Consider the following 121,896-nt stretch of genomic DNA (forward strand, 5'->3'; position numbering starts at 1 on the left):
CTCTGTTTCAAAGGAGGTTGTAGCATCATCTCTCTCACTATTTCCCCTTTTTTAATTAGTTTCTCTCTTCCTAGCTATAATACATTACACATGTTCAATGTGTAGTCCTACTTCAAAGGAGGTTGGAGTGTCAGCTCTTCAGTTATAATTAGTTTTCTCTCTTCCCCATATTTTTAGTGTGAGGGTGACATGTTACCTCTCTGGAGATGTCTGTATGGATTTTTATTTTTCTCTACGACATTATTCATTCACTTATTTCCTCTTATGCAGACTTGTCTTCCCCTGGATATTCGAGAGATGTCATCTATCAGTTGTGATACATTATGTAACAAGGGGTGTGAATTCTTTTATGGGCTCTGTGTAGAGTTATATAAAGTTTCATCATCTCTCTGGATCCTCCCGATTCTTTGTGATTGTTTTCAGTTAACTCTTTCCTGAAAGTCATGCACTGTTATCAGCTGATCCATTGTCTCCACTCCCTACATCCCAGATTGAGACCTATTCTTAAGGGCAAAATCCAAAGTAATTATTAGCCAATGTGGTATAATTTACTGTTGAGGCCAAATCCGGAGCGCCCGGTGTGTGTCACGGTCACGATTAGACAGTCCTTTGAGGTCACTGTCATTCCTGACATCAGGTTCAACATCACCTGGATGAGGGGAAGGATTTCTGGGGGTGGCCTCCTGCTTTCTAGGCTCATGGCCATGGGGATATATTGTGGAGGGTTTTGTGGTGGAGTTTTACGGCCCTAATCCCCTAATCCAGACTCCATATTATGACATTGTAAAGAGTTCACCAAGTTCTCACACATTAGAAAAGAAACATATATACATACTGGAAAGGGAGCACAAACCTTTGCATGTGCCACTATTTTAACTCCTTATTTATGGTTGCACATAAACCTTTTCATCGTCAAATTAAGATTTACCATGCCGAGTTTCCAAACACTATAATAACAAAAATATCCTGCAAGGGTGCACAAACTTTTGCACACAACACTTTTTGAGAAAGTTTGATATTCAGTTGACCATCGGTGACGGTGATCTACACAGTCACAGGCATTATTGTGGGCCGTTCCTGGGGTTTGTCCATTTTGGTAAATTTGCTGCTGCAAAATTCAGCAAATTCATGGCCAATTTTTAGAGCTGTGAATCCACTCACTCCTAACATCATATTTTTAACTCTGTATTCTTTTCTGATTTTTTTCAGTGGTAACAGGAGCAACAGATGGAATTGGGAAGTCCTACGCTGAGGAGGTGAATGGACACCAGTCCATCTGTAACGTAACTCTCACTTCTGTGTCCTCATACCTCTGTGTCTTCTCCATAGCTGGCCAAAAGGGGTTTCGATATCGTCCTTATCAGCAGGACTCTAGAGAAGCTGAAAAATGTTGCGAAAGGGATCGGTAAGAGATGATTTTGGATTGTTTCTGGAGACATCTAGTATTCTGGAGATATCTGGTATTCTCATAAATAAGATTTCAAGATACAGACACGTAGAGTGACAAGTCATTAATTTCAAAGTCCCATTTCTGTATTTGGAAACCTCAATTAACATGTCTACCACAACATTCCTCTTGACTTCATCTGAAGACTTCATACTTCCCCAAGTCCCGAAAGGATAAATGTATGTCTCCTGAGACTGGTGAAAGATGAACCCTAAATATTGGCAGCATTAATAAGGACTTTTCCTAGTTTGGAAACCTTCTAGATCTTGTCTAGGTATTGTAAACAAGAAGGACAACCCTCCAACCATCATTCTTGCTGCCTATTTCTAGATTCTCATCTTGATCAATATTTAAAGAAGATTAAGAGTCTCCAGATACAAATGAATTGAAAATGGTTTCTATTTAATAGTAGCACAATTAAGGAATTTTTTCCCGTCTTTATCTAGAGACTTTAATCCCATCAGTATAAGAACAATTAGGTCTCCAGATAACAAGATGAAATCTCTAGATGCCTGCAGGATAAAGGATCTAGATGTGGTCAGAATAGATGAGATCTGTGAATAAAATTAACGTGCGTAAAGACTCCAAACACAGAAATTCTCCACACACTGTACTATGTACTGTGATACATTAACTTTCTAGATACCGGATGAATAATAAGATCTACATTAAGGCTGTGAGGATGAGGTTGGCTGGGCATAAGGTCAATAAGGTCTCCTGATTCTGGAGGTGCTCAGGGGAATATTTTATCTTGAACTTAAGAAAATCTTGACTCTTACAAAAGTTTTTAACCTTTTACAGAGGAGCAAACCAAAAGGAAAACCAAAGTAATCCAGTTGGACTTTACAGGTGGACCTGAAATTTATCCTAAGGTTGAGAAGGAGTTGGAGGATCTGGACATTGGCATCCTTGGTAATACCAATCTCCAATGTCATATGTGCACCTTATCTGGCCAGAGTCTTTTACGCTTTGTATTCTGTGTTATGACCATAAACTAAAATTGTGGGGTGGAGTAAAAACTTGGACCACCTCATGAGTCTTCTCCATGGGAATGAATGTCTGATCAGTGGTATTGGGAAACAATAAAATGTAGCTGTACCCAATGTCGTCATTGGATTTGTACAACATTGTAGTGAGTAAACCCAACCTAGAGATACAGTTAGGTCCATATATATTTGGACAGAGACAACATTTTTCTCATTTTGGTTATAGACATTACCACAAGGAATTTTAAACAAAACAATTCAGATGCAGTTGAAGTTCAGACTTTCAGCTTTCATTTGAGGGTATCCACATTAAAATTGGATGAAGGGTTTAGGAGTTTCAGCTCCTTAACATGTGCCACCCTGTTTTTAAAGGGACCAAAAGTAATTGGACAGATTCAATAATTTTAAATAAAATGTTCATTTCTAGTACTTGGTTGAAAACCCTTGGCTGGCAATGACTGCCTGAAGTCTTGAACTCATGGACATCACCAGACGCTGTGTTTCCTCCTTTTTGATGCTCTGCCAGGCCTTCACTGCGGTGGTTTTCAGTTGCTGTTTGTGGCCTTTCTGTCTGAAGTTTAGTCTTTAACAAGTGAAATGCTGCTCAATTGGGTTGAGATCAGGTGACTGACCTAGCCATTCAAGAATATTCCACTTCTTTGCTTTAATAAACTCCTGGGTTGCTTTGGCTTTATGCTTTGGGTCATTGTCCATCTGTAGTATGAAACGACGACCAATCAGTTTGGCTGCATTTGGCTGGATCTGAGCACACAGTATGGCGGCTCTGAAGACCTCAGAATTCATTCTGCTGCTTCTGTCCTGTGTCACATCATCAATAAACACTAGTGACCCAGTGCCACTGGCAGCCATGCATGCCCAAGCCATCACACTGCCTCCGCCGTGTTTTACAGATGATGTGGTATGCTTTGGATCATGAGCTGTACCACGCCTTCGCCATACTTTTCTCTTTCCATCATTCTGGTAGAGGTTGATCTTGGTTTCATCTGTCCAAAGAATGTTCTTCCAGAACTGTGCCGGCTTTTTTAGATGTTTTTTAGCCTTTTTATTCTTGACACTTATGAGTGGCTGCACCGTGCAGTGAACCCTCTGTAGTTACTTTCATGCAGTCTTCTCTTTATGATAGATTTGGATATTGATACGCCGACCTCCTGGGGAGTGTTGTTCACTTGGTTGGCTGTTGTGAAGGGGTTTCTCTTCACCATGGAGATTATTCTGCGATCACCCACCACTGTTGTCTTCCGTGGGCGCCCAGGTCTTTTTGCATTGATGAGTTCACCAGTGCTTTCTTTCCTTCTCAGGATGTACCAAACTGTACATTTTGCCACTCCTAATATTGTAGCAATTTCTCGGATGGGTTTTTTCTCTGTTTTCACAGCTTAAGGATGGCTTGTTTCACCTGCATGGAGAGCACTTTTGACCGCATGTTTACTTCACAGCAAAACCTTCCAAATGCAAGCACCACACCTCAAATCATCTCCAGGCCTTTTATCTGCTTAATTGAGAATGACATAATGAAGGGATTGCCCACACCTGTCCATGAAATAGCCTTGGAGTCAATTGTCCAATTACTTTTGGTCCCTTTAAAAAACAGGGTGGCACAGGTTAAGGAGCTGAAACTCCTAAACTCTTCATCCAATTTTAATGTGGATACCCTCAAATGAAAGCTGAAAGTCTGAACTTCAACTGCATCTGAATTGTTTTGTTTAAAATTAAATTGTGGTAATGTCTATAACCAAAATGAGAAAAATGTTGTCTCTGTCCAAATATATATGGACCTAACTGTATATTAGAAGATGTCTGTGCAGGGTTTGGGTGATAAGTATCAAATCCCAAGTCTGTTATTGCTATAATCATTGGGGTCCTGTTTAGTTTTAGGGGCCCCCTTACTTCTACATAATCCAGTGCCCTCCTTTCTTTCTTCATCTATGATGTCTCCGTCTTTGGCTTCTCTCTTCTTCTTTTGAATTGCAGTTTTGCTTTATGACAAGGTGTGAATGTTTGGCTCTTCGGTTGCAGTCAATAACGTTGGGATGTCCTACAGTCCAGAACCCACCGTGTTTCTCAATGTGCCTGACGTCAGCCAGGTGGGTGTGATGTTGTGTGGGTCTCCTTCCTTCCTACACAAGATGACCTGCATGCTCCCTCAGTCTCAGGATATCCGTGTATATCTGTGGTAGAACAATCCATGTTCTGTCATAACCTGAGACAAATCCAAAACTTATAATCTAATGGGTTGTTCTTTGTTTTTATTTTCAAAAAGAAAGTAACTGCCATAATGAACTGCAACATGATGTCCGCTGTACAGGTAAGAAACAACGGATATGTACATGTGCTCCTCTCCCTGAGGATACAGATGGGAGGATCTATGAGTCTCTGTAGTTGAAGATATCTCAGGCTAAAGCCTTTATTCTTAATTTCCAGATGACCGCGATTGTGCTACCAAAAATGGTGCAGAGGTTGGTGTCCAGGTGTAAATCATTATATTCTGCATTGTGTTCTGCTCTATAAGCCAATTACAAATTAGGCAAAGTTTGACTGACCTCGTCAGGTGGTTGATTAATGAACTTTGGAGATGGCAGTGTGGTTGAATGAAGATCAATCAGACTGTGGAGATGGCAATGTGCTTGAATGACAGTTGGACCGTGGAGATGGCGGTGTGGTTGAATGATGGTGGGACTGAGGAGATGGCGGTATGGTTGGATGATGGTAGAACTGTGAAGATGATGGTGTGGTTGGATGAAGGTAGGACTGTGGAGAATTTGTGGCTGGATAATGGTCAGACTGTGTAGATGGTGATGTGGTTGGATAACAATCGGACTGTGTAGATGGCAGTGTGGTTGGATGATGGTCGGATTGTGCAGATGGTGGTGTGGTTGGATGATGGTCTGACTATAGAGCTGGAGATGTGGTTCGATGGCGATTGGACCGAGTAGATGGCAGCGTGCTTCAAAGATGGTGTGGTTGAATGACGGTTAGACTGTGAAGATGGCAGTGTGGTTGGATGATGGTTGGACTGTGGATATGGCAGTGATGATATCAGACTGTAGAGATGGTGGTGGGGTTGGATAACTATTTTGACTGTGTAGATGGATGGGTGTGTGGTTGGATGATGGTCGGAATGTGGAGATGGCAGTGTGGTTGAGTGATGGGTGGACTGTGGAGATGGTGGTATGGCTGGATGACTGTGGGGACTGTGTAGATTGCCATGTGGATGGATGATATCGGACTGTGGAGATGGTGGTATGGCTGGATGACTGTGGGGACAGTGTAGATGGCAGTGTGGTTGAATGAAGATCAGACCATGTAGATGGCAATGTGTTTGAATGATGGTCGGAACATGGAGATGGCGGTGTGGTTGAATGACGGTCAGACTGTGGAGATGGCAGAGTGGTTAGATTATGTCAGACTGTGGAGATGACGGTGTGGTTGGATAATGGTCGGATTGTGTAGAGGGGGGTGTGGTTGGATGATGGTCTGACTTTGGAGATGGCGGTGTGGTTGGATGGGGATTGGACTGAGTAGATGGCGGTGTGCTTTGACGATGGTGTGTTTGAATGATGGTCGTACTATGTAGATGGCAGTGTGGTTGAATAATGGTTGGACTGTAGATATGGCAGTGTGATTGGAAGATGTTGGACTGTGGAGATGGTGGTGTGGTTGGTTAACTGGGGACTGTGCAGATGGATGGATGTGTGGTTGAATGATGGTTGGAATGTGGAGATGGCTGTGTGGTGGAATGATGAGCGGACTGTGGAGATGGTGGAATGGTTGGATGACTATGGGGAATGTGGAGAAGGCGGTGTGGTTGGATGATGGTTGGAATGTAGAGATGGCAGTGTGGTTGGATGACTATGGGGACTGTGTAGATAGCGGTGTGTTTGGATGATGGTCGGAATGTAGAGATAGCAGTGTGGTTGGATGACTGTGAGAACTGAATAGATGGCATTGTGGTTGAACGATGGGCGAACTGTGGAGATGGTGGTGTGGTTGAATGACTGTGGGGAATGTGGCGATGGTGGTGGTGTTGGATGATGGTCGGAATGTGGAGATAGCAGTGTGGTTGGATGACTGTGACCTGAATAGATGGCGTTGTGTTTGAACGATGGACGAACTGTGGAGATGGTGGTGTGGTTAAATGACTGTGGGGAACGTGGAGATGCTGGTTGTGTTGGATGATGGTCGGAATGTGGAGATGGCGGTGTGGTTGGATGATGGTCAGAATGTGTAGAAAGCGGTGTGGTTGGATGACTGTGGGGACTGTGTAGATAGCGGTGTGGTTGAGTGATGGGCAGACTGTGGAGATGGTGGTGTGGTTGGATGACTATGGGGACTATAGATTGTGGTGTGGTTGAATGATGGGTGGACTGTGGAGATGGCAGTGTGGTTGGATGACTGTAGGGACTGTGTAGATAGCGGTGTGGTTTGATGATAGTCGGAATGTGGGGATGGTGGTGTGGATGTACAATTCTAGGACTGTGGTTGGTTGGTCATTGCCCAGTGAATCTCTCCCACTTTTTTCTCTATTTTTCAGGAGGAAAGGTCTGATAATAAATGTGTCATCACAAGCTGGTGCCCACCCGTACCCATTGCTCAACATATACAGTGCCACCAAGGTAGATCTGCTCTCTAATTTTCCACATTTTTGTTGGCTGAGAGGCGGGGCTGCATAATACTCATTTGCATGTACTGGGGCGTGGCTATAGACATTTCTATGGTAGAAGCTGCCATTTCTCTACACAATCTGCACGGATCAAAGACTTGGGGGAAAATGTCTCTTGATTACACAATAGAATGAGCATTTACTCTCTGGTATCAGCCACTGGCGGCCCTGACCATGTTCTCTTCTCTTCCAGGTGTTCCTGGATTATTTTTCCCGTTCTCTTCACATAGAATATAAATCAAAGGGAATAATGGTTCAGGTAATGTCTGACCCTGAGAATACCGACTGTGCGAGAGGGGCAGCAGTGCTGAGATGGTATCACACAGGAGAGGATTAGATACACAGCTCAGCAGACAGTATCACACAGGATAGGATTAGATACACGGCTCAGCAGTCAGTATCACACAGGATAGGATTAGATACAAGGCTCAGCAGTCAGTATCACACAGGAGAGGATTAGATACACAGCTCAGCAGACAGTATCACACAGGATAGGATTAGATACACGGCTCAGCAGTCAGTATCACACAGGATAGGATTAGATACAAGGCTCAGCAGTCAGTATCACACAGGAGAGGATTAGATACACAGCTCAGCAGACAGTATCACACAGGATAGGATTAGATACACGGCTCAGCAGTCAGTATCACACAGGATAGGATTAGATACAAGGCTCAGCAGTCAGTATCACACAGGAGAGGATTAGATACACAGCTCAGCAGACAGTATCACACAGGATAGGATTAGATACACGGCTCAGCAGTCAGTATCACACAGGATAGGATTAGATACAAGGCTCAGCAGTCAGTATCACACAGGAGAGGATTAGATACACAGCTCAGCAGACAGTATCACACAGGATAGGATTAGATACACGGCTCAGCAGTCAGTATCACACAGGATAGGATTAGATACAAGGCTCAGCAGTCAGTATCACACAGGAGAGGATTAGATACACAGCTCAGCAGACAGTATCACACAGGATAGGATTAGATACACGGCTCAGCAGTCAGTATCACACAGGATAGGATTAGATACAAGGCTCAGCAGTCAGTATGACACAGGATAGGATTAGATACATGGCTCAGCAGTCAGTATCACACAGGATGGGATTAGATACAAGGCTCAGCAGACAGTATCACACAGGATGGGATTAGATACAAGGCTCAGTAGTCAGTATCACACAGGATGGGATTAGATACACGGCTCAGCAGTCAGTATCACACAGGACAGGATTAGATACAAGGCTCAGCAGACAGTATCACACAGGATAGGATTAGATACACAGCTCAGCAGTCAGTATCACACAGAATAGGATTAGATACACAGCTCAGCAGACGGTATCACACAGGATAGCATTAGATACACGGCTCAGCAGTCAGTATCACACAGGATAGGATTAGATACACGGCTCAGCAGACAGTATCACACAGGATAGGATTAGATACACGGCTCAGCAGTCAGTATCACACAGGATAGGATTAGATACAAGGCTCAGCAGTCAGTATCACACAGGATAGGATTAGATACATGGCTCAGCAGTCAGTATCCCACAGGATGGGATTAGATACACGGCTCAGCAGACAGTATCACACAGGATGGGATTAGATACAAGGCTCAGCAGACAGTATCACACAGGATAGGATTAGATACACGGCTCAGCAGACAGTATCACACAGGATAGGATTAGATACACGGCTCAGCAGACAGTATCACACACGAGAGGATTAGATGCACGGCTCAGCAGTCAGTATCACACAGGATAGGATTAGATACACGGCTCAGCAGACAGTATCACACAGGATAGGATTAGATACACGGCTCAGCAGACAGTATCACACAGGAGAGGATTAGATTCACGGCTCAGCAGTCAGTATCACACAGGATAGGATTAGATACAAGGCTCAGCAGACAGTATCACACAGGATAGGATTAGATACACGGCTCAGCAGTCAGTATCACACAGGATAGGATTAGATACACGGCTCAGTAGACAGTATCACACAGGATGGGATTAGATGCACGGCTCAGCAGTCAGTATCACACAGGATAGGATTAGATGCACGGCTCAGCAGTTAGTATCACACAGAATGGAATTAGATACACGGCTCAGCAGACAGTATCACACAGGATAGGATTAGATACACGGCTCAGCAGTCAGTATCACACAGGATAGGATTAGATACACTGCTCAGAAGACTGTATCACACAGGATAAGATTAGATACACGGCTCAGCAGTCAGTATCACACAGGATAGGATTAGATACACGGCTCAGCAGTCAGTATCACACAGGATAGGATTAGATACACAGCTCAGCAGTCAGTATCACACAGGATAGGATTAGATACACGGCTCAGTAGACAGTATCACACAGGATAGGATTAGATACACGGCTCAGCAGTCAGTATCACACAGGATAGGATTAGATACAAGGCTCAGCAGACAGTATCACACAGGATAGGATTAGATACAAGGCTCAGCAGTCAGTATCACACAGGATAGGATTAGATACATGGCTCAGCAGTCAGTATCACACATGATGGGATTAGATACACGGCTCAGCAGACAGTATCACACAGGATGGGATTAGATACAAGGCTCAGCAGACAGTATCACACAGGATAGGATTAGATACACGGCTCAGCAGACAGTATCACACAGGATGGGATTAGATACAAGGCTCAGCAGTCAGTATCACACAGGATGGGATTAGATACAGGGCTCAGCAGTCAGTATCACACAGGACAGGATTAGATACAAGGCTCAGCAGACAGTATCACACAGGATAGGATTAGATACACAGCTCAGCAGTCAGTATCACACAGGATAGGATTAGATACACGGCTCAGCAGACAGTATCACACAGGATAGGATTAGATACACGGCTCAGCAGACAGTATCACACAGGAGAGGATTAGATTCACGGCTCAGCAGTCAGTATCACACAGGATAGGATTAGATACAAGGCTCAGCAGACAGTATCACACAGGATAGGATTAGATACACGGCTCAGCAGTCAGTATCAGACAGGATAGGATTAGATACACAGCTCAGCAGTATCACACAGGATAGGATTAGATACACGGCTCAGCAGACAGTATCACACAGGATAGGATTAGATACACGGCTCAGCAGACAGTATCACACAGGATAGGATTAGATACACGGCTCAGCAGTCAGTATCAGACAGGATAGGATTAGATACACAGCTCAGCAGTATCACACAGGATAGGATTAGATACACGGCTCAGCAGACAGTATCACACAGGATAGGATTAGATACACGGCTCAGCAGACAGTATCACACAGGATAGGATTAGATACACGGCTCAGCAGTCAGTATCACACAGGATAGGATTAGATACACAGCTGAGCAGACAGTATCACACAGGATAGGATTAGATACACAGCTGAGCAGACAGTATCACACAGGATAGGATTAGATACACAGCTGAGCAGACAGTATCACACACGAGAGGATTAGATGCACGGCTCAGCAGTTAGTATCACACAGGAGAGGATTAGATACACCAGATATAATGACTCTCTCTTTGCCCACAGTCAGTGATGCCCATGGTTGTTTCTACAAATATGGCCCATAATTTACCCAGCAATCTTCTAGTGAAAACGGCCCCTGACTTTGTCCGCGAGGCTCTGAACACGGTGGGGCACACGCACCGCACCAACGGCTGCCTCTCCCACTCCATCCAGGTAATGAACTATGATTGCAGCTCTGGAGGTGACTGAGGTAGAATACATGATGTGCAGCAATAAAGTAACAATAAATATAAGTAAGATTACATACAGATTGTTATAATGGTATTTCCTGAGAAAATTGAACTGTAACCCCTTCACTGCCAATGTAACCTGCGCTGCAGTGGGAACATGGAATCCCAGTGATGTATAAGGGTGCCCCTAGTGGTCACACAGGAGTATTTGTGTTCTCCACCATGAAGAGATCACACCGGAGAGATTATGCAGAATCCCAATTGTCAAAGATTGACACCGGAAGACCACACAGATCCCACCGCTGTCACCAATTGTCAAAGATCACAGCATGGGAGGTCGTGCAGATCCACTCACTATTATCTTTTTGTCAAGAATAGCTCTCTGCAGCCCCCTATCATCCGGACAATTGCGAGATTGACTAACAATTCACGGAGGAGGTAGAAGGCTGTTTGTACCAATAGGCTGATTATTGGAGAACTAACAGTGAGCGTATGGTACATACATCTCCGATTCCAACACTTGAAATATGAATATGTTTACACATTCCCAGTATGATCACTGCAAATTCCACGATAACTCAAGAACTACTCGCTACCACCACGAGTCATTTATACAGGCCGACTGAACTCCTTATTTCTGGTGGTGTAGGGTATCGGGGTGCGGTTTACAGAACAAAAGGAACAGAACTATTAGATTTTATATTTAATCCAGAACAATAGCCAGTGTTTATAAAAATATGCAAAAGATTTTACAAAGGGGACAAAACAGTACAGAAAATGCAATTACATAAAATAAACAGGATTAACAAAAGAAACTTACTACCTTAATGACAGAGATGGCTCAGAGATTATCGAAGGAGAGCACTTCGATTGGAAACGTCCAGTGAATGGGATCGTGCATCACTGATATTTATCTCTGCAAGAACCCAGATCATATTTTGCTTTGTCCTTTTATCAGCACCTAAGTATCTTTTATCAGCCATCCAGGATCTTATGAAATTCTCAACATTAGCAGTATCTTCACTCCTAATGCTGGCAGGTGTTCGACATCGCCGCTTTTCTTTTTATCGTGAGTTTACCTTTCCATAGATAGTAAACATGACATGCCTGGTGTTAGTTAAATGGCCACTATTGATTTGGGGCTTGTAGGCAGGTGTCACAGTCATGAAAATATGCATATTCTTTCCTGATTAATACTGAAGTTTGAGATGTATGTCCCATCAATATCAGATCTATACAAACCCCAATATTCATAACTTTCCAGCATTGCCCCAGTGGCTCGTAGCAGGTGTAATTTTTCCCTGAAGGGAACAATACTTTCCTTTCACCTCAGGATGTCTTTCTTGGGGACAACTAGACTTTTAGGCTGAGTTCACACGTAGCAGAATTGCCACGGAAATTTCCGCAGCAGTTCTGCGCCTCCTGCTGCGGGTATATCGCATGCAGAATTTGCATGCATATACCCGCAGAAAACTAGCGTTTTGCAAGCATAATTAGCTTGCAGAGTGCTAGCGTTTTCCAAGCGATCTGTAGCATCGCTTGGAAAACTGTTTGACAGGTTGGTCACACTTGTCAAACATAGTGTTTGACAAGTGTGACCAACTTTTTACTATAGATGCAGCCTATGCAGCATCAATAGTAAAAGATAATGTTAAAAATAATTAAAAAAAAGGTTATACTCACCTCAGCGGCTTCCGTTCCTAATGCTGTGTGTTCAGGACCTTCCATTGACGTAGCGGTCACGTGACCGCGACGTCATCGCAGGTCCTTCACACACACCTCGGAAGCCTCTGAGAAGGTCGGGCCGCCAGAAGGTGAGTATATCGCTATTTTTTTATTTTAATTCTTTTTTTTAACACTTATATGGTGCCCAGTCCGTGGAGGAGAGTCTCCTCTCCTCCACCCTGGGTACCAACCGCACTTGATCTGCTTGCTTACCATATGGTGTGCACAGCCCCGTGCGGGAAGTAAGCAGATCAATGCATTCCTATGTGTGCAGAATCGCCGCGATTCCGCAATTTTAATGAACATGCTGCGTTTTTTTCTGGGTTGCGATTCCGCTCAGGAAAAAGATGCAGCATGTGCACAAAAAATGCGGATTGCAATCTGTTACATAGGATGCTTAATGTTAGCGTTTTTTTCGCGGTTTTATAGCGTTTTTATAGCGAAAAACCACGAAAAAAACGCAAAAAATCTGCTACGTGTGCACACAGCCTTACACTTCTCTGTCTTAACGTAAACACGTATCCCTTTTGTTATCTGGACCTGAGAAAAGAGCTTTCCTGTCTAATTACCTGTACTCTCTAGAGAATCTTGGCTTCAAAGGGAGCTTGAATAATTAACTATTCATATCTTATTTGGTTTCCTCACCCCATGGCTATTCATGATTTGCCCAATTTCCCATGTCAGTTGTGCAATTCTACTACTAAGATACTTAGAACGTAAGCTCTTTTTCCTAGTGTAATTCTATGTTTGAGAGGAGGAGGGAGGGAAGTGAATGCCCCCTAACTTGAGAGGCTTTAGGGATCTTAATATTTTCTATGACATTTGGTATAACTATTACTATGAGGCTCCCCCCAAATATGGACACTGTCACATCATGACAATACAAGTGTTTTGCGAAGAATCTTCTCACTTTATGACTTCTTCTTTCAGAGCTACTTTATCAACAATATTATATCGGACACCCTCCTAGCCTCCAAACTGATGGAAAACATCGCCAAGTCGGCCAAAAAACCAATGGAGAGAGCAATACGACAAAAGAAGCAGTAGAAGAAGCTGAGGATGGTCTACCAAATACTGACCCCAAATTAATGTGATATAAAGAGGAAGAAATAGATATTTTCTTAAGAAATGATTGTAACTTTCATTATACAGAATAAAACTACTTTAATATTGCTCCTATGTGCAAGAATATAACTACCATAATACTGACCCTATGTGCAAGAATATAACTGCTATAATACTGCTCCTATGTACAATAATATAACTACTATAATCCTGCTCCTATGTAGAAGAATAAAACTATTACAATACTGCTCCCTATGTACAAGAATATAACTACTATAATACTGCCCTCTATGTACAAGAATATAACTACTATAATACTGCCCCATGTACAAGAATATAACTACTATAATACTGCTCCTATGTACAAGAATATAACTACTATAATACTACTCCTATGTACAAGACTATAACTACTATAATACTGCTCCCTATGTACAAGAATATAACTACTATAATACTGCCCCTATGTACAAGAATATAACTACTATAATACTGCTCCTATGTACAAGAATATAACTACTATAATACTGCTCCTATGTACAAGAATATAACTACTATAATACTACTCCTATGTACAATAATATAACTACTATAATCCTGCTCCAGTGTACAAGAATATTACTACTATAATACTGCTCCTATGTACAAGAATATAACTACTATAATACTGCTTAAATGTACAAAAATATAACTACTATAATATTGCCTCTATGTACAAGAATATAACTACTATAATACTGCCCCTATGTACAAGAATACAACTGCTATAATACTGCTCCTATGTACAGGAATATAACTACTATAATACTGCCCCTATGTACAAGAATATAACTACTATAATACTGCTCCTATGTACAAGAATATAACTACTATAATACTACTCCTATGTACAATAATATAACTACTATAATCCTGCTCCAGTGTACAAGAATATTACTTGTCATGATTCCCAATGGCAGGGAAACATCAGAACACAAAAATAACGGACGAGCTCTGGGTGATGGAATCTCTAGCTGACCGTGAGCTAAATCTACCACACAACTAATAGTAGCCAGGGAGCATACCTATGACTTCCTAAATGCCACGCGCCAGCCGGAGGACTAACTACGCCTGGTAGAGGAAGGAACAGACCTGGCTTACCTCTAGGGAAATACCCCAAAAGATGATAGCAGCCCCCCACATGTAATAACGGTGAGTTAAGAGGAAAAGACATACACAGTATGAAAGTAGATTTAGCAAAGAGAGGTCCACTTACTAGATAGCAGAAGGATACAAAAGAGGACTTCACGGTCAACTGAAACCCCTTTCAAAAAACCATCCTGAAATTACTTTAAGACTCCTGTGTCAACTCATGACACAGGAGTGGCAATTTCAGCCCGCAAGAGCTTCCAGCTACAGAGAATAACAAAAACTGCAAACTGGACAAAAGATACAAAACAAAAGGACAAAGTCCACTTAGCTGATCAGCAGACTAGTAGCAGGAACATGCAACCGAAGGCTCTGGTTACAATGATGACCGGCAAGGAAATGACTGGAGAGCAAGGCTAAATAGGAAACTCCCAAACACTGATGGGAGCAGGTGAACTGAGACAGCAAAGCACACACAAGTCACCAGTACCACCAGCAACCACCAGGGGAGCCCAAAAAGCGAATTCACAACAGTACCCCCCCCCCTTAAGGAGAGGGCACCGAACCCTCACGAGAACCGCCAGGGCGATCTGGATGAGCCCTATGAAAGGCACGAACCAAATCCGAGGCATGAACATCAGAGGCAGTTACCCAAGAATTATCTTCCTGACCATAGCCCTTCCATTTAACCAGATATTGTAGTCTCCGTCTGGAAATACGGGAATCCAAGATCTTCTCTACAACGTACTCCAATTCACCCTCCACCAGCACAGGAGCAGGAGGTTCAGTAGAAGGAACCACCGGTACCTCATATCTCCGCAACAACGAACGATGGAATACATTATGGATAGCGAAAGATGCCGGGAGGTCCAAACGAAAGGACACAGGGTTAAGTATCTCCAAAATCCTATAAGGACCGATGAACCGAGGCTTAAACTTAGGAGAAGAAACCCTCATAGGGACAAAACGGGAAGACAACCACACCAAGTCCCCAACACGAAGGCGAGGACCAACACGACGACGGCGGTTAGCAAACTGCTGAGTCCTCTCCTGGGACAACTTCAAATTGTCCACCACTTGTCCCCAAAGCTGATGCAACCGATCCACCACCGCATCCACTCCAGGACAATCCGAAGATTCCACCTGACCAGATGAAAAATGAGGATGAAACCCTGAATTGCAAAAGAAAGGAGAAACCAAAGTGGCAGAACTAGCCCGATTATTAAGAGCAAATTCTGCCAACGGCAAAAAGGCAACCCAGTCATCCTGATCAGCAGACACAAAACACCTCAAATAAGTCTCCAAGGTTTGATTAGTTCGCTCTGTCTGGCCATTAGTCTGAGGATGGAATGCAGACGAAAAAGACAAATCAATGCCCAACCTAGCACAGAATGCCCGCCAAAATCTAGACACGAACTGGGTTCCCCTGTCAGAAACGATGTTTTCCGGAATACCATGCAAGCGAACCACATTTTGAAAAAATAGAGGGACCAACTCAGATGAGGAAGGCAACTTAGGCAATGGTACCAAATGAACCATTTTAGAAAAACGGTCACACACCACCCAGATGACAGACATCTTCCGAGAAACAGGGAGATCAGAAATAAAGTCCATAGAGATGTGCGTCCAAGGCCTCTTCGGAACAGGCAAGGGCAACAATAACCCACTAGCCCTAGAACAACAAGGCTTGGCCCGAGCACACACATCACAAGACTGCACAAAAACACGCACATCCCGAGACAGGGAAGGCCACCAGAAGGATCTAGCCACCAAATCTCTGGTACCAAAAATTCCAGGATGACCTGCCAGCGAAGAAGAATGAACTTCCGAGATGACTCTACTGGTCCAATCATCAGGAACAAACAGTCTACCAGGCGGACAACGATCAGGTCTATCCGCCTGAAATTCTTGCAAAGCACGTCGCAGATCTGGGGAGACAGCAGACAAAACCACCCCATCCTTAAGGACACCAGCAGGTTCAGAATCCCCAGGAGAGTCAGGCTCAAAACTCCTAGAAAGAGCATCTGCCTTAACATTTTTAGAACCCGGTAAGTATGAAACCACAAAATTAAACCGAGAAAAAAACAACGACCATCGCGCCTGTCTAGGATTCAGGCGCCTGGCAGACTCTAGATAAATCAGATTCTTGTGATCCGTCAAAACCACCACCTGATGTCTGGCACCCTCAAGCCAATGACGCCACTCCTCAAATGCCCACTTCATGGCCAAAAGCTCCCGATTACCAACATCATAGTTTCGCTCGGCGGCCGAAAATTTTCGAGAAAAGAACGCACAAGGTCTCATCACTGAGCAGTCGGAACTTTTCTGCGACAAAACCGCCCCCGCTCCGATCTCGGAAGCATCGACCTCAACCTGAAAGGGAAGAGAAACATCAGGCTGGCGCAACACAGGGGCAGACAAAAAGCGGCGCTTAAGCTCCCGAAAGGCCTCCACAGCAGCAGGGGACCAATTGGCAACATCAGCACCCTTTTTGGTCAAATCCGTCAGAGGTTTAGCAACGCCAGAAAAACCAGTTATAAATCGACGATAAAAATTAGCAAAGCCCAAGAATTTCTGAAGACTCTTAAGAGAAGTAGGCTGCGTCCAGTCACAAATAGCCCGAACCTTGACAGGGTCCATCTCAATAGAAGAAGGGGAAAAAATGTACCCCAAAAAGGAAATCTTTTGAACCCCAAAAACACACTTTGAACCCTTTACACACAAAGAATTCTCCCGCAAAACCTGAAAAACCCTCCTGACCTGTTGAACATGAGACTCCCAGTCATCAGAAAAAATCAAAATATCATCCAAATACACAATCATAAATTTATCCAAATATTCACGGAAAATATCATGCATTAAGGACTGAAAGACTGAAGGTGCATTAGAAAGGCCGAAAGGCATTACTAAATACTCAAAATGGCCCTCAGGCGTATTAAATGCGGTTTTCCACTCATCCCCCTGCTTACTTCGCACCAAATTATACGCCCCACGAAGATCAATCTTAGAGAACCACTTAGCCCCCCTTATGCGAGCAAACAAATCAGTCAGCAAAGGCAACGGATACTGATATTTGACTGTAATTTTATTCAGGAGTCGATAATCAATACACGGCCTCAGAGAGCCATCCTTTTTAGATACAAAGAAAAAACCAGCTCCTAAAGGAGATAAAGAAGGACGAATGTGTCCCTTTTCCAGGGACTCCTTAATATACTCTCGCATAGCAGCATGTTCAGGTACAGATAAGTTAAACAAACGACCCTTTGGAAATTTACTGCCAGGAATCAGATCTATGGCACAATCACAATCTCTGTGGGGAGGGAGTGAACCAATTTTTGGCTCCTCAAAAATATCACGATAATCAGACAAAAATGCCGGAATCTCAGAGGGAATAGATGACGAAATGGAAACCAAAGGTATGTCCCCATGAGCCCCCCGACATCCCCAGCTTAACACAGACATTGTTTTCCAGTGAAGGACTGGGTTATGAGATTGTAACCATGGTAATCCAAGCACCAAAACATCATGCAAATTGTACAACACAAGGAAGCGAATCACCTCCTGATGGTCTGCAGTCATACGCATAGTCACTTGCGTCCAGAATTGTGGTTTATTACAAGCCAAAGGCGTAGAATCAATACCCTTCAGAGGTATAGGGACTTCCAGAGGCTCTAAATCAAACCCACAGCGCCTGGCAAAGGACCAATCCATAAGACTCAGAGCGGCGCCAGAGTCCACATAGGCATCCACGGTAATAACTGATAATGAACAAATCAAGGTTACAGACAGAATAAATTTAGACTGTAAAGTGCCAATTGAAATAGACTTGTCAACCTTCCTTGTACGTTTAGAGCATGCTGATATAACATGAGCAGAATCACCACAATAGAAGCATAACCCATTTTTACGCCTATAATTCTGCCGCTCGATTCTGGACAGAATTCTGTCACATTGCATTTTCTCTGGCGTCTCTTCAGAAGATACCGCCAAATGGTGCACGGGTTTGCGCTCCCGCAAACGCCGATCAATCTGAATAGCCATTGTCATGGACTCATTCAGACCTGTGGGCACAGGGAACCCGACCATAACATCTTTAACGGCATCAGAAAGGCCCTCTCTGAAATTTGCCGCTAGGGCGCACTCATTCCACTGAGTAAGCACAGACCATCTATGAAATTTTTGGCAGTATATCTCAGCTTCATCTTGCCCTTGAGATAGGGCTATCAAAGCTTTTTCAGCTTGAATCTCTAAATTAGGTTCCTCATAAAGCAACCCTAAAGCCAGAAAAAACGCATCCACATTGAGCAACGCAGGATCCCCTGGTGTCAATGAAAATGCCCAATTTTGAGGGTCACCTCGCAGCAAAGAGATTACAATCTTAACCTGCTGGACAGGATCTCCAGAGGAGTGAGGTCTGAGAGAAAGGAACAATTTACAATTATATTTGAAATTCAGGAACCGAGATCTATCTCCGGAAAACACCTCTGGTGTAGGAATTTTAGGTTCAGACATCGGAGTATGTATAACAAAATCTTGTAAATTTTGAACCTTGGTAGCAAGATTATTTAAACCTACAGCCAAACTCTGAGGGTCCATCTTTAAACAGGTGAGATCAGAGCCATTCAAGGATTAGAAGGAGAGAAAGGCAAAGGCTGTAATTAGAGCTGAAATACAACTGATCCAAATATGGAGCAAGCATAGGGGGGGAAAAAAAAAAAAAATCTACAGACTTCTTTTTTCTCTCCTTTCTTCTGCCAATAACTTTAACAGCGGCCGGTCATACTGTCATGATTCCCAATGGCAGGGAAACATCAGAACACAAAAATAACGGACGAGCTCTGGGTGATGGAATCTCGAGCTGACCGTGAGCTAAATCTACCACACAACTAATAGTAGCCAGGGAGCATACCTACGACTTCCTAAATGCCACGCGCCAGCCGGAGGACTAACTACGCCTGGTAGAGGAAGGAACAGACCTGGCTTACCTCTAGGGAAATACCCCAAAAGATGATAGCAGCCCCCCACATGTAATAACGGTGAGTTAAGAGGAAAAGACATACACAGTATGAAAGTAGATTTAGCAAAGAGAGGTCCACTTACTAGATAGCAGAAGGATACAAAAGAGGACTTCACGGTCAACTGAAAACCCTTTCAAAAAACCATCCTGAAATTACTTTAAGACTCCTGTGTCAACTCATGACACAGGAGTGGCAATTTCAGCCCGCAAGAGCTTCCAGCTACAGAGAATAACAAAAACTGCAAACTGGACAAAAGATACAAAACAAAAGGACAAAGTCCACTTAGCTGATCAGCAGACTAGTAGCAGGAACATGCAACCGAAGGCTCTGGTTACAATGATGACCGGCAAGGAAATGACTGGAGAGCAAGGCTAAGGCTAGGTTCCCATTGCGTTAATGGGATAGCGCTAACGGACAGCGTTGCACGGCGAAATTAACGCCGTGCACCGCGTCCGTTAGCGCTCCCATTGCCGGCAATGTTAGAGCGCATTGCTAGCGCGTGTCATTTTCAGCACGTGCTAGCGATGTGCCGGTCTTTTGTAGCGCGCCTCGGACGCTGCTTGCAGCGTCCGCGGCGCGCCAGAGGTCCGTTCCCCGCTCTCGCAGATTGGGGATCTGCACCAGCGGGGACGTTAACGCGACCCCTGAACGCGGCCCCGAAAAAGACATTGCGTTAGCGCAATCCGCTAGCGCTCGCGCTAAACGGATTGCACTAACGCAATCTGAACCTAGCCTAAATAGGAAACTCCCAAACACTGATGGGAGCAGGTGAACTGAGACAGCAAAGCACACACAAGTCACCAGTACCACCAGCAACCACCAGGGGAGCCCAAAAAGCGAATTCACAACAATTACTACTATAATACTGCTCCTATGTACAAGAATATAACTTCTATAATACTGCTTAAATGTACAAAAATATAACTACTATAATATTGCCTCTATGTACAAGAATATAACTACTATAATACTGCCCTCTATGTACAAGAACATAACTACTATAATACTGCCCCTATGTACAAGAATACAACTGCTATAATACTGCTCCTATGTACAATAATATAACTACTATAATACTACTCCTATGTACAAGAATATAACTACTATAATACTGCTCCCTATATACAAGAATATAAATACTATTGTCGGGGCCGTAATAACGACAATTAATCCTCATTCACCAGTCATTCCAAATTGTAATGTGAACGCAGAACTTCTGGTACCGGAAAAAGAAATGATTCAGACACGTAGCTGATTCAATCTTTGCTGACGCTCTTGCGTTCACCTGTGTCCAGAGCCGAGCAGCAACTAACTTTATTTTTTTATTGAATACACAGTACTATTGTTTAGGAAAAAGGAATGCATTAGGCGGAGTTTAAGCAGCATACATCTAGTGCTCAGTCTCTCTCTCTCATTCGTCAGGACATCTTCGATGGTTACTTTCTTCACATTCCAGACTTATCTTTTTCAAGAGAAATAAACTTAACTCTTCACATTCTAAACTGAAATGAACAATGAACACTGGCAGCCATCTTTAGATACAATTACATTTGCATTAGCTAGCAGATAGGAAAAACTTATTGTTTCACAGTATAAAAGTATAACAGTACAAAAAGAGTATAAAGATTTATAAAAGTATAAAAGGTATATAAGAAAATACATTTTCACCTTGACACTATAATATGGCCCCTTACATACAAGAATATTACTACTATAATACTGCTCCTATGTACAAGAATATAACTACTATAATACTACTCCTATGTACAAGAATATAACTACTATAATACTGCCCCCTATGTACAATAATATAACTACTATAATACTGCCCCTATGTACAAGAATATAACTACTATAATACTGCTCCTATGTACAAGAATATAACTACTATAATACTACTCCTATGTACAATAATATAACTACTATAATCCTGCTCCAGTGTACAAGAATATTACTACTATAATACTGCTCCTATGTACAAGAATATAACTACTATAATACTGCTTAAATGTACAAAAATATAACTACTATAATATTGCCTCTATGTACAAGAATATAACTGCTATAATACTGCCCTCTATGTACAAGAACATAACTACTATAATACTGCCCCTATGTACAAGAATACAACTGCTATAATACTGCTCCTATGTACAGGAATATAACTACTATAATACTGCCCCTATGTACAAAAATATAACAACTATAATACTGCCCCTATGTACAAGAATATAACTACTATAATACTGCCCCTATGTATAATAATATAACTACTATAATACTGCCCCTATGTACAAAAATATAACTACTATAATACTGCCCCTATGTACAAAAATATAACTACTATAATACTGCCCCTATGTATAATAATATAACTACTATAATACTGCCCCTATGTACAAAAATATAACTACTATAATACTGCCCCTATGTACAAAAATATAACTACTATAATACTGCCCCTATGTACAAAAATATAACTACTATAATACTGCCCCTATGTACAAGACTACAGCTACTATAATACTGCTCCTATGTACAAGAACATAACTACTATAATACTGCTCCCTGTGTACAAGAATATAACTACTATAATACTGCCCCTATGTACAAGAATATAACTACTATAATATTGCCCCCATGTACAAGAATATAACTACTATAATACTGCCCCCATGTACAAGAATATAACTACTATAATACTGCTCCTATGTACAAGAATATAACTACGATAATACTGCCCCTATGTACAAGAATATATCTACTATAATACTGCCCCCTATGTACAAGAATATAACTACTATAATACTGCCCCTATGTACAAGAATATAACTACTATAATACTGCCCCTATGTACAAGAATATATCTACTATAATACTGCCCCCTATATACAAGAATATAACTACTATAATACTGCTCCTATGTACAGGAATATAACTACTATAATACTGCCCCTATGTACAAGAATATAACCACTATAATACTGACCCTATGTACAAGAATGTAACTACTATAATACTGCTCCCTATATACAAGAATATAAATACTATAATATGGCCCCTTACGTACAAGAATATTACTACTATAATACTGCTCTTATGTACAAGAATATAACTACTATAATACTACTCCTATGTACAAGAATATAACTACTATAATACTGCCCCCTATGTACAAGAATATAACTACTATAATACTGCCCCTATGTACAAGAATATAACTACTATAATACTGCCCCTATGTACAAGAATATAACTACTATAATACTGCTCCTATGTACAAGAATATAACTACTATAATACTGCCCCTATGTACAAGAATATAAATACTATAATACTGCCCCTATGTACAAGAATATAACTACTATAATAGTGCCCCCTATGTACAAGAATATAACTACTATTATACTACTCCTATGTACAATAATATAACTACTATAATACTGCCACTATGTACAAGAATATAACTACTATAATACTGCCCCTATGTACAAGAATATAACTACTATAATACTGCTCCTATGTACAAGAATATAACTACTATAATACTGCCCCTATGTACAAGAATATAACTACTATAATACTGCCCCTATGTACATGAATATAACTAGTATAATACTGCCCCTATGTATAAGAATATAACTACTATAATACTGCCCCCATGTACAAGAATATAACTACTATAATACTGCTCCTATGTACAAGAATATAACTACGATAATACTGCCCCTATGTACAAGAATATAACTACTATAATACTGCCCCTATGTACAAGAATACAACTACTATAATACTGCCCCTATGTACAAAAATATAAGTACTATAATACTGCCCCTATGTACAAGAATATATCTACTATAATACTGCCCCCTATATACAAGAATATAACTACTATAATACTGCTCCATATACAAGAATATAACTACTATAATACTGCTCCTATGTACAGGAATATAACTACTATAATACTGCCTCCCATGTACAAGAGTATAACTACTAAAATACAATTTTAGGGACGAGACTCACAAACAGCACTAATCCTTTTTACTAAAAATAATGTTCTTTGTTGCCCTGTCGGGTGTGTTGGGGGATTACGGTGATGTCTTTTGTGGAGTCCATGGGATAATTTTTGTATTGATGAATTGGATTATATGTAACACGACCCTGCAGAGTGAGCAGCAAATCCTGAAATCCTCTGGTGCAGTAATATCAGTTTCAGCTGAACTCCTCACTTCTGCTCATTTCTAGAAGGAAACTCAAAGAAAAACCCGAAACAAAGTCCAATGTAAAGCATATATAACAAAATGTATTAAAATATATGGTGATGTGGTAGAGTGGAAAAAATACCAGAAATAGGCACTACACCAGGAACATACAAATGGCAATCATAAATAATAAGTATAGCCACAATGGAAATTCAACATATATATGCATATCTATGTGTATATGCCATAAAGATGTAATTAGCAGAAATACCAGAAACTATATACATTAATAAAGTGCATGTGCATAATTAATAAGGTGTCAAGAAAACCTGATAACAAAGACCAATGCTAAAACAAGTTAATGCATAACATTGCGATCATAGTGGAGCCAGTGTAATGTAAACCAATGTACTGACGAAAAAACAAATGAAAAGAAGAAGCCACCTGGTATTGACCTGCTGTATTAGGAGATAGTCCCTAGGATGTGTCGTGCCCCGACGCGCGTTTCGGCGTATGCCTGACGAAGGCAATGTTATAGATTAACTTGTTTTAGCATTGGTCTTTGCTATCAGGTTTTCTTGACACCTTATTAATTATGCACATGCACTTTATTAATGTATATAGTTTCTGGTATTTCTGCTAATTACATCTTCATGGCATAATACATAGATATGCATATATATGTTGAATTTCCATTGTGGCCATACTTATTATTTATGACTGCTGTCTGTATGTTCCTGGTGTAGTGCCTATTTCTGGTATTTTTTCCACTCTACCACATCACCATATATTTTAATAAATTTTGTTATATATGCTTTACATCGGACTTTGTTTCGGGTTTTTCTTGGTGTTTTCTGTTTGAGTTACCGATTTGTCCATTATATATCCTATTGGTGCACATTCGTGGTGATGGTGGTTCCCTCCTTTACATGATTTGTTTATGTGTACCGTGCCTCGAGTTTTCTATATTTAACTCATTTCTAGAAGGACTGGATTCTTCACATTTCTTGTAGTGATCACATTGTGTTATTGTGTAATATCAGAGCCATACAGCGCTCGAACAACACTGAGCCTGAATGCCAGTGATTTATGGGGCTCAGATAATATTGCTGCCATCATACAAAAAGATTAAACTGAACACCATAAGAATACCGCCACATAGTGCACGCATAATAGTTTTGTTCCTCGGTCAATTCCTACCACACCCTGCATTTTCGGCATTCAGTGCTTAAAAATATTCCTATCCTTTAAAGCATTTGAAGATCAAACTTTAGAATTTTGCATAAAAATAAGGATAAAAATGCAAAAAAGGTCTAAAAAGATATGGCAAATGTAGTTCAAAAATTTTTTTTTTCTTTTTAGAAAAAATACATTAGTTTAAATTTTCACCTTTTCCTTAATCAAAAAAATTAAAAAAGCTACATCAGGCATCCGTAAAAGTCCAATATGAAATTATTTTGTCCACATGGTAAATGTAGAATGGTAAATAAGAAAAAATCCGATACTCCAGAATTGCCATTTTTTTGGTTTGTGCGCCGGTCTAAAAAATAGAATAAAAAAATGATCAAAATATCATATAAACTGCAAAATGGTGCTAATAAAAACTACAGTTCTGCACGCAAAACATCAAATCCTCACACAGCTCCAGCCTGGTTAAAAAGAGTAAGGTTTTGGCACTAACGCTTTTTTTTGTGAAAGTTTTTGGAATTTTTATAACCAGTAATGTATATATATATGTATATATATATATATATATATATATATATATATATATATATATATCTCAAACTAAGTTTTGGCGCAATTGGACTGAACTGAGGAAACGTGGTGATGGGACAATTTTAAATGCTGTAAAAACATAAAACAGTAGTGGAACTGCTTCATTCTCCCGTTTCTGCCTCACATTGAGTTTTTCCTGTTTTTCAGCACATTGTATCAATCTTCTAAAAATCAGTTTGACGACTTTAGGAAGACTGTTTGTATTCCGTTCAGTGTTACTCCATTTTGCCGTTTATTTGTTCACTTTTTTGAGGATTCTTTTTTCTTTGCTGATTTCCATCTGAATTTCCTCCATTTTTAACTGATCCTTTACGAACAGTCAGTGGATTAAAAAAAGCATTCACACTACCTGCTTCTGAGACAAAAAAAAGGGATGAGAAAAGTAAAATGGAAGAAACTAGGATGACACTAACCCTAACCCTAAGAAAAAAAATATTTGATTGGTGATACAGACACAAATGTGTGAATGCACATACGGACTCACTATGATTTCTTGAAGGTTGCAACAATTGTCACGTAAAGGACCAAGGTGATAAAGGGCCAAGGTGATAAAGGGCCAAGGTGATAAAGGGCCAACAGGATAAAGGGCCAAGGTGATAAAGGTCCAAACTCCCTCCTCTGTCAAGATTCCCCTCTGATACGATGTCAACCCAATAAAAGACACGATAAACGGTGCCCTAATTCATAAATAAATCATGGATGGCCGGAAGACAATTTTTCCCGATTTCATATTTCCTGCATTTCCAGTGATTAACTCATCATTGCAACTTGTCTTCACATTAATACATCTTCAGTGAACAGATGGCCATTGGTGATGGTTGAGCACTAAAATGCTGGATGTTTGTTACTCGTAACAAGCTTTCCGTAATGCTCGGGTGCTCGACTTATGCAATGAACGTAATTGAATTCAATGGGAACCTCGATCATTTTTTTGGCAGACCTAAAAGGGGGTCTGGGCGCTGGGAAATTGCTGAAATGGATGTAAATAGCTCTGCAAAGGAATGGGAACAGCAGGGGGAAGATGCCTGGATGCATTTCTGACTCCCAGAAAATAAACATACAAAACCGAAGATAAAATGGATTTTACAGGAGAAAAGATTAGGAAACATTCTTTTCGGTATAACGACTTGGCTATACGGGAAATAAAAAAGGGAAATAAAAAAGCCTCCTCCACCCACTTAGCCTAAGTTCACAAAGCGTTTTTTCTGCATTTTTGTACTTTCCCATTGCTTTCAATGTGGATGGGTGGCTGTGTGTTTCCGCTTGCATTCCAAGGCTTGTTGTAGGGACAGCTAAACCCTGTGCTCAGACAAGGACGCGGACGTGGTTGCTGATACTGGTTGCATATGTGCAATGACAGGTCCAGGACATGAGGCACCAGCCTCTGAATCCTGGACAGGGGATCGGCAAACATGTAGCACAGCGGAGAGGCAATGGTGTCATCTGCAGACCCAGGCGTTCTGCCCACCTAGTCAGGTGCTTGAATGCTATGTGCCTGAGCATGCTGAAGGTGGTCAGGCTGGTAGTGGTCTGGTCTCTGCTGAGTGTGGTATGACACAGGTTGCAAATGACCATTTTATTGTCTTCCTCACATTCTGTAAAAAGGTGTCAGACTGGGGAACATCTAACCCTTGGTTTGACATCTGGCCACATGTGGAAACAGTTGACCACTGTCTCCCTCTGTCAGCCCTGCAGCCTTTTCCTGGTGTTTGTGGTGCTCCCCCTCTGCGCAGTTGTGCTCGCTCTGCATGCCACCTTGCCAGGTTGGGTCAGTGACTCCATCATCCACCACCTCATCTTTCACTCCCTCACTCTTTTCTTCCTCCTGACTTGTTGTCTTAACATGACTTGTTAGTAACTGTGTCTCATCAATATCCACCTCTTGAGACAGTAATTGTCATTGGTTACTATCAGCTTCTTCTGACTGTGGCAGCTCAAATATTTGGGCATAACTGCACACAATCTCCTCATATCCTTCTTGAAACGTGCACGGTGAGAGGCCTCGGAGTGTCCGGGTGTGGGATTACTTGTTTCCTGGGCATTGCCATGGAGGGAGGATCAGAGTGAGGATTATGTGGTGCAGACTCTTGGCTAATGAGATTGGCCCGTGTGGAAGGCAAGACTGGGTGGTGCTGGGAAACAGACTGGAAGCATTATCTGCCATCCGACCCACAACCTGCTCGCACTGTTCTGGCTTCAACAGTGGTGTCCCATGCACCCCTGAAGAGTGGAACAGAAGCTAGGTCTTGTGGATAAGTGTGTTTGTTGTGCTCCCACAGCAGGCACAGTTTCACCTGGACCACGACCACGACCTCTGTGTACAGGTGATTGCCTGTTTGTTAGGGAATCTCCACATGTATTCAGGATGTCTAACAGCCGCAAATCATACAGCTGCGGGGACACAAACATAATCTATGGGCACGCCCAAGATACTTGGAGAACACCCGAGCATGCTCGGAAAACCCGAGTACACTCACTTATCGCTATTCATGATGGGAAACGAAGATGCGTTCACCGAATATGTAATATAGTGAAGTGCAGAGAAGTTTATATGCAGCAGGATCGGAGCTCTGCCACTGATAAAATATATGACATTGACCTATTAAAATAAAACGTAGAGCTATGGTGGCCTTGTCAAGTCTACCAGAGCTTCCAAGACCTTTATATATACTGTATCTGATGACCTTGATGTGGACTGAAGAAGTAACAGAGACAGGCAGGAGATGTCAAGCCGAGGTTTCCAACCTCAGAAGTCAAGTCTGGCAGCAACAGAGGATCAGATCTTTTTGCTGATCTCCTACATCTTTAAGACTTAGTGGCCATTACTATTCTCCACTAGCTCAAAGGTGGGAGCAATAAAAAGGTCAAAATTGCATTTGTCAGAAATGGAGACAAATGGGTCTCAAGTACCACCATGTCCTGATGGAAAATAAGATCCATTACCATCTACTTTACCTAAGCAGCTCTTACTTGTACAGAAAAAGGCAAAAAAAACTAAGCCATGTTCACACCACCAGGTTCTGGGTCACTGCTGGAGCAGATTGCGCTGTAAGAAAATCTGAAAACTTGGACACTTAGGCCATGTGCACACGTTCAGGATTTTTCACGTTTTTTTCGCGTTTTTTCGCTATAAAAACGTGATAAAAACCCGAAAAAAACGCGTACATATGCCTCCTATTATTTTCAGGGTATTCCACGTTTTTTGTGCAAATGTTGCATTTTTTTCCGCGAAAAAAATCGCATCGCAAAAAAAAAAGCAACATGTTTATTAAAATTGCGGAATTGCAGGGATTCCGCACACCTAGGAGTGCATTGATCTGCTTACTTCCCGCACGGGGCTGTGCACACCATGCGGGAAGTAAGCAGATTATGTGCGGTTGGTACCCAGGGTGGAGGAGAGGAGACTCTCCTCCATGGACTGGGCACCATATAATTGGTAAAAAAAAAAAGAATTAAAATAAAAAATAGTCATATACTCACCTTCGATGGCCACCTTCGGTGACATCACCGCTGTGCTCTACTTTACGGCCGGCGCTGACACAGTCAGTGCGGGAAGCTGACGGCGGGGGACGTGACAGACATCAGAATGTGAGTATGTACTGTTTTTTTTTTTTACTTTTACAATGGTAACCAGGGTAAATATCGGGTTACAAAGCGCGGCCCTGCACTTAGTAACCCGATGTTTACCCTGGTTACCCGGGTGCTGCAGGGGGACTTCGGCATCGTTGAAGACAGTTTCAACGATGCCGAAGTCGTTCCCCTGATCGTTGGTCGCTGGAGAGAGCTGTCTGTGACAGCTCCCCAGCAACCACACAACGACTTACAACGATCACGGCCAGGTCATATCGCTGGTCGTGATCGTTGGTAAATCGTTTAGTGTAACGGTACAGCTGGGTAAAGCTCAGGGATTAGGTTCTGAGACTTACAGCTGGGTTAAAGCTCAGGGTGATGCCTTCTGAGAGTGCTGTTAATGCTGGGCGGCCATTCAGTAATGGTTTATAATCAATGCTAAAAGCAGGATTTAATTTCAGTGATGATCCATTCTGAGACAACGCTCTCTGATGATCCATTCTGAGACAGTGCGCTCTGATGATCCATTCTTAGACAGTGCTCTGATGATCTATTCTAAGACAACGCTCTCTGATGATGATCCATTCTGAGACAACACTCTCTGATTATCCATTCTAAGACAACGCTCTCTGATGATCCATTCTAAGACAACGCTCTCTGATGATCCATTCTAAGACAACGCTCTCTGATTATCCATTCTAAGACAACGCTATCTGATGATCTGGAGCGCCCCCACGTTAAAGGCAATGGGGTACTCGGCATCGGGTCCTTCGGTGTTCTGCGGGGAAGTCACGGTGGCCCGACCCGGTCCGTGGCCCATTGAGGGACGTCCAATAAAAGGAAGAGTGAGTTTTTATGGTTTTGGGAAAGGTCTTTAAAAGGGTAGTTCGTGACGCCACCTTTGGTATTTGGTCAGGGTGACCGATGCTGCTTAGGGGTCCACTGGGGTGATGTTATGGCAGCAAGATGGTATACTTTCCCACAGGTTAGGTGTATCCCCAGGGCTTCCCAGAGTGTAGATGGTGATGGTGGATGATGTAAGGCGCAGTGAATAACAAGGACACAAGGTTGCAGTCTCTTTACCTTTTACTGAAGACTTCAGCATCCACAGTCCAGGGTACAGACCACAGGGTATGCAGAGTCCGGCCGGTCCTAAGGCAAATCCAGAGTCCCCTTAACCAAGTGGAAATCGGTAGCCTTCCTCTAGCGCCTGTGTGTTGTAGTACCTCCCTGCTGAGCTTCTCGGTAAGGTCCCCACAACTCTTGTAGATGTTCTAGATGTTATTTCTTCCTCTCTGTCCCCCAGATGGTATGGATAGGACAACCCGTATGACTGATGGCCTGAGGCTTGTTTATAGTGACCCTAGAGACACCCTGACCCCCACAATTTGCCACCGTGTCCCCTAGGTATTAAGGTCGGGCAGCCAACTTGGAATTGACTGTCCTGCCGATCTCTGAAGCAAGGCTTGGAGACGGTTGCTCCCTCGGTGTTCCGGCCACCGGCTACGCGCCTCAGAAGGAGGCAGCCTGTTACAGGGCAGAACTCCTTCTGGTATTATCTCCTTGTGCTATGACTTCGTTTCTCACCCTCTACAATACAATTCTCTTCGTGTCCTTTCTTAGGATGCTGCCGCACGTGGGGCAGGCGCAGCTCCGTAGCTTTCTGTCTCGCCAGGCCTCTGTCAGGATCCCACCCCTGACAGGGACCCTCTGTCTGCAGCTTCGATGTTCCTCCTTCCCCTGTCTGCCTGACAGGTCTTGCCTGGGCAAAGCCCAGTCAGCTTCTCTCTAACTTTCTATCCAGCCCACCAGTTTTACCCAACTGTGAGGAGTGCCCTAGTAGATAGGAGCAAGGCTCCCCCTGGTGGTCTGGAGTGTGAAGTGTGGTGTATGGTTTGTGATACCTGGTAGTAAGATCTCCTTTATTGCCATCAGACGTAATATCACTCCCCCTGGTGGAAGAATGACATTACTGCAATGACCAGGACTCTGGGGCACTGCAGATCCATTTTAAGACAACGCTCTCTGATGATCCATTCTGAGACAACGCTCTCTGATGATCCATTCTGAGACAACGCTTTCTGATGATCCATTCTGAGACAGTGCTCTCTGATGATCCATTCTGAGACAGTGCTCTGTGATGAATGATTCATTCTAAAACAACGCTCTCTGACGATCCATTCTGAGACAATGCTCTCTGATAATCCATTCTAAAACAACGCTCTCTGACGATCCATTCTGAGACAATGCTCTCTGACGATCCATTCTGAGACAACGCTCTCTGATGATCCATTCTGAGACAACACTCTACGGTGATCCATTCTGAGACGACACTCTCTGATGATCCATTCTAAGACAACGCACTTTGATGATCCATTCTAAGACAACGCACTTTGATGATCCATTCTAAGACAACGCTCTGACGATCCATTCTGAGACAACACTATCTGATGATCCATTCCGAGACAACGCTCTGATGATCCATTCTGAGACAACACTATCTGATGATCCATTCTGAGACAACACTATCTGATGATCCATTCTGAGACAACACTATCTGATGATCCATTCTGAGACAACACTATCTGATGATCCATTCCGAGACAACGCTCTGATGATCCATTCTGAGACAACACTATCTGATGATCCATTCTGAGACAACTCTATCTGATGATCCTTTCTAAGACAACGCTCTCTGAGGATCCATTCTAAGACAACGCACTTTGATGATCCATTCTAAGACAACGCTCTCTGAGGATCCATTCTAAGACAATGCTATCTGATGATCCATTCTAAGACAACGCTATCTGATGATCCATTCTAAGACAACGCTCTGATGAACCATTCTGAGACAACGCTCTGTGATGATCCATTCTAAGACAACGCTCTCTGAGGATCCATTCTGAGACAACGCTCTTTGATGATCCATTCTAAGACAACGCTCTGTGATGTTCCATTCTAAGACAACGCTCTCTGATGATCCATTCTAAGACAACACTCTCTGATGATCCATTCTAAGACAACACTCTCTGATGATCCATTCTAAGACAACGCTCTCTGATGATCCATTCTAAGACAATGCTCTCTGATGATCCATTCTGAGACAATGCTCTCTGTTGATCCATTCTGAGACAATGCTCTCTGTTGATCCATTCTGAGACAATGCTCTCTGATGATCCATTCTAAGACAATGCTCTCTGATGATCCATTCTGAGACAACGCTCTCTGATGATCCATTCTAAGACAACGCTCTCTGATGATCCATACTGAGACAGCGCTCTATGGTGATCCATTCCGAGACAACGCTCGATCCATTTTTACGTGTCCCCAGGGGGTGCCGAACATCACGATGGTACAAGTGGTGAGACCCTACCATGTTACCCCGCTGAAGTAATATTGACGTCAGGAGGGTTGGTGAGGTGTGGATCTTTCACGTTCTTCACAATCATAGGAACATTTATGTTTATGGGCCCATTCCCAGAATAGTAACATCATCCCCCAGCAGTCGGCTTTACCTCTGCTGGTTCAAAAAATTACGAGGGACCTAGCGCCATTTTTTTCCAATTATTTATTTTATACACGATGTACACAGCGGGTGCTGAACACAACTCCCATCATTGTCGCCTGGTAACGCTGATCTCAGAGAGACAAGCTGACAATGATGGGAGAGGCCTTCAGCGCCCGGCGCCTGGGAACAGCGGTAACTGTACTGCTTTTTCCCAGGTGCCAATACCGTGGATGACTTAGTTGCAGTTCGGTGATGGTGCTGGGAAAGCTGGATTACAGTGTAGTGATATGTTCTGAGACGGCTGTGTTCTTGTAGAGACCGCCATATAGCCAGTTTTCTGGAGCGTAGTGAGTAATATGGGGTTTGTGAGGGTTAGATTTGCACCTCTGGTCTTTGGCCCCTAGAGACTTCTTCATTACACAATAGTACAGCACACCTCCCCCCCTGTCCTGCCTCTGGATCAGCCTCCAATGGTAACTTTTGCATTTCTAGTAATTACCCTTCAATGTCCTAGAGAGAGGATTAATGTGCCATAGAGGTGACTAGTAACAAAGCTGCTTCCGTGTCTGACCTACACCTACCGCTGCTGCACTCGGACACATGGACTACACGCTTTGCGGAGTGAAGCAGTCACCTGAACAAAGAAAAACGGGTCGATGATCATGAGTAGAATTCTAGAACAGCAGTGAGGACTGACAAGCAGGATAGAGAGAGGAAACAGCAAAAGACTCTGCCATTCAAAAAGGGCTGTAGCTTTTGCAGCAATCTAATAGAAGTCTCCCATGTGATCCCAAGCCAAGATGTAATATCAAAAAACTAACATAGGTGGAGCGAGGATATCATATATCATATATCTCCTGCCTGTTCCCGTAGGTGTAGCCGACCCATTATATGGGTGAGAGGCCAATACCGTGTAAAACTTTCCCGGACGTTATATTATAGTGTGAAAACAGAAGGGTGTTGTCAGTAATCATTTACTACCACATAGAAAAGGGACGGGAGGACGTGCAGGCACATAGGATCAGCACAGGAGACCAGGCGAGAGGACACATGGAGGAGTCCACATTCTACTCATGGCTGAACCTGCTGGGGCTCCTCGCCCTGTCATATCTCACCCTAAAACTGCTCTGGACACTGCTGGTCGGGGCAAAAAACCACATACTGTCCGAGCGGTGGAAGACAGACATCAAGAAGTATGGTGGATGGGCAGGTAAGAGGGACGGGGTACAGATAGGCTATCAGTGACCCACATGTCACCCCAGTATACCCACTACTACACCGTGACCTCTATATACATTACTACACCGTGATCTCTATATACACTACTACACCGTGATCTCTATATACACTACTACACCGTGACCTCTATATACACTACTACACCGTGACCTCTATATACACTACTACACCGTGACCTCTATATACACTACTACACCGTGACCTCTATATACACTACTACACCGTGACCTCTATATACACTACTACACCGTGACCTCTATATACATTACTACACCGTGATCTCTATATACACTACTACACCGTGATCTCTATATACACTACTACACCGTGATCTCTATATACACTACTACACCGTGATCTCTATATACACTACTACACCGTGATCTCTATATACACTACTACACCGTGATCTCTATATACACTACTACACCGTGATCTCTATATACACTACTACACCGTGATCTCTATATACACTACTACACCGTGATCTCTATATACACTACTACACCGTGATCTCTATATACACTACTACACCGTGACCTGTATATACATTACTACACCGTGACCTCTATATACACTACTACACCGTGATCTCTATATACATTACTACACCGTGACCTCTATATACACTACTACACCGTGATCTCTATATACATTACTACACCGTGACCTGTATATACACTACTACACCGTGATCTCTATATACATTACTACACCGTGACCTCTATATACACTACTACACCGTGATCTCTATATACACTACTACACCGTGACCTCTATATACACTACTACACCGTGATCTCTATATACACTACTACACCGTGATCTCTATATTCACTACTACACCGTGATCTCTATACCCACTACTACACCGTGATCTCTATATACACTACTACACCGTGATCTCTATATACACTACTACACCGTGACCTGTATATTCAAACAACACAGATCGGGTATACACACTACTACACCTAGACCTGTATATACACTAATATACCATGGCCTGCATATACACTACTACACCATGACCTGCATATACACTACTACACCGTGATCTCTATATACAAACAACACAGATCGGGTATATACACTACTACACCGTGATCTCTATATTCAAACAACACAGATCGGGCATACACACTACTACACCATGACCTGCATAGCATATACACTACTACACCATGACCTGCATATACACTACTACACCGTGACCTGCATATACACTAATATACCATGGCCTGATTATACACTACTACACTGTGACCTGCATATACACTACTACACCATGACCAGTATATACAAACAACACAGATCGGGTATACACACCACTACACCTAGACCTGTATATACCGTAAACTACTACACTGTGACCTGTATTTACTACACTGTGACTGCATATACATTAATACACCATGGCCTGAATACACACACTACACCGTGACCTGTATATACACTACTACACTGTGAGCTGCATATACACTAATACACCGTGACCTGTATTTACACTACTACACCGTGACCTGTATATACACTACTACACCGTGACCTGCATATACACTAATACACCATGGCCTGAATATACACTACTACACCGTGACCTGTCTACACACTACTACACCGTGACCTGTATATACACTACTACACCGTGACCTGCATATACACTAATACACCATGACCTGTATATACATATAGCTCAGATCCAGTCATATATTACTACATTGTATCCTGTATATATACACAGCCCAGATCCTGTATATACACTACTACACCTTGACCTGTATATACACACTGTATATAGTGTCAGTGTACAGGTAATACAGGTATCACCGGTGACATTAAACACAGGAGCTATGTATATAGTGTCAGTGTACATATAATACAGTGATCACCAGTGACATTATACACATGAGCTCTGTATATAGTGTATAGTGTACAGGTAATACAGTGATGACCAGTGACATCATACACAGGAGCTCTGTATATAGTGTCAGTGTACATATAATACAGTGATCACCAGTGACATTATACACATGAGCTCCATATATAGTGTCAGTGTACAGGTAATACAGTGATCACCAGTGACATTATACACATGAGCTCTGTATATAGTGTCAGTGTACAGGTAATAGTGATCACCAGTGACATATCACACAGAAGCTCTGTATATATTGTATAGTGTACAGGTAATACAGTGATCACCAGTGACATTATACACAAGAGCTTTGCATATAGTGTCAGTGTACATATAATACAGTGATCACCAGTGACATTATACACATGAGCTCTGTATATAGTGTACAGGTAATACAGTGGTCACCAGTGACATCATACACAGGAGCTCTGTATATAGTGTCAGTGTACAGTAATACAGTGATCACCAGTGACATTATACACATGAGCTCTGTATATAGTGTCAGTGTACAGGTAATACAGTGATCACCACTGACATCATACATAGGAGCTCTGTATATAGTGTCAGTGTACAGGTAATACAGGGATCACCAGTGACATTATACACAGGAGCTCTGTATATATAGTGTACAGGTAATACACTGATCACCAATGACATTATACACAGGAGCTCTGTATATAGTGTATAGTGTACAGGTAATACAGTGATCACCGGCGACATACACAGGAACTCTGTATATAGTGTAAAGGTAATATAGTGATCACCAGTGACATTATACATAGGAGTTCTGTATATAGTGTCAGTGTTCAGGTAATAGAGTGATCACCAGTGACATTATACACAGTCGCTCTGTATATAGTGTCAGTGTACAGGTAATACAGGGATCACCAGTGACATTATACACAGGAGCTCTGTATATAGTGTCAGTGTACAGGTAATACAGTGATCACCAATGACATTATACTTAGGAGCTCTGTATATAGTGTATAGTGTACAGGTAATACAGTGATCACCGGTGACATACACAGGAACTCTGTATATAGTGTAAAGGTAATACAGTGATCACCAGTGACATTATACACAGGAGCTCTGTATGTAGTGTATAGTGTACAGGTAATACAGTGATCACCAGTGACATCATACATAGGAGCTCTGTATATAGTGTCAGTGTACATATAAAACAGTGATCACCAGTGACATTATACACTGTAGCTCCGTATATAGTGTCAATGTACAGATAATACAGTGATCACCAGTGCCATTATACACATGAGCTCTGTGTATAAAGTATAGGTAATACAGTGATCAGTGACATTATACACATATACACAGGAGCTCTGTATATAGTGTCAGTGTACAGGTAATACAGTGATCACCAGTGACATCATACACAGGAGCTCTGTATATAGTGTTAGTGTACAGGTAATACAGTGATCACCAGTGACATTATACATAGGAGCTCTGTACATAGTCTACAGTGTACAGGTAATACAGTGATCACCATTGACAGTTTACACAAGAGCTCTGTATATAGTGTCTGTACAGGTAATACAGTGATCACCAGTGACATTATACACATGAGCTCTGTATATAGTGTCAGTGTACATATAATACAGTGATCAGTGACATTATACACAGGAGCTCTGTATATAGTGTAATTGTACAGGTAATACAGTAATCACCAGTGATATTATACACAGGAGCTCTGTATATAGTGTATAGTGTATGGGTAATACAGTGATCACCAGTGATATTATATATAGGAGCTCTGTATATAGTGTATAGTGTACAGGTAATGCAGTGATCACCAGTGACATTATATACTGGAGCTCTGTGCACAGTATACAGTGTAAGTGTACAAGTAACACACTGACTCACCGGTGACGTCTGTAGTTGAAGTCTTCCATCTTCATCCAGTGTAGACCGCCATCACTTCTTCCAGCCATTACTCGCCTCTTCTAGTGATGAGCGAGTATACTCGTTGCTCGGGTTTTCCCGAGCACGCTCGGGTGGTCTCTGCGGTATTTGTTAGTGCGCGGAGATTTAGTTTTCATCGCGGCAGCTGAATGATTTACAGCTACTAGCCAGATTGATTACATGTGGGGATTCCCTAGCAACCAGGCAACCCCCACATGTACTCAGGCTGGGTAGTAGCTGTAAATCATTCAGCTGATTCGATGAAAACTAAATCTCCGAACACTAACAAATACTCAGAGATCACCTCAGCGTGCTCGGGAAAACCCGAGCAACGAGTACACTCACTCATCACTGGTCTCTTCAGAAAATAACACATAGCAAATAGATAAATGGTTGCACTCAATTGTACTAAAGCAAATGAATGTGCGATACATGAAATGTGAATATCATAATGGCTTGTGAAATATATGAAAAACACATGAGATGCTTAGCACAAAATTTGGCCAAAAAATGTGAGCCCATCCACCAAGGTCAAGGTAATCTCATGGATCGGATGGGGCATGGACAGAGCATGCCCCTATTATGTCACCAGTACCAGTACCAGACAGAGCATGCCCCTATTATGTCCCCAGTACCAGACAGAGCATGCCCCTATTATGTCCCCAGTACCAGACAGAGCATGCCCCTATTATGTCACCAGTACCAGACAGAGCATGCCCCTATTATGTCCCCAGTACCAGACAGAGCATGCCCCTATTATGTCCCCAGTACCAGTACCAGACAGAGCATGCCCCTATTATGTCCCCAGTACCAGACAGAGCATGCCCCTATTATGTCCCCAGTACCAGACAGAGCATGCCCCTATTATGTCCCCAGTACCAGTACCAGACAGAGCATGCCCCTATTATGTCCCCAGTACCAGACAGAGCATGCCCCTATTATGTCCCCAGTACCAGACAGAGCATGCCCCTATTATGTCCCCAGTACCAGACAGAGCATGCCCCTATTATGTCACCAGTACCAGACAGAGCATGCCCCTATTATGTCCCCAGTACCAGACAGAGCATGCCCCTATTATGTCACCAGTACCAGTACCAGACAGAGCATGCCCCTATTATGTCCCCAGTACCAGACAGAGCATGCCCCTATTATGTCCCCAGTACCAGACAGAGCATGCCCCTATTATGTCCCCAGTACCAGACAGAGCATGCCCCTATTATGTCACCAGTACCAGACAGAGCATGCCCCTATTATGTCCCCAGTACCAGACAGAGCATGCCCCTATTATGTCCCCAGTACCAGTATCAGACAGAGCATGCCCCTATTATGTCCCCAGTACCTGACAGAGCATGCCCCTATTATGTCCCCAGTACCAGTATCAGACAGAGCATGCCCTTATTATGTCCCCAGTACTAGTACCAGACAGAGCATGCCCCTATTATGTCCCCAGTACCTGACAGAGCATGCCCCTATTATGTCCCCAGTACCAGTATCAGACAGAGCATGCCCTTATTATGTCCCCAGTACTAGTACCAGACAGAGCATGCCCCTATTATGTCCCCAGTACCTGACAGAGCATGCCCCTATTATGTCCCCAGTACCAGTATCAGACAGAGCATGCCCCTATTATGTCCCCAGTACTAGTACCAGACAGAGCATGCTCCTATTATGTGCCCAGTACCAGTATCAGACAGAGCATGCCCCTATTATGTCCCCAGTACTAGTACCAGACAGAGCATGCTCCTATTATGTGCCCAGTACCAGTATCAGACAGAGCATGCCCTTATTATGTCCCCAGTACTAGTACCAGACAGAGCATGCTCCTATTATGTCCCCAGTACCAGTATCAGACAGAGCATGCCCCTATTATGTCCCCAGTACCAGACAGAGCATGCCCCTATTATGTCCCCAGTACCAGACAGAGCATGCCCCTATTATGTCCCCAGTACCAGACAGAGCATGCCCCTATTATGTCCCCAGTACCAGACAGAGCATGCCCCTATTATGTCCTCAGTGCCAGACAGAGCATGCCCCTATTATGTCCTCAGTGCCAGACAGAGCATGCCCCTATTATGTCCTCAGTGCCAGACAGAGCATGCCCCTATTATGTCCCCAGTACTAGTACCAGACAGAGCATGCTCCTATTATGTGCCCAGTACCAGTATCAGACAGAGCATGCCCCTATTATGTCCCCAGTACTAGTACCAGACAGAGCATGCTCCTATTATGTGCCCAGTACCAGTATCAGACAGAGCATGCCCCTATTATGTCCCCAGTACTAGTACCAGACAGAGCATGCTCCTATTATGTGCCCAGTACCAGTATCAGACAGAGCATGCCCTTATTATGTCCCCAGTACTAGTACCAGACAGAGCATGCTCCTATTATGTCCCCAGTACCAGTATCAGACAGAGCATGCCCCTATTATGTCCCCAGTACCAGACAGAGCATGCCCCTATTATGTCCCCAGTACCAGTACCAGACAGAGCATGCCCTTATTATGTCCCCAGTACTAGTACCAGACAGAGCATGCCCCTATTATGTCCCCAGTACCAGACAGAGCATGCCCCTATTATGTCCCCAGTACCAGACAGAGCATGCCCCTATTATGTCCCCAGTACCAGACAGAGCATGCCCCTATTATGTGCCCAGTACCAGACAGAGCATGCCCCTATTATGTCCCCAGTACCAGTACCAGACAGAGCATGCCCCTATTATGTCCCCAGTACCAGACAGAGCATGCCCCTATTATGTCCCCAGTACCAGACAGATCATGCCCCTATTATGTGCCCAGTACCAGTATCAGACAGAGCATGCCCCTATTATGTCCCCAGTACTAGTACCAGACAGAGCATGCCCCTATTATGTCCCCAGTACCAGACAGAGCATGCCCCTATTATGTCCCCAGTACCAGTACCAGACAGAGCATGCCCTTATTATGTCCCCAGTACTAGTACCAGACAGAGCATGCCCCTATTATGTCCCCAGTACCAGTATCAGACAGAGCATGCCCCTATTATGTCCCCAGTACCAGACAGAGCATGCCCCTATTATGTCCCCAGTACCAGTACCAGACAGAGCATGCCCTTATTATGTCCCCAGTACTAGTACCAGACAGAGCATGCTCCTATTATGTCCCCAGTACCAGTATCAGACAGAGCATGCCCCTATTATGTCCCCAGTACCAGACAGAGCATGCCCCTATTATGTCCCCAGTACCAGTACCAGACAGAGCATGCCCTTATTATGTCCCCAGTACTAGTACCAGACAGAGCATGCCCCTATTATGTCCCCAGTACCAGACAGAGCATGCCCCTATTATGTCCCCAGTACCAGACAGAGCATGCCCCTATTATGTCCCCAGTACCAGACAGAGCATGCCCCTATTATGTCCTCAGTGCCAGACAGAGCATGCCCCTATTATGTCCTCAGTGCCAGACAGAGCATGCCCCTATTATGTCCTCAGTGCCAGACAGAGCATGCCCCTATTTTGTCCCCAGTGGTCCTCATTGTGACAGTCCACACAATCCCACACACGAATAATGTATCAGATCTGGTCCTAGGCGCCCCCTTCTGGTTAGTTAGGATAATGCCTGTTCTGTCTGTCTCGTGTCTGCACTGAACAGTCACAGCTGTCACGCGAGACCCCCAACTATAACATCTATCCAAGGGCGGAGAACCCAAACATTCCCTGGTATGTAGGGCGGCCATATCCTGGTACCAGTATGTGACTCGATCACAGAGTTTCCATTCATTGATATTAAGCACAGACGATGATATCAGTAAAGAAGTAAAACAATGTATCACATGTAACAATGGAGCCTTCATTCCTCCCACAGTGGTGACTGGAGCAACTGATGGAATCGGGAAGTCCTACGCGCTGGAGGTCAGTAGCCCGAGGTCAGCCAGTCTATCCACAGCTTATAGGGGTCTCAAAATTCTGACTCTTCTCTGTAGTTGGCCAGGAGGGGTTTGGATGTCGTCCTCATCAGTCGGTCTATGGAGAAGCTACAGAAAGTGGCATCAGAGATCGGTAAGTGGCAAAAAGTTCCCTCCCACGATACCAAGTCAATATCCACAGTAGATACAAGATGGATGACTTCTTCCAACAGTTGGCGCAATGGTGAGTACTCGGACGGTCACATGCGGCCACCTCTCCACCCCTACAAGCACACGGTGGGACCCCATGTCAGGATAGATGTGGGACCTGCATGTATCAGATATTTACAAGAGTTGCCATGAATTTCCGAGATGTGGCAACCCCTTTAAAGGATCCAATGCCGAGCGACTTCACTCAATTCTCCTATATTTCTTCTATCCATAGAAAAAGAGACTGGACGAAAAACCAAGATCATCCAGCTGGACTTCACGGGAGGATCAGAGATTTATCCAAAGGTGGAGAAAGCCTTGAAGGACTTGGATATTGGAGTTCTAGGTAGGGTCTGGAAGTGCAACCTTATAAAATATGGGGCGAAAATCCTATGTCCCTTCCATTGAGACTATAAACCCCCCACAGACCCCACTCCTGACTGCTCTATCCACAGAACGTTCTCGCACCACTGTGGAAATTTCTCCCACACTTTGGCATCAGTGATAGGGTATATAATGCAGCCCAACAGTATACAGGTGAAACCAAAAGTTTCCATCCACAATATAAAAAGACACATCTTTATGTTTTACTCAATACACTGGCCAACAGTGAAAATGTTTCTGAAATGAAAATAGCTGGTTTGTAATAATTTTAGCATCCTAAAAACGAATATGTTACTTAAAAATCATTATTAGCTCTTGTTGCTGAGATACAGGTCATTTAAGATTATTATGCAGGAAAATAGGGAAATTTTGAATTTTCAACAAATGTGTATTGGTAAACCTGATTACAGACCTGTTGAACCAATGTCAGCCATTTTATAAATTGTGTCTGCATAGTTTGTACTAATTGAAGTCTCTTTCTCTTGTTGCAGTAATTTTGTGGAGAGAATTTACACTTTGAAAATGCCTCGTAAATGTGCAAATATTGTTAACAATTTTTGTTACGTGTGTGGTTATGTGACATTTGCCAACCAAAGAAGACCAATTACTCCACTTGTGAAGACTGCTTACCATCATTACTTTGCTTATACGTGGCACTTAAATACGTGGCACTTATACGTGGCACTTAAATACGTGGCACTTATATACGTGGCATTTTGAGACCTATAATTTTTCCACATTTTGGTCCACAGAGTCATGTGAGGTCTTGTTTTTTGCGGGACGAGTTGACGTTTTTATTGGTAACATTTTCGGACACGTGACCATTTTTTATCACTTTTTATTCCGTTTTTTGTGAGGCAGAATAACCAAAAACCAGCTATTCATGAATTTCTTTATACCGTTCTGCGTTTGGTAAAATTGATAAAGCAGTTTTATTCGTCGGGTCAGTACGATTACAGCGATACCTCATTTATATCATTTTTTAATGTTTTGGCGCTTTTATACGATAAAAACTATTTTATAGAAAAAATAATTATTTTGGCATCGCTTTATTCTGAGGACTATAACTTTTTTATTTTTTTGCTGATGATGCTATATGGCGGCTTGTTTTTTGCGGGACAAGATGACGTTTTCAGCGGTACCATGGTTATTTATATCCATCTTTTTGATCGCGTGTTATTCCACTTTTTGTTCGGCGGTATGGTAATAAAGCGTTGTTTTTTGCCTCGTTTTTTTTTTTTTTTTCTTACGGTGTTTACTGAAGGGGTTAACTAGTGGGACAGTTTTATAGGTTGGGTCGTTACGGACGCGGCGATACTAAATATGTGTACTGTACTGTGCAATTTATACTCTTGTAATGAATTCTTCTCGCTACCTACAGCACATACTTCCATGGCGTGTATCTAAAAAACGAGAGCTAATTAAACAATTCTGTGGGTATATTTGAGTTTCTCGACCCAAAATTAGTAATATTTGCCTATTTTCATCAAAGAAACATAAAAAAAGTTGTTTTTTGTTGGCCTGTGATATCTGACATGAAATCAGAATAGTAATGACAGAAAAAAGACTCGCACATCCAAACTAGTGTGAATAGGTGCATACCAGGAGCAGCCACCTCCGTATACAATATACAAAAAAGGTTGCACTCTATCGTGCCAAAGCATGTCTAATATGAAATACATGAAATATGAATAGCAATTGGATGTGCGAATCTTTTTTCTGTCATTTCTATGTTAGCTGAATGACTGAGAACTCCTCCCATCACCATGTGGTTTTTAATTGCATCTCATCACACTTGGTCCCGGCCAACTCATATGTAGGCTTTGCTGAACAGAGGTGTCCACATTCACCCAGGCATACAGACATTGGCCTTCGGTAAGTGTTCACATTTGGACAGGGAGGTCAGGGACCCATCAGTTTTATGAAATCAGAATAAACCTTTCCCGTTTTAGGTCAGTTAGGATTACCATAATTATTAATATTTGCCAAATGCCAGAACAATGAGAGAATGTTTTACGGCATTTTTATTACTTACTGCAAAGTCAAACATATACATACACTAAGATTAGTTTGCCTTTAAACAATTCTGGAGTGCACATATGATGATGTCATGTGTTTGGAAGCTTCTGATAGATTTTTTGGCAACATCTGAGTTAATTAGCGACACACTTGTGGATGTATTCTAATGCACACCTGAAAGGTACTGCTTCTTTATATAGCATCATGGGAAAGTCTGAAGAAATCAGCGAAGATATCAGTAAGAGAATTGTGGACTTGCACAAGTCGGGCTCATCCTTGGGTACAATTTCAAGATACCTGAAGGTGTCTCGTTCATCTGTACAAACAATTATACGCAAGTACAAACAAGACGGGAATGTCCAGCCATCATACTGCTCAGGAAGGAGATGGGTTCTGTGTCCCAGAGATGAATGTGCTTTGGTCCGACATGTGCATATCAACCCAAGGACAAAAGCAAAAGGCCTTGTGAAGATGATTGTGGAAGCTGTTAATATTGTGTCAATATCCACAGTGAAATGAGTGCTGTATCAACATGGGCTGAAAGGCCGCTCTGCCACGAAGAAGCCATTACTCCAAAGGAAACATAAGAAAGCAAGATTCATCTTTGCAAATGCACACAGGAACAAAGACCATAATTTTTGGAGACATGTCTGTGACGGGGTGTACGGCAGAGCAAGAAGGGACAACAGGCCAGGGGATGATTCCACAGATTTATTATCAAGAATGCTGGAACAACACATGCAGGTAGATCTACAGAGTCCACAATTAGTCCAACGGAACAGGTTCGGGGGCACCTCCCGATAATCCTTGTGCCAGCTAACAAAACAATAGTCCACACGAGTCCAAGGGATCCCAAAACAATCCCACGAACGACGAGATATGTCCTCAGCTCAAGTCTTGCCCCGTTCGCTTCCACAGTCACAGATGGACATGGGTCTTGCCTCAGCTAAGAATCCCCACTCCTCCTTCAAGGATCAACTCACATCTGATCTCAAAAATAAGAATGGCTTGTCTGAGCTCCTGGGATCCACCCATGAAGGGGCTAGGGGTCACACCTTCTATTCAATGGTTGTGTCCACCAGAAGATTCTATTCTGGTCGGCTCCGCTTAGTCTACGTAGTATGTACATTTGACTAGCCACCTGCTGTGAGGAAGAATGGCTATTCCTTCACTAGTTGACAAAGCTTAATTACATTAAAGCTTAGGGCTGCAAGTATTGGGGGAAGGAGACATTGTTACCGGTGACTCCCAGCACAAGAACATACATAAATTACTGCTAATAGAAACCAGAGAACAGTTACATACATCAAATGGCATATTATTCAAATACAGGACAGGGTAAAAGTACATATCATGACAATCCCTTCCCCTCCCAATTTGTGTACGTACTAGGGACCTCTACAGGTCGCTGGTTAAGTACACACAGGCAGAGCGTAACTTACATGTGGCTTCATGCAGCCACGAATTGGCATCGTAGCTCTCCCACATCATTGCCAAGGAGAACATCTGCAGGCAGACCACCCATCACCCCAACCACACATCGCCTGACCTCAAAACCAAAGTTCAGATCCACAGTGGCTGTGGGAATAGTCCTCCATTGCCCACCAGCCAGTTTAATGACAATCCCAGGTCCTCTATGAATTGCCTAAGGCCGAACCACTTGGGGATCAGCCAGTGTGAGGAAAGCCCCTGAGTCACAAAATCTAATAAGTCTCTGTCCACCCAGCACGACCTCCTGCAAGTGCTTACCTCGATGAGCAGAAGTCGTCATAGCTGCAGGTCGCACACCATAAACTCCTAGTGGTGCAACATGGGTGGGTGAGGCACTAGGCCAGTCCTCACGTAGTGGCGAGACGTCTTCCTCCATGGCACTTGGCTGTACATAATTAATAATATGACTGGGTACAGGATCAATCCTCATTTGAACAGCTGGGCAGGAGGCTTGCAGATGCCCCGGCTGCCCACATCGATAGCATCTGTGCTGGGTCTCACTCCATCCAAGGCGTCCTCTTGGGCGAGGGGTAAGGGAACCTGGAGGCCGGCTCCCACCTAAAGGTGCTGTAGGGGTTTGAGGACGACTCCTCCATGGGCTGGCTGGGCATGAGGCCTGCAGATGCCCCGGATGCCCACAACCATAACACCTGCGCTCTGCTACTTACTCTCCTCGTCGTATTCCAGAAAATACAGTAGAAGCAACTGGAGGCACATTTACACGGGTATCAGCATGAGGTGGTGGCTTAGAGGAACAGGGAACAATGGGGACAGAAGAACTGGGGGCCACCGATGATGTGGAGCTGGTAGGCCTCTCTCCATCCTCCAACAGAACCCTCCACTGAGGCTTGATGGTGAGAGCCTCATCAGCGAGAGATGCAGCTTCTTCCACTGTCGCTGGTCTCCTCTCACGCACCCATTCCCGGATCTCAGCAGGGCACTTGAAGTAAAACTGCTCTTTTAGGATAACCTGGAGGAAGGTCTCCCAGGTTAAGGCCTCCTCTGCCTCCAGCCAGCGATGACATATTTGTTTGAGTCTATGAGCATATATCTTAAAAGACACTTCCCCATCACAAGCTAAAGTACGGAACTGAGTCCTGTAAGTGTCTGGCGTCACAGCATAATGTTCTAGAATAGTCTGTTTAATCTCCGCATACTTACGGTTCCCCCGAGGGTCCATAGCTCTATAGGCTTTGGCAGCTCGACCCTCTAAGAGCCCCACAAGATGTCGGACTCACTCCCTGTCCAGGACTTCCATTAATCGACAATGATGCTCAAAGTCCTGGAAGAAGCCCTAAATGTCGCCTGCAGCCTCATTAAACGGCTTGAAGTCTTTGCGGGACACTCTGGGGAGTTCCCTCATGGTGGGTGCTGGGGTTACAGTCTGTCTGGAGCTTCTAGCTGTTTCCAAAGCGATCTGCCTCTCCAGCAATGCCATCTCCTGAGCTCTGTCCTCAGCTCTGTGAATGGCCTCCCTCTCCTCGGCTCTGTGAATGGCCTCCCTCTCCTGAGCTCTGTGAATGGCCTCTCTCTTATCGTTTAGGGTGGCCTCTTCTCCGAGCAATGCCAACTCCTCCTCGTACCACACAACCCACTGACTTTTTTGGGTATTTACCTCCGGCTGCAGTCTTTCCTCCATTTGCTGTGAGGATCCTTCCTCAGTGTTATCTTGCAGGCGAACTCCTTCCAAAGCCTCAATTAGCTGCTCCTTGGAGAGTCCTTTAAAACGGACTCCTACTTCACGGGCCTTTGATTGTAGGCTCCCCAAAGTCCAGTTCTTGTACTCTGTGGTGCTGGTTCCCGATGTTGGGCCATTGTCCTCCATTCCTTCTGCTCTGATCCCGCTGCTTGCCACCAGTTTGTGACGGGGTGTACGGCAGAGCAAGAAGGGACAACAGGCCAGGGGATGATTCCACAGATTTATTATCAAGAACGCTGGAACAACACATGCAGGTAGATCTACAGAGTCCACAATTAGTCCAACGGAACAGGTTCGGGGGCACCTCCCGATAATCCTTGTGCCAGCTAACAAAACAATAGTCCACACGAGTCCAAGGGATCCCAAAACAATCCCACGAACGACGAGATATGTCCTCAGCTCACGTCTCGCCCCGTTCGCTTCCGCAGTCAGATGGACATGGAGTCTTGCCTCAGCTAAGAATCCCCACTCCTCCTTCAAAGATCAACTCACATCTGATCTCAAAAATAAGAATGGCTTGTCTGAGCTCCTGGGATCCGCCCATGAAGGGGCTAGGGGTCACACCTTCTATTCAATGGTTGTGTCCACCAGAAGATTCTATTCTGGTCGGCTCCGCTTAGTCTACGTAGTATGTACATTTGACTAGCCACCTGCTGTGAGGAAGAATGGCTATTCCTTCACTAGTTGACAAAGCTTAATTACATTAAAGCTTAGGGCTGCAAGTATTGGGGGAAGGAGACATTGTTACAGGTGACTCCCAGCACAAGAACATACATAAATTACTGCTAATAGAAACCAGAGAACAGTTACATACATCAAATGGCATATTATTCAAATACAGGACAGGGTAAAAGTACATATCATGACAATGTCCTGTGGTCTGATGAAACTATAATTGAACTTTTTGGGCATAATGACCATCATTAGGTTTGGAGGAAAAAGGGAGAAGCTTGGAAGCCTAAGAACACCATCCCAACTGTGAAACACGGTGGTGGCAGCATCATGTTGTGGTGTTGTTTTACTGCAGGAGGGACTGATGCACTTCAGAAATTAGATGGCATTGTGAGAACAGAAGATTATATGGCAAGATTATATGGCAATGCTGAAGCAACATCAGCCAGGAAGTTAAAGTTTGGGTGGAAATGGTCTTCCAAATGGACAAAGACCCGAAGCATACTGCCAAAGTGGCAACAAAGTGGCTTAAGGATAACAAAGTCAATGTCCTGGAGTGGCCATCACAAAGCCGTGATCTCAATTCTATTAAAAATATATGGGCAAAGGTGCGAGCAAGACGACCTACGGACCTGGATAGTTACACCAGTTTTGTTTCTGACCAACTATTGTGAGAAGCTTGTGGAAGGAGATACCAAACGTTTCACCCAAGTCATTCAGTTTAAGGGCAATGGCACCAAATGCTAATGAAATGTATGTAAACTTTGCAGTAAGTAATAAAAAGGCTTTAAACATTCTCTCTCTCATTATTCTGGCATTTGGCAAATATTAATAATTATGGTAATCCTAATTGACCTAAAGCTGGAAAGGTTATTCTGATTTCATGTCAGATATTGAGAAAAACCTGCAGATGTGTCTTTTTATAGAGTGGATGGAAACTTCGGGTTTCAACGTCATGCATCCGGGCTGCAATACCTGACACAACCCATGGACAGGTGGGGCGCTGTTTCCATGGTCTTCTTGCGCAGCTTCTAAAAGCCATGTTCTCTCTTCCTACAGTGAATAACGTTGGGAAGATTTTTTCCACTGCAGAAGTAAGATTTCTTGACACCTCAGATATCAGCAAGGTGAGCTCGGTGTCACCATTACTGCTCCTATGTAATACACACAATGCATCACTATTATTCCAGAAAATATCCGAAAATTAGGCCAAAAATATACAGTATCTCCTAACTGATTACTGAATAACCCTATTAAAAATGGAGAGCTTTGTTTTTTTTTAAATCACAATACATGATCTTTATTACATATAATAACAATTAAAACAAAATGACGGGTACATAACGGTATACAGAGTGGTATAAAAAGCTTTATAAAAATATTGCTGTATTGAATCACATGAAATAAACTTTGTTTTCTGTTAAAGCTGTATATTACATCCAAAAAATGTATATTAATATGTATAGAGAATTATAAAAAAAAAAGTCGCCATAAATATAACCATGCCCCCAGCAAATATATGTATCATAAGAGAGTACCAGCTGCTGAAGAAAAGGGGGTGATTATATGTCCCAGGCTGTAATGCCCAAGCACAAAAATGGGGTTTGGAAGATGCCAAGCACTACACAGTTATTTACATCCCCTTACGGTGTGTTCTGCACGTGGTCAATCAGCACTGAACAGTGGTAAATATTATGTCTGCCTAAGGGTATGTTCCCACGGTCAGTAAACGCTGCAGGTTGGATGCTGAATACATCTGCTGTGTCCAACCCACAGGGTCCAGATGTTACAGCATAGTGGATGAATTTCAAGAAATCCCATCTCCACTATGCGTGCACCGACGCCTGCGGATCATCCGCGGAGACGGACATGTGGCTCATCTTTCTAGACCGCAGCATGTCAATTTATGTAGCGAAGATGCTCAGTATCCGCAACATCATGCTTTGGGGCTGTTTCTCTGCAAAGGATCCAGGATGTCTTATCCATGTACATGAAAGAATGAATGGAGCCATGTATCATGAGATTTTGAGTTCAAACCTCCTTCCATCAACAAGGACATTGAAGAAGAAACGTGGATGGGTCTTTCAGCATGATAATGATCCCAAGCACACCGCCAGGGCAACGAAGGAGTGGCATCGTAAGAAGCATATGACGGTCCTGGAGTGGCCTAGCCAGTCTCCAGATCTCAACCCCATAGAAAACCTTTGGAGGGAGTTGAAAGTCCATGTTGCCCAGCGATAGGCCCAAAACATCACTGCTCTAGAGGAGATCTGCAAGGAGGAATGGGCCAACATACCACCAACAGTGTGTGGCAACCTTGTGAAGATTTACAGGAAACGTTTGACGTCTGTCATTGCCAATAAAGGATATATAACAAAATATTGAGATGAACTTTTGTTAATGACCAAATACTTATTTCCACCATAATTTGCAAAATAAATCTTGCCAAATCAGACAAGGTGATTTTCTGGATTTGATTTTTCATTTTGACTCTCATAGTTGTGGTCTACCTATGATGTCAATCACAGGCCTCTCTCATCTTTTTAAGCGGGAGAACTTGCACAATCGGTGGCTGACTAAATACTTTTTTTCCCCACTGTATATACAATATTAAGCTAACCACCACCCCACACTCAAGCCCACCATTCCCAACCCCCGCACTGACCTGAGAGCTGGTCCTGCGTCTCATGCCTCAGTCTATGTCCAACGTCCATAGGCCAAATCAGGCAGTGCTAGTTTTTTCCTCAAACACCCCAATGTCCCATAGTCCCACAAGATGAAACCACCTCCCCCCCTTTTCCCACCACCCAACCTAACACCTACACCCAAATCTATATCCCTATATACAATATATACAGAAAAAAACACTACAATAACCACAAAGCCCAAGTTCAGCATCTGCAGCCCTACATCACTCTATACTGATCCAACAAAAGCAAACATCTACAGTGCCAGCAGCAGCCCACCACCAGGAAAGGAGATGACCAGACTAGGACACACTAAAAGAAAAGCCCCTCCAGAGAAGAGTGGATCTACGTGTGCTCAGTCTCTCAAACTCCAGAGAGGGCACCTTCACCAGGTCACCGAGTATGTTCCTAAACACATCATCCACTGGGAGGATTTTCCGTTGAGTCAATACTAAGCACCTTGCGTTCCACATGTGATACCTAACCACTGCGCTAACTAGAAATAAGGTGCAGCAGTCCCGACCACCAAGGTCTCCGAATGTTCCATAGGCACATTCTGAATAAGAGAGACCGGCCAGTCGAGACCAGCCAATGAAGGCGCCCACCCTGTTGTACACCTCTGTGTTGAAGGGACAACGAAGCAGGTACCACAATGTTCCTAAGGACAGTTCCTGTCCTCAGAGCTCCTACACTTCATATTGTCCCTCACACAGTTTCCTATGGAAGCAGCACCAAGTCAAGTCCCAAAACTTTGAGGGGATCCTGATAGAATTCAAAAGATACAAACCCACCCCAAGATCCCGACTTGGGAAGTCCCTGAGCGCCAGAGGCCTCTGGAAATGGATCAACAGAACCGTATTGTCTAGGAGTTTCCTTGGCAGAGTCCTGATCTCCCACATTCCCAGACCCCACCGGCAAATTACCTTCAGAACCAAGGTAGTGTAAGCCGGAGATGTCCATGCGGTGTGCCCTCCTGTCTCCCATTCCTGGAAGAAAGGCTGAAACCATCCCCTACAGGAGAATACCCACGTGTCATGGTTGTGGACAGGGTTCCTTCCCTGTCCTCTCTGGGTTATTTTGTATATCTCCTTCTGGTTTGGGGAGGCCTATATTTATCCACCTTCATCTGGGGATCCTTGTCAGTGATACATCTGTCTTGGCTGTGTGTGTCTGACCCCCTGGTGTGCTTGCATACTGTTTTCCGGTTGCTTTCTTGTGTATACCTCGGTCTGTTTTCTCGTTCTGTGCTTTGTCTTGTGACTGTGCTAATTGTCTGTTTCTGGCCCTGACCTTCGGGTTGGTACTCTAACTTCCCTCATGTCTGCCCTGTTTGTACAGCACCACTATCTTCGGCTCAGCGACCTTTTTGCCACGCCCTGACCACGCTTATGTCTCACCCTTTTGGCACTACATTGACCTCCTGGCTTGACTTCGACATGTTCAGACTACTCTCCAGCTCTGCCGGTCTCCGCTGCCACTCGGCTTATGGCTCCGCTTCCATCCACTCCTCCGGAGGTCACTTATTTCAGGTCCTGCGCTCTGGCAGGTAAACTCACTGCAGCGCTCCTTACTCTCTCTCTATCCTTCTGTAACATATACACCGACTTCTGCTGTAAGTCTGCAGCAGGACTCTTGATATTATCACTGACCTAAACATTTAAATGAGACTTTGCACCTTTTTTTTTCTTTGGTCATGGATCCACTGCATGCTCTCTCTGAGCAGGTGAATAGCCTCACTCAAATGATTCAAAAACTATCTGTGGAGCAGCTAACCCTGGCTCAGTTGCATCAACAGGTTCAGAGAGAGGTTGCTGATGCCGTGCGGGGTTCTTTTCCTTCTGGGGGTTGGGGTGAGAGTGCCACAGATGTTTCCCTAATCTTCCCTAAACCACCTGTTAAGTTGCCTGACACCTTTTCTGGGGATAAAAAATTATTCAGGGTGTTCAAAGAGGGGTGTAAATTGTTTTTCTCCCTGAGTCCAAACCCCTCTTGGAATGAAAGCCAGAGGGTGGGAATTATTATTTGTTTATTAAGAGGGCCTCCACAGGCTTGGTCTTTCTCTCTCCCTCCGCTCAAGAACGTATGTCTGAGGATCTGTTCTTTGAGGCGCTTGGGCATATTTATGATAAGCCTGAAAGAGTGTGTCTGGCTGAGGATATGGTGAGGAGTGTGACACAGGGGAAGCACTCAGCAGAGTAGTTTTGATCCGAGTTCAGACGTTGGGTGGCTGAAAAATCCTGAAATGATGCCACCTTAAGAGGGCTGTTCCACAGAGGCCTGTCCAACCATTTGCAGGATGCTTTGGCCTCGCATCCTCCCTCGGATACTCTGGAGGACGCCATGATTCAGGCTGTTCGTATGGACCATAGGCTCCACGCCAGTGATGCAGCAGGAAACCCTTTTATACTCCAGCTCTGGGAACACCGCTTTGCATACAGAACCCATGGACGTGGGAGCCATCTTGGTCAACGAGAGAGAGAGGAGACATCGCAGAGATAATCAGCTATGCTTTTACTGCGGAGCCTCGGGACACTGAAAAAAGGACTTTCTCTCTTGTCCCTCCTCATCTAAGATATCGGGAAATGCCTAAGTCTGGGTAATGATCAAGGAGGTTGCCCAGATTCCCAGGTACAATTTTCCCCATTTGCTAAAATCCTTCTCCAGGTGGAGTTGGAGATTGTTGTTGGTCCCGTTTTGACTACCGCTTTTGTTGACTGTGGATCCACCATCAATTAAATTGACTCTCATGTTGTGACTCTTTATAAAATAGAGACAGTTAGGCTTGAATCCCCTGTCAAAGTGGTGGTTATTGACTCCTCTCCTCTCACCCGAGAGGGAATCTGTTTTGCGTCTGAGGTTTTTTCACTTAGAGTGGGTCCTGCTCATGTGGAAAACATAAGGTGTTTTGTCCTGAATAATTTGCCTGCGGGTCTGGTTCTGGGTATGCCTTGGCTTCAAACGCCATAACTCCGTTATTGATTGGGTATCTGGGGAAATTGTCCAATGGGGGTGCAATTGTAAGAGTCTGTGTTGCAATTCTGTGCTTTTGTTCACCCCTTTAAAATCTGTATCTGTGTCGTCTGTTGGTCTGGAGGGTATTCTGGAGTACCTAAAAGACTTAGAAGACATGTTTTCCGAAAGTGAGGCTGAGGTGCTACCACCACATAGACCTTTCGATTGTGCCATTGACTTAGTTCCTGGGGCTAAACTTCCCAAGGCTTGTGTCACGAAGTGACTGACCCGGTATAACACGACCCAAAAGTAGGTCTGTCACGAACAGCACAACACACAAGGGAACACCGGGGACACAATTACAACGGTGGGCCCTGTCGGTAGGGACTGGGGGAATGGGCACCTCCTGCACTGGCCTGCAGATGTGCCCTGATCTTGCTACCGTTCCTATACGGGTTCTTTCAACCCATCGCCGACCAGGATACCTAGTCCCTCACTTGCCCTGCACCTATCCCTAAGTAGGGAACTGGCAGGTGAGAGCACTGGTCCCACCGCTGCACTAATACAACACGGGGTAAGGAAGTACAGACAAGGTAAAAGAAAACAACACTTAGCTTAATGCTGCAAGGTACAGCACAGCAGGAAGAAACACCAGATTCACTGGACACCGCGGTAGAACAACAGTTCCCAGCTTGGTCGCTGAAGAATGAACTAACACCGACAGTCAGCTGATGAACCAGGTGACTATTTAAAGGATGGAGGGAGTGGTCACCACAAGCATCAGCTGACCCAGCAGCAATGCAATAACACCAGCGGCAACCGGGGGGGGGAAAACTACATTAACCCCCAATGACTAGAAAGGAAAAAAGGTTTTAAACTGAGGCAAACCAGATCTGCCACAAATCCAAAATTGGATCGTGAGTGACAGTACGCCCCTTTCAATGAGGGGCCTCTGGACCCTCAACACAGGACCTCACCAGTAAACAACCCACAGTGAGAATGTCTCGATTCACCAGAGTTCACCTCCTCAATCACCTGACCCTCAGGTTTACGGTAGACACAGCATGATGGAGATGACAACGTGAGCGGCACAAATCTCCAGAGTGCCGACCTGTGGAATGAGTTGTGTATGGGCATTACTGAGGGTAACTCCAACTGGTAAGTCTTCGGACTGACAATGGCTGACACCCGATATGGCCCGATTACCCTTGAACTCCAGATTCCAGTTTCACACTTCCACCTGATATTTTTGGTGGACACCCATACGTAATCATTCACACACAGGTCCAGACCTGAACGTTTATTTTCACGCATGCGTCTGGCACAAGATGGTGAACTCTTTACAGAACCGACAACAGAGGTGTCCCCCTGTGTCGCCAAACTCACTCCCCCACAATGCATCGAGAGATCCACCACTCTCCTCTGACCCCTCCTCCTAAGAGGTCTCTGACATACCGGGTTAGAATGTAGTGAGGGTAGAGTCTTGCCCCTACTCTCTTCAAGCACCTCTACTGCCCCCATTGGAGAAGAAGGGGTAGGTTGTAGAAGGACGGCAGAGATCATAGTTCCCGGGCAGCAGTCCTCACGACTGACCCCAGCTGACTACTTCTCTGGACCGCCAGTCTATGACCGGGTTGTGTCTTTTCAACCAAGGGAGACCTAAGACCATGGGTGTTGGTATGCCCTCCAAGGTGTAGCATGACAGGGACTCTTCATGACAAGCCCCTATACGCAGATGTATATTGTCTACGACTTGGGTAATGCTCCCCTGGCTGAGCGGGGCAGAGTCAATGGCCTGGACGCTTAAGGGTCTCGCTAGCGTCCTACTCATCAGGCGATGGGTCAGGACAAAATGAGCATCCACCAAATTGACTCCTGCTCCACTGTCCACAAGCACCGGAACATTCTCAGTTACCCCACCAACAACCACTTCAGCAGGTAAGGAACACTGAGACGAAAAAATGGAGGAAATATACACTCCCTGGTCGCTTCCTTCCACACAACCAGGGGGACGCGGCTTTTTAGATGGAACAGGAATTTTGGCGCGAGCTGGGCAGGCATTGATAAAATGACCAGTCTGCCCACAGTAAAAACATGCCCCCACACCACGGCGAACCCCAGACAACTCCGTTTGGGAACCAACTCCTCCCACCTGTATGGGTTCATCCGCCTGATCAGGTGTGTCCTCCTCCCTAGCAAGGACTACAGGGGGCATATTTGGTGTATGCCTCTCCCTCAAGCGTCTATCCACCCGGATGGCAAGGGACATGGCGGCCTCCAACGACATGGGTGCGGCGTACTGTACCAGAGTATCCTGCAACCTAGGGAACAGACCCTGCACAAAATTGCTCCTAAGGGCCGGGTCATTCCATTGTGTGTCAGTGGCCCACCTCCTGAACTCTGAACAGTACTCCTCAGCCAACCGACCCCCTTGCTTGATCTTACGGAGTCGGGATTCCGCCAGGGAGACGCCATCTGGATCACCATACACCAGTGCCAGAGCCATAAAAAACTCGTCCACCGACCGTAGGGATGGTGAATCGGTCGGCAGGGAGAAGGCCCAGGATTGGGGATCACCTTTAAGAAGGGAAACGATGATTCCCACCTGTTGTTCCTCACTCCCTGATGAACAAGGGCGGAGCCTGAAGTATAACTTGCAGGCTTCCTTAAAAACCAAAAATTTATCTCTCCCTCCAGAGAACCTGTCTGGGAGAGATATCTTGGGTTCTGGTAGAGCCTGAACCTGAGCCGAGGCCCAGAACCCCAACAATTGCTGCAGCTGCTGCACCACCTCACCACGCAGATCCTTAAGCTCAGTGGTGAGAGTCTGGAGCAGTTGGGCGAAGGCCTGCATTTGAGCTATGGCTCGCCAGAAAAAATGTGACGGTCGATGTTAATGTCACGAAGTGACTGACCCGGTATAACACGACCCAAAAGTAGGTCTGTCACAAACAGCACAACACACAAGGGAACACCGGGGACACAATTACAATGGTGGGCTCTGTCGGTAGGGACTGGGGGAATAGGCACCTCCTGCACTGGCCTGCAGATGTGCCCTGATCTTGCTACCGTCCCTATACGGGTTCTTTCAACCCGTCGCCGACCAGGATACCTAGTCCCTCACTTGCCCTGCACCTATCCCTAAGTAGGGAACTGGCAGGTGAGAGCACTGGTCCCACCGCTGCACTAATACAACACGGGGTAAGGAAATACAGACAAGGTAAAAGAAAACAACACTTAGCTTAATGCTGCAAGGCACAGCACAGCAGGAAGAAACACCAGATTCACTGGACACAGCAGTAGAACAACAGTTCCCAGCAAGCTCCTACTCCCAGCTTCGTCGCTGAAGAATGAACTAACACCGACAGTCAGCTGATGAACCAGGTGACCTCTTAAAGGATGGAGGGAGTGGTCACCACAAGCATCAGCTGACCCAGCAGCAATGCAATAACACCAGCGGCCACCGGGGGGGGGGGGGGGGAGGAACTACATTAACCCCCGATGACCAGAAAGGGAAAAAGGTTTTAAACTGAGGCAAACCAGAACTGCCACAAATCCAAAATTGGATTGTGACAGCTTGTTTGTTTAATCTGTCCGGGCCCGAGCGCCAAGCCATGAAGAGGTATATTGCGGAGAGTCTCCGCAAAGGGCATATTCACCCTTCTGTCTCCCCTGTAGCTGCTGGGTTTTTTTGTTAAGGAAAAAGATGGTGGTTTGCGGTCGTGCCTCGACTTTTGGGAACTCAACAAGAGTACCGTGAGAAACACGTATCCACTCCCCCTCATTCCAGATCTGTGTAACCAACTCTCGGGGCCAAATGATTTTCCAAGCTTGATTTACGGTTGGCCTATACCTGATAAGGGTTCATGAAGGGGATGAGTGGAAAACTGCATTTCTCAAGTCTGAAGGACTGTTTGAGAACCTGGTCATGCCCTTCGGTCTGACTAACGCTCCTGCTGTCTTTCAAAATTTTATTAATGTCATTTTTTCTGATCTAAATGGGCATTTTGTGGTCATTTATCTTGATGACATCTTAGTGTACTCACCTGATAGTCAATCCCACTTGCACCATCTGCGAACCGTTCTTTTTAGACTTAGGGTACTGTCACACAGTGCAATTTTGATCGCTACGACGGCACGATTCGTGACGTTCTAGCGATATCGTTACGATATCGCTGTGTCTGACACGCTACTGCGATCAGACATCACGCTGAGAATCGTACGTCATAGCAGATCGTTTGGAACTTTCTTTCGTCGCTTGATCACCCGCTGACATCGCTGGATCGTTGTGTGTGACAGCGATCCAGCGATGTGTTCGCTTGTAACCAGGGTAAACATCGGGTAACTAAGCGCAGGGCCGCGCTTAGTAACCCGATGTTTACCCTGGTTACAAGCGTAAACATTAAAAAAACAAACAGTACATACTTACATTCCGGTGTCTGTCCCCGGCGTCTCAGCTTCTCTGCACTGTGAGCGCCTGCCGGCCGGAAAGCGAGCACAGCGGTGACGTCACCGCTCTGCCTTCCGGCTATGGTGCTCACACAGTGCAGAGAAGCTGAGACGCCGGGGACAGATACCGGAATGTAAGTATGTACTGTTTGTTTTTTTAACGTTTACGCTGGCAACCAGGGTAAACATCGGGTTACTAAGCGCGGCCCTGCGCTTAGTAACCCGATGTTTACCCTGGTTACCCGGGGACTTCGGCATCGCTCCAGCGCCGTGATTGCAAAGTGTGACCGCAGTCTACGACGCTGGAGCGATAATCATACGACGCTGCGACGTCACGGATCGTGCCGTCGTAGCGACGAAAATTGCACTGTGTGACAGTACCCTTAGAGAAAACCATTTGTATGCCAAGTTCCTTCCCTGTCCTCTCGGGGTTAATTTGTATAGCCTCCTTCTGGCTTGGGGTGGGCTATATTTACCCACCTTCATCTGGGGATCCTTGTCAGTGATACATCTGTCTTGGCTGTGTGACTGACCCCCTGGTGTGCTTGCATACTGTTGTCCGGTTGCTTTCTTGTGTATAACTCAGTCTGTTTTCTCGCTCTGTGCTTTGCCTTGTGACTCTGTGCTAATTGTCTGTTTCTGGCTCTGAGCTTCGGCTTGGTACTCTAACTTCCTTCCTGTCTGCCCTGTTTGTACTGCACTGCTATCTTCAGCTCCCCAACCTTTTTGCTACGTCCCAACCAGGCATACCTCTCACCCTTTTGGCACTACATTGACCTCCCGGCTTGACTTTGGCATGTTCAGACTACTCTCTGGCTCTGCCGGTCTCCGCCGCCACTCAGCATCTGGCTCTGCCTCCATCCACTCCTCCGGAGGTCACATGTTTCAGGTCCTGCGCTCCGGCAAGTAAGCTCACCGCAGCGCTCCTTACTCTCTCTGTCCTTCTGTAACATGTGGACCGACTCCTGCTGTAAGTCTGCTGCAGGGCTCTTGATACCACGGAGGAAGCCTCTTTTCAGAGGTTTGCAATATTGATCTTAATGAAGGAATCCACAAGGAATATCACAGGGTTGACCATACCCAACCCTCTTAGTCTCCTCGTATGGTAAGTAACCTCCCTCTTGACCAGGTTGTCTATTTCCCCATAACAGTTGGAAGAAAAAACTGTAGACCGAGTCTAGAGAGACTCTGGCAAGGTGCACACACTGCCCAGATAAATCAGTAAAGAGAGCAGGTAGGTTTTGATCAGGTTTAGTCTTTACCTTAGGGTCAAAGACCAACCCTTCCATTGGTTCACCTTCTGAGTGGCGATCTCTAGCCTGATGTCCCAATTTTGTTTGGGGTAATCCCCCTGGCCAAATTCGATGCCGATGCCGAGGACTTTTATAGAGACTTTGGGTCCTGGAAGGGTGTCCGGGAGATCAAAACCAGGATCTCCTCCTCCCAGCCAGAGACTCTCACACTTATGCCGGTTGATCTTGGACCCAGATGCCTCCGAGTAGCGATCTACCTCTGACATCAGCCACCCTGCCTCCTCGTGAGAGGAAACAAAAACAGTGACATTATCGGCATACGCCACCACCCTCAGAGTGGCTTCCGGTGCTGCCCGGTCCATCTCGATCCCAGCCAATAGTCCACACTCCACCCTCCTAAGAAGTGGGTCAATTGCAAACACATACAGCAGCGGGCCCAAGGGACAACCCTGGTGAACACCAGATCCAACCTCAAAAGAGCTGCCAATACAACCGTTCACAAGCGGGAAACTCTCTGCCCCACTGTACAAGGTCTTAAGCCAATCATCAAACCCCCCGGCAGGCCATATCTCAGAGGAACTCGTGATTAACCCGATCAAAAGCTTTTGCCTGGGTCAGTGACAGCATGTACCCCTTCCAGTGATCAGCCCTACCCTGTTTCACTGCCTCTCGGACACAAAGCACAGCACTAAATGTGCTGTGGCCTGGAACAGAGCAATGCGGGGCCTCCGAAAGGAGATGTGGTGCAAATTTCACCAGCCGATTACCTTTGCCAGGACCTTCCTGTGAAGCGCTATGGGACGCCTATTCTCAATGCAAGATGGGTCCTACTCATTACCCTTTGATAAAATGATCAGGGCAGACCTCCTCATTGACTTTGGCAGAGTGCCTGAGGAAAGACAGTCATTGAATACCTCAATCAAGAGGGGAACCAAAGCATCCTTAAAGGTCTTATATAATTCAGATGTTAAGCCATCTGGACCGGGCAAATTTTTTTGGGCAAGCCCTTCAATCGCCAACTGAACTTCCTCTTCCCTGATTATCTCTGTCAAAACGTCAAGAGAGGGGTCTTCCCCTGGTTCAGGGATGGCTTCAGCCAGGAAAGCCGACATCTCATCCCAATCAAGATCCCTCTTCCCCGAGAGGTGCGAGTAGAAGGATCTGACCACCTCCAGGATCCCTGATCTGGATCGCCTCAGGGACCCCATAGTCTCGACCAGTGCTGTTACTACTTTACTATTCACTGACATCTTGCAGTTTCTGTAAGGGTTGGATGAGCAGTACTCCCCGTAATCCCTCTCAAAAACCAAAGATGCGTGTCTATCGTACTGACACCTCATAAGCAAAGGATTGTATTATCTCCGCTTCTTCCAAGAGAGACGAATTGAGTCTCCAAAACTCTCTTCCCATCCGGAGGGTCTCTGTAACATTCAAAGAAAACAAAATTAAACAGTGGTTGGAGAACTTCACATCAACAACAGACACTGCTAAAGACAGATTCCTCCTTTAAATAAAACCTATCTATTCTGTACCTACAGTTACCTCTATGATAGGTGAACCCCTTGTGGCCTGGGGTGTGCCGAATGTGGACATCCACCAGGTGAGCCTCCCTAGCTATACTATTAAGGGCGACACTATCATAAGTCAACTTGTCTCTGGAACCTCCTCTATCTCGGGGCCTCGTGACAGCATTGAAGTCCCCTCCAAAGACAACCTGCGGACTTGTAAAAAGGTAGGGCTTGATCCTCATAAAGAGACACTTCCGGTCCCACTTAGATTGGGGACCATAGATGTTAATGAGCCGGAGCTCTTGTCCCTTCATGAGGACATCCAAAATCAGGCACCTCCCCATTTCTAACTCAATAACCCATCGGCATTCCACCGGTGCGGTAAAAGGACCGCCACTCCGCTATATGGCTCGGCGTCAAGAGACCAGTAGGAGGGCCCGAGTCTCCACTCTCTCTTAGCTTTAAACATGTCAGCTATATTTGGCAGCCTGGTCTCTTGCAAAAAGAAAATGTCAGCTTCAACCCAGCTGAGAAAATCAAAGGCCGCAAATCTGGCTGTATTTGACTTTTTGCTGGCGACATTAATGGACACCATCATCAACGGAGTGGGTACCACCATCATTGCTGATTGAGTTAGATAACTTTCTTCTTCCCACTCCCCTTATCCTCTGTCTCAGAAGAGGAATCCTTCCCGCTCTTTAACGACACTGAGGTGTCCATTCCCAAGTGTTTTTTTCTTTTTATTGTCCTCGTCTCCGGACTCGGGGCCAGTCCCTCCCTCCAAGGACTTTAAATCTCCAGAAAAAGGAGACTCTGCACCCCCTGTAAGCCCCCTGTAAGCCAGAACCGAACCTCACCCTCAGTTTCCTCCTCAGAGTAAGAGATGTTCTCAAGGGCAGCTTTTCCTTTCTTAGGTACCATGGTCAGAGCGGGAGATGTTTTACTACAAGCAGAGACGGAGCTCTGCGCCTCAGTATGTTGCTTTGTAATCCCCACGCGCCTTTTCACAGGATCCACAGCAGAACCTGGGCTGGGCAACAGGGCTTATACAGCGAGCTGACCCTGTAGCCGACTCAGGGGATACAGGGAGGGGGGCATACACATAGCTTACAGGTTCCTCCAGCTTTGCCTTGGTGGTCTTTGCTTTTTTCTTCTGGCCCCCAGGTGCCTTCTCCGGTAAATCGTCACCAAGATGAAAGTTTTGAAGGCACACTGGGCCTCCAGGAGCTTTATCTCTGCCATTCACGCCCCTCCCTGTTGTCACTGTCCTCCCCAGAGCCAGAACTGCGCCCAGATGTCAATGTCGCTTGTCCTGCAGGGAGCTTGCTGCACGTGGCCTGCGGGTGACTTTACAGGCTGCCAAGTGGGGCTTTCTGCTGATCATCATCCTGCTCATCATCCTCCACCTAGCTCTCAGGCTGCATCCCCATCTGCCTTTGCTTTCTGTTATCAGCCATTTTTCTAAATCTGTCCTCATTCGTTTTTCCTTGAAGGGACCACTCCTCTCTTATGAAGGCTTGTTACCTCCAGCTCATTAATTTCAGCCTCTTTACCTCCGCCTGGAGCTGATTGTTCCTCGGTTTGGAGGCACCTGCGGCTTTGGCGCTTGTGCAATGCAGCTCCTCCCGGATCCTCCTCAGGGTCTTGCTCGCGCTTTCATACTCACGGAGGTGGCTCATGACCCGGGAGCCATAGGTGGACACAGACTCTGCTCCTTAGCCTGCCTTCTGTTTGTACTTAATACAGCAGCTCCACTCGTCCTAAAATAAAAGGGGTCTGAGGATTGTCTATAAATGTCTCTGCCCTGCACCCCCCCTCTTGTAATAATGGATGTTTATGACAAAAAATAATTATTTTTTCCATTTGCTTAAATTTCTAGGAAATAGACAACATCCTGAACTGCAACATATTATCCACAGTGCAAGTAAGTGGACATCCTCATAATATACAGTAGTCTCCTCCTCCTGCAGGGTGATACAGATAGGAGGAGCTAGGAGTCTTCTCCCCCTGCAGGGTGATACAGATAGAAGGAGCTATGAGTCTCCTCCCCCTGCAGGGTGATACAGATAGGAGGAGCTATGAGTCCTCCCCCTGCAGGGTGATACAGATAGGAGGAGCTATGAGTCTCCTCCCCCTGCAGGGTGATACAGATAGGAGGAGGTATGAGTCTCCTCCCCCTGCAGGGTGATAGATAGGAGGAGCTAAGAGTCTCCTCCCCTGCAGGGTGATAGATAGGAGGAGCTATGAGTCTCCTCCCCCTGAAGGGTGATAGATAGGAGGGGCTAAGAGTCTCCTCCCCCTGCAGGGTGATACAGATAGTAGGAGCTATGAGTCTCCTCCTCCTGCAGGGTGATAGATAGGAGGAGCTATGAGTCTCCTCCCCCTGCAGGGTGATACAGATAGGAGGAGCTATGAGTCTCCTCCCCCTGCAGGGTGATAGATAGGAGGAGCTAAGAGTCTCCTCCCCTGCAGGGTGATACAGATAGGAGGAGCTAAGAGTCTCCTCCCCCTGCAGGGTGATACAGATAGTAGGAGCTATGAGTCTCCTCCCACTGCAGGGTGATACAGATAGGAGGAGCTATGAGTCTCCTCCCACTGAAGTGTGATACAGATAGGAGGAGCAATGAGCCTCCTCACCCTGAAGGGTGATACAGATAGGAGGAGCTATGAGTCTCCTCCCCCTGCAGGGTAATACAGATAGGAGGAGCTATGAGTCTCCTCCCCCTGCAGGGTGATAGATAGGAGGAGCTAAGAGTCTCCTCCCCTGCAGGGTGATACAGATAGGAGGAGCTAAGAGTCTCCTCCCCCTGCAGGGTGATACAGATAGTAGGAGCTATGAGTCTCCTCCCACTGCAGGGTGATACAGATAGGAGGAGCTATGAGTCTCCTCCCACTGAAGTGTGATACAGATAGGAGGAGCAATGAGCCTCCTCACCCTGAAGGGTGATACAGATAGGAGGAGCTATGAGCCTCCTCACCCTGAAGGGTGATACAGATAGGAGGAGCTATGAGTCTCCTCCCCCTGCAGAGTGATAAACTTGCTCTTACAGTTGATTACCTCTTGTGTTTTTTAGATGACCCGGATTGTGCTCCCTAGAATGGTGCAGAGGTACAGGGTGGGGGGTGATATTGGGGCGGGAGGTGATATTGGGGATGGGGGTTAATATTGGGTCACGGGGTAATAATGAGGCGGGTGGTGATATTGGGGGTGGGGGTGATATTGGGGGCGGGGGTGATATTGGGTGCATGGGGTAATATTGGGGCTGCACTACATCATCGCTGTATAAATGAGAAGATGACAAGTTTTGTAACTTTCTGCTACATTCAGGACGATGCGAAGTGTCAGGAAACAAAGCTGCAGAGTAAGAGGACGTACAACGAGAGGAGAGAACGAGAAATGACCTATTACCAAATATAATGTAGTAGAGGGGTCCGCAATCCCTAGATGACGAGCCGCCAGGAAAAAGCGTTGAATATAGTAGAAGAACCTTTGGCACAAAACGTAATCTTGAAGTCAATAATGTGTTTTATCGCAGGCACACTGGGCAGATATAACAGAACCAATGTTTCGGCCTCCATTGGCCTTTATCAAGGTTATCTAAACAAAACATAAATATTCAATTCATATAAAATATAACAAAATAAATCTCAACTGACAACTACACTGCAGGCTGCCTATGCTCCAGATGTCTTCATACAGATATCACTCTTTCCCTGCTATCCCTGGACAGATAATCTTGATAAAGGCCAATGGAGGCCAAAACGTCGGTTCTGTTATATCTGCCCAGTGTGCCTGCAATAAAACACATTATTGACTTCAAGATTACGTTTTGTGCCAAAGGTTCTTCTACTATAACCTATTACCAAGATATAAAGTGAATGAACAAGATAAATTACATCCCATCAGTGTCTGGTGACCGCCCATCGCCTCCATCATCAGTATCTGGTGACCGCCCACCACCTCCATCATCAGTATCTGGTGACCGCCGGTCACCTCTATCATCAGTATCTGGTGACCGCCCACCACCTCCATCATCAGTATCTGGTGACCGCCGGTCACCTCCATCATCAGTATCTGGTGACCGCCCACCACCTCCATCATCAGTATCTGGTGACCGCCGGTCACCTCCATCATCAGTATCTGGTGACCACCCACCACCTCCATCATCAGTATCTGGTGACCGCCCACCACCTCCATCATCAGCATCTGGTGACTACCGGTCACCTCCATCATCAGTATCTGGTGACTACCCGTCGCCTCCATCATCAGTATATGGTAACCGCCCGTCACCTCCATCATCAGTATCTGCTGATTGCCCGTCGCCTCCATCATCAGTATCTGGTGACTGCCCGTCACCTCCATCATCAGTATCTGGTGACTGCCCATCACTTCCATCAATATCTGGTGACTACCGGTCACCTTCATCATCAGTATCTGGTGACTGCCCGTCGCCTCCATCATCATTATCTGGTGACCGCCCGTCGATACTGATGAAGGTGATGGGCAATCATTAGATACTGATGATGGAGGTGACGGGCGGTCACCAGAACTGATGATGGAAGTGACGGGCGGTCACCAGATACTGATGATGGAGGTGACGGGATACCAGTAGTCTACACACTCCTGCCCCTTATCCTCCACACTCCTACCCCTTATTATCCAGACTCCTTCCCCTTATTATCCAGGCTCCTGCCCCTTATTCTCGACTCCTGCTCCTTATTCCCCAGACTCCTGCCCCTTACCCTTCAGACTTCTGCCCCTTATTCTCCAGACTCCTGCCCCTTATTCTCCAGACTCCTGCTCCTTATTCTCCAGACTCCTACCCCTTATCCTTCAGACTGCTGCCCCTTATCCTCCGGACTCCTGCCCCTTATCCTCCACACTCCTACCCCTTATTATCCAGACTCCTTCCCCTTATTATCCAGGCTCCTGCCCCTTATTCCCCAGACTCCTGCCCCTTACCCTTCAGACTTCTGCCCCTTATTCTCCAGACTCCTGCCCCTTATTCTCCAGACTCCTGCTCCTTATTCCCCAGACTCCTACCCCTTACCCTTCAGACTTCTGCCCCTTATCCTCCGGACTCCTGACCCTTATTCTCTAGACTCCTGCTCCTTATTCTCCAGACTCCTGCCCCTTATTCTCCAGACTCCTGCCCCTTATTCTCCAGACTCCTGCTCCTTATTCTCCAGACTCCTGCCCCTTATTCTCCAGAGGGGGGCTGGAATGGGCAGAGCTAGATGGAGGCCCTCCATGACTGCGTTGCCATGGGAGGGTTTTTTCCATATTATTTTTCAAACTAATGGAGAGGATTGGCTATAGGGAAAAGGGGGGAGGAGCTGGGGGGCTGGGGATCAGTGACAGGGGGGAAAAAGTGCTGGAGAATTGGCAGTCACGAGTAAGTCAGCGGGAAAAGAACCCCAAAGAGAGACCCGCTGCACAAGGCTTTGCAACCCCCTCTACATTAAGAAGACTCACCATGGATTCTGTGGAGAGCATGATGGACAGGCTGCGGGATGTGGCGAGATCGCGCAGGGACGGATGGCTGCAGGAGCAGCTGGCCTCCTTGCTTGGGAGCGGAGGACCAGAGCCCCGGAGCAGTTGTCGCCGGAGATCGCGACGCGCGGCAGGCGGAGGCCGCGGAGCCCCACACGGGACCCTGCAGAGGCTAGGTGCAGCGGTGCGGCCGACCCGCCCGGCGCTGCCTCCGGCAGGAATCCTGGCCCCTGACCTGCCGGCGCGGCACGGCGTCGTACCACGGAGGCGAGGAGCACGGCGGCCAGGCAGGCTTCGCCGGTAATGCAGGCCACACTGGAAGTCCGGACTGCGCCTGCGCGCCAGGGATCAGTACAGGCTGGGAGAGAGCACAGCAGCTGCGGCGTGGCGCTGGGGCGCACGGCTCGGTCGGCGGTGGTGACAAGGCGGCAGGCAGCTGCGACGGCTGCAGGTGGGAGCATGGCGGTGTCTGCGGACACAGACACCCGTAGAGCTGCAGGAGGACAGGCGCCCGACACACGGAGCGGCAGGCAGAGCAGGCTGCATGGCAGGCAGCCTCCGGATTCTTTGCCTGGTGCTCTACCTGGGGACAATGGCAGCACATCAAGAGGCAGCAGGCTGCGGGAGACTGCAGCTGACGGCAGATCCAGGTCTGGCAGACGGTCCAGGGAGCGCCAAGGAACCCTTGCTTCGGTCCCCCCTGGTGACGAGGAGGCCAGGGGCACGGGCCTGGAGCAGCAGGGCTACGACGCCAGGAGCGAGTCCGGGAGCGAGCCGCTGGAGGACGGAGCACCGCAGGAGTCTGGATGTCCAGCTGGCAGGGACACGGCACCCGCGCAGCCTCGTGAGTATACGTCCATGTCTCGTTTGTCTCAGTCAGGGGGTAGGTTAGGTGAGATTGGGGGTAGTGGGGGTACGGCAACCGACAGCAGCACACTGGTGGGGGTAGGGGGCTCTGGTGTGTCGGGAATTAGTGATATTCTGGCCGGGGTGTCACATTTTTTGAAAAGTCTAGAAGGGGGAGTTGCGGAGGGGGCTGGAGGGTCACCTCTGGGAGCCTGGTTACAGGGTGTGAGTGCTGGATCGCGGGCGGCGAGCGACACAGCCAGGTCAGGGGGGTTAGCACAGGCATCGTCTGCCGGCGTATCGGTGTCGGTTCAGACCGAGAAGGATAAGGGGGATACAGTGAAGTTGGACGATAGGGCAAAAGGGGAGGTGTACGTATGCTTTGAGGGCCCGCTTGGTGCGCATTTAAAGAAGGAGGTGAAGGAGAGGATTTGGAAGGATGAGTATGTGGAGATTTTCTCCCTACTTCCTTTAGAAAAGTTTAACTTAGACAAGAGTAAGAAGGAGGACAGTAAAAAAGAGGAGGAGGAGAAGAGAAGGTGGCGGTTGATTCCGCAAACCTTCGTTAATTGGCAGAAGGCTTTTGCGATACTGGCTAGCGTCATAGGCGAGAAATTTCCGGACAACTGTTCGGGCCTGTTTTGTTACTTTGACTCGATAGGTGAGGCATATCGTACATATGGTGGTCAGGCGTGGCTGTGTTATGACGAGCAGTTCCGTCAGAGGAAGGCAGTTAGGCCCGAAATCAAATGGGACCAAAAGGATATCGGGCTTTGGTTGAAAGTCATGGCCCCGATGAGATATGGGCAGTCCTTTCATGGGAGCGGGAGCACCGGCAACCAGCAGTCAGGACATGCCAGCCAACGGAGGTCAGGGGGCCCAGGGTGGGAAAGAAAAGTCAAGTACTTGTTGGCAATTTAATGATGGCCAATGTAAGTACGGGAACTCCTGCAAATATAAGCACGTTTGTTCCCATTGCAACGGGAGTTCCCATGGAGCGTCGAAATGTTTCAAAAAAGCCAAGGGTAAGCCAGGAGTGGGTGGCGGTCAAGGGGGAGGTCCCCAGTGAGGCTTCAAGGGATGGCCCCTTATCTAAATAGATACCCGGATCAAGAAAAAGCGGGGATTCTTTTACGAGGTTTTTCTGAGGGTTTTCGGATTCCTGCTCCTACTCATGTGGTTCCCTTTACTACTAAGAATTTGAGGTCAGCAGATTTACATGCTGCGGTGGTCAGCAGTAAGTTGGCAAAGGAGGTGGAACTGGGTAGGATGGCTGGGCCATTTAGTTCATTGCCGATTGAAGGCATGATCATTTCACCATTGGGGGTGGTGCCCAAGAAGGAGCCCAACAAGTTTCGGTTGATCCAACATTTGTTGTATCCAAGGGGTAGGTCAGTTAATGACGGCATAGATGTGGAGTTATGTTCAGTGGTGTATACCTCGTTTGACTCAGCAGTACAATGGGTACGGCGGTATGGAGAAGGGGCTTTACTGGCTAAGACGGATATTGAATCGGCCTTTCGGTTGCTCCCGGTTCACCCGGATAGCATTCCTTTGTTGGGTTGTTGTTGGAACGGTGGTTTGTATCTAGATAGATGTTTGCCTATGGGCTGTTCGATTTTTTGTTCACTGTTTGAGACGTTTAGCACTTTTCTGGAATGGGTGATTAGGGATGTTTCCAAAGTTCCTTCCGCCACTCATTATTTGGATGATTTTTTGTTTATTGGCCCCCCCGATTCTGCCGTATGCAGGAATTTGTTAGCTACCATGGAGTGGATGGCTGGGCTTTTTGGTGTACCGTTGGCAAAGGAGAAGACGGAGGGACCGGGCAAGGTCTTGAGTTTTTTGGGCATCCTTATCGATCCAGAGAGAATGGAGTGTAGGTTACCCGAGGACAAACTTTTGTTGCTGGTACAAGAGGTACACAGGATTGGTCGTTTGCGTAAGGTGACTTTGAAGGAGTTGCAGTCCCTTTTGGGGCGTTTGAATTTTGCGTGCCGGATTATGCCCATTGGTCGGATTTTTTGCCGTAGGTTGTCGTTGGCAACAGCCGGTGTCAGGGCGGCACATCATTTTGTTCATTTAACTAAGGAGCATAGAGAAGATTTGGTGGTTTGGCAGCGTTTTTTGTCAAATTATAATGGTCGCTCCTTGATTCAGTTGGAAGCCGTGAATGATTTTGATTGTGAAATTTACACGGATGCAGCCCGTTCGGTTGCATATGGCGCATATTGCGGAGGTCGGTGGAGCGCAGGTGTGTGGCCAGAGGGATGGCGGAAGCAGGGTTTAACTAAGAACCTTGCACTCCTAGAATTGTTCCCAATTGTGATGTCAGTTGTGATTTGGGGTGACGTTTTTCAAAATCGGAAGGTCAGGTTTCACTGTGATAATTTAAGCGCAGTCGCTATCATCAATAGTCTAACCTCTTCCTCTCCCCCGGTGATTAGACTGATTAGGGAACTGGTGTTGCGATGCTTGGAGTTAAATGCATACATTTCTGCGGTACATGTACCGGGTGTCCAAAACTCTATAGCAGATGCTTTGTCTCGTTCACAGTTGGAACGTTTCCGGGAGTTGGCGCCAGATGCGGACGCCTCAGGAGTGGTATGCCCTTCACGTTTGTGGAAAATTGTTGCGGACGAGGAGGGTGGTTGATTCAATCCTCGGTCTCGAGGTCGACGTGGCTTGCTTACAAATCGGCTAGGGAAATTTGGGAGAGCTGGTCTGGTCAATGGGGAGTGGCTGAATCCAACAGCGACAGGACAATGGCGGTATTGTTTTTGGTGGGCAAAGCGGCTGAGTGGGGTTGGTCCGTATCGACAGAGAACAAATTTATGGCGGGCTTGGCTTTTGGTTTTAAGCTGCAGGGGTCGGTCGATGTTACCAAGAACTTTCTCGTAGTGCAGGCCCTGAAGGGTTTTTGGAGCGGGAACGTTAGTGTCGACAAGCGTAGACCCATTTCGTTTAGTTTGTTAGTTAGGTTAGGAGATGTTGTCGGGAGAATTTGTGGTTCTCATTTCGAAGCTGCTCTGTTTAGGTTGGCTTATTCCTGGGAGTTTTTTGGGGCTTTGAGATTGGGGGAGCTGGTGTCCCCTAACAAAGTTAGGGCAGGAGGTTTGTTGACGGAGGATGTTGATTTCTGGGTAGGAGGTATTTCCTTTTTGATTTGGCGGTCAAAGACTGACAGGTATGGAAAGGGTAAGTGCAGCGCCCCAGAGTCCTGGTCGTTGCAGTACTGATGCTCCGCCACTAAGGGGAGTGATGGTACGTCTGATGGCACTGAAGGAGTTCACCTGACCAGGTATCACAGACACCAATGCACTTCACAGTCTGGCCTCCAGGGGGAGCTAAGGGCGCTATGTATTAGGCCACTCCTCACAGTCTGGTAAAACTGGGGGTTAGATAGGAAGTTAGGGAGAAGCTGACTGGGAATCGAACAGGCAACATCCTGTGGCAGAGGGTGTTGCGGGGAGAGACTCATGGGGGTCCTTGTCAGGAGTGGGATCCTGGCAGAGACCTAGCGAACAGAGAGATCGTTACGGGACCGCGCCTGCACCTGATCGCGGCGGTACCCTAAGAAAGGATAAGAAGCGAGGTGTATTGAGGAGGGTGAGAAACGAGATCAACGCAACAAGGAGAAACACCAGTAGGAGTCGTGCTGTAAGTCGAGGCAACATATTACTGAGGCGCGCAGCCGGTCGCCAGAAACGCCGAGGAAGTATAGAGCTCCAGGCCTAACTTCAAACCCACGGCAGGACAGTCAGTTATAGGCGGGCTGTCTCACCCAAATCACCTAAGAAGACATAGGGGGCAACATTTGGAGAGGGGCGACTCTAGGGTCCCGGAAGAACTCCGAGCCTACCCGTCATACGGGTGCGTCCTGTTGTGATTTTGCTTTTTGCTCCCTCTAGTGGTCATTAGTGATTTGACTCTGGAGCTTCTGTCTTTTCCTATATCCTCACCTGGGCCGTTAGTTCAGGGGCGTTGCTATATAAGCTCCCTGGACCTTCAGTTCAATGCCTGGCATCGTTGAAATCAGAGCTAATCTGTTGTGCTCTTGTCCTATGATCCTGGTTCCTGTATTTCAAGCTAAGTCTGCTTCCTTGCTTTTTGCTTTTGTTTTGTTTGGTATTTTCGTCCAGCTTGTTCCAATCTGTATCCTGACCTTTGCTGGAAGCTCTAGGGGGCTGGTGTTCTCCCCCCGGACCGTTAGACGGTTCGGGGGTTCTTGAATCTCCAGCGTGGATTTTTATAGGGTTTTTGTTGACCAGATAAGTTATCTTGCTATATTCTGCTATTAGTAAGCTGGCCTCTCTTTGCTGAACCTGGTTCATTTCTGTGTTTGTCATTTCCTCTTACCTCACCGTTATTATTTGTGGGGGGCTTGTATCTTGCTTTGGGGTCCCTTTCTCTGGAGGCAAGAGAGGTCTTTGTTTTCTTCTCCTAGGGGTAGTTAGATTCTCCGGCTGGCGCGAGTCATCTAGCGATCACCGTAGGTATGATCCCCGGCTACTTCTAGTGTTGGCGTTAGGAGTAGCTATTTGGTCAACCCAGTTACCACAGCCCTATGAGCTGGATTTTTGAATCTCGCAGACTTACACGTTCCTCTGAGACCCTGTCCACTGGGGTCATAACAGTGTCCTAGCCATATAATCTGGGGGACGAAGAAGAACATCATAATCGAGTTGTGAGGGAACTTCAGAAACAGACACAACAGTTATGGGGACTATCCCGTAAGCACAGCAGGGGAGGACCACAACACACAAGCGCTAGAAGGTAGGCACAGATTTCCACCTGCAAAGGGAACTCTGGAGGTGCCATCGGACCGGCCGGACTTGCGCAGCCCGGTTAACCGTATTCCGGACTGAGGATCCTGAAGCCTTCAGTAAAGAGGTAAAGAGACTGCAACCAGGTGTCCTCGTTATTTACTGCGACCTGCACCGCACCATAACATCATCACCACCCACACATCGAACTGTTATTCCTTTATTGGATCCCCCTTAACAGGGTCACAGGCTGGGGTCTAGCCACTGTGACATCGACAGAGCAAGAAGGGAGACCCGGTACTTAGGACTCGGCGACCCTGTGCTAGGGGGCGCTCCATAAGCGGGTGGTCTTAGGGAGGGTCGATGGATGTTTGATGTGCCCGCAGCGCTGTTTGGAGGAGTACTGGAGTTTGCGGTTGGTTAGGTCGGGCCCTTTGCTTTGCCACCAAGACGGGACTTTCTTGTCCAGTTTTCAATTTTCGGCGGTTTTGAAAAAGGTTTTGGTTGAGTTGGGATTGGATTCTGGGTCCTACTGGTCTCACTCTTTTAGAATTGGGGCCGCCACGGTGGCAGATGATTTGGGTTTAGGGACTGATGTGATTAAACGAATCGGGCGATGGAATTCTAATCGTTATTTGACTTACATACGTCATTAGGTGTTTTTGGGGACTATGTAGTCTTCTGGTTCATATAATTGTTGTTCTGTTTTTCAGGTCGGCCCCCGTTATTGACTTGGATTTTCGGACATTCGTTCGTGTATTGGGGTGCGGCGCGTACCGACGCCAGGCCGGACGGCAGGCAGTTAGTTTTTCGCCGTGATACGGTAGTGATTCGATGGTTGGGGTTCCGGGGTATGCTATGGAACAGGGTGTTGCCAGAATTTTCCCGGGCGGCGCGTTTGGATAGAGCTCCGGATATTTTGCTGGTGTACATGGGGGGGAACGATTTGGGTACGAAGCCGGTTAGGGAATTGATCAGGGACATCCGCTTCGATTTTCTGAGATTGTGGGTCTCTTATCCGGGAGTTCTGAACGTGTGGTCCGACATCGTGCCTAGGAAGCAGTGGAGGTTGGCTCAATCCTTGAAAGGCATTAATAGGGCCAGGATAAAACTTAATAGGGCGGTGGCGAAGTTTGTGTCCAGGAATGGGGGAATTGCAGTGAGGCACTTTGAGTTGGAGGCTGGGGTCAGTAATTTCTGGAGAGAAGATGGTGTGCACCTGAATGATATCGGTATTGATTTGTGGGCGCTTGCCATGCAGGAGGGCATGGAAAGGGCGTTGGCTGTGGTGGGGCACTCACGAGCCTAAGGTGGTCAGGGTGTTCGTGGTTGGCGAGGGGCGGGGTTCTTGGAGTTGGTGATGTTTATTGGAGGAAGGTCAATTGGATGGGGGTGGATCTGGCTTGTGGTTACGGGCTCTGGACAGGGATTGTCCTTGGGAGCTTTGGGGTTTTTTGGTCTGCCCTGAAAAAGGGTTACATGGTGCCCTCGAGCTGGTGGTCACGGCTGAGGGTAAAAAAGTGTTGGTTTTGCCTATATATATGATGCCAGATCTTTTAGCTCCAAGAACCCTCCCCCTCAAGTTTTCAGATAATTTTGTTATGATTATAACATTTAATTGTTGTTTGTTAATAAACTGGCCGCTGTGGCCAAAATTTTCCAAAGAATTTAACGTGTTATGTTTTTATTGCATATTTAGCGTTAAATGGGGGATGCTAGAACTTTGTTTGGTTACAGGTGGCCGTTTTAGGGGAGTGGTGTCTGGGAAAATTTTTTCCAGATGGGCTATACGCGGTCAAGACTCCTGCTCCTTATTCTCCAGACTTCTGCCCCTTATTCTCCAGACTGCTGCCCCTTATTCTCCAGACTACTGCCCCTTATTCTCCAGACTGCTGCCCCTTATTCTCCAGACTGCTGCTCCTCATTCTCCTGACTGCTGCCCCTTATTCTCCAGACTACTGCCCCTTATTCTCCAGACTGCTGCCCCTTATTCTCCAGACTGCTGCCCCTTATTCTCCAGACTGCTGCCCCTTTTTCTCCTGACTGCTGCCCTTATTCTCCAGACTCCTGTCCCCTTATTCTCCAGACTGCTGCCCCTTTTTCTCCTGACTGCTGCCCCTTATTCTCCAGACTGCTGCCCTTATTCTCCAGACTCCTGTCCCCTTATTCTCCAGACTCCTGCCCCTTATTCTCCAGACTGCTGCTCCTTATTCTCCAGACTGCTGCCCTTATTCTCCAGACACCTGTCCCCTTATTCTCCTGACTGCTGCCCCTTATTCTCCAGACTGCTGCCCTTATTCTCCAGACTCCTGCCCCTTATTCTCCAGACTCCTGGCCCTTATTCTCCAGACACCTGTCCCCTTATTCTCCTGACTGCTGCCCCTTATTCTCCAGACTGCTGCCCTTATTCTCCAGACTCCTGCCCCTTATTCTCCAGACTGCTGCCCCTTATTCTCCAGACTGCTGCCCTTATTCTCCAGACTCCTGTCCCCTTATTCTCCAGACTCCTGGCCCTTATTCTCCAGACTCCTGGCCCTTATTCTCCAGACTCCTGGCCCTTATTCTCCAGACTCCTGGCCCTTATTCTCCAGACTCCTGGCCCTTACTCTCCAGACTCCTGGCCCTTATTCTCCAGACTCCTGGCCCTTATTCTCCAGACTCCTGGCCCTTACTCTCCAGACTCCTGGCCCTTACTCTCCAGACTCCTGGCCCTTATTCTCCAGACTCCTGGCCCTTATTCTCCAGACTCCAGATTTCTTAGCGGAGTCCTCTTTAGGACATGGTCCTGGGACTTACTGGACTTTCTTGGATGCCCTGAAGTCTTTTTCACATCAAATGAACATCTTTCTTTGAAGTTCTTCACTAGTCGATAAATGGTTGATTTAGGGTAAATGTTACAAGCAGCAATGTCCTTGCCTGTAAAGCCTTTTAGATGCAAAGTAATTTTGACTGCACGCGTGTCCTTGGAAGTGACCATCGTTAGCAGAAGAAGACAATGACCAGTCCCAGTCCCCATTTAAAGCAACCAGTCTGCCCTTATAATTCAATCACCATGACAGAGTGATATCAGCTGCCTTGTCCACGTTACAACTTTCTAATGACTTAATGAGAAGATTGCTGAAATGATTTAATCAGGTAATTTCTTTGGCAGGGCTGAAATTCGGTGGAAATGGAGTTTCTGTGATTAAGGATTGACTTTGCAATTCTTCTCCTCACGCTTTACAACAGTTGCCACTGAAGAAGCAAAGTTTGTAAAAAACAAAATTTTTAGCTCTGGACAATGCTCTGTGAGCGAATACCTGGCTAATCTCTGTTACAATATATCAGTCCGGAGTTCAGACACTTTTGGAGCATTGTCTCCACTGGATATAATCGTATCTTCTCCCTGGCTGTGACCTGGACCAGCTATGAAGAATGGTTGCAGCATCTGAATGGAGTGCTGTCCATCACTGTCAGGAAGCAGAGATCTTGTAACTGAACACAGCCCCACTGCACTATGTACAGTCTGACCTGCCACATTGGTGACTGTTTGTCCCTTGTTTTAATAATTAACTAAAAAGACAGGAGCGAAAAATAATCAAATTATAGGAGAACTGCCAAGAAACAAAATGGCGCCTTAGTGCAAGTTGTCCCTGTCCTAAGGCAAAAATGTGGGAACCGGGATAAAAGTGCAGTGAGGGGACCTCGGGCAATGTGTCCCCTTCTGATCTTGCAGTCCTCTCATGAATCAGGATGACTATTTACATCAATGTGGGAACATTACGAGCCACGGAACATGCAGATTGTGGAGCTGATGGCACTTCTTCTTCCTCTTCTTCACAGGAAAAAAGGGCTGATCATAAACCTGTCTTCTGCTACGGCGGCCCGTCCGTATCCAACAGTGGCCATGTATGGCGCTACCAAGGTGTGTAGCGAATGTCGTCTTCATAAATAGATGCCTACGTCTGCTCCACTAACATTGGTGCCAGTGCAGGTGATGCCACCGTCCACGCGCCTCAGGGTGTGAGGGTCCAAGCCGAAACCAGAGAAAACCCATTCACTGTCCAAGAGGCGCTGTGTGACAGCGAAATACGGCCATAAATAGGGCACACCATCAATGGAGCGAATCATCAATGAGGCACAGCATCAATGGGGCTTATCATCCATGGGGTAAATCATCAATGGGGCACACCATCAATGGGGCACACCATCAATGGGGCACAGCATCAATGGGGCTTATCCTCAATGGGGCAAATCATCAATGGGGCACACCATCAACACAGCATCAAAGGGGCACAGCATCAATAAGACACAGCATCAATGGGGCTTATCATCAATGGGGCAAATCATCAATGGGGCACACCATCAACACAGCATCAACGGGGCACAGCATCAAAGGGACACAGCATCAATGGGGCACAGCATAAATGGGGCGCATCATCAATGGGGCTCATCATCAATGGGGCACAGCATAAATGGGGCGCATCATCAATGGGCTCATCATCAATGGGGCTCATCATCAATGGGACAGCATCAATGGGGCACAGCATAAAAGGGGCACTTCATCAATGGCACACAGCATCAATGGGCTCATCATCAATGGGGCACAGTATCAATGGGGCACAGCATCAATGGGGCACAGCTTCAATGGGGCACAGCATCGGTGGGGTACACCATCAATGGGGCACAGCATTAAAGGGGCTCATCATCAATGGCACACAGCATCAACGAGGCACAGCATCAATGGGGTACAGCATCAATGTGACACAGCATTAAAGGGGCTCATCATCAATGGGGCACACCGCCACACAATCATTCCTCCATCCTTCTCACACCGGTCATTATAGTCTTCGTAACCCCCCAACATTATTATTATTATGATCACTACAACCCCCAACATTACTATCATCATCACTACAACCCCCAACACCAACATCATCATCATTAAAACTACTTCTCAGTGTCACCATTACATTTCTTGTTACCCTATCACTCTGATCGTTTCTCTTTTTCAGGTCTTCCAGGACTTCTTCTCGCGCTCCCTGTACACCGAGTACAGATCTGATGGGATTATAGTTCAGGTACCAGTCCCCGAATTCTCCTCCATACTTTCTATGTCACAGACGAGGGGTTCTGTGAGCTCGGCCCGCCTCCTGGACTCCCACTGCTCCATCTGCAGTAATAACGTGTGTATTATACTCCACACACATCCAGAGCTGCAGTCACAATGCAGATGAAGGCTCCCAACTGCCAGACACGTCTACATGCCTGCTGCCCTCTGCTGGTGCAGTGTCACCACATAACATTCCCTACACTGCCCACTATGGGAAATACAGGAGTCAGTGCACACAGTGCTGACAGCAGAGAGGTGACAGCAGCTCCGGAAGGGACTGGAGTATAAGACATGATGTCACAGCAGAGAGGTGACGTCAGCTCCAGAATTGACTGGAGTATAAGACATGATGTAACAGCAGAGAGGTGACGTCAGCTCCGGAAGGGACTGGAGTATAAGACATGATGTAACAGCAGAGAGGTGACAGCAGCTCCGGAAGGGACTGGAGTATAAGACATGATGTAACAGCAGAGAGGTGACCGCAGCTCCAGAAGGGACTGGAGTATAAGACATGATGTAACAGCAGAGAGGTGACCGCAGCTCCAGAAGGGACTGGAGTATAAGACATGATGTAACAGCAGAGAGGTGACCGCAGCTCAGGAAGGGACTGGAGTATAAGACATGATGTAACAGCAGAGAGGTGACGTCAGCTCCGGAAGGGACTGGAGTATAAGACATGATGTAACAGCAGAGAGGTGACAGCAGCTCCGGAAGGGACTGGAGTATAAGACATGATGTAACAGCAGAGAGGTGACCGCAGCTCCAGAAGGGACTGGAGTATAAGACATGATGTCACAGCAGAGAGGTGACCGCAGCTCCAGAAGGGACTGGAGTATAAGACATGATGTAACAGCAGAGAGGTGACCGCAGCTCAGGAAGGGACTGGAGTATAAGACATGATGTAACAGCAGAGAGGTGACCGCAGCTCAGGAAGGGACTGGAGTATAAGACATGATGTAACAGCAGAATAGTGACCGCAGCTCCAGAAGGGACTGGAGTATAAGACATGATGTAACAGCAGAGAGGTGACCGCAGCTCCAGAAGGGACTGGAGTATAAGACATGATGTAACAGCAGAGAGGTGACCGCAGCTCCAGAAGGGACTGGAGTATAAGACATGATGTAACAGCAGAGAGGTGACCGCAGCTCAGGAAGGGACTGGAGTATAAGACATGATGTAACAGCAGAGAGGTGACCGCAGCTCCAGAAGGGACTGGAGTATAAGACATGATGTAACAGCAGAGGTGACCGCAGCTCCAGAAGGGACTGGAGTATAAGACATGATGTAACAGCAGAGAGGTGACCGCAGCTCCAGAAGGGACTGGAGAGGTGTAGCTAGAATTTGGTTCAGAGGGGTGAAACTGACCCCTAACCAAGTACCCCTGATAGGAACTATGTTGGTGCACCCTTATAGTGGATGTATTAGAACCTCAGCAGATGAGAGCGCTGTTGCTGACAATAATCTCTATACAAAGACCAACACTGATATTACCGCCATATAGTGACATATAATTGTAGATCTCAGTCTTATGGAACATATAGTGATTACAGCACTGTTATAAATGGTGAGTTACCGCTGATGTTCCTTCTGGTGGAGTCGATAACTTTTCACGTCTTTTCCATCTGGCCCAGACCGACATGACATCTTCTTCCAGCCACGACTCGGCTGCAGAGAATACAACAAAGACACATTTCACTTCTCACATTCCAGCCCCATCATCATCTATTCCCAACCTGCACAAACTCCTCATCCTACTGATACCTCAATACTGAGCCGCTGCTGCCCTATGTGTCCCTATTACTGCCCCTGATACCCCAATACTGAGCCGCTGCTGCCGTATGTGTCCTTATTACTGCCCCTGATACCCCAATACTGAGCCGCTGCTGCCATATGTGTCCCTATTACTGCCCCTGATACCCCAATACTGAGCCGCTGCTGCCGTATGTGTCCCTATTACTGCACCTGATACCCCAATACTGAGCCGCTGCTGCCATATGTGTCCCTATTACTGCCCCTGATACCCCAATACTGAGCCGCTGCTGCCATATGTGTCCCTGTTACTGCACCTGATACCCCAATACTGAGCCTCTGCTGCCGTATGTGTTCTTATTACTGCCCCTGATACCCCAATACTGAGCCGCTGCTGCCGTATGTGACCCTATTACTGCCCCGATACCCCAATACTGAGCCTCTGCTGCCGTATGTGTTCTTATTACTGCCCCTGACACCCCAATACTGAGCCGTTGCTGTCGTATGTGTCCCTATTACTGCCCCTGATAACCCAATACTGAGCCGCTGCTGCCATATGTGTCCCTATTACTGCACCTGATACCCCAATACTGAGCCGCTGCTGCCGTATGTGTCCCTATTACTGCACCTGATACCCCAATACTGAGCCGCTGCTGCCGTATGTGTCCCTATTACTGCCCCTGATACCCCAATACTGAGCCTCTGCTGCCGTATGTGTTCTTATTACTGCCCCTGATAACCCAATACTGAGCCGCTGCTGCCATATGTGTCCCTATTACTGCACCTGATACCCCAATACTGAGCCTCTGCTGCCGTATGTGTTCTTATTACTGCCCCTGATACCCCAATACTGAGCCGCTGCTGCCGTATGTGTTCTTATTACTGCCCCTGATACCCCAATACTGAGCCTCTGCTGCCGTATGTGTTCTTATTACTGCCCCTGATACCCCAATACTGAGCCGCTGCTGCCGTATGTGTTCTTATTACTGCCCCTGATACCCCAATACTGAGCCGCTGCTGCCATATGTGTCCCTATTACTGCCCCTGATACCCCAATACTGAGCCTCTGCTGCCGTATGTGTTCTTATTACTGCCCCTGATACCCCAATACTGAGCCGCTGCTGCCGTATGTGTTCTTATTACTGCCCCTGATACCCCAATACTGAGCCGCTGCTGCCGTATGTGACCCTATTACTGCACCTGATACCCCAATACTGAGCCTCTGCTGCCGTATGTGTCCCTATTACTGCCCCTGATAACCCAATACTGAGCCGCTGCTGCCGTATGTGTCCCTATTACTGCCCCTGATACCCCAATACTGAGCCGCTGCTGCCGTATGTGTTCTTATTACTGCCCCTGATACCCCAATACTGAGCCGCTGCTGCCGTATGTGTCCCTATTACTGCCCCTGATACCCCAATACTGAGCCGCTGCTGCCGTATGTGTCCCTATTACTGCCCCTGATAACCCAATACTGAGCCGCTGCTGCCATATGTGTCCCTATTACTGCACCTGATACCCCAATACTGAGCCGCTGCTGCCGTATGTGACCCTATTACTGCCCCTGATACCCCAATACTGAGCCACTGCTGCTATATGTGTCCCTATTACTGCCCCTGATAACCCAATACTGAGCCGCTGCTGCCATATGTGTCCCTATTACTGCCCCTGATACCCCAATACTGAGCCGCTGCTGCTGTATGTGTCCCTATTACTGCCCCTAATACCCCAATACTGAGCCGCTGCTGCCATATGTGTCCCTATTACTGCCCCTGATACCCCAATACTGAGCCGCTGCTGCTGTATGTGTCCCTATTACTGCCCCTGATACCCCAATACTGAGCCGCTGCTGCCGTATGTGTCCCTGTTACTGCACCTGATACCCCAATACTGAGCCGCTGCTGCTGTATGTGTCCCTATTACTGCCCCTGATACCCCAATACTGAGCCGCTGCTGCCGTATGTGTCCCTGTTACTGCACCTGATACCCCAATACTGAGTCGCTGCTGCTGTATGTGTCCCTGTTACTGCACCTGATACCCCAATACTGAGCCGCTGCTGCCGTATGTGTCCCTATTACTGCACCTGATACCCCAATACTGAGCCACTGCTGCCGTATGTGACCCTATTACTGCACCTGATACCCCAATACTGAGCCGCTGCTGCCGTATGTGTTCCTATTACTGCACCTGATACCCCAATACTGAGCCACTGCTGCCGTATGTGACCCTATTACTGCACCTGATACCCCAATACTGAGTCGCTGCTGCTGTATGTGTCCCTGTTACTGGACCTGATACCCCAATACTGAGCCGCTGCTGCCCTATGTGTCCCTATTACTGCACCTGATACCCCAATACTGAGCCGCTGCTGCCCTATGTGTCCCTATTACTGCCCCTGATACCCCAATACTGAGCCGCTGCTGCCGTATATGTCCCTATTACTGCCCCTGATACCCCAATACTGAGCCGCTGCTGCCGTATATGTCCCTATTACTGCCCCTGATACCCCAATACTGAGCCGCTGCTGCCGTATGTGTCCCTATTACTGCACCTGATACCCCAATACTGAGCCGCTGCTGCCGTATGTGTCCCTATTACTGCACCTGATACCCCAATACTGAGCCGCTGCTGCCATATGTGTCCCTATTACTGCCCCTGATACCCCAATACTGAGCCGCTGCTGCCCTATGTGTCCCTATTACTGCCCCTGATACCCCAATACTGAGCCGCTGCTGCCGTATGTGTCCCTATTACTGCACCTGATACCCCAATACTGAGCCTCTGCTGCCATATGTGTCCCTATTACTGCCCCTGATACCCCAATACTGAGCCGCTGCTGCCGTATGTGTCCCTGTTACTGCACCTGATACCCCAATACTGAGCCGCTGCTGCCGTATGTGTCCCTATTACTGCACCTGATACCCCAATACTGAGCCGCTGCTGCCGTATGTGTCCCTATTACTGCACCTGATACCCCAATACTGAGCCGCTGCTGCCGTCTGTGTCCTTATTACTGCCCCTGATACCCCAATACTGAGCCGCTGCTGCCGTATGTGTCCCTATTACTGCCCCTGATACCCCAATACTGAGCCGCTGCTGCCGTATGTGTCCCTATTACTGCACCTGCTGTGTGGTTCTGTGTGACCTCTAAATTCTAAAGAAATAAAACTAGAAAGGGGCGCACCAATATATAATGTCAAAATCACCATCAAGGGGTGCAATACTTAGTCTACATATGAAACATGAACACATGAGAAGAAAAAAGAGTAGACTAAAAATAGTATGCACGACCCAAAAATGTAAAGACCATAACTAATTTCAATAAGCAAAAACACCTTTATTCAACACCTCAGAAAATATGTTAAAAACATTTAAAAACAAATGTACAAATACCTATGCCCACCATATCCCATAGTAAATAGCAGTCCCTTAAATCGGGAAACAATAATATCCTACCCTGGATGCACCAGGTGACATGTACTATCCTGAAAAAATGTGCCTGTATAGGCCACGAAGGGCTCAACCACACTATATCAATATGAGCTGCTGATGACCAAAGAGTGAAAAAATGAAGACATATATGCAATGCATGGTCCTAAAATAAAGATATAGTAACATGTAATGTAACAGCTGTCAATACAACCTGTCCTACGTCGGTTCTAGTATATAGAAATGCAGCAATGTCCAAGGGCACAAAGCACCACAGGAGTAAAATACACATAGAATCAGGGAACGTGGCAGTCCCAAAGATGGCCCCAAGATAGAAAGAAGGGATAAGGTGGGAGCGCACCCCACGTGTTTCGCTGCCTCTGCAGCTTCGTCAGCTTCGTTAAATTCTAAAGCACCCCTCTAGAATATAGTAATGCCGGGTGCAAGTGCCCTAGAAAACAGTGCCAATATTTTGCCCCCTAGAAAGTAATAATGCCCTGCGTGCCCTTTTGAGTCACAATATCCTGTGTCCTTATAACAATAAGTGCCCATTCTAAATTGATTCCTCCTCCGGTACAGCTCCAATCTACAGTATAATGACCCCTCACTGTATGGTACCACCCACACACTATACTGACCCCTTAGTAGTCTCCAAACTGTTTGATGGCTCCAACACTATACACATTATCTCCCACACTATATGATGACCTGTTATTGTATGATGGCCCCCTAAGTCTGATTTCTCCTACTCCTGCACTGATTAGAAGCACTTCACCTACATAATAAACAGTGCAGTTTTCTTTTAGCAGTGCAGGGGTTAATCTGCTCAGTTGAGGGCTCCTGGAAGCTTTCCTTGCATTAAGGCTCAGCTGTGCACTGTTAGCCACTCCCATCTCCTGTATAATCTGGGTACTAGCTACCACTCATTATCAGAGTTAGCTAATGCATGGCTGGAGGTTGTTGGTTGTTATTTGAGAAGGCATTTGGTGGATTTATCTGTGACTGATGCTAGGTTTTTATTGTCATTATTCACCTTCTTCTCCTTTTGTTTAACCCCATCCTCCACTCCCCGCTGCATTCCACTGTTATATATGTGTGTATATCTGTTTGGTATTTTTCATTATCTCTGTTTGTATTACCTTGTTAGTTTGGTTGGTGTATTATGGTACACTATTACTCCTCTCTGTCATGGGTGAAGGAAGGATACAGACTGAGGGCGGATTCAGGAGCTATGGCAAGGTACATGGCCCTGGTGTCTTCACCAGCAGAAGTAATCAGGGGAACAGTGCAAGCTAGAGCTCCCCTAGCGTTAGGCACAAGGAAGGAGCCCCTTGTCCTGGGACACTCGATAACAGAGTTGTGACACTTCCATATGGTAATGCATGCCACATGGTCTTCCATATACTATATAGTGTAATGCACTCCCAATAGTCCTCAATACAGCCTAATGTACTCCCCAATACAGCCTAATGCACTCCCCATAGTCCTCCATATAGTAGAATGCACTCCCCATAGTCCTTCATATAGTATAATGCACTTCTCATAGTCCTCCATATAGTATAAAGCACTTCCCATAGTCTTCCATATAGTAGAATGCCCCCATAGTACTTAATATAGTGTAATGCACTTCTCATAGTCCTCCATATAGTATAATGCATGCCCCATAGTCCTCCATACAGTATAATGCACTCCCCACCGTCCTCATTACAGTATGATGCTCTCCCAGTAGTCCTCCATGTAGTGTAATACGCTCCACATAGTCCTCCATACAGTATAATGCACTCCCCATAGTCCTCAATGCAGTATGATCCACACCCCATAGTCCTCCATATCATATAATACACACCCCATAGTCCTCTATACAGTATAATGCACCCTCGATAGTGCTACATATTGTATAATGCACTCCCCACAATCCTACATATAGTATAATGAACTCCCCATAATCCTCCATATATAGTATAATGCAGTCTCCATAGTCCTCCATATAGTATAATGTACTCCCCATGGTCCTCCATATAGTATAATGCACACCCCATAGTCCTCCATACAGTATAATGCACTCCCCATCGTCCTCATTACAGTATGATGCTCTCCCAATTGTCCTGCAAGCAGTGTAATACACTCCACATAGTCCTCCATACAGTATAATGCACTCCCCATAGTCCTCAATACAGTATAATCCACACCCTATTGATCTTCCATATAATATAATACACACCCCATAGTCCTCCATACAGTATAATGCATTCCCGATACTCCTACATATTGTATAATGCACTCCCCACAGTCCTACATACAGTATAATACACTCCCCATAATCCTCCATATAGTATAATACACTCCCCATAGTCCTCCATATAGTATAATGCACTCCCCATGGTCCTCCATGCAGTATAGTGCACTCCCCATCGTCCTCCATATAGAATAATGCACTGCCCATAGTCCTCCATACAGTACAATGTACACCCCATAGTTCTCCATATGGTGTAATGCAATCACCATAGTCCTCCATATAATACACACCCCATAGTCCTCCATACAGTATAATGCACTCCCCATAGTCCTACATATAGTATAATGCACTCCCCACAGTCCTATATATAGTATAATGCACTCCCGATAGTCCTACATATAGTATAATGCACTCCCCAGAGTCCTCCATATAATATAATTCACTGCCAGTAGTCCTCCATAAAGTATAATGCACGCCCCATAGTCCTCCATACAGTATAATGCACTCCCTATCATCCTCATTACAGTATGATGCTCTACCAATAGTCCTCCATGTCGTGTAATACATTCCACATAGTCCTCCATACAGTATAATGCACTCCCCATAGTCCCCAACGCAGTATAATCCACACCCCATAGTCCTCCATATCATATAATACACACCGCATAGTCCTCCATACAGTATAATGCATTCCCGATAGTCAAACATATTGTATAATACACTCCCCATAGTTCTACATACAGTATAATGCACTCCCCTTAATCCTCCACATAGTATAATGCACTCCCCATGGTCCTCCATATAGTGTAATGCATGCCCCATAGTCCTCCATACAGTATAATGCACTCCCCATCGTGCTCCATATAGTATAATGCACTCCCCATCATCCTCCATACAGTATAATGCACACCCCATAGTTCTCCATATGGTGTAATGCAATCCCCATAGTCCTCCATATAATACACACCCCATAGTCCTCCTGTCACGAATCACAGGGAGGATATCTTTATCATCCCCTCTCACACTAATATGTCATGAACCGGGGTTGTTTGGTTGCCCCAGTTCTTTCTGAAGGGGATTTATCTATATCCCACTTCCCAGTTCCGGATTGGAACTTGCAGCTCTCTGGCTCCCCCTTACCCTCAGGTCAGACAGGGTACTGCACCTAGGATAATTAGTCGCCAGAAAGGCTGCCTTACTTTGTACTGGCTAATGGGCACAGTGCAGTAAGGGCGATATAACTACTCCCACTCAGGCGGGAACGATAATTATCAACACCGTCTGTCGCTACCAGGTTTCCCAAATGCACAGGACAAATCCGCTGCCACTAGCTCCGATTTCGTACTTAATAACGGGTCCGGAGACAACTCAAATTAGTAGCGTAATTCACTTCAGAGGACATGAGAGTACGTTATAGTGTAAGGAGAAACGAAGCTAGTAAGTTTATATATTTTACTACAAAAAGGAAGGCAGTGTTTACAAAAGGGTAAAAGGATATTATAAAAGAAGACAAGTATCATATGTGGGCTGAATGCGCCCCTTTCTTAACATTATGAAAAACATTTTTACTCATATTTTGGCGTATGAACCTTGTAGCAGATGGACAAAGTTATCAATATGCTCAGCAGGTCCTGGAGGTTAATTTAAGTGGAAACACGTCTTGGCTAGGAGCCCCAGTTAAGCAATAATGCATCTCTCGCTTTTGGCTAAGTGCTGGGCTCCCCAACCCACCAGTTAGGAGCCCTGTCCCTGCAGTTTCCGGAAATATGAACAGCCTATTTCTGTGACTATCCTGTTTTGATATATTTGATCTTAAAGGACCACTGTAGCTACACAAAGGAATTGCCATTATTTGCTACTCTTTACTTTCAGCTTCACAGTGGCAAACAAAGACATTCCTGGGGAGGGGAAAAAAGTGGTTTAAAATTCCAGCCTGTGCTGGCAGGCAGAGAGGAGAGGGGGGGGGTCAGAGCCCACAGCATGTGCCTGGAAGCATGGCACCTTCTGAAAAGTTACTCCGAACATGGCACTTTTTACATTATCATGACACCTCCATACAGTATAATGCACTCACCATAGTCCTACATATAGTATAATGCACTCGCCATAGTCTTAAATATAGTATAATGCACTCCCCATAGTCCTACATATAGTATAATCCACTTCCCATAGTTCTCCATATAATATAATTCACTGCCAGTAGTCCTCTATATAATATAATGCACTCCACATAGTCCTCCATACAGTATAATGCATTCCCCATTTGTCCTCCATATACTATAATCCATTCTCCAGTCTTCCATACAGTATAATGCACCCACCAGTCTTCCATATAGAATAATGCACTCCCCATAATCCTCAATATAGTATAATGCACTCCCCACAGTCCTCCATACAGTATAATGCACTCTCCATCATCCTCCATACAGTATAATGCACTTCCCAAGTCATCCATAATCTTTTATAATAATCTTTATTTTTTATATAGCGCTAACATATTCAGCGCTTTACAGGTTGCACACATTATCATCGCTGTCCCCGTTGGGGCTCACAATCTAAATTCCCTATCAGTATGTCTTTGGAATGTGGGAGGAAACCGGAGAACCCGGAGGAAACCCACGCAAACACGGAGAGAACATACAAACTATAATGCATTCCTTATAGCCCTCCATACAGAATAATGTTCTCCCCATAGTACTCTATATAGTGTAATGCACTCCCCATAGTCCTCATTACAGTATGATGTTCTACCCATAGTCCTCCATATAGTGCTACCCATAGTCCTCCATATAGTGTGTCATGAATCCTATCGGGATCCAACCAATAATTCACGGTTCACGGGGAGGATACTTTTATCATCCCCACCACTCACACCAATTTGTCACAAACCGGGGTTGTTTGGTTGCCCCTGGTTCCTTCTAAAGAGGATTTATCTATATCCCACTTCCCAGTTCCGGTTTGGAACTTTCAGCTCTCTGGCACCCCCCCTTACCCTCAGGTTAGTCATGGTATGGCACCAAGGGTAGTTAGTCGCCAGAAAGGCTGCCTGCTATGTACTGGCTATTGGGCACACTGCAGCTAGGGCGATATAACTACTCCCACACAGGCAGGAACAATAATTACCCACGCCACCGGTCGCTGCAAAGACGCTCAATTGCACAGGACAACGTATGCTGCCACCAGCTCCGATTTTTTTAATTATTAACGGGTCCGGAGCCAACCCAGATTAGTAGCATAATTCACTTCACAGGACGTGACAGTTCATTATAGAGCAAGGAGAGACAAGCTAGTAGTTTTATATTTTACTCCAAAAAAAGTAGGCAGTGTTTACAAAGTATAAAAAGATATTATACAGTAGACAATTATCATATGTACAATACAATTACAAATAAAAAAGGGATTAAAATTGAAACGAACACTTACAGGTCGTTGTCATTGCATCATCATGGCTGGCCGTGTGCTGAGGAGGGGCTACATCTAGATGCATCACACATCTGTATAGCAGCTAGACCCCGGACAAAAGACACTGAAGACTGCTTGCTTCACTCACTTATTTCCTAGCCTAAACCCAAGGCAAACCCCCTGTGGTGACCTACCTTAGAGGCTGAAAGCTCCCCTTTAGTTAACATTATGAAAACCATTTTTATGCCTAGCTTGTGTTATGAATCTCGTATACGAAATTCACAATGATCAGGCGGTGCACCACATCGGGGTAATTCTTCTAAATGTAAGTTTAAAGCCACTAAACCTGCAGTTTAAAGCCACATCCTGCTCACACACTAGTTTCAAGTTACCCAGCAAGCCTGCTCTAGGCTTTGCCTTTGGGTGGAGGAATGCAGAGGGGGGGAGAAAGGGGGGTCGCAGCTGCATTGTGTGTGTACTTCAATAAATATGAAAGGCAAGAAGTCATGAAGTTCATAAATAACAGCACCTTTATTAGACATTAATATAAAAAATCATACAGATAAACGGACATATAGGGCTAAAAAGATTACACCAACATCAAAAGAACTGCCCAAGGTTGGGCATGTCCTCAGTATACAGTATATCAAACTATATACACTCAGATAGAAAATGCAGCGTCCATACAATAGAGCATATATCACCAAGTGGTGAAGGCACATTCAATAAATAGACCAAATCCATATAGGTATCAAGGAAAATTCCCAAGATGTATAGACAGTACCTTGTATAGGATAATGGACTGCTCACTGGGGCATGCCTGCCCAACCTCCCTCGTTCTCCTTATCAGTCGCAGAGGTGGGCATCTCGGCCAGTTGTCTCAAATTCTCTAGGCTCGCATTTGAGCGCAGAGCGGCCTGGAACTCCTGGCTAGGTGAAGCCAGAAGCGACGTCAGGGTCCCTTCCCCACGGGAACCCTCTGGGATCTGCTCTTGGTCCATCTCTGGTTCAGTCACAAAGGTGACTGAGGAGGGTCCAGAAGGCAGAACGTTATCTGCGTTCCGGGCACTCTGCGGTTGACAGCAGCCACGTAGGCTGTCTCCCTGGGGATTTCCACAGACCCATCAGCCGGCACTGCTATGGGTACTACCTCCCCATCCACCCCCAACATTCCAGGAGCAGTGCTACTTATGGGCCAGTTACCATCCTCGGTGGCACTGGCCAATTGCATGGCATCACCTTCCTCACGGTTCCCATGCACCTCCCCATTATCTTGAGCACCGACGCTTGCTCCTGTTAGGGGTTCCTCAGCCATCCCACCCCTCGGAGTGACGTGGCTGAGAACTCCTGCACCTGTGGACACATCAACCTTTGCGGAAAAATGGTTATCAGGTTCAGTTGGCATATTTACATCATTTTCAGCAACATTCCTAGGGAAAAAATGGTTATCAGATACATCATTACTCGATAAAGCATGGTCAGGTAACACATGCGATTTCCCATTGCTATCATTAGCATTCGATCGGGGAGGAGAGTCAGGGACATAGTATGCAACCATTCTCCCCAAATCAGTCCCCAATAAAACATCAGTGGGCAAGTTATCGGACAGCCCCATTTCCTTCACCCCGCTCCCGGCACCCTAATCTATATACACCCGGGCCATTGGCAGGGGACAGCGGATGCCCCCAATCCCGGTAACAGTCAGGATTTTCCCCGGAATGATCTCTTCAGGGGCTGCCAGTTCGGGTGGGATGAGGGTCCGTTCAGCCCCGGTGTCCTTGAGGCCTGTAGCGACATGGCTGCACGTTGTCACACATCCTCCCAACAGCCCCAGCCACCAAAGGAACTGCTGCATTAGGCCCTGGGGACTTGGCTGGCGGGGGGTCTTATGCTTCTCCAGACAGTTGGCGCTGATATGACCAGTATGTTTGCAGGAAAAACAATAGCAAAGGTCGATGGTAGGTCTGGTGCTGTTGGCAACGAGGACAGGGCCTCTGGTGAGTTGGCTGGTGGGGCACTGGTGTTGGAGCAGGCTTACCCCCTCTCCAGCTGGCGGTGACTGGCTTCCGCACTTTCGATTTACGGTTGGCCTCATAGGCATCGGCAATCTGCGCTGCTTTCGTCACGTTCTCTGTCCATCACGAACTGTCGCACCTCAGCTGGGCAAAGATGTAAGAACTGGTCTTTGATCATCAGGTCTTGCAGCTGTGCAAAGGTGGTCACTGACAGTCCTTGGGTCCACTGGTCAAAGTGGGTCCTGAGTCCATGCGCCACATCGCTGTAACTGTCGTGTGGGCCACTGTCATGATCTCTGCAGGCAGAGATCATAGCAAGCCTATAGAGGGACAAGCTCTCGGAAGATGGAACTATACTGACCATGAACTAAGCCTGCCGCGCAACTAGAAATAGCCAGGTAGCATTTCCTATTTATCGCTAGATGCCCAGCTCTGGCCTAAGACCTAAATAGCTAGCAGAGGGAAATATAAGACCTGGCTCACCTCTAGAGAAATATTCCAAAGAAGACAGTAGCCCCCCACATATAATGACGGTGAGTTCAGATGAAACTACAAACGCAGCAGGAAAATAGTCTTAGCAAATTTGAGGTCCGCTTACTAGATAGCAGAAGACAGATAGTATACTTTCATGGTCAGCAGAAAAACACTAACAAAACACCATCCAGAGATTACCTTAAACTCTGGCATTAACTCATAACGCCAGAGTAGCAATCCCTGATCAACGAGAGCTTTCCAGACACAGTAACAAAACTTCAGCTGTGAACTGGAACAAATAGGCAAAACAAAACATGGACAAAAGTCCAACTTATCTAGTAGTTGTCTAGAAGCAGGAACAAGCACTGAGAGGCATCAGATAACATTGAAGACCGGCAAGAAACCACCAGAGAAATGAGCTTAAATAGCGACACCCACTACTGATGGAACCAGGTGAAACAGGAAAGAGGATGACAAGTCCAATTCCACAAGCGGCCACCGGGGGAGCCCAGAATCCAAATTCACAACAGTACCCCCCCCTCAAGGAGGGGGCACCGAACCCTCACCAGATCCACCAGGGCGACCAGGATGAGCCCTATGGAAGGCACGAACAAGATCAGAAGCATGAACATCAGATGCATTGACCCAAGAATTATCCTCCTGGCCGTAACCCTTCCAGTTGACCAGATACTGGAGTTTCCGTCTGGAAACACGAGAGTCCAAAATTTTCTCCACAACGTACTCCAACTCACCCTCAACCAACACCGGAGCAGGAGGCTCAACTGAAGGTACAACAGGTACCTCATACCTGCGCAATAACGACCGATGAAAAACGTTATGAATGGAAAAGGACGCAGGGAGGTCCAAACGGAAAGAAACAGGATTAAGAATCTCCAATATTCTATAAGGGCCGATGAACCGAGGTTTAAACTTAGGAGAAGAGACCCTCATAGGGACAAAACGAGAAGACAACCACACTAAATCTCCAACACAAAGCCGAGAACCAACACGACGATGACGGTTGGCAAAACGCTGAGTCTTCTCCTGGGACAACTTCAAATTGTCCATAACCTGCCCCCAGATGTGATGCAATCTCTCCACCACCGCATCCACTCCAGGACAATCCGAGGATTCCACCTGACCGGAGGAAAATCGAGGGTGAAACCCCGAATTACAGAAAAACGGGGACACCAAGGTGGAAGAACTGGCCCGATTATTGAGGGCGAACTCTGCCAATGGCAAAAAAGCAACCCAATCATCCTGGTCAGCAGAGACAAAACACCTCAGATATGTCTCAAGGGTCTGATTAGTCCGCTCGGTCTGGCCATTAGTCTGAGGGTGAAAAGCAGATGAAAAAGACAAATCTATGCCCATCCTAGCACAGAATGCCCGCCAAAATCTAGACACAAATTGGGTACCTCTGTCAGAAACAATATTCTCAGGAATACCGTGCAATCGGACAACATTCTGAAAAAACAGAGGAACCAACTCAGAAGAAGAAGGCAACTTGGGCAGAGGAACCAAATGGACCATTTTAGAGAAACGGTCACAGACCACCCAGATGACAGACATCTTCTGGGAAACAGGCAGATCTGAAATAAAATCCATCGAGATGTGTGTCCAAGGCCTCTTAGGAATAGGCAAGGGCAACAGCAGTCCGCTAGCCCGAGAACTACAAGACTTGGCCCGAGCACAAACGTCATATGACTGCACAAAGACTCGCACATCTCGTGACAGGGAAGGCCACCAGAAGGATCTTGCCACCAAATCCCTGGTACCAAAAATTCCGGGATGACCTGCCAATGCAGAAGAATGTACCTCAGAGATGACTCTGCTGGTCCAATCATCCGGAACAAACAGTCTATCAGGCGGACAACGATCCGGTCTATCCGCCTGAAACTCTTGCAAGGACCGCCGCAGATCAGGAGAAACGGCCGACAAAATTACTCCCTCCCTAAGGATACCTGTGGGTTCAGAATTACCAGGAGAGTCCGGGTCAAAACTCCTAGAAAGGGCATCTGCCTTAACATTCTTAGAACCCGGTAGGTATGACACCACAAAATTAAAGCGAGAAAAAAATAAAGACCAGCGCGCCTGTCTAGGATTCAGGCGTCTGGCAGTCTCAAGATAAATCAAATTTTTGTGGTCAGTCAATACCACCACCTGATGCCTAGCCCCCTCGAGCCAATGGCGCCACTCCTCAAACGCCCACTTCATGGCCAAAAGCTCCCGATTCCCAACATCATAATTCCGCTCTGCGGGCGAAAATTTGCGAGAAAAGAAGGCACAAGGCCTAATGACGGAGCAGTCGGAACCTTTCTGCGACAACACTGCCCCAGCTCCGATCTCCGAAGCGTCAACCTCAACCTGAAAAGGCAGATTCACATCAGGCTGACGCAACACAGGGGCAGAGGCAAAACGGCGCTTAAGCTCCTGAAAGGCCCCTACAGCATGAGGGGACCAATTAGCAACATCAGCGCCTTGTCTGGTCAAATCAGTCAGTGGTTTAACGACATCCGAAAAACCAGCAATAAATCGGCGGTAAAAGTTGGCAAAGCCCAAAAATCTCTGAAGACCCTTAAGAGAGGAGGGCTGAGTCCAGTCACAAATAGCTTGCACCTTGACGGGATCCATCTCAATGGAAGAGGGAGAAAAAATATACCCCAAAAAGGAAATTTTCTGGACCCCAAAAACGCACTTAGACCCCTTCACACATAAAGAATTAGACCGCAGAACCTGAAAAACTCTCCTGACCTGCTGGACATGAGAGTCCCAGTCATCAGAAAAAATCAGAATATCATCCAGATATATTATCATAAATTTATCCAGAAAATCGCGGAAAATATCATGCATAAAAGACTGGAAAACTGAAGGGGCATTAGAAAGACCAAAAGGCATGACCAAATACTCAAAGTGGCCCTCGGGCGTATTAAATGCGGTCTTCCACTCATCCCCCTGCCTGATCCGCACCAAATTATACGCCCCACGAAGATCAATTTTAGAGAACCACTTAGCACCCTCTATACGAGCAAACAAATCAGTAAGCAATGGCAATGGGTATTGATACTTAACAGTGATCTTATTCAGAAGCCGATAATCAATACATGGTCTCAAAGAGCCGTCTTTTTTTGAGACAAAGAAAAACCCAGCTCCCAAGGGAGAAGAAGATGGACGAATATGTCCCTTTTCCAAAGACTCCTTTATATATTCCCGCATAGCAGCATGTTCCGGCACAGACAAATTAAACAAACGACCCTTTGGATATTTACAACCCGGTATCAAATCTATGGCACAATCGCACTCACGGTGCGGAGGTAACGACCCAAGCTTGGGTTCGTCAAAGACGTCTTGATAATCAGAGAGGAACTCAGGGACTTCAGAGGGAATGGACGACGAAATAGAAACCAAAGGTACGTCCCCATGAATACCCTTACATCCCCAGCTCAACACAGACATTGCTCTCCAGTCCAAGACTGGGTTGTGAGACTGCAACCATGGCAATCCCAGTACCAAATCGTCATGTAAATTATACAGCACCAGGAAACGAATAATCTCCTGGTGATCCGGATTGATACGCATGGTTACTTGTGTCCAGTATTGTGGTTTATTATTAGCCAATGGGGTGGAGTCAATCCCCTTCAGAGGAATAAGAGTCTCCAAAGGCTCTAAATTAAAACCACAACGATTGGCAAAGGACCAATCCATAAGACTCAGAGCGGCGCCAGAGTCAACATAGGCGTCCGTGGCAATGGATGACAAAGAGCAAATCAGGGTTACAGACAAAATAAACTTAGACTGAATGGTGCCAATGGAAACAGACTTATCAAGCTTCTTTGTACGCCTAGAGCATGCTGATATAACATGAGTAGAATCCCCACAATAGAAACACAATCCATTCTTCCGTCTAAAATTCTGTCGCTCGCTCCTGGACAGAATTCTATCACACTGCATACTTTCTGGCGTCTTTTCCATAGACACCGCCAGATGGTGCACCGGTTTGCGCTCCCGCAGACGCCTATCAATCTGAATAGCCATTGTCATGGACTCATTCAGACCTGCAGGCAAAGGGAACCCCACCATAACATCCTTAACGGCATCAGAGAGACCTTCTCTGAAAGTTGCCGCCAAAGCGCACTCATTCCACTGAGTAAGCACAGACCATTTACGGAATTTTTGGCAGAAAACTTCAGCTTCGTCTTGCCCCTGAGATAGTGCCATCAAAGTTTTTTCTGCCTGAAGTTCCAAATGAGGTTCCTCATAAAGCAAGCCCAAGGCCAGAAAAAACGCATCCACATCGCGTAACGCAGGATCCCCTGCTGGCAATGAGAAGGCCCAATCTTGAGGGTCACCCCTGAGCAAGGAAATCACAATCCTAACCTGCTGAGCAGGGTCTCCAGCTGAACGAGACTTCAGGGACAAATAAAGCTTACAATTATTTCGGAAATTCTGGAAGCTAGCTCTATTCCCTGTGAAGAACTCCGGCAAAGGAATTCTCGGCTCAGATACCGGAGCATGTACCACAAAATCTTGTAAATTTTGTACTTTCGTGATGAGATTATTCAAACCCGCAGTTACACTCTGGAGATCCATTATTGTCAGGTGCACACAGAGCATACAGAGATTAGGAGGAGAGAGAGAAAAAAGACTGCAGCAAGGCAGACTGGAGGAAAAAAAAAAAAAAAAAAAATTCCAGCAGACTTCTTATAACTCTCCTTTCTCAACCTGGGTCTTTAACACTTTACTGGCCGGTCAAACTGTCATGATCTCTGCAGGCAGAGATCATAGCAAGCCTATAGAGGGACAAGCTCTCGGAAGATGGAACTATACTGACCATGAACTAAGCCTGCCGCGCAACTAGAAATAGCCAGGTAGCATTTCCTATTTATCGCTAGATGCCCAGCTCTGGCCTAAGACCTAAATAGCTAGCAGAGGGAAATATAAGACCTGGCTCACCTCTAGAGAAATATTCCAAAGAAGACAGTAGCCCCCCACATATAATGACGGTGAGTTCAGATGAAACTACAAACGCAGCAGGAAAATAGTCTTAGCAAATTTGAGGTCCGCTTACTAGATAGCAGAAGACAGATAGTATACTTTCATGGTCAGCAGAAAAACACTAACAAAACACCATCCAGAGATTACCTTAAACTCTGGCATTAACTCATAACGCCAGAGTAGCAATCCCTGATCAACGAGAGCTTTCCAGACACAGTAACAAAACTTCAGCTGTGAACTGGAACAAATAGGCAAAACAAAACATGGACAAAAGTCCAACTTATCTAGTAGTTGTCTAGAAGCAGGAACAAGCACTGAGAGGCATCAGATAACATTGAAGACCGGCAAGAAACCACCAGAGAAATGAGCTTAAATAGCGACACCCACTACTGATGGAACCAGGTGAAACAGGAAAGAGGATGACAAGTCCAATTCCACAAGCGGCCACCGGGGGAGCCCAGAATCCAAATTCACAACAGGCCACGTTGGAGGTTCCAGAACTTTCTACGGTAAACCTCTGGTGTAAGCTGGTACTTGGTTATCAGGGCCTGCTTGATGGCCTCATAGTCATCATCTAGGTCTGGCGGGAGAGAAGCAAACTCCTCCAGAGCTTTGCCTTTTAGCCCTGGGGTCAGGTATCGGGCCCATTGGTCCCCAGGCAGCCAGTACTGTCTGCAGGCTTTCTCAAAGGCCCACAGGAAAGTGTCTAAGTCACCGTCCTTTTCCATCACAGGAAAGTGCTCTGGCCAGGGGTAGGGTATCTGAGCATTGCTTGACTCATTGCTCCGTGTTTTAGATGGTACGGCTGAGTTGGGCCAACCGCAGCTCATGGTCCCTCTGGGCTTGGGCCTCCCGCTCAGCCCGCTGGGCTCTAGGCCTCACGCTTTTCCGCTTTTTCATGGTATTGCTGGATCAGCTGCAGACTTCCATCATGGTCGTCGGCGGGGAGTTGTTCCAAGGCCGCCTGCAGGTGTGGGTCCAATCCGCCCTGGTTGCTAGTAGGGCCGGCATTCAGTGGTTGGACCTCTGCTGCAGCACCATTTTCGCTTGTGCTGGCTTCTGCGGCCTCTGGGTTCTGAGGCCAGGCTTGGTCTGCTTCAAATGGCACGAGTTCAGTGACCATTTGAGCCTTGGATTTGCCCTGGGGGTCCAGGCCATGGTACATGCATACTCCAACAAAAATGTCCTTCTGCTGGGTGTACCAGGCTTCTCCTTTTGTGGCCAACATTGCCAAATAAAAGATAGGATAGAAAAACGAAGAGAAAGGGAGGGGGTAATCGCAAGCACACACGGTATTGTCTCAGGACTAGTAAACACTGAGCTTGCTCTCCAAATTTATTTGCGCAGAGTCCTCGCAAGAACTTTGCAAGTTTTTAGTGAGAGGAATGATTGCTCAAACAGATCACTAATGCTCTATTATCCCACCGCTCTGACACCAATATGTCACGGTTCACACCGTGCTGCCAACACTATGTCACGGATCCCAGCAGTATGTCAGGGATCCCGGGGAGGATATCTTTATCGTCCCCACTACTCACTCCATTTTGTCACGAACCGGGGTTGTTTGGTTGCCCCTGGTTCCTTCTGAAGGGGATTTATCTATTTCCCACTTCCCAGTTCCGGTTTCGAACTTGCAGCTCTCTGGCACCCCCTTACCCTCAGGTCAGACTAGGTACTGCACCTAGGGTAATTAGTTGCCAGAAAGGATGCCTGCTGTGTACTGGCTAATGGGCACGCTGCAGCAAGGGCAATATAATTACTCCCACACAGGCAGGAACAATCATCATCAATGCCACCGTCGCTGCAAACATTCCCAATCGCACAGAACAAAGTATGCTGCCACCAGCTCTGATTAACGGGTCTGAAGCCAACCCAAATCAGTAGTGCAATTCACTTCAGAGGACACAGTTTGTTATAGAGCAGAAGAGACAAGCTAGCAAATAAATATTTTACTCCATGAAAAATTAGGCAGTGTTTACAAAGTATAAAAAGATATTAGAAAGGAAGCAATTCGTATATACATTACAGATTACAAAATAAAATAGGATTAACGTTGAAAAGAGAACTTACAGGTTATGTCATGGTATCATCTTGGCTGGCCTGTGGCTTAGGAGGATAAATACATCCAGATGCATGGAACAGCTTTGCCAAGCTGGTGTTTGATCGCTTCCCGGGCCAAGACTGAGGGCTGGGCTAAGAGTACAGTGGTATAGTGACTTATACTTCTGAGCTTGTGACATCACTAAAGGGCTGGTTAATGATATGCACTGATCTGATAGTTATGTATGTTCTTGTAGTCTGGAGACAAAGGCATTCCTGAGTGAGAGGGGAGGGACAACGGGTGGCTTTGCAAGATTGGTCACCTGCAGTTTTAAGCCACACCCTGCTCACACACTAGTTTCAAGTTACCCAGCAAGCCTGCTCTATGCTTTGCCTTTGGGTGGAGGAATGCAGAGGGGGGGGAGAAAGGGAGGTCGCAGCTGCATTGTGTGTGTACTTCAATAAATATGAAAGGCAAGAAGTCATGAAGTTCATAAATAACAGCACCTTTATTAGACATTAATATAAAAAATCATACAGATAAACGGACATATAGGGCTAAAAAGATTACACCAACATCAAAAGAACTGCCCAAGGTTGGGCATGTCCTCAGTATACAGTATATCAAACTATATACACTCAGATAGAAAATGCAGCGTCCATACAATAGAGCATATATCGCCAAGTGGTGAAGGCACATTCAATAAATAGACCAAATCCATATAGGTATCAAGGAAAATTTCCAAGATGTATAGACAGTACCTTGTATAGGATAATGGACTGCTCACTGGGGCATTAATATGGCATTTTTGGCATTATCGTTACATGGTGGAAAATAAGTATTTGCTCAATAACAAAAGTTCATCTCAATATTTTGTTATATAACCTTTGTTGGCAATGACAGAAGTCAAAAGTTTTCTATGAGTCTTCACAAGGTTGGCACTGTTGGTGGTATGTTGGCCCATTCCTCCATGCAGATCTCCTCTAGGGCAGGGGTGTTTTTGGCCTGTCGCTGGGCAACATGGACTTTCAACTCCCTCCAAAGGTTTTCTATGGGGTTGAGATCTGGAGACTGGCTAGGTCACTCCAGGACCTTCAAATGCTTCTTACGAAGCCACTGCTTCGTTGCCCTAGTGGTGTGCTTGGGATCATTATCATGCTGAAAGACCCATCCATATTTCATCTTCAATGCCCTTGCTGATGGAAGGTTTGCACTCAAAAGATCACGATACATGGCCCCATTCATTCTTTCATGTACATGGATCAGTCGTCCTGGTCCCTTTGCAGAGAAACAGCCCAAATTACAAATAAAAAAGGATTAAAGTTGAAAAAAAACACAGTTCTCTTATATAATTTCAGATCATGGCAAACCATGTGGCTGGGGGAGGGGCGAACATCAGAGTGCATCGGAGCAGTTTGCAGAGCAGCTGTTAGCTCTTTTCCTGGGCAAAGACTCACTCAAAACTCAGCAGGGTTAAGATATGCCCTCTGGTCGTGACATCACGGAGTGGTCTGAATACGCCCCTTTCTTAACATTATGAAAAGCCATTTTTACACATATTTTGGCATGTGAACCTCGTATCAGAAAGACAAAGTTATCACTATGCTCAGCAAGTCCTGGAGGTTAATTTAAGTGGAAACACATCTTGGCAAGGAGCCCCAGTTAAGCAATAATGCATGTCTCACTTTCGGCTAAGTGCTGGGCTCCCTAACCCACCAGTTAGGAGCTCTATCCCTGCGGTTTCCGGAAATATGAACAGCCTTTTTCTGTGACTATCCTGTTTTGATATATTTGGTCTTAAATGACCACTGTAACTACACAAAGGAATTGCCATGCTTTGCTACTCTTTATTTTCGGCTTCACAGTGGCAAACAAAGACATTCCTGGGGAGGGGGAAAAAGAGTGGCTTAAAATTCCAACCTGTGCTGGCAGGCAGAGAGGAGAGGGGGTCAGAGCCCACAGCGTGTGCCTGGAACCATGGCACCTTCTGAAAAATTACTCCGAACATGGCATTTTTTACATTATAGTGACACCTCCACCTTTTGGATTGTGCTACGGAGGCAGGACCTCTCGGTACTCCTCTATGCGCACCTCGGCAGATTCGCCCCAGCGGGACAACCCATCTGCCTTGCCATGCTCGCTGCCTTTTTTTTGTTTCACAGTAAAGTCATGCTTTTGGAGGGCAAGGCTCCAGCTTAGCAACCTTCCATTGGTTCCACACATGGCGTGTAGCCAGCGCAGAGGGTTGTGGTCGGTCATCACAGTGAAGGTGCGACCGTACAGGTAGGGCTGCAAACGTTGTAGGGTCCAGACAATGGCCAGACACTCCTTCTCGATGGTGGAATAAGGCCATTTCCCTCGGCAGAAGCTTCCGGCTCAGGTACAACACGGGGTGCTCTTGGTTCCCCGAGTCGACCTGGCTGAGCACAGCACCGAGCCCAAACTCACTGGTGTCGGTCTGCATCAGGAACAGAGGACTGCTGTAGACTGCTTTTAACACAGTAGAGTTGCACAGGGCTGTTTTCAAAGCCTGGAGGGCCCCCTCACAGCCGTCTGTCCAGTCGACCGTTTGGGGTAGCTTCATCCTGGTGAGGTCCATCAAGGGTTTTGCCAGGCTACTATAGTTTTGCACAAAGTGCCTATAGAACCCTGCAGTGCCCAGGAAGGTCATCACCTGCTTCTTGGTCCTGAAGGTGGGCCAGGACGCGATCGCATCCACTTTCCCAGGCTCTGGCCTCATGGAGTTCCCGTCTACCCGGTGCCCCAGGTAGTGGACCTCTCTCATGCCCATCTGGCACTTCACTGGCTTGATGGTTTGACCTGCTTGGTGAATTCGCCTGAGCACCTCTTGTAGATGCTGAAGATGTTCATCGCAGGAGGAACTGAAGATGGCAATGATCTGCCAGTATCCCCGACTCAGATCTATTATGGACAGATATTTGGCACCAGCTAACCGCTCAAGCAGCTCCTCAATGCGCGGCTTTGGGTGCGCGTCAGAGGCTGTGATGGCGTTGAGCCCCCTGTAGTCCACGCAGAACCGGGTGGTCCAATCCTTTGGCACGAGGACTACAGGTGAGGCCCATGCACTTTTGGACCGTTGAATCACCCCTAGCGGTAACATCTCATAGATCTCCTGGCGCATAACCTACTGCACCTCGTTGGAGATCCGCTAGGGTGTTCGTCGTAGTGGGGCGAAGTCAGTCCTTCCAGGTTGGTTGGAGAACACGGCCCGAAATGGTCCGCAACTGCGACCGCTGGGGTTCGGATAGCAAGGCGCTTGCCTCCACATCCTCAATGGACCCAACGGCCTTGGCTTGTGCCAGCATGTCCAGGAGGGGGTCTTCTTTGCCATCTTCAGGCAGGCTGCAGACCGGTAAGAGGTAGGCTTCACGTTCGTGATGAGCCTTCATCATATTGATGTGAAAGGACTTTCGCCTACCCCAAGCATGGTCAAGCGTGACCACGTATGTGACTGGGTTGAGCTGTTGGTGGACAACGTACGGGCCTTCCCAGGCTGCCTGAAGCTTATCCTGTGGTATGGGGACCAGCATCCAAACCTTTTGACCCACCTGGTAGGTCCACTCCCAGGTTTTCTGGTCATACCAGTGCAAGCGCATGACATACTCCACTATGGACACTTCAGAAGGGTTCGGCTCCTCTTCCCAGGATTCCCTTACCAACCCAAGGGGTCTCCGGACTGGCCTCCCATACAGGAGCTCAAAGGGGGAGAACTCCGTCAAGGCCTGCGGAACCTCTCGGTAAGCGAATAGCAGGTGTGGGAGGTACCGCTCCCAGTCGCGTCCTTGGGTCTCAACCAGTATTATTATTATTATAATTATAGCGCCATTTATTCCATGGCGCTTTACATGTGAGGAGGGGTATACATAATAAAAACAAGTACAATAACCTTGAACAATACAAGTCACAACTGGTACAGGAGGAGAGAGGACCCTGCCTGCGAGGGCTCACAATCTACAAGGGATGGGTGAGGATACAGTAGGTAAGGATAGAGCTGGTCGTGCAGTGGTTTGGTTGATCGGTGATTACTGCAGGTTGTAGGCTTGCCGGAAGAGGTAGGTCTTCAGGTTCTTTTTGAAGGTTTCGATGGTAGGTGAGTCTGATATGTTGTGGTAGAAAGTTCCAGAGTAGGGGTGATGTGCGAGAGAAATCTTGTATGCAATTGTGGGAAGAGGAGATAAGAGGGGAGTAGAGAAGGAGACCTTGTGAGGATCGGAGGTTGCGTGCAGGAAAGTACCGGGAGACGAGGTCACAGATGTATGGAGGAGACAGCTTGTGGATTGCTTTGTATGTCATGGTTAGGCTTTTGTTCTGGAGTCTCTGGGTAATGGGGAGCCAGTGAAGGGATTGACAGAGGGGAGAGGCCGGGGAATAGCGGGAGGACAGGTGGATGAGTCGGGCAGCTGAGTTTAGAATAGATTGGAGGGGTGCGAGAGTGTTCGAGGGGAGGCCACAGAGCAGGAGGTTACAGTAGTCAAGGTGGGAGATGATGAGGGCATGGACTAGGGTTTTTGCAGATTCTTGGTTTAGGAATGTACGGATCCATGAAATATTTTTGAGTTGAAGGCAGCAGGAAGTGGAAAGGGCTTGGATATGCGGTTTGAAGGAGAGATCAGTGTCAAGGATTACCCCGAGACAGCAAGCTTGTGGGACTGGGTAGAGTGGGCAGCCGTTTACTGTAATGGATAAGTTCGTTGGGGGGGTCGTGTGGGATGGGGGAAAGACAATGAATTCTGTTTTGTCCATGTTAAGTTTTAGAAATCTAGCAGAGAAGGATGAAATAGCGGATAGACATTGAGGGACTCTGGTTAGTAGGGTGGTGATATCTGGTCCAGAGATGTAGAGCTGTGTGTCATCAGCATAGAGATGATACTGAAAACCGTGAGATTCTATGAGCTGTCCCAGGCCAAAAGTGTAAATGGAGAAGAGCAGGGGCCCTAGATCTGAACCTTGCGGGACTCCGACAGATAGGGGGTGAGGTGAGGAGGTGGTGTGTGAATGGGAGACGCTGAATGTTCGGTCAGTTAGGTATGACGAGATCCAGGATAGGGCCAAGTCTGTGATACCAAGGGATGAGAGGGTCTGTAGTAATAGGGAATGGTCCACTGTGTCAAAGGCAGAGGACAGGTCCAGGAGGAGGACAGAGTAGTGTCGCTTGCTCTTGGCGGTTAATAGGTCATTGGTGACCTTAGTTAGGGCAATTTCAATGGAGTGGTGTGACCGGAAGCCTGATTGTAAGCGGTCGAAAATGGGGCAGGAAGATAGATGGGAGGACAGTTCAAGATGGACGTGTTGTTCCAGTAGTTTTGAGGCATAGGGGAGAAGTGATATAGGGCAATAGCGAGATACAGAGGATGGGTCAAGAGAGGGCTTTTTGAGGAGAGGTGTGATTGAGGCATGTTTAAAGCTTGAGGGGAAAACATCAGTTGTTAGTGATAGGTTGAAGAGATGGGTTAGAGTTGGGATGAAGACTGTGGTGAGGTTTGGGATGAAGTGGGAAGGGATCGGGTCAAGTGCACAGGTGGTGAGATGCGATCTTGAGAGTAGAGTGGAGAGTCGATCTTCTGTCATAGTGGAGAAGTTGGTTTTGGAGGTGGAGGGCTGGGTAACATATGCATGCATAGCATCTGTTTGAGAGTACCGTTGAAGCGCTTACACAAGCCATTGGTCTGTGGGTGATACGCACTCGATACCAGATGCTTCACCTGCATTTTCTTACAGAGAACCTCCATTAGGCGAGACATGAAGTGGGTCCCTTGATCGGTAAGCATCTTCCTGGGAAATCCTACCCGTGAAAAGATGACCAGCAGTGGATCCGCCACCTTATCAGCACTAGTTGAGGACAGAGCCATTGCCTCTGGGTACCGTGTAGCGTATTCTACCACAGTGAGGATGTATTGCTTTCCAGAGCTGCTGGGGACAGCCAGCAGGCCCACAATGTCCACCGTGATCCTCTGGAAAGGCTCCTCTATCACTGGCAAAGGGATCAGGGGAGCCTTAAGAGCAGGCCCTGCCTTCCCCACTCTTTGGCAGGTGATACAGGAGCGGCAGTGGTTTGTCACATCTGTCTCCATCTTGAGCCAATAGAAGTGTTGAGACAGCCGGGCCTTAGTTTTGCTGATCCCCAAGTGTCCAGCGAGTGGAATCTCATGGGCAATCCGCAACAACTCACCCCTGAATTGGTACGGGACGACCAGCTGTCTTTCCCACTCCCAATCCTTTTGGGATTGACCGGGTACTGTCTCCCGGTACAACCTCCCTTGTTCCCAGAACACCCTCTCCTTATCAATCATGGAGGTGGGGGTCTTGGTGAGGTGTCTCAAAGCAGCCTGGAACTCCTGGCTAGGGGCAGTCAGAAGTGACGTCAGGGTCCCTCCCCCATGGGAACCCTCTGGGACCTGCTCTGAGTCCATCTCTGGTTCAGTCATCCCTGTGACTGAGGAGGGTCCAGAAGGCAGAACGTTATCTGCATTCCCGGCATTTCTAACTCCGGGTGACAGCAGCTACGTAGGCTGTCTCCCTGGGGATTTCCACAGACCAATCAGCCGGCGCTGCTATGGGTTTTACCTCCCAATGCATCTCCCCATTTCCATTAGCACCATCGCTTGCTCCTGTTAGGGCTTCCTCAGCTATCCCACCCCACAGAGTGATGTTGCTGAGCACTCCGGCATCTGTGAACATATCATCCTTAGGAAATAAATGGTTAGCAGGTAAAGCATGCACATTTACATCATCAGCATCATCAGTATTACCTCGGCATTTTCAGAAAAATGGTTATCAGGTACATCATTAATCGGTAAAGCATTGTCAGGTAGCACATGCAATTTCCCATCACTATCATCAGCATTCGATCGAGGAGGGGAGTCAGGGACATAATATGCAACCATCCGCCCCAAATCAGTCCCCAATGAAACATCAGTGGGCAAGTTATCGGACAGCCCCACTTCCTTCACCCCGCTCTTGGCACCCCAATCTATATACACCCGGGCCATTGGTAGGTGACAGCGGATGCTCCCAATCCCGGTGACAGTCAGGGTTTTCCCCGGAATATTCTCTTCAGTTAGGGTCGGATTGTCAAGGTGAAAATGTATTTTCTGATATACCTTTGTACTTTTATATAAAGATTTATACTCTTTTTGTACTGTTATACTTTTATACTGTGAAACAATAAGTTTTTCCTATCTGCTAGCTAATGCAAATGTAATTGTATCTAAAGATGGCCGACCAGAATTCAGTTTTGTTTTAGATTCGTGTCTGGAGGGACAAGATTCAGTTCTTTGGAAACGAAACTAAAAGAATGAGAAGAAGGGGAGGAATCCATCAGGAGACATTCGACGAATCAGAGAGACTGAGCACTAGACATACACTGCTTAAACCCCACCCATTGCATTCCCTTTTTAGTATTACGTATTGGAAAATAAAGCACAGTTGCTGCTCAGCTCCTCACTGAGGTGATCGCAAGAGCATCAGCAAAGATTGAATCAGCTACGTGTCTGAATCATTCCTTTTTCCGGTACCAGATGCCCTGCACACATATTAATTTGGAATGACTGGTGAATGAGGATTTAATTGTCGTTATTACGGCCCCGACAATTTTGGCGCGACCAACGTGGGGCGTGGCCAGCGATCCGAGACTCTCTGGACCCATGCCTGGATGTCTGTGGATGATACCCGTAGTGGCTGACCTCGAGGACTGATCACCCTCCGTACACGGTAAGTGGCGATCATGTACACTGTATATGTCACACTTGCTAGTGTCTCAGCCGTTATTGGTTTGTCTGTAGTCTCCTTGGGTCCGGGAGGTGAATGATCGAGTGGTGAGATCAAACGTGATCCTGTGCCACGCTCTGAACCAGCAACTGAGAGAATGTCGCATTCTGTGCGATCTCTGTACACCACACCTTCTCCACCGGTCATTGTACTCCGTTCAACCACCCTACCCGTGACTATTGTCCAGTAGTGAAGTGGACTGAAAAATTGAGCCAGTTGTAGATTGTGGGGCGGCTTAGAGAAGGGATAGGAGACGCAGCCTCTGTGATATTGTACCAGCTAGGTAATTAAGACGTCCCGAGCAGGGACCACCTGTATTTCTGTGGAGGGCTCTCACTAGGAGACCGCCTCCCGACTGTTTGGGATATCGTGGCAGGATAGTCTGTTAATCACTGTGTTCAGGTTAGGGACAGAGAATATTGAGCGCGAGGCTCTTTTTCTTATACGTTGAGCGAGAGGCTCCGTGTTTTTAGAACGTCAGTGTTGAAGATCGCTGCCAGTGGCCTACTGCAGGAGGACATAGTATCCTGGGAGCCAAGCTGCGTATCTTAAAGTAGAAGTCCGTGCCCCACAAGTTAGATGAGGATGCCGTGGAAGTCAAGACAATGGTCACGGGAGGGCAAGAGACAGTCAAGAAGCTTATCTGCGAGTTGCGCGAGGCTTAAAGAACAAAGGATGAAAATAGGTTGATGGAGAGGAAGGATCAGATAATACAGAACCCGTATTTGGTTATAAAATGCCTGTGAACTGTGATCTTACAGATTGTAAAATGGCCGCCGTGCCACTGATGATGAAAATGCAGTCTCAGCCACCGCCCTGTAATGGCGGGACGAGCTCTCCAAAAGCGTAGGTGTGTCCTGTTTGTGTTGTGCAGAATCCAACCTGGGTGGAAACCTGCCTTGTGTGTGCGTACGGACCGTCCTTGGGGCTCCGCCCAGACCACGGAGGATTATAGGAAAGTTTTGTAGAAATTAGGTCTGGAAACTGCTGTAATTTGTGACTGTAGAAGATACGGAGCTTTGTATCAGTGCTGTGTACTGTAGGGGAGGGGCTGAGCAGATCGCTGTGAGCTTCTCTTTTCTCCTTATCTGCGCTACGTGCTGGAGTAAGGGGGGCTAAGGGCTGGGTTTTTGTGCTCTCCCTTCAGGGCTGTGGAATGCAGTGATTTTTTCTTATCTCCGTGTTACTAGATGGGAGGGGCTGTGTGTGCCCCTGCGCTATTTGCTTGCAATTTTTCCCCTCGGCGCTGTGGGCTACGGGGGAGGGGGGGGGCCATGTATTGCATTCTAAGTTTTCTCTGTCCTTGGTACAATACACACTGAGAGATTTATGTTTGCAGCAATAAGTACTGTATGAAATTGAAAGTGAGATAGACCTGCCTAGTCCTAGATGAAAACTTGTAAGTAATTGAAAGATTGGTAAAAGGCACCAATATATCCTGGATTGCCGAGAAGTTCTATGGGCGTCTTATGGTAGTGTTTGAAGATCTGGGATTCCCATTGTAGTAAAAAGCCCATTCATACCTTTTTGTAGTAGATCCGATATTGGGATTTCCACTCCGGATGATGCATTGCAAATAGTAAAAGGTTTTCAAAAGAATTTAGTCCAGCAGGAAAGGGGTTAAATCAGCAGCGCTTCTTGCTGTCTATGTAACAGACTAGTTTCTGCCTCCTCCCTTCGTATATGTGAGTCCAGCTTCACATTCCAATACGCCTTTAACCCCGTATGGGAATTTCATTATCTCCCCAGCCCCGCCATGCAAATTCTCAGATCAAGAGCTTGTTTTAATTAGAGTAGATGACAGACCCAATGAATATACTCTTATAAAACCTATCCCTGTGGGACCTTTCCCTGAAGTTACTGCTCAGTTCGTAATCTCTTCTATATGTTCGGTAAATTTACTGGGGGCAGATTTATTATTACAGTTCTGCTCCAGGATATAATTCCAAGATGATGGTCCTGATAGACCCAGATTCTCCCCCAATAATGCCTGTAGAACCAGTAAAAGTGTTTCTCAAATCTGGTACCCCTTTTTCTAAAGTCCATCAATATCCTTGGAAATATGATCAGGAGCAGTGTCTCAAGGGGCAAATACAAATGTTATTCGATAATGGTGCCCTGATACCCTGTGTTTCCCCATGTAACACACCCTTGTTTCCCGTTAAGAAAAAGACCCCACCCGGCCAACCCCCTGTGTACCGGCTGGTACAAGATCTACAGGCATTTAATGCAGTTACTGTTCCAGAAACTCCGGTGGTGCCTAAGCCACATACTCTTTTGTCCCAGATATCTCAGGATGCCGCTTGGTTCATGGTTATCGATCTTGCCAATGTCTTTTTCAGCATTCCATTACACCCAGATTGCCAGTTCTGTTTGCATTCATTTATCAGGGATGACAATTGACTGGACAGTTATGCCAAAGGGGGGCCAGTCATAGCCCAAGAGTGTCAGGTCTACCTTGCCGCTCATGGCCCCTTGCATCCAGGAGACGCTATGTCCACCCAAAGAGGGAATTTGCCCTGTGATACAGTGTTACACATTGCAGGCCCCGTATATGATTACAAGACACCCGAGCACTGCCGTACAGTATTGCAGACTGCCTTGCAGACAGAGCTCACCTATGCAGGACATGTTACAGGTTTGCTGATTCAGCTTCATGGAGACAAACAGAGACCTGTTGCTTATTATAGTGGCCGCCTGGATACGGTGGCAAGAGGAAGTCCCTCCTGTATTTGGACCGTGTTGTCTGTCCAGCTGTTGCTACACAAGTCTTCAGAGATTGTTTTGGATCACCCACTGATGGTCCACACCCCACACGATGTACATAGTATCCTTAACCAAGTACAACCTGGCCACATGTCCATGGCTGGACAGCTGCGACTTCAGTGTGCTATTCTCATGCCTACTAATGTGACTTTGAAAAGGTGCACTGTCCTGAACCCCGCTACTCTTCTCCTAGTTCCCCTGGATCCAAAGGGGGGAGGAGTAGGTGACATGAAGGTGACATGAGCAAGGACACTCTTTTTCTTTTTCTTTCTAAAATGGATCCAGAGGAACAAGATTAGGTTTCCAAACCACATGATTGTCTAGAATTGATGTCTCAGGAAACGGCTGGTCTCTAGTGTGCCTATTCTAATGCTGATCTTGAGCTTTTTGTAGATGGATCCCGTCACCAAGATGACCAAGGACGCTTCTGTACCGGATATGCTGTGGTCTCAGAACATGAGGTAATCAAGGCAGAGTTAATGCCAGCTCATATGTCTGCACAAGAAGCAGAAGGTAAGACTGTAAATATCTACACTGATTCCAGGTATGCTTTTGGCATTACACACGGTTATGGGCCTATCTGGAGAGCCAGGGCTTTCCTGACAGCAAATGGCCACCCCTTTAAATATGCTGAGGCAGTCCAGCAACTTATGAATGCACTACAGTTTCCCACCCAATCAGGCATCATAAAGGTAAAGGCACATACCAAAAGCACTGATGGACGGACAAAAGGGTAAGCACTGGCAGACCAGGCTGCCAAGAAAGCAGCAAGCATGCCTGTGGCCTCTCAAGTACATCACCTAGACACCCCACCATCTCCATTTGTGTTGAAAGACATCTTAGCCCGGTTACAAGAACAGGCAAGTAAGGAGGAGAAAAATAGGTGGCAAAAGATAGGGGCTTGCTCTGATACCGTTACCGGACTATGGGGGAGGGGTGAAAAGGTCTGCCTACCACAGGTACTGTACCCAATGATGGCACAGGTTCTGCACGGGAATGTGCACCACTCGAAGACGGCCATGTGTGACACCCTACAGAAACAATGGATTGCCCCCGAGTTTTCCACCTGCGCAGAAAGGCAGGTACAGAGCTGCATGATATGTGCCACACATAATCAGGGTAGGACAGTGAAAACCCCATCCAAACACACTCCCCGGCCCTTTAACCCATTCCAGAGACTGCAGATTGATTAAATTCAGTTACCTAGGGTAGGGACGTATGAGTATGTGTTGGTCTGCATTGATTTATTTTCAGGTTGGCCAGAAGCCTACCCAGTTGCCAAAGCTACGGCTAAGACAACGGCGAAGACACTGATGGTTGAGATCATATGCAGGTATGGAGTTCCTGAAGTCATTGAGAGCGATCGGGGCTCCCATTTTACTGGAGAGATCATGTCAGAGGTAATGGCAGCACTGGGGGTAAGTCAAGCATTGCATACTCGATGCACAGAGTAGTGGAAAAGTGGAGAGACTAAATGGAATTTTTAAGCTTAAAATCCAGAAGGCAATGGCAGAGACTGGTAAACCATGGACAGAATGCCTCCCTCTAGCTTTGTTTCCAGTAAGATATACCCCAAACAGGAAGACAGGACTGTCACCGTATGAGGTTCTGTTTGGCAGGAGCCCCAATCTTGAATGTTTCTTTCCACAACAGTTGTAGCCCAAGTACCAGGACTTGACTAGCTATGTGCAGGCCTTACATGGACACCTTGCCAAAGTGCATTTAACCGTCTTCAGTTCTCTTCCAGACCCAGACAAGGTTCCTGGACACCATGACTTTGTGCCAGGAGACCTGGTGTATGTGAAAAAGTTTGTGCGCAGAGATTGTCTCCAGCCAAGATTTGAAGGACTTCACACGGTGATCCTGGTCACCCCCACTGCAGTAAAACTTGAAGGAAAGAGCACCTGGATTCACGCTTCACACTGCAAAAGAGACCGAACCAGTGTTTAGTCACAGAAGTGACTGAAGGGAAATGTTGCTGTTGTTTTTGATCCTGGAACTGAGGGCCATCCTCGCCCCTACCTCTTCGGCCCCTATTGTAAATAAGAATCCTGGTCCCACTATTCTCTGGGTAAACCTGACAGCCCCGGTGAATATCTGGCGATTTGATTTCTGTGATGAAGTCAAGTGTCCCGAGACTGAACGGGTGGTAGAGGGAATCATCCAGTTTTATATGTGTGTTACCAGAAATGACAACAATAACTGTTATTATTAGACAGATGCTGCTTGGAATACGGGAGATGATTGGGGATATAAAGCTAGCGAAGCCATGTTCCCAAGGATGGGACGGGTAGGAGTCTTCGTGAGAGAATGCATCTAACAGCCCTTCTGCAACCACTTAGGGGCTGTAAATGGGGTAAAAGTTGTTACCCCCTCCTCCTAAATCTTGAAAATCCCCAATCTGCTGATCTGCAGACATTCATATTGGGAAGGAATTATAATTATGTATTTAGTAGTGGATACCATGGGAATTTAGGCCCAGGTGAGCGTTTGCAAAATGTAGTTAATGAAGTGATCCCCATTCCAGGTCTCAGTTGGCAGGAGGTTTTCTCCATAGAAACACAAACAGCCCCAAGGAAAAACCTATGGTTAGAATGGGTGAGATACAATGTAAGAGTCCAGAATATCTCTGTAGGATGTATTGCTTGTGCTGCTGCGAATACACACCTATACACACATGCATTGCTTTTTCCTGATGACAACACCACTGCCTGTGTCATGAATTTGTTGAAAGGTTTGAAGCCCACTGAATGCCCAGATTACGTCCCACTGATTTATGAGGAACCCAGACTAAAGGTTCCAGGAGAAGTAACCGTATTAGCTGACAATTACACCTACTATAATTCCCACGACACCACAGGTACACCAGTAGGGATCTTCAAGACAAGTTTCTGCAAAGAGAACAGTTCTCTAGATACTGATTTGCTAATTAAACATACACATTATATGTACACCAAAGATACCTGATGAACCTACCAGAAAGAGAAGTCTCGATCAGCTCCACATGAGTTATGAAGAAGATCCACTAGTATATATTGATGCCATTGGGGTGCCAAGGGGGGTGCCTGACCAGTTTAAAGCCCAGAACCAGATTTATGCCGGCTTTGCTTCTATAATCCCACAGGTGCAGATTAATAAAAATGTTGAATGGATCAAATATTTATATATATATTACAATGAACAAAGATTTGTCAATTATAGCTGTGATGTCTTTTAGGGTATAGTTGAGGATTTGGGCCCTAACATTTGTATGACCAGTGCTGCAACCCGACCTAAGAGAATTACACTGAATCCTGTCCAGACAAGATCACATGCAGTGATATAAGAAGCTGACACAGGATTGTGGTTGGTGGATAGTGGGGACATTAACTTTTAGGAGTAGGCTGACAGTAATCCTTTTGGGAAGGAGCTGTAGACCAGCATGTCATGTCGCCCCCACCACTAGAGAACCAACCACATCAGGTAGGGTAAGACAGATACAGGAGTATTATCCCTGGAGGCCCACTGACTAGCTAGCTACGCAAAAACAATTGGCTGAAACCAACCTTTCTCATTCTACAGATAAATAATGACAATATGATGGACGTATAAATCCACCTAGGCAGGCCTAGGTACTTGGTGAGCACAAAAACAGGTGACGTACTAGGACACAAATTAAGATCTTCTACAGATGTGACAAAGGAGAGAGTGTAGAGCTATACTTTGGACAGTTACAGCTGAAATGGGAAGACATGGGGTACAGTCCCATAAACCCACTTGATGTTAAAGTATTGGTAAATACATTCGTTGACGGTATGACCAAAGACATACGAGACGAAATATAGACAGCCAGACCTGAATGGCGAAATGTAGATCCAAAAGACCTGAAGGTTTCTAAAGAAGTTGAACAAATTAGGACAATAAGACGACGTGTCATGTATGCTGGAATAGACACATCTTTCTTCTCCAGTTGGTTAGGTGGGATCAAGGGATTCCTTCAATAAGTTTGTTTAGTACTAATTGCCCTCCTTATAGTTGAATCGATAATTCTCTGTTGTGTTATTCCCTTGTATAAAAAGGTTATTGCCAAAGTAACTCCGACTGGCACCTTCCTCAATCAAGAAGTAGATCCACCAGAGTACGATGGTACTGATCCAGGGGAGATCCCGAAGTACATTCCTCTCAAGAGAGTAGACAAAATCCCCCATTTTCAGATGATGCTAAGAGATTTAGTTTAGGGACAGTGGGAGAACTCCATGTGAGGTTAGTGAAGGGTTCAGCTGCCTGGAGGCCTCTCGCTAGGGGAGAGTTTCTGAGGTGTCTGGATGAAGAAATCCACCTCCCCTTTTCCCATCACATGGACAGTCTCGAAGGATCTTTCTTTAAGGGAAAAACTTAGTGTTTAGGGGGGATTGTCAAGGTGAAAATGTATTTTCTGATATACCTTTGTACTTTTATATAAAGATTTATACTCTTTTTGTACTGTTATACTTTTATACTGTGAAACAATAAGTTTTTCCTATCTGCTAGCTAATGCAAATGTAATTGTATCTAAAGATGGCCGACCAGAATTCAGTTTTGTTTTAGATTCGTGTCTGGAGGGACAAGATTCAGTTCTTTGGAAACGAAACTAAAAGAATGAGAAGAAGGGGAGGAATCCATCAGGAGACATTCGACGAATCAGAGAGACTGAGCACTAGACATACACTGCTTAAACCCCACCCATTGCATTCCCTTTTTAGTATTACGTATTGGAAAATAAAGCACAGTTGCTGCTCAGCTCCTCACTGAGGTGATCGCAAGAGCATCAGCAAAGATTGAATCAGCTACGTGTCTGAATCATTCCTTTTTCCGGTACCAGATGCCCTGCACACATATTAATTTGGAATGACTGGTGAATGAGGATTTAATTGTCGTTATTACGGCCCCGACAGGATGAGGGTTCGTTCTGCAACGGTGTCCTTGAGGCCTTTAGCGACATGGCCCCCCACGGTGACGTGCTGCACGTTGTCATAGACCCTCCCAACCACCCACCCACCAAAAGAACTGCTGCATCAGGCCCTGGGGCCTTGACAGGGAGGTTCTTCTGCTTTTCTGGACACGTGGCGCTGATATGACCAGTCCGATTGCAGGAAAAACACTTGCGAGGGTCGGATGGTCGGTTTATTTGTGTACTCCCCCTCTGACTTGGTCATCGCCACATTTTCTCCTTTCTGTGTCTTCTGCCATATGGCTGTATTGATAATACACCCATGTTTTGTATTTTATATACCCATATTTGTATATGAATGTTACAATTTAATAAATCTTTTGAATACTGTTTTCTAAATATGTTTAAGTGGACGTTTTTCCTCCGTGTTCTTGTTAATTTTTTTGAGGGTCGGATGTAGGCCTGGTGTTGGCAAAGGGGACAGGACCTCCGGTGAATCGGCTGGCAGGGGCATTGGGGTTGGTTTCAGGCTTACCCCCACTCCAGCTGGCAGTGACTGGTTTCCGCACATCCGGTCTCCGGTTTGCCTCATAGCTATCGGCCATCTGCGCTGCTTTAGTCACGTCTTTGGGCTCTTGGTCCATCACGAACTGTCGCACCTCAGCTGGGCAAAAATGTAAGAACTGGTCTTTGATCATCAGGTCCAGCAGCTGTGCAAAGTTGGTCATTCACAGTCATTGGGTCCACTCGTCAAAGTGGGTCCCGAGTCCATGTGCCACACCGCTGTAACTGTCGTGTGGGCCACGTTGGAGGTTCTGGAACTTTCTAGGATAAACCTCAGGTGTACGCTGGCACTTTTGTTATTAGGGCCTGCTTGATGGCCTCATAGTCTTCATCTTGGTCTGGCGGGAGATGGAAACGCCTCCAGAGCTTTGCCTTTTAGCCCTGGGGTCAGGTATCAGGCCCATTGGTTCTCAGGCAGCTGGTACTGTCTGCAGGCCTTCTCAAAGGCCCTCAGAAAAGTGTCCAAGTCCCCATCCTTTTCATCACAGGAAAGTGCTCGGCCGGGGTTTAGGGATCTGAGCGCTGTTGGGCTCGCCACTGGATTGGGATGACCTCGGCCCCTGGAGTTGGATTAACTCCAGCTGGTGCTCCCGCTCCACTTGCCGCTCGGCTCTCTCCACCTCTCGCTGGGCTTGCACTTTCACTTGGTATTGCTGGATCAGCCTCAGACGTCCATCACGGTCGTCGGCGGGGAGTTGTTTCAAGGCCATCAGCAGGTGGGTGTCCTATCTGCGCTGGTTGCAAGTAGGGCCAACATTCAGTGGTTGGAACTCGACCGCAGCACCACCTGCGCTGGTGCTGGCTTCTGCGTTCACTGCGATTTGAGAGCGGTCTTGAGAGGTTTCTCATTGCACCAGATCCGCGACCAGTTGGTCTGTGTTTTTGTCCGCAAAGTCAATCTGCTTGCACATGCACAAGACAGTAACAGTGTCCTTGGTCTGCTTATTATAAAAGGTTTCTCCCAGCATAACGATGGTTGCCAAATAAAAGATAGGACAGAAAAATGAAGAGAAGGGTAAGGGGGAAACACTATACACACAATTGTCTCGGGACTAGTAAACACTGAGTTCATTCTCCAAAACTTTTTTGCGCAGAGTCCTCACAAGAACTGCTTCAAATTGCACCAGTTCCGTGACCATTTGAGCCTTGGTTTTGCCCTGGGGGTCCAGGCCATGGTACGTGCATACCCGAACAAGAGTGTCCTTCTTCTGCTGGGTGTACCAGGCTTCTCCTTTTGCGGCCATCATTGTCAAATAAAAGATAGGATAGAAAAACGAAGAGAAGGGAGGGGGTAATCGCAAGTACACACAATTGTCTCAGGACTAGTAAATACTGAGCTTGTTCTCCAAAACTTTTTTGCGCCAAGTCCTCGCAAGAACTGTGCAAGTTTTTAGTGAGAGGAATGACTGCTCAAACCAGAATGCTCTATTATCCCACCGCTCTGCCACGAATATGTCATGAATGACAGGGAGGATATCTTTATCATCCCCACCGCTCACACTAATATGTCATGAACCGGGGTTGTTTGTTTGCCCCAATTGCCCCTAGTGGTGTTCTTGGGATCATTGTCATGCTGAAAGACCCATCCATATTTCATCTTCAATGCCCTTGCTGATGGAAGGTTTGCACTCAGGATATCACAATACATGGCCGCATTCATTCTTTCATGTACACAGATCAGTCGTCCTGGTCCCTTTGCAGAGAAACAGCCCAAAGCACGATGTTGCCACCCTCATGATTCACAGTAGGTATGATGTTCTTTGGATTCATCTCAGCATTGTCTCCTCCAAACACGAGTTTTCATTCTACCAAACAGTTCTACTTTGGTTTCATCAGACCATATGACATTCTCCCAATACTCTTCTGGATAATCCAAATGCTCTCTAGCAAACTTCAGACGGACCCGGACATGTACTGGCTTAAGGATGGGGACACATCTGGCACTGCAGGATCTGAGTCCCTGGTGGAGTAGTATGTTACTGATGGTAGCCTTTGTTACTGTGGTCCCAGCTCTATGCAGGTCATTCACTAGGTCCCCCCGTGTGGTTCTGGGATTTTTGCTCACCGTTCTTGTGATCATTTGACCCCATGGTGTGAGAACTTGCCCCACATCGAGGGACATTATCACTGGTCTTGTATGTCTTCGATTTTCTTATTTTTGCTCCCACAGTTGATTTCATCACACCAAGCTGCTTGCCTATTGCAGATTCAGTCTTTCCAGCCTGGTGCAGGGCTACAATTTTGTTTCTGGTGTCCTTTGACAGCTCTTTGGTCTTCACCATATTGGAGTTTGGAGTGTGACTGAGGTTGTGGACAGATGTCTTTTATACTGATAACAAGTTCAAACAGGTGCCATTACTACAGGTAATGAGTGGAGGACAGAGGAGTCTCTTAAAGAAGAAGTTACAGGTCTGTGAGAGCCAGAAATCTTGCATGTTTTTAGGTGACCAAATACTTATTTTCCACCATAATTTGCAAAATAAATCTTGCCAAATCAGACAAGGTGATTTTCTGGATTTGTTTTCTCAGTTTGACTCTCATGGTTGTGGTTTACCTACGATGTCAGTTGCAAGCCTCTCTCATCTTTTTAAGTGGGAGAACTTGCACCATTGGTGGCTGACTCAATACTTTTTTTCCCAACTGTAGTCCTCCATACAGTATAATGCACTCCCCTTAGTTCTCCATACAGCATAATCCACACCTCATAGCCGTCCATACAGTATAATGCACTCCTCATTATTATTATTATTATTATTATACATTTTTATAGCACCATTTATTCCATGGCACTTTACATGCGAAAGGGGCAGATATAGACAAGCACAATAAGCATGAGCAAAACAAGGCACACACAAGTACAGAAGGAGCGAGGACCCTGCCAGCCAGGGCTCACAGTCTACAGGGGATAGGTGAGGATACACTAGGAGAGGGTTGTGCTGGTCGTGTGGTGGTTCAGCAGACTAAGGATCACTGCAGGCTGTAGGCTTGTCAGAAGAGGTGGGTCTTCAGGTTCTTTTTGAAGGTTTCTGTGGTAGGCGAGAGTCTGATGTGTTGGGGTAGAGAGTTCCAGAGTATGGGGGAGGCACGGGAGAAGTCTTGTATGCGGTTGTGGGAAGAAAAGATAAGAGGGGAGTAGAGAAGGAGCTCTTGAGAGGATCAAAGGTTGCGTGTGGGTAAGTATCGGGAGACCATATCACAGATGTATGGAGGAGACAGGTTGTGGATGGCTTTGTATGTCATAGTTAGGGTTTTGAACTGGAGCCTCTGGACAACAGGAAGCCAGTAATGGGCTTGGCAGAGAGGAGAGGCTGGGAAATAACGGGGAGACAGGTGGATTAGTCCGGTAGCAGAGTGCAGGATGGATTGGAGTAGTGCCAGAGTCCTAGAGGGGAGTCCAGAGAGTAGGAGGTTGCAGTAATCGAGGCGGGAGATGATAAGGGCTTGCACTAGCGTTTTTGTGGTTTCATAGTCAAGGAATGCACAGGTCCGGGAAATATTTTTGAGTTTGAGTCGGCAGGAGGCAAGGGCTTGGATATGAGGCTTGAAAGAGATGGCAGAGTCGAAGATCACCCCGAGGCACTGAGCATGGGGGACTGGGGAAAGTGAGCAGCCATTGACATTGATGGATAGGTCTCCTGGAGGGGCAGAGTGATATGGGGGAAAGATGATGAATTCTGTTTTGTCCATGTTCAGTTTTAGAAAGCGAGCATAAAAGAAAGCTGAAATAGCAGACAGACATTGTGGGATTTTGGTCAGTAAGGAGGTGAGGTCGTTGGTTCCAGATAGGTAGATCTGCGTGTCATTGGCATAGAGACGATACTGCAAACTGTGGGATTCTATGAGCTGTCCCAGGTCGATGGTGTAGATGGAGAAGAGCAGGGGCCCTAGGACTGAGCGTAGGGGAACACCGACAGACAGGGGGCGAGGTGAGGAGGTGGTATGGGAGAGGGAGACACTGAATGTTCGGTCTGTTAGATATGACGAGATCCAGGATAGGGCCAAGTCTGTGATGCCAAGAAATGAGAGAATCTGTAGCAGGAGGGAATGGTCGACATTGTCAAAGGCAGAAGACAGGTCCAGGAGAAGGAGGACAGAGTAGTGTCGCTTCCTCTTGGTGGTTAGTAGGTTGTTGGTGACTTTAGTTAGGGCAGTTTCAGTTGAGTGATGCGGTCAGAAGCCAGTTTGTAACCAGTCAAAGAGGGAGCAGGAGGAGAGGAAGGATGACAGTTCAGGATGGATATGCTGTTCCAGTAGTTTTAAGGGATAAGGGAGAAGAGATATTGGGTGATAGCTAGACACAGAGGATGGGTCGAGGGAGGGCTTTTTGAGGATGGGTGTGATCGAGGCATGCTTGAAGGATGAGGGGAAGACACCAGTTGTGAGTGAGAGGTTGAAGAGGTGTGTTAGGGTTGGGATGAAGACTGTGGCGAGGTTAGGGATGAGGTGGGACGGGAGTGGATCAAGCGTGCAAGTGGTGAGATGTGATCTTGATAGGAGGGAGGAGAGCTCATCTTCTGTCATGGTGGAGAAGCTGGTTTTGGAGGAACAGGGTTAAGCAGCTAAGAGGAGCTTTGGGGACTGCGGGCCAAAGTTTACTCTGATCGTATCAATCTTCTGCTTAAAGAGGCAAAGTCTTCGGCAGAAATGAGAGGAGAAGGGGGAGGTGCTGGGGGATGAAGTAGAGAATTGAAAGTGTTGAAAAGCTGTTTAGGGTAGTGAGACAGGGAGGATATGAGAGATGAGAAGTTTGTTTTGTGGCAGTGACCGTGGATTTGAAGCTGGCGAGGGTCTGCTTGTATGCGATGAAGTGCTCGGCAGAGCGGGATCGCTTCAATCTCCGCTCAGCGACCTTGGAAGCCAGTCTCAGTTCTTTGGTCAGGCTGGTCAGCCAGGGCTGCCTGTTGATTGCACATGTTTTGCTGTGCGTGAGGGGGGTGGCCGAGTCAAGTGTTGCTGTTATTGTGGTGTTATAAGAAGTGTCAGCAGCATCTGTGTCATGAAGGGAACTATGTCTGTAAGAGGGAGAAGGGACTCAGAGTGATTGTAAATTGAGGTGTTTGAGATTTCTGGGAGGGTAAGTGAGTTTGAAGAGTGGGGGTTGCACACTAGGAGAGGAGAGAGAAGAGAATGTCAGTAGGTTGTGGTCAGACAGGGGGAGGTGCGACTAAGTGAGTAAGGGAACAGAGGCAGGTGAAGATAAGGTCCAGTGTGAGACCATTTTTGTGAGTGGCCACAGAGGACCACTGTGAGGCTGAAGGAGGCAGTGAGCAATAAAAGTTTAGAGGCAGCTGAGGTGGAAGTATCAATGGGGATATTGAAGTCACCCATGATAATAGTGGGGATGTCAGCGGAGAGGAAGTGAAATAGCCAGGTGCTGAAGTGGTCGAGAAAGGTGGGGATGGCTAGTTTTGGGGGGCGGTAGATGACAGCCAGCTGGAGGTTGGAGGGGGAGTAGATGCAGATGGAGTGCACCTCAAACGAGGGAAGAGTAGCGGAGGGTGTTAGTGGAATTGGGGTAAAGGAGCAGGTATCGGACAGGAGCAAGCCAACTTCTCCACCATGTTTGTTGGTGGGGCAAGGGGTATGAGAGAGATGGATTCCACGCTAGGAAAGTGCAGCTGGAGAGGCTGAGTCAGAGGGGGTGAGCTAGGTTTCAGGGATGCCAAGGAAGGAAAGTTTGTTGGTTATAAAGAGGTCATGGATAAACGGCAGTTTGTTGCAGACAGAGCGTGTGTTCCATAATGCTCCAGGTAAGGGGACGGGGGGAGTGGGGGCTGGATGAATGGGTATGAGGTTATCATCACTGCAAAAACATGTAGAGGATCGTGGTAGGGTGTTCGAAATGAGTGTGGGGATGTGTTGAGGAGGGCCAGGATTTGGAGATACGTCGCCAGCAATGAGGAGTAGTAGACAGAGCGTTAGCAGGTGGGAGCATAATGTGGCCGTGCGTGTCTGGAGAAAAAGGATTGTAAGTGGAGGAACAGTTGTGAGAAGGTGAGATGGCATGGGAAGATGGAGTGGAAAATTACTCGTTCCTTACTAGGTGGGGAGATTACAGGAGGTAGGGGAAAATAGAGTAGTATTGGGGTGAAAGTGAAAAGAAACCGTAACATTGTAGTGGTTTTATATTCAGTTACCTTACAGTCAATTCCAGTCCAATTGTAGTCTAATTCAGAGTAGTGTAATTAGAAATCTGTAATTTGAAAGATGGAATTTGGAAGATGGCTGGAGCAGACTACGTCTGGGGCAGACGCATGGCTCTGAATATATCTGGGACTAAGGACAATCAGGTGTGAGTAGTCCTCCACAAAGTATAATGCACTGCCCCATAGTCCTCCATATAGTATGATGCTCTCCCTATAGTCCTCCATATAGTATAATGCCTCCATATAGGGTTATGCGCTCCCCATAGCCCTCATTACTTTCCATAGTCCTCCATATAGTATAATTCACACCCCAGTTTTCCATACAGTATAATGCACTCTCCAAAGTTCTCTATATAGTATAATGCACTCCACATAGTCCTCCATACAGTATAATGCGCTCCCTAAAGTCCTCTATATAGTATAATGCTTATGCCCATAGTGATCCATACAGTATAATGCACCCCATAGCCCTCCATACAGTATAATGCACTCCCCATAGTCTTCCATACAGTATAATGCACGCCCCTTAGTCCTCCATACAGTATAATGCACTCCACATAGTCCTCCATACAGTATAATGCACCCCCATAGTGCTTCATACAGTATAATGCATCCAATTCTCCTCCATACAGTCTAAAGTACTTCTCATAGTCCTACATATACTATAATGCACTCCCCATAGTCCTCCATACAGTATTATGCACACCACATAAAAAAATACAGTACTCTCCTCCTTGTTACCCCGCTGCTCTGGGCTCTGCAGCAAGCATTCTGAAGTGGCTGCCCATCTTAGCGCAGCCAACGCCGGAGAGTTTAAATGTATTGGCACACTGCTGCTGCTCTTGATGTGACTGCCGACAATAAAGTCCAATCTTAGAACTGTGAAAAATAAATGCTATTTATTAATTGCAGTAATGCACAGATCACAATAAGAACAACAGATCAATGTATACAAAGAGTTCATTAAAAACAAGGCCGCACTCCCAGATAAGAAAGTTGGCCATAAATAATGAGCTGAAATGCGGCCAATAACAAGGTGCCAATCTCGAAGTAATACCATTTTTTTTATTAGTAAAGTGCATACAGGTAGGTGTATGGGATAGATACCATGTAAATAAAGTGATTAGGTGAAAACAAAACAACTCCAGTGAAAAACAAGTTTACAAAGGGAATTAAAGTGAATCCATGGTGTAGATATGAATAATGTATATAAAATCAATCCAAAAGTGGAAGAAAATAGTAATGCTTACAAAAGTGATATGGATCTCACTCTCCTGGATGGCGTCCTCCCCAACGCGCGTTTCGGCCCGCTGCATAGTGACTGCAGCTCTGGAGGTGACTGGAGTAAAAAGCACTCTGTAACAGTAAAGCAGTGAATAAACTTGCAGTTGTTATTACTCTGTCCCCGCAGTCTGTTCTGCCGTACTTGGTGTCCACGAATATGACCCTAAATGTGCAGCCCAACATTCTGGTGAAGGACAGCGACGACTACGTCCGGGAGGCTCTGAACACGGTGGGCTACACGCACCGCACCAACGGCTGCCTCTCCCACTCCATCCAGGTACCAGACCACCCTCTCTGCATCCTGTCCTTGCGCTGTGCTCTGGGGGTTCACATACTTACACTTGTCTTTTCTTTTCAGAATTATTTAATGGACCTGATAGTAACGGAAACCTTCATGAATTCCAAAATTTGTCGTTTTATTGGCGGATGTGTCATGAACAGAATTGCCAAAATGATGACAGACAACAAAAGCCAATAATAAAGGATGATGGAAGTTGCATCGTGTACCGTCCCTGTGTGCAAAATGTTAGAGAATTACATTAAAACAAAAATTATACCCAAAGGATTAAGACTAAACATTATTCCAGCACGAAGGGCAACGACACCTGAACTATTGCACAAGTGGCGGAATGAGCTAATCGAGAGTTCAGTAAGATTTATGCAGATCCTCTTACAAGAGGAGAAAAATACCTTTGATAGAACAAGCAGGAGGCTTACGGAACTAATAGACAGTATTACCAAACATAGAAGTGATCCTGACTTTAATAGAAGGGAATCAACCCT

At 46.3% G+C, this 121,896-nt stretch overlaps 2 protein-coding genes across 2 annotated transcripts in view; both read left to right on the forward strand.

The window, feature by feature from the left end:
* Window positions 1-13,751, forward strand: part of LOC143774237 (very-long-chain 3-oxoacyl-CoA reductase-B-like) — a 15,813-nt gene extending 2,062 nt beyond the window's left edge. The window contains exons 2-11 of the mRNA XM_077261625.1: window positions 1,210-1,256; window positions 1,330-1,405; window positions 2,249-2,359; window positions 4,471-4,538; window positions 4,715-4,759; window positions 4,876-4,910; window positions 6,986-7,067; window positions 7,308-7,373; window positions 10,678-10,827; window positions 13,500-13,751. Of these exons, the coding sequence (XP_077117740.1) occupies window positions 1,210-1,256; window positions 1,330-1,405; window positions 2,249-2,359; window positions 4,471-4,538; window positions 4,715-4,759; window positions 4,876-4,910; window positions 6,986-7,067; window positions 7,308-7,373; window positions 10,678-10,827; window positions 13,500-13,616 (797 nt within the window). The 3' untranslated portion in view covers window positions 13,617-13,751. The remainder of the gene's footprint in view (window positions 1-1,209; window positions 1,257-1,329; window positions 1,406-2,248; window positions 2,360-4,470; window positions 4,539-4,714; window positions 4,760-4,875; window positions 4,911-6,985; window positions 7,068-7,307; window positions 7,374-10,677; window positions 10,828-13,499) is intronic.
* A 20,054-nt stretch (window positions 13,752-33,805) lies between these two features.
* Window positions 33,806-121,610, forward strand: LOC143774238 (very-long-chain 3-oxoacyl-CoA reductase-like). The gene is made up of 11 exons (XM_077261626.1): window positions 33,806-34,052; window positions 41,753-41,799; window positions 41,871-41,946; window positions 42,238-42,348; window positions 49,327-49,394; window positions 62,996-63,040; window positions 64,191-64,225; window positions 76,045-76,126; window positions 77,217-77,282; window positions 121,241-121,390; window positions 121,472-121,610. Exons 1-11 carry the CDS (start codon window positions 33,893-33,895, stop codon window positions 121,589-121,591), a joined length of 960 nt encoding a protein of 319 aa, XP_077117741.1. The 5' UTR covers window positions 33,806-33,892; the 3' UTR covers window positions 121,592-121,610.
* Window positions 121,611-121,896: the final 286 nt, after the last annotated feature.

Source organism: Ranitomeya variabilis, chromosome 5, assembly GCF_051348905.1.
Source record: "Ranitomeya variabilis isolate aRanVar5 chromosome 5, aRanVar5.hap1, whole genome shotgun sequence".
Classification (NCBI taxonomy): Eukaryota; Metazoa; Chordata; class Amphibia; order Anura; family Dendrobatidae; genus Ranitomeya; species Ranitomeya variabilis.

Excerpts from the sequence above, each read along its gene's own strand:
- LOC143774238 (XM_077261626.1), top strand. The coding sequence starts at position 33,893 with ATGGAGGAGTCCACATTCTACTCATGGCTGAACCTGCTGGGGCTCCTC. Across the intron at positions 34,053-41,752 it reads GAAGTATGGTGGATGGGCAG|TGGTGACTGGAGCAACTGAT; the intron begins GTAAGAGGGACG and ends TTCCTCCCACAG. Across the intron at positions 121,391-121,471 it reads GCCTCTCCCACTCCATCCAG|AATTATTTAATGGACCTGAT; the intron begins GTACCAGACCAC and ends TTTTCTTTTCAG.